The sequence below is a fragment of the Neopsephotus bourkii genome, unplaced genomic scaffold, assembly GCF_033783945.1.
Source record: "Neopsephotus bourkii isolate Nb327-2 ecotype Australia unplaced genomic scaffold, CSIRO-AGI_Nbou_v1 NB_354, whole genome shotgun sequence".
NCBI lineage: Eukaryota > Metazoa > Chordata > Aves > Psittaciformes > Psittacidae > Neopsephotus > Neopsephotus bourkii.
In genome coordinates, this window is record NW_026900860.1 from 700,479 (window position 1) to 843,945 (window position 143,467).

Below are 143,467 nucleotides of genomic sequence, written 5' to 3' on the forward strand. Positions count from 1 at the left end.
GTGTACCTTCAGCTACCAAGTTTCCCTGTGAGAGCAGCATGTTGGTATCCACAGAGAACAGGCTGCTGGGTGAAGGAGAGTTAACAGAGAGCAGCGTAACACCTTCCAAATCAAACTGGTCTGGTGCTAGGCCAGTTTGAAAGTGAACTCCCTTAAAAACATGGTCAAATGAGGCTCCTGTGGGCCATTATGAACCTGGGTTTTTTCTCTCAAAGAGCAATTTCATCATTCCTGGAAGCCTGTCATGTAAGTGTGCCTGATGAAACACACCTCTTGGCTGCCAGGTGAGGAAATACCTTTTCCTTCATTAAGGAGCGTCTGTCCAAATGAAGAAAAGCAGCTCCACACTTAGCAGATCTATTTATATGCATGAAACAGTGTAATTTGGACCTGTATGATGTTCCTACCTGAACATGTGAAAAAACCCGCCCTCTTGTACCTAGGAAAAACTTGTCTTAGCTGGGAAGTAATTAATCTGGAGAAGTTTAGTCTGAAGCAGGGAAGGGTTATGTACTTTTCCAGGCTGGTTTGCCTGCCAAAGTGTTACTGAGGGGCAGAAAGCACCCCTGAGAAGATCATAACCTATTTTGGTGGTACTGTGCTTGTAGTTATACCAGTTATATGAAGCAGCTGTAAGACTAAATGGTGCTTGTACCAGTCTCGCTGAATTCCCCTGAACAACATGTCAGTGTTTTAAGCATGCTTCCCTGCCCTGCTGGCTCTTCCTGTCTGCTGTCCTTCAGCTGCAGGACTTCTCATAGCTCATTCTACTCCCAGCGTCAGCGTTTGTCTTTGTGGTACCAGGTCTGGCTCCATGGACTGCTGCCGTGTCCTCTGTGATAGTCCTGTGTTACAGCTGGTGTTGGCCATCACAACTGGAATCATTCCTTTTGATCTACATCCTTTCTACTTTCAATCTAAACTTCCAATACAGCTACTATCTAGTGTAAGTAAGGCAGCTTTTCTGAATCAGACATTCGCATTGCTACATGGCTAATATATGCTATCAGCGAGCTCCTGAAACAGTATTAGGAAAGAACTGCACTGCCCTGGGAAAGCGGCTTTATCCTGTCCTAGTTTCTAAAGCTGCACTGCACCTATTCTGTGTTTTGTGAACAGAAAATGTGCTGCGGGCCATACCCAAGAAATACGTATCCCCCGCGTGATTTGTTTGTAACGCACAAGATCAGACACGGTTTTGAAGTGTGATGAATAGAGAACAATGTCCTGTTTGTGAGGGTGTGTGCACTGTCAAGCAGGCGAGGGTGAAGGACTGCACTGTTTTAAATGGGCATCAAAAAAGGTCATTTGGCAATGGGCAACCTTTGCTCCTGCACAGTCTGTGACTGAACAGCTGGCATTCACAGAGGATGCTACGCAAAGGTATTTGTAGTCAACACGACTTTCTTCTGCAGAAAGAGCAATGCCAAGAATAAAACTGGTAACAGAGTAGAAAATGATGGAGATTTGTGCTGTGTGCACTTAAGCTGCTTTTAACAATTACGCTCTTCTTCCTTTTATGGTTGCTTTCTTTTTCCCACTCAGAGCTTCAAAACTTGTCTCGTTCTAACGAAAAAGGAAAGGCACTGATGTTACACAGTAGTGGCAGACAAACCAATTTGTTGAAGATTACTGTTGAAAAGTATTCTTCACTAATAGGTCACATTTATTCTCTTGAAACAGTGTGCAAATTTTTAAACTCTTTGGAGGCTGTAGTGAATGTTTTTCGTTTTTACAGTAATGTTTTGAGGAGTCGCAGCTAGCAGGCATCTCAGAAGGGGAACGTAAGTACCCTCCCGAAGCACTTGTTGCCATCATATTATGCTTCTCTACCTATTTTCTCCCTTGCTCAGAGAACACCAAAAAAATTACTTGCTTTCAAGCTATAACAACTTAGCAATTTCTTCATTTATTCCCTTCAAGAAGGTATGTATCATACTTAGAGTTGTTTCATCTGCCTCTTTTGTGTTGATTCCCCTAGCTTCAGAAAATGGACATAAATGCGAGTAGCTATTGATGGGAAGAATACCAATGCATTACTTTAGCATATTTATTCCCTGTAAACACTCACTAGTTAAATGCTTTTCTCAAAGCACTTCCCAACACATTCTTAAAACACAGTTATCCAAATAGACTCCTCCAAGAGCAGGCATCACCCCGTCGTTAATCACCCATGGCTGAAGGAAGGCTGGTTGGCTTTCTTACCAGAGCCATTCTCCCAGCTTCTCTTCATTTGGGAAAGCAAATGCGCCCTGTGGCATGCCCTGAAGGATGATAAAGCCCCAGAGTATTACTGGCACCGGTCTTCAGAGAGGAAGCATGAAGTATTGTTCTGAGCACAAGCCAAACCTGAAACACCCACTCCCCTCTGACCGTGATTCTCTCCATGGCTTTCTGTAAATCACTGAATCTCCTCACCTCTGTTTCTTTATCTGTCAAATGGTGATAATATCCCTGTGTTTTGCTGAGTAATTTTACAAGACGTTGGAAAATTAATGCTTGGAAATTGCTTTGATGATAAAAAGTGCATTTTCAGCGTGAGATTGAATACAAAGAGCTCAAAAGAATGGTGTTCTGCACTCAGTTATAAAGTAATTGTGACAGATTAAATGCTTAAGTCATACGGCAGGACCTACAACTGTGTTTTTAGAGCAATCCACAATAGCATTTCCTTAGAAAAAGCCATGGAAAGTAGAAACCAAAAATGCTCCCCACTGTTTCCTTGTGGTAAGAATGCTGCAATAGAAATGGTGAAGAGAATATTTGACTCAAAATGTCCACAGAGTGTTTCAGCTGAAAACAAACTGACAGCTCAGTGGAGAGTTGTCAGTACTGGGCACACAATTGCCTCTGAGTGTAGGTCAGCAGCAGTCCTGTTGCTTGAGTGACTTTCTTTGATGTTGCAAAGTAGCCATGGATTAAGGTTGCAGCAAGCCTGGAGCAGAACAAAGCAGACCATGGGAGTAGCAAAAAATAGCAGGAGAAGGCAGGGTTTTCTCAAAGACCACACTTTAAACCAAAAAGCAATTTCAACCACAAAGGGAATGGAAGACCTTTATTTTTTAGCCCTGTTTTCTGTGTATGGGCTGCGGCTCCAAATGATGAGGCTTGTTGAGTGAGATCTATTGTCTGACCTTCATCTAGAAGGGTCTTTCAGTAGGGTCTTTTCAGCCTTCTGGAGAAAAGGCTGTGAACAGCCAGGTGAATGATGGGCTAATTCCAAAGAAGAACTAGCATCTCAACCACAAACTGGGTAAACTGGAGGTACATAAATGAACACTGCCTCTTGAACCCACATAATGACAGTGGTGCTGAAATGCTCTAACATTTCCCTGTTGGACCCAGAATATCTTCAGGCTTTTGGAGCTCTGCTTTATTTCTTGTGCAGGCACCTCTGTGTCCTAGGAATGCTGTGAAAACTTGTAGGGCAGCTCTGGGATCTGTGATGGTCCCTCTGTGCACCCCAAGTGATGCTTGAAGCCAGAGCAGGTCCTGCTCTCCACACCCTGAAGGGGATCACCACTTTCTATTTAAAATGCAAATAGTTAGGCCCCTTTGGCACAATGTAAAGCTCAGAGCAAACCACAGGATGTGAGAGGGACAGATCCTGTATTCTTTTCATCTTCAGCTTTTCTACCTGTCTCTGTAAGAGAAGTGAGCTCATGGCAAACAATGTGGTGGGGAAAGAGAACTCTCCACTTTTCCATGGAAGGGCTCTCATCTGACAAAAGCACTAACAAGGAAAAAGATGTTTCTGGTTTTCAGTCTTCCACACAATTGTCTTTGTGTTTTGCACTAAGTCTCCACTGACTCAACTGTGGAAACCACCCTCCAGAGATGATGGCTCTAAGTTGTCCCCTCCAGGCAGCCTAGAGTATGATCTGTATAGTAGGGCTCTCATTGTTTGGATGGGCTGGTCCTTTTCCATGTCGAGGTGCTGTTTTAAAGAGGTGAATCCTCTTCTCTATTTCCAGTAAAAACCTGTCAGCTCAGCCTAAATAAAGCAGGAGGCTTATGGCACTTCATGGTGGATGTGAGGTTTGAAACTTATTCCAACTCTCAAGTAGTCAATGAAGACATTGTGCAGTGAAAGCAGCACCTTGTCCTGAGGCAGCAATTGGATGTATTTGCAAATCATGTTGCAGTTATAAGCCCCAGCTGGCAATGACCCACTTTTTTATTGTACACAGTGTTACTCAGTTGATTTGTGCTAGTCACAGAGCAAAATTCTGGCATTTCAAATAGCTGTAAATATTTATGAGTTAAATGCAATTTTTGCTAGTATTTTTAGCACCACTGTACAGAAAGATTATCTGCAAAGGGTGGGATGTTGCTGGCGTTTCACACAGGCACCAGGAGAGCTTTGGAGTTCTTTTTCCTATTGAAAGTCGTAATCTGGAGAACAATCCAAGAAAGGCTTCCAGTATGACAGAACACTTCTTATAACTTATGTACATCTATGACCTGTTACATAAACACAGAAGCAAAATAGAAAACATCTGCATCCCAAAGTCAGGTTTATTATGACTTGGAACAGGGTGCCCAGGGAAGCTGTGGCTGCTCCATCCCTGGCAGTGCTCAAGGCCAGGTTGGACACAGGGGCTTGAAGCAAGCTGCTCTAGTGGAGGGTGTCCCTGCCCATGGCAGGGGGTTGGTACTGGATGATCTTCAGGTCCTTCCCAACCCAAACCAGTCTGGGATTCTGTGATTCTAAGGTAGTTGTGGTAGCTGAACTGATCCTTTATTGGCTGCTCATGTAGGGAAGCAATGTGAAGAGCTGAGAAGTTTGGGAACTTGCTAGGTAGGCACTAAGAGAGGCCATTCTCTCTGGACAGGTTTTGTCAGTTCTCATATAGTAATCTGAGATGTATTTTTCTCCATTTATTCCCTTCACTAAGCTGATTCAAAAGTCAATGCTTTCAGCAAGATAGCTATGGATTAAATACAGATGTGCACACATAGGAGTGATTCCTTATGTCACCTAAAAAGATGGTGTAATGTGGTGTAATAGAATGAGATTTGCATCTGATTTACAACCTCAGTACAACTAAATTTGGAACACCTTTTGGATCTCTTACACTTTGCCCTGTTGGAGGTCAGGTGAGAGTCTTGCCACTGTTTGTAATAATGTAAATTATAATAGACTGGCTGTTATACATAAATTATTATAATATTAATGTAAGTAAACTGGCTGTGACCTGGCCAATTTTTTTCCTGAATTTCATTCCACTAACATAACCATTAAAAATGGTAAGCAAAGTAATACCTGATGTAGGGATGTTTCTTAAGACTCCTTTCCCCTATGTTTGGACTAGACCATCTGTTCTGCCCAAGGGTGGCTAAGGTACTGAAATAGAATCATAGAATCATTTAGATTGGAAAAGACCTTTAAGATTGTTGAGTTCAACATTAACTCAGCACTGCCAAGGCTACCACTAAAACCGAAATACTGAGGTGTTTAAATACTCCAATAGTGGATTATCAGCTTCCTCACTAGGAATCATGGGAGGTTTCAATAGGATCACTGAGGTACACGGGAGCTGACTTGCCATCCCCTTAACTCCCATCATTCCACACTTAAAGCTAGACAGCTTCTAAGGGGTACTGTGGGGAGAAGAAAAACCAAGCCCACCTTTGTGTTTAGTAGCTGACTAGTTAGAAACTAAGGCTCAAGCATGGTTAACTAAGACTCAGATACAATCAAGGCAGCAGAGTTGAACCTCACGGCAGCTGTAGTAACTGTACACAAGTGGACTCCACATCCACAGTGAGAACAAGGCTGTATCACTTTGCTTCCAATACTGCTTTCATTGGAGGGAAGAATGGGTAAGGAAATCCATGGAAAGGCCCTTTAGTTCAGCAAAGCAGGTAGTGTATGGACGAGGAAGCCTCTAAGATGTTCAGCATGGATCCAGCAGTGAGCTGCTTCCTTACAATACTAATTCACTGTATTTTTTTGCAAAAGTAACTTTATGAATCCCCAGAAAATTCCCCAGGCAATTTTCCAGCTTCTGAGCTTGAAACAAGTTTTCAAGGATGCAAGAGATTCCCTAAAAGGAAGCTAGGAAAATGATGATATCTGCATGTACAGAAATACTGACTTTGTGACTGCAGGGATCTCTTTATAGGCATTACTTACATAGATACAAGTAAAGGTGATGGGGTGTGGGGGGGAAGGTTTGCACTTCACGAAGAGCCAGTTTGAGGATTGGGGATCAGAGGAGAGAGGAACCTGGGAAGATGGAGCCACCTGCAGTGCTGACCAATTTAGTGTAACGTTTGCCAAGCCAAACAAGACAAGAAGGCCGAACTTGATGTTGTCTTCCTAGAGTCCATAACTTCCTGTCTGAGAGCTCCAAAGGGAGGGCTCATGTTAACCTCAGCTGTGTCATATTTGACTTGGCTATTGGAAGGCTCACTTGGCTCCCTTTGTAAATGCCACACCTTTTATGTTTCTGACTCTCCCTGTTTTAATACTGCTGTTTTGCTACGTGGAGATTTCTTGTCATAGTTGTGTGAATGTACATGGCTCATCCTCCTGTCTGTTGCTGGGCTTCTAATCTGCAGCCTCCCAGTGGGTGCTGATCTTGTCCCACCATTCAAATGTTGCACATGAGGGTGCATTACTGTGTGATGTCCAGAGGCTGAATGAAAACAAGAGGCTTGGTTCAATACCATGAGCTCTCAGCTTGTGAGAGAGAACTCTAGGGCACTGTTTGTAATTCCCACAGGGACTTTGTATTCAGACAAGCAGTGAGAAGCTTGATGCTTTAGTCTGCCTGAGGACTGTACTGCTGGATACATAAATACTCATTTTGACAGCTTAACTGCATGTGAAACAAATGACAAGTTGAAAACAAGGCTTTCGTCAAAATCACAAGCTTTGTTTTGCCTTCCCAGCTGCAAAATTCCCACTTGACCACCTCCCTGCCTTTTGCACATTCACCCTGCCTTGTCCCCTTGGCAATGCCCATGCCTTTTTAGGGGGTGCTCACTTCTGTAGTGAGCAGACCACAGAAGAACTTGCACAGAAAGGCAAGAGTAAGGTCCCTTTCCAAAAGCCTCCTGCTGCCTCTCTCCTCCTTGCTGGAATTGTTTGCTTCACTTTCATCTGATCATGCCTACAGCTGATCACGTAAGAAAGGAGACTCTCACTACTTGACAGTGAAAACCCAACGCTTTCAACTCAGGTGCGGTTGCTTCAGAAGAGCACAGAAATAAGAGAAGGGACATGAACATCTGCTAGAGACAGTTTTCTAGTGATGCTTGCACTGGTCTGCAAGTGGCTGGCAGTGCACCCTCCAGGGTTCACCAAGGCTGTGGTGGGGGCTGGATGCCTTCCTGCTGGCTCCCAGTACTGAAGACAGGCATGGACCTCTTTGGCAGCTGTTGCTTTTGGACTCTGTAGCCATTCTGGCAGTAAGAGTGCTGCTCCGAATGTGTCCCAGAGAAACCTACCATCACAAATCATCCCTCTGCCCCACATGGATTCTCTTTTTGGCCTCAGAGAAACCTGCTGCATGAATACACAGCATCACACTGCTTTCTTCCTAAAGGGCAGATGCTTTGAAAGGCTGCCAGGCCTCTGCAGCTGTTGGGACACTGGGCAAGAGACGTTTAAACACTCTACCTCTTTCAGATCAAATGAGAAGTGGGGCTTTCTGCTGCTGCTTTTCTAGGGTGGTTACACTCAGGTTCCTCCACTGCCTGCCAGTGACTGTAACAGCAGCAGAACTCACTTTTATTTGTGCATCTAAAATGGTGAGGGCCATGTCAATATGTAGGTATTTGTGCCAGGCTGTTCAGCATCTTGGTTTACAAGTAATCTCGAGGTTCTGGTCACATTTTACTATACAAAGTCCTAAAATAAGAGGGAGAAAAGAAAAAAAACACTCATCTAGTGTAGAAGCCCAGGCAGGGAGAGCTTCCAGTGGGACCATTGCTGGAGTTTGTCAGTGTTTCTGCTCCATGGGCTTGGCAGTGACCTGTGTGGAAGCGTAGCTGCTCACCTGACCACAGAGCATACATGGGCTCTTGGATGTCATGTATCATAGAACGGTTTGGGTTGGAAGGGGCCTTAAAGCTCATCCATTTCCAACCCCTGCCATGGGCAGGGACACCTTCCACTAGAGCAGGTTGCTCCAAGCCCCTGTGTCCAACCTGGCCTTGAGCACTGCCAGGGATGGGGCAGCCACAGCTTCTCTGGGCACCCTGTGCCAGCGCCTCAGCACCCTCACAGGGAAGAGCTTCTGCCTTAGATCTAACCTGAACTTGCCCTGTTTCAGTCTGAACCCATCACCCCTTGTCCTGTGGCTGCAGTCCCTGATGAAGAGCCCCTCTCCAGCATCCTTGTAGCCCCCTTCAGACACTGGAAGCTGCTCTGAGGTCTCCACGCAGTTTCTCTTCTCCAGGCTGAACAGCCCCAATGTTCTCAGCCTGTCTCCATAGGGGAGGTGCTTCAGCTCCTGATCATCATTGTGGCCTCCTCTGGACTTGCTCCAACAGCTCCATGTCACCCCATAACTAATGACAACGCTGACCTTTTCAGTGGAATTGGTGTGAAAGCTGTAACTCGTTCGACCTCAGGCTGCAGCAGCGCTCCTGCATGCGCACCGTTTGTGTTAGGCAGCCACCTAGAGGGCCCGCTGCCTGCGCTGACTTCACACTGGTGACCAGAAACCACAGAGCTGCAGGAAAACGCAAGCTCTGCTGACCCTTAGCGGCTGCAGTGCCGAGTGGGAATGGCTCTACACAGCCAGGCCTGCTGCTCCTCTGCTGTCGTGAGGTGGTGTCACATATTTGTCTTTTCTACGGGGTAAGGGACTGACTAACTTGCCGAGGGCAGAAACTGGGGAGCAGTGTCAGCGGGGAAGAGGGTCTGGGTATTACAGAGGAGAATGCACCTGACCTTGGGATTTTACAGCAGTTCCACGGAGCAGATGCAGCACCCACCTAGGGGCTGTCACAACTGGCGCTGTAAACTGGAGGCGAGTCATGCCCTGGCAAAGAGAGGTGGGAAGAAAAACTGGAGGCAAAACACAAAGTGCTTAAGGACCACCATGTGGCTCGGATGGACAGATGTGATTCTCAGAGGCACTAGGAGGTGTGTGTTTGATTCAGATAGGGAAGACTTGACCCTTGTACTGATGGGACTTCGCCTGGAGCATCAGACATGAGCCTGGCTTTCCAAGATCAGGAACCAGGAATTCGAATATGCAAAGCAGGCCTCAGGCTGATCAGGGGTGCTCTTTTATAGGAGAATCTTGAAAATCTGGCAAGACAGCATGCAAAAGGGTATGAACTCTTTCCCCCATTAAAAATTACATCACTGATGTCAACAGAGAGGGGAAAAACGTCACCTGGTGCAAGGTCAGGTGAACCTTTTGGGCTGGAAAGTCAATGCTTTTTACACTGAGAGGGTAAAACACCGGCACAGGCTGCCCAGAGAGGTGCTGGGTGCTCCATCCTCGGAGACATTGCAGGCCAGGCTGGATGTGGTTCTGGGCAACCTGATCTAGATGAAGCTGCCCCTGCTCGTTGCAGGGGGTTGGAACTGGATGAGGTTTGAAGGTCCCTTCCCACCCCAACTATTCTGTGAGTCAACCTGTTTGTAACACTAGGAGCAGTGAGCTTTGTTAGCTGTCTGTGAAGTGCCGGGAGGAGGGAACCCTTGCTACAGCGCAGGTTGATCCATCGGGGGTTCTCAGTCCCAGCACTTCCAGCGCCCCGTTCCTGCTTTGCTGATGCTCTCCAGACTCGCTAAGCGCTCAGCTTGTGTAGCGGGGACTGTAAACCGGGTGTCCCTGCGTTACCGTGCAGCAGGCAGCCGAACGCAGCCCCCCTGCTGGTGTGCGCCCAGTCCTTCGTGCTTGCTCCGCTGTTCACTGACACAGCCCCGGGGCCGCTCTCCCCGCAGCGCCCGGGACGAGGAGCGGCGCAGGCGGCCGGCAGAGGGCGCTCAAGGGCCGGAGCTCCGCCCCGCTCCCGCCCCCCGGCGCCGTCCGGTCGCTCGCGGGGGCCGGCGGGGTCGCGCCGCTGCCTCGTGCCCACCGCTCGCTGCGCGGCTGCACCCTCGGCTCCACCGGGCCCGCGGGGGGCCGCGGCTGCTGCTCCTTCGGCTCCCGGCGGCGGAGCCCTGCTCAGGTAAGCGGGGAGCGGGGTCCCCTCTCCGTCCGCCTCGGTCCCGGGTGGGCGGGAGCAGCCGGGGTCCGGTCCTGCCCCGGTTCCTCCCCACCGGGCCCGGGCCGTGCTGAGTCCTCTGCCCAAGGGCCTCCCGGCGGAGCCCCGCCGCCTCCTTGCCCCGCAGGGCCCGGCAGCGCGGCGGCCTGGGGGGCGCTGGTTGTTGGCTGCCCGGCCCGCCGGGGTCCCGGTGCCCTGGCCGTGTTCCGCTGGGACACCTCCGTGCTCTGTCTCCCCGCAGGGAGGCGGCCGGCGGGTTCGCTGGGAGCAGCTCCCAGCTCGATGCTGCTGCCGGCCTGGGAAATGCGCCTCTACGGGCTCCTCGCCGTGGGCTCGCACCTCTACGCGTTCTACGAGGCGCACCGAGCGTCCCGAAGTAAGTTCGTGATGGGGGTGCGCGCTCCTGCGCTCGCTGGAGTTGGTCCGAGGGGGTGGCTGCTGTGCTCCTCCTGGCTGCCGAGCAGCCCTGTGCCAGCGGGGCAGAGAGCTTTGTCCTACGGCTCTTGGCAAGGGTGTCAGGGAAGAGGTGGGCTCAGAGCCTTGGCTGTAGCTTTGGGGTCAGTTTGTTGCCAAACACCCGCCTGTGCCTCGAGTAAGTTTTACGTAGCTGCTCTAGTGGCTTGTTTTGGTTCGGTGGGGCTGAGTTGTGCAGAGGAGGGGTGGGGGGTTAAACAAGTTATGTAGAGTTTCCATGTGAAAAGAAGCTGTGTTCTAGCACGTTGGTATTGTAAGGGACGTAAAGGTGGTATTACTTGATAGAAGTATAGTTAGTTAGATCAACCTCGTTAGTGAAATTAGTGCCTGCTGTTGGGGTTTAATCAGCCAGGTGTTCTACATTACTGACCTTAGCTGGCTCTCAGAAAAGCTGAAGGGAGGAACAGGAGTGCTGGAAAGGCAGGGCCCTGAAGGAGGTGCTGGGTAGATGGGTACAGGGCTCTGCAGAGATGGCAGCAGGCAGCATGCAGGTGGGTTCTGGAGATGGCTTCTCAGAGCAGCTTTGCCCTGCTCTCCTGTACCGGTCAGTGTCAGGTTTGTGTGTCCCTTCTGCTCTGCTGGGAGAAACTAGGTAGCCCTTAAAGAGGAGAAATGAGCATTAGCACTGGTCCCCTGTGGTAACAGGTTGGTTGATGTCGGCTGCTGCCCCTGTGGCAGGGGGCAAGCATAGCTCTGAGCAATTCAATTCCCTTGCCTTTGCTGCAGGGCAGAGCCATGTCTTGGTTGGGCAGCTCACCTGGTGCGTGGTGACATGGTGATGTGCTTCAGTGCCTCCATCGGTGGAGGCCTTGCGGGAGTGTGCAGCAGAGGCCGCAGCCCCGGCTGTCACATTGGACGGAGCCTTGGGTGACATGGTGTGAGGTGTCCCTGCCCATGGCAGGGGGTGGAACTGGATGATCTTAAGGTCCTTTCCACCCCAACCCGTTCTGTGATTCTCCCCGCTCTGGCTGCTGTGTCCTTAGCAAAGGTTTACTCTTCTCTGCAGAGTATGAAGCTGCGATGGACACAGAGTTTGGGCTGGAACCAGGGACTCTCTTTCAGGGCCTCAAAAAGGTAGGATGGGTACCTTAAAAAGGTAGGACAGGTAACAGTATCTTTTATTTTGTGGCAGCGAAGTGAATGTCTCCATGCCTTCTGCTCACCCCAGCTTCTCATCTAGCTTCAGAGTTTGTAGTAACTGTGCAGCTAGGGATGGTCATAGTCAGTTTCAGTCTGTTTCTGCTGGCGAACTGACCAGGTGTGTTTACATCTGAAAATCACAACCCAAGTTTGGTGTCTTGATTCCCGCACTAGGCATTTCTCCTTTGTTAATTACTGAATAACCTTCTGGTTTGCTGTTTGGCCTTAAAAGCTATCACCCCCTTTGGGATTTCCTGCAGCCTTTTCCCTCTTTTTCCTCTTGCTGGGTGGTTTGGATAACATCAGCTTAAGACCAGTGAACACCCGTTTTCCTCTTGCTTGGTCTGTAGTACAGTGTAGAACAGAACAGATTCATGAGGCATACAGGCTTAAAGAAACATGGTTGGTATCAAAAAAATACCCCAAACTAATGAGAACATTGGCACCCAAGCCAAGAAGCACCCTCACCATGTGCTTTTGACCTCGTATCCTTCTGAAGTACAGCTGATACTAATGTTGAGAATGATTTACACAAGACCAGGCATGCACAGTTGTGGAAGTATGTTGGTGTTCAGGCCCTGCTACAGGACCCTTCACATGTGCTCTCAAGAAAGCCATGATGCACTTTTGGTGGGGCTTTGTACAGGACACAAGGCCACCAGGTGATCCCTGTTAACTAATGTAGATAAAACCCCCGTGTGGCAGGAACCTGCAGCTGGCCTCACTTCATCACATCCCACCTGGGCTTTGTTGAAATGGGGAGTGAAACCCCTCTTCCTCAAGGTGCCTTTTCAGCCAAGCTGAAATAAATACAAGTTCCTGGCTAAACTTTGCATGGGTTCAGTGTAGCTCAAGATGAGTCCTAACATTAAAAGGGTGAGAGCAAGCAAAGACGTGATTTTGTTGGCTTTGAAGAGATGACCCAGATCAGTAGTAGCACACCGATTTGTTGTTTCCTGAGAGGCTTCCTGATGGAGAACCCAAGTGAGTCCCTGCTGGACTGGCAGCCTTGGGGACCCTTGCTGCAGTCTGCATCTCTGTGCAGTCACCAGCCTGTTCCCCATGTCCTGGGGAGGAGGTGTGAGGGGGTGGCTCTCTTTGTAGTTAGAAAACTCCCTGGCATCTGGGGGGCAAGGCAGTGATTGCTGGTCAGGTTCAGCACCAGCTGAGGGCCTTAGGAGTTGTGACACCACCTAAAGCTCTTCTTCTGCATTTTACACCATTGGGAGTCAAAATAGTGCTGTCAGAGCTCACTGCTGTAAGTGATTCTATTGGATTGCTGAAGTGACAGTCTGCAGATGTGGAGGTCTGTGGTGTTGGGTAATGGACCTAATGTGTAGGTGTTTCCTGTAAGAACATGCTTTTATGGCCAGATACACATAGTGACTGGTTCCCTTGGTGCCCCAGGACCCCATGGACTTCGAGTGGAGCTACTGGATTGAATGGGGAAGGGAACGTATACTGTGGCTTCTGGCTGGTCACCTGCTGGTATCACAAGTGTCCAGGCTCTTGGTGGAGAAGGTATGTAAGGGGTTTCTACACAGCAGGGGGTTTCTGTGGGTTTCGGTTTACTTGGGCATGGGAAACTTGGCACTGGGGCCACTGGGTGTGGAAAATCCCATTCTGGGGGGTGAATTGTGTGAGTGGGTCTGCGGTGATGTTCAGGTGAGAGCGTTGCCTTAGTGTCCGGAGACTTGAGCCTCCAGCCCATGAAAACCTGTGCTTTGTTGTGAGCCATTAACCAGTGGCATTTGACCTCTGCAACAAAGAAAGTGGTAGGTATTCCTTTCCAAGACTGTGAGGTGATGACTGCTTGGGTTTTGGCATGGCTGCTCAATGATTGTACGATTGTGAGAAATGACTGGCATGTGGTGTCCCACCTGCTAGTTTGGGGAAGGAAAGGAGGAACTTATGTTCTCTTCCAGATCAGGGAGACTCTGGATTTCTTACATGCTGCTACAGAAGCCCCTTCTGTGTATCGCATCCTTTATGGGTTCCCTATACACCTTCCCAGGGAAGTGTTGGAATCGTCATCCCTGGAAGTGTTCATAGGAGGCCCTCTGTGCCATGGGTTAGTGGTGACCTTGGCAGTGCTGGGGAATGGTTGGACTTGATGAGCTTAAAGGGCTTTTCCAACCCAATTGACTGATTCTGTGTTTGTTCTTAACCTTGCTGACTGCATTTGTTTCCCTGTGTAGGACAGCACAGTTATTGAGTGGTTGGTTGGTTGTTTTTCATTAGAAATAATCAAACTAAAACCTGTTCATTTTTCTTTAACAGTATAAACCATGGTGCTTGATGGTTTATGGAATGGCTGCCTGCTGGTTGCTGCTGGGAATCAAGGGCTTTGCTGTCATCCTGTTACATGCAACGATTTCCTTTGCTGTGGCTCAGTTTCAGCTGTCGGTCCTGACGTGGTTGTGCTCCCTTACTCTGCTATCCACCTTACGTATACCAGCTGTGGAAGAAGCCAAGGTAATGGGAAAAGGACTGATTAAGCACTGAATCAGTTATGGTGGTGGGTGCCCATTATGGCAGCTATGGTTTTGACAAAGTGCTGGTCAGTGCATTGAGATGAAGGATGAGCTTTAATGTGGAAGTGGTATTCAGCAGAGCTGATGTATGATAGTGCTTTAGTAATGCTCTAGTAAAAACATCTCTTGTTCTTTGAAGCTGTAATCATACCAATTTAAGGTGCTAGCTTTTGGGTTTGTATCCAGGAGTTGCTTAGTCAAGCAAAAGGTTCAGTAACATCCTTCCAGCCTTGAGCTTTCTCAGGAGTGACCGATTCTTTTCAGATCTGAACTGCAGCCTTTGGCTTCAGCCCTAGCAGTCCCTTTGCTGACAGCAGTGCTGCCAGCTGGTTTGGGTATTGTAGTACTGGGCCAAATAATGCTGTTCCTGTAAGAATAGGTCTCCTGCTATCATAGTTGTTCACAGCCTATTATGTTACTCAAATGAAGCTGGTGGCTCTTTATGCTGTTAGCAGTAGCTTTGGAGGCCCTTTCTCTGGGGGCCATCTCTCCAGTGCTGCTTGTTCATGTGTTAATGCTCCCTTCAGATGCTTGTGCCAGCTGCTGTTAGATTTAGTTGCTTCCTGCTGCTGGTGACCCTGAAAGGGAGGATCTGGGTGGACATGGCTCTCCAGCCATACAGAAATCACAGACCTGCCCCATCATATTCTGGCTTTATTTTGTATTGCAGAGGAAGTGGTACGACACTGAGAATGAGTACTACCTGCTGCTCTTCACCCTGTCTGTCCGCTGCCTCTTCTGCACTAGCTTCAGCCTGGAGTACTGCTGGCATGGACCTGCCCAGAAGTCATCCCACTCGTTCCTCTGGATGCTGGCATACGTCTTTTATTACCCCACCTTCCACAACGGGCCCCTTATGAACTTTGATGAATTCAGTAAGCAGGTAACAGAGCTTTTTAAGATCACAGTTACTGCTTTTTAGTGCATCTGTGCCTCAAGTGAATTGGGGGAAGAGCTGTTGGGAGTGCATGGTGATCTCTTTTCAGCTGTGAAATTTAGATGCAGACCCCATGCTTTGAAGAATAGATTAAAGCATGATAGGTTGATCTTGAGAGCTTCTAACACCAATCATGAGAATGTTAGGTAGGCAGTTTCATCCAATTTCCCTTGAGATGCTCTTTTAATGGTGTGTTTTGGAATGCAGTTTACTGGTAAGCCTGAGTTTCTGTCTATTTTCTGGTTTCCTACTTGACAGAAATTGATGCAGATGAGACTTTCAGACAGAAGGTGTTCCCAATGTTATCTGCTGTCCTTTTAAGTGTTAAGTATGCTTCATGCAAAAGGGAAGGCCATAGTTAGAAACCAGTCTTGGGTGTTCACGCTTGTATGGCAGCCATGGCCCAGTGAACTCGCTTTGGGCTGGTAACTAATGTATTTAGTCAACATATATTGTCAAAAGTGTTTATATCTAGTGCTTGGTTGGAGAGGGGTATGTTAGACTCCAGTGTTAGAGAATGGGGAAAGGAAGTGAAGTAGCTTTTCCTGGCTCGCTGATTAGTTTCCCCCATCAGACTCTGATAGCTGTTTCTGTCTGAAATAATGTTTCCCTCAATGAGGTACTTTGGATACAGAAAAAACCTCCAGAAAAGGAGTTTTCAGTCCTGCACGTTTTGACTTCAGTACAGACATCTCTTAACTGCTGCTGTAATAGCTTTCCTCCTTACTGATGGTTTGAAAGATTCCAGTTTTTACTTAGGCTCCTTGGAGGTTAAGAATTGTTTGGGTGTCTAAAGCTGTCTTCAACATGGTTTTGAAAATACAAAATCACGTCCTAGGAATGATTTTGAGTGTAGCATTGGGAATTCAACCATCTCCTGGGTATCAACTTGAGGACAAGCCTTCCTCCCCGAGTTCTACTTTACAGGATGTTTTTTTTGTCCGATGTCAGGTTTACCCTTCAACCAGGAACCCAGTGACACACGTTGTTACAGTCTTCAAATGCTCATAATTCTAGCTTGCACCTGCGGGGCTGGATGTTTTTTGCCTCTCCTCCATTAGGCAGAAGAAGGTAACATGGTCAACAGCAGCTGGCTGTTAACTCTGAAACAGGTCTCAGAGCCTCAGAAACCTGCTGGCTTATGTTGGGAGTTCCTGATTTTCCCATCCTGTTGGTGTGAAAACAACTGATGATGACTTGGAACGTTTTTCTTCAGGCTAAATGAGCTGGTTAGCATGTTAAAATGTGAAAGACCGACCTATCTTACTGAACATCTTTTCCTAGGGCCTTGCAGGCTGCTTTTCAAAGCTGATTTTACATGACAAGGGAAAACCTTACATATCCGTGTCTAATGTTTTCCTGGCTTTCTTGCACACTTGAGTAAGAAGTGGAATCACCACCTGTGATGTGTGACCTCCCATATGGAGCCAGGCTGAGAGCATTGGGGCTGTTCAGCCTGGAGAAGAGAAGCTGTGTGGAGACCTCAGAGCAGCTTCCAGTGTCTGAAGGGGGCTACAAGGATGCTGGAGAGGGACTCTTCATCAGGGACTGCAGCCATAGGATAAGGGGTGATGGGTTCAGACTGAAACAGGGCAAGTTCAGGTTAGATCTAAGGCAGAAGCTCTTCCCTGTGAGAGTGCTGAGGCGCTGGCACAGGGTGCCCAGAGAAGCTGTGGCTGCCCCATCCCTGGCAGTGTTCAAGGCCAGGTTGGACAGAGCCTTGGGTGACATCATGTAGTGTGAGGCATCCTTGCTCACAGGACATCAGATGATCTTAAGGACCTTTCCAACTCAAAGCATTCTGTGATGTCTATAGCTAACATCACTGGGATGAAGTGGCTGTGCGGACACACGCAGTAATACATGTACAAAACGTGAATAAATTTTTAGGCAATCCTATGTTTCTGTTGTTTGATCATGTTCTTTTTTATTGTGGAAAGAGGGTAAAAGCATGTCAGTGTGTTTACTATAGCTTGGGACATCTAAAGAAACCTGCCAGGAGCAAACCTTTTCTTACCTGATGTTTAACTTGTGGTTAACTGCCGTTTGCTCAGCACATCGTACAGGTCTGGCTGATCTTGGCAATGCTACAAGAGAAGAATGGAGAACTGTCCTGAAATAATCAATCCCATGTAGGGAGTAGAAGTTGGAGGTACTTTAGGAGCCAGCAATTACTGTTTGTGTTTTGGTAGGGCTGCTGCTTGGAAAGCCTTCTCCTTATAGCTGTGTTTCCTTTAAACTTTTGATCATCTCTAAAGATTGATCAAGTCACAGGAACTAAAAAGTGTCTCATGTCTGGATCCTATTCAGGTTAACAGCACTTGGCCTTTCCTTATAGCAGTTAGGTGCAGTTTATGGTCATGTGTGATCTCTTGTTGATTTCTGCTGCTTACTGAGAGTGAGGATGGAGAGGCCAGGTCAGGAATTAGCAAATGGTGCAGTCAGGTGGTCCCCTTAGGAATGAATAGCAAATGACATTTAATCCCTTTCTCGGAGGTTGGTACATGAGTACCGCAGTTACGTGCCATATCACCTCTTTGGGTTTCTTTTTTAGATGAGGAGCCAAGAAGCCTTCAGTTTGAAGACCAATCTTAGGATCTTAATGGTGGGCATGATGCGTATTTTCTTCTGGTGGTGCCTGGCTGAGCTGATGATTCACCTCATGTATATCCATGCTCTCTTCAGCAGTGCTCCTCCGTTGGAAGCTGCATCATACTGGGCCTTGGGTGAGTACAGAAACAGCAGCAGAAATCTTCTTTCCCCCCCTGCTTCAAGAACCTCAGTCTACTTCTCTTGTGTCCCTCTGTAGGTACTTAGGAATAGTACGTTATGGTCAGTCACTGTCAGAAAGGCAGTCTACGGACTTCATGTAGCATGTAGATCCTCTGAGAAGCTTATAGTTAAACTGGCTGAGCTGCTTCCTAAATTGAAAACCATTCTATATATTTTCCAACCTGAAATGTGTGTCAAAACTTTGGTCTAAAGTGGTTTCTCATAGAAGTGGACACTTAAAAGAGTTTTGGTATAGGGATGGAGGAGGGGAGATGTTAGGAACTCAAGTGTTTATTGGCCTCCTTCTGTTTGATGCTTCAATTCTGTATTCGCATTGAAAGGTAAAATGACAACACTCGTGAAAAGAGCAGGGAGAAGGAATTGCTGTTTTCCTGCTTCACTTCGCCCACTTCTGTCCCCTCCCACCTCTCTGGCATTTCATTAAAGTGCCCAACTGTGATGGGAAGAAAAATGAGCACTGATAAATGTAACTGAAAAGGGAAAGGGCTTAGAGTGCTGCATAGGTGTAGGTTAACCCATAAGCAACTGTTGCACGTGGTTAGTTTGATCCCCCCCCGCTATCACAGAATAGTTTGGGTTGGAAAGGACCTTAAAGCTCATTCAGTTCCAACCCCTGCCACAGGCAGGGATGCCTCACACTAGAGCAGCTTGCTCCAAGCCCCTGTGTCCAACCTGGCCTTGAGCACTGCCAGGGATGGGGCAGCCACAGCTTCCCTGGGCACCCTGTGCCAGCGCCTCAGCACCCTCACAGGGAAAGTCTTTTCTTTGGATCACCAGGTAGGAGGAACCAAAGCGGAGAAACCCCAGGCCTTAAAATTGTGTTCTGTAATTGCTGGATAGAAGGAGGTGCCTCTTCCTGTACCAGCGAGTACCAGGAGTTGATACCAACACCAGTATGGTCCTGGCAAACGTTCGTTGCACATCATGTTTGATGAGCAGTGTGTGGACACTTGTATATTGGACTCTGGTCAGCAGAGGGCAATGTGTGCACTCTGTGTATACATACACAATCTATATTTGTGTATTTCATGTATATATAAACTATATATATAAAAACCAGCAAGAGCAGATGGAGAGCAGAAAGTGAGAGGTTTGCCTCTGTGGTTTATTCTACCCCTCCTAACTCAGTCACTGTATAGAAAGTGGATTCTGATTTTTTAATCCCCTATTCTAAATGTCAGTGAATTGATGAGTTAAATCTGTTAGCTTCTGGTGTTGTCTGTCTGTCTGACAGAAAGCTGGCCACTGGGTAAGGCAGGCAAGGCTGCAGAATTAGGGACAAAGCATTCTGGCTTTGGTGTTACTGGCAGATTTCTCCTTCCCTTCAAGGCTACCAGTGTTGATGTAAAAGGTGGTGGTGGGGAGTAACTTTCCAGGCAGTAGCTAAGTAGGCTGTGTGTTTATTTATTTGAAAGCAGTTAAAACGCATTTTGAACAAATGATTAGGAAAGGCTGAAATGCCTCAAAGCATCAGGTGATGAAAGACAGGGTTCAAGTAAGTCTGGACTCTGAAACTGCCTGATTAAATACGATCGTTTGAATTAGTCCCCTGTGGGATCCCTGCTGTTCTAAGTGTGGCCCTACTCGAGGTGAGCTTTGTCTTCTTAGCAGTGAAAGCAGGTGGTTAAAATGCACTGCAAGTGAGACTGAGGCAGAATTTGTCACTTCTCACAGTGTGTTCTCTGTAGGTTTTGTCACAATGATTATACAGGTCTCAGACTCAAACCAGCAACAGGCCACTTGCTTTAGGGAGCCACTGATATGGGAATAAGGATACTGGTTTTGGTTTTTTCCTGTTGATCCTTATGGGTCTTCCCATGCTTCTATGGCAGTTCTTGTGCACAGCCAAACACTCCCCTCTGTTACCTTACATACTCTGTTATTAAAACCTATTACATCAGATAGCTGAGTCTTGAGACCAAGGAAGCAGCTTGTTACTGACTCAGGAGGATTAACCACATGGTACATCCGCCTTTCTGTGCTGCTGTGCTTATTGTTCATTTTGTGTTTCTTATTTAACTACAGCAGCTTCAAAGCAGCACGGAGCATCCATTTACCCTGTGATCCCTGGCTGCCCCGATAGCCTGGGAAATTTAGGTGTGAGGTTGTTGTGCAGTCAGCTCTAACTGGGGGGACTAGAACTGCTCCTGCTTTTTTCTTCTGGGGTGTCTTTGACCAATGGGCAGTAAATGCCAGCAGTGTGGGTAAGGACAACAGTGCTGTGAGATCCTGCTCTCAGCTTCTTGAGGGTAATGATGGTCAGTCTACAGCTCAGAAGTTGGGGAGCTGTCCTGTGTTCTGCAGCACTTCGTGTGGTGTACCTGTGAGGTGGGACAGCAAAGGAAGCAAAACCCCAAACCCTGACTGAGTTGCAGTGCGTGTTTAAAATTGCTGTTGCACGATGTTATTTATGGCTGTGTAGAGCAGAAGTGCTGAATTTACCTAAAGAAACATTACTGAGTGCACACGGGTATAAAATGAAGAAAAAACAGTACCTGGGAGAATGTGTTAGCCAGCAGTCAGATAAGTACTTTCTCTTGTGTAAAAGGAACTAGCAAATGAGGTTCTAGAAACACCAGTCTACAAAACAGTGCATGGGTGGTTTTGATGCCTGTGTGTTTAACTGCAACAGAGGTGCAAGCTGCCCTCAGTATCACTGTTTGTGTGCGTCAGCTACTGTTAGTACAGTCTGTGAATCACATGGTTGGTTTTTAAACTTTCCTTTCTAAACTTGGGTCCTTTTGCCACTAAGCCAAATACCTTCTTAGGTCAGATGTTCAGATTCTGCTTTTCTCCGTGCCCTTTACAAGCCAGTACCTGAGTTGCTATAAGTGTACTCATACCCTCTAGGTTATATTACCTCATTCCTTCCAGTTCACTTCCAGATGCCTAGTTCTGTATGTTCTCCTGCTCTTCTGAATTTGAGCATGTCAAAGGCACTGCAGAGCTTCTCCTTTTTGAGAGGAAGGCACCTTCTGTCCAGGTAACCCAGCTGGGCTGTGTGCTTTTGTGTTACCATGGTGTCTGAAAGGCTCAGAGGGCTCTGTAGCTTTGCTTCCCCTTCTGCTTGTTGGATATCCCCCCTGTCTCTTTATTGGCTGTGTAGTGTGGGTAGATGGAGCCTGTCTCTTGAATGAACCAGGATTTAGCACGTGTGTTCCTGCACTGTTCTCGTACTGCTGATGGAAGAACTGCTGTGATTGAAGTGTCTGTGCAGTGTCTTTAATTGCTGTTACATATAGGTTCTATTGGGACGTGGCAAGTTTCAAGGTCATTAACTGGGTGATAAGCATGTTGGGAATTGTGAACAGAAGGGTGTATGTAGTTCATGTCAAGGTAGAGCGTTCAGTTCTCTCCTGGTCATATCTTTTCCTGGATTACTCCTCTCCCTGTGTTTCCTAACCTGGCAGCTGTCAGTAAAGACAGTTTATGCACCTGCCTTGTGGATCAAGGAGACAGGGAAGTACATAGTGGCCTCCTCTGAGAGAGACCAGGTTGCATCCTCTGCGTATCAATCCTTTAATGAGTAGGGAAGTCATATTGCACTGTGGCCCCTGGATTTTGAGGTGTTTCAGTGAAAACTGGTTTTTGTCCATAATATGGGAAAAAAAAAACCAAATTGGGTGCATCCGCATCTTCCATGGACTAAATACAGTAGAAAAGCATGGTCATGGAATACTAACAGCAGTCTGTTGGTTTGCTTGTTTGCTTTTGATCCTGCAAGATAATGATGGGGAGACTGATAAAATATTTGGCATCTTGATGTCAGTTGAAAACTGGAAACACAAACGTGAATCAGAAAGCTTAGGAAGATTTTTATTCTCTAAACATTGGGTAGCTCATTGCTTTATACAAAGAAGTGCATGTGAATGTTTTATAAGCATTCCTGCAGGCTAAACTTCTAGTATTGGCAGTTAACCTACTTCTATGGCTGCTTTTCTTTTAGTCGTGTGCTGTAGCTTAACCCCAGATGGCAACAGAGCACCACATAGTTGCTCAGTCAGTCTTGTGATAGGACTGGCGAGAGAATCAGAAGGGTAAAAGAGAGAAAAGTCGTGGTTGAGTTAAAGACAGTGTAACAGGTAAAGCAAAAGCCATAGTGCATGGAATTAATTCCCCCCCTCCCATGGGCAGGCGGGTGTTCAGCCATCCCCAGGACAGCAGGGCTCCATCACATGTAAGTGTAACCTGGGAAGACAAACACCATCGCTCTGAATATCCCTTCTTCCTGTTTCCCCAGCTCTATATGCTGAGCATGGCCACAAGTTCTGAGCTGTTTTAAATGTCTTTTTTCTTCCAGATTTGTGCCACGTGCCAGTAACTCTTCTCAAATAGGACTGCCTATTTGTCTCTGAGATGTGTGTTGTTGATGAACCTGCCCCCGTCCTTGGTAGAAACAAGCATCTGCGATCATTAATGCCATAGGGTCAGTGTAGCTGCAGAAAGGGTAGGTTTGTGCTGCTGTGCTCATCATAAAATTGCCTGCTAAGTCACAAGTATCGCCCATGAGTTTTGATGATGGTAATAGACAGGGAAATGCCAAGTGTGGTTTCTAATACCTGGATCCAAATCATCTGTCAGTTACTTAGGAAAATGTTCTGCTTGAGAACCCCTATCAAAGGCAGAGTTTTGAGACTGTGGAAGCTAAAGCTAATAATAATAATAATGCTATGCTGTGGATATGCTGACTTTTAATTATGCTTGAAACAAAGCCCTGTGAAACTTGAAAAATGCAACTTTGCATAAACGTATGGAAGGTAAAACTGTGAAAGCCAAGAAAAAAATGCCAATTCATACAGCATGGGAAATTTAGAACGTTCTAAGGGTTTGCAAGATGACAAACTGAAAATACCCATTTCTATACAAGTTGGTTAATTTAATCTGGGACTCCAGCTTCACTGCTGGAGTGCCGGGGTTCAAGATTGTGCCAGTAATTTAACTTGGTTTTGTTTTTATCCCTTAAAACTTTTCAGCTACAGATTAACCCTGAGTGCTTTGAATTAATTTATTCTGGGGAAAAGAGAGCATACGTTCAGAATTTCTTCCCTCACAGGTATTTTGAATATACACTTTTGTTTCCAATTAAAGGTACTGCTTCTGTGCAAGTTCTTTTAAAGCTTGAAATTCATAGAATCTCAGACTGGTTTGGGTTGGAAGGGAGCTTATGATCATCCAGTTCCAATCCCCTGCCATGGGCAGGGACACCTCCCGCTAGAGCCCCTGTGTCCAACCTGGCCTTGAGCACTGCCAGGGATGGGGCAGCCACAGCTTCTCTGGGCACCCTGTGCCAGCGCCTCAGCACCCTCACAGGGAAGAGCTTCTGCCTTAGATCTAACCTGAACTTGCCCTGTTTCAGTCTGAACCCATCACCCCTTGTCCTATGGCTGCAGTCCCTGATGAAGAGTCCTTCTCCAGCATTTACGTACAGTGATGAAAGACTCCAAGTTCTCAAATACAAAGTTACAATAGGTAAGTTTAAGGAAAAAAAAAACAAACAACTGAACAACAACCACCTCTCTTAACACACACCCAAGTTGTCATGACCATTCAGTAGCAGACAGCTTAGTACCACTGGTATCTTAAAGAAATGTAGGCATCACATCACAGGTCATTACCTGGCAGGCACTAGCTACTCTGTGTGTGGCAATTCTAAGACTCATAACAGTGAAGGTGCGTATCAAGATACGTAGGCTAAGTCCTTATTGGTCTTCAGCTCGTGCCAGCTGTGCGAGAGTTCTGGCCACACATGGAAAATTAAGGGCAAAATTCCAGCATCGTAACAGCCGGGCTGCATTGGCAACAGGCAGACTTTAACCCTTCCTGCATACCTGAGACGTTCCAGTTGCTTTGCGTTTGTTCCGTTACAGCCCAGAGCAGGCAGAAGTGCACTGCTTCACCTGAGCTTGAAACATGGAGCACAAAGGGAAATTTAGAATCAGTGCTCAGTTTCTTAAATTCACAGTATCATAGAATTTGTTTGTTAGTGTTCAGTTTGCTCCATTAATGCCCCATCCCTGGCAGTGTTCAAGGCTGGGTTGGATGGGGCTTGGAGCAGGCTGCTCTAGTGGAAGGTGTCCTTGCCCATGGCAGGGATTTGGAACTGGATGAGCTTTAAGGTCCCTTCCAACCCAAACCAGTCTGGGATGCTGTGATTTTCTCAGGTCTCAAGAGAGTGGTAGTCTGTTCCTGTAAATCTCATTCCATCGTGCACAGCCAAAGGGGTTTTGGATTTTACCGTTGCACAGACAGCTGTGATCTTCGTAATTGGTTTGTGTGGGTGTCAGCATTCAGCTCTCCAATGAAATTTGTCAGAAGAGAAATGAGAAACTGAATGAGATGGGAATTAAAGCAGAAAGTTGGCTGTATAGATGATTTAGCAGTAATCTAATGTGTGGCTAATTGGCTGGTATCCAAATTGTGCTTCTGATTGTTTGTTTTCCTCTGGGAAGAATGCTGCTGAATATTAGATGGCTGCTTCCCTGCAGGAAAATACCATGAGCTTCATGTCTAGGTGTTTTGTTCTAGCATCACTTTTTATCTTGCATGGGACAACTGTTTCTGATTGTGCGCATGCATCATGATATTAAATGTAAAAACGTTGTATTATAGTAGTAAAATGCTGGCCCTGTGTAGGACAGCAGGAGTTTTGCAATTTGCAGTATTAGTGCCAGGATTTCACCCTAGGTTGTTATATATGACATGCATTTTTAATGCTTAACTTTTGGGTGGCATCCATAGTGTACCCATTAGTCAGCAGAATGCAAAAGGGATGCTTTGCCAGCAAAAATCAAAGCAGATTATTTAAGTGATCATGGGCTTGGACTGCTGGAGTCAGATTGAAAGCTGCGTCCCCAAGGAGAGGCTGCTGGACGGTTCTAAAATCACGTTAAATATCTGAGGAACTGCACTCAAATCATTGGGTAGTACCAGGGAGGGAAAGCAAAATACTGGAAAGGAGATTTAACAGTTGCATTTTACAAGTTTAGGGTTTTTTTTACTCTTCTAAGCTGAAACAATTTTACTCCCCCTCCTTTGGGATTAGATTTGAGTGATGTCAGCTGTCAGATGGAAAAGCTCGCCAAAATCAGTGGCACTTTAGGAGTGGGCTCTCCCCAGTTTCAATAAAGGTGTTGGCCTCTGCTTTATATGGATTTTTTTTCTTATGATTTATTGTTGAAATACCATTTCATTCTGCAGAAAACATTTAGGGTGTTAACATGAATCGCTGTTATTTACGTGTTCTGTGATTGTTACTCTTCTGAGAGGAATATCTCTGAGAATAGCCAGTATGGTTTTCATCTCACACCTGTGCAAGATGCTGCATTTTGGGCCATGCCCTGGGTTTAAGCTCTGAGCAAGCACACTGCCAAAACTTCCTTTGGAAATCAGGCAACTAAAACACCTTAAGGAGTCCTTTGTCCGGTGGTTTAAAACCTGGTATGTGCCTCAAGCATTCTGCCAAGTGGAGTTACAGTCTTCTGTGCTTTGGCTGGAGCAGGAGGGGTCTTGTAGGGGGTGTTTTGGGGGACACAAATAATCCTGATGGTACATGAGATGTGTGTGGAGCGGTCAGGGTAAGCTGCAAAGATAACCACTGGTTATAGCTGTGCAGTAAGGCCAAGTGGAGCATGGGTGGTTGGAGTTATTTACAGAGATAACATTTTTCCTCATGCCTCCGTTGGTATGTTCTGATTTTTAGCTCAGCATAAGTCACTGTTTGTTTTTCACAGCAATAAATAACCACACAGGCCAAAGAATTTTGAAAGTGGAACTACAGATGCTTACTTACTCCTTCATATCAGAATGATGGTACTGTTCTGTGTGTGCTGAAAGTCAGAACTGTGTGTGCTTGTGTCCTGTAGCTGTTGCAGAAGTAGGTATTGTATATCCCATCCCCTCATGATGCTTGCTTTAGTGCTTTGAATGTTGCCTGTTTGGAAGTAAATCAGTATTAACAGGTTTTAAAACTGTTTCAGAGCTTGGCTAAGGCATGATTTTGTTATTATTATGTTGTTTTAGGTGGCCTGGCTTTAGCTCAAGTGCTGTTTTTTTATGTGAAGTACCTGGTTCTGTACGGTGTTCCTGCCCTCCTCCTTCAAATGGATGGACTCAAACCTCCAGCTCTGCCTTGCTGTGTGAGCCTGATGCACAGCTTCACTAAAATGTGGAGGTAAGTCATTATTGCTTTTCAGACAGCTTATTGCTGGTCTGTGGCAGGGAGGAAGTAAGAACATGCCTGTGTGTTGTCATGGCCGCATGCATGCTGGCTTTCATGTCCTTGTGCTTTTTCCCCCTCACCCCCATCATTCATCTTTAGCACTTTCTAAATGAACTTCAGTTTGATGGTTACTCTCCTGCCAGTGTGGAGGGTAGGGGCAAGCATTCCTTTCAGCATTTTCATCCTCTTCATTATTAGAACTACTTAGCTTCACTAACATAGCAGTTATTTTTTCCAGGTGCCTATTAAACAGTTCATTTTTTGAGTCTTGGTCTAAACCCCCCTTTTCAGCTAGATACCCTTCCAGAGAAGGAAAAGAAATGCTTGATTAATCACCCTATGAGGAAAGGTGCAATTGTAACCGTTCAATACGTAGAGTCATGAAGTACACAAAGTCCTCAACGCATTAAAAATACTATGAACAATAGTGATGTTTCTAATGCAGGATGAGCTTCAGGATCCCCTTTGGTTTCAAAGGCTTTCAGCACAGTATTTCTCAAAAAAGAAGTATCAGTTTTGAATCTTATGCTTGCTTTAAATCAGTGTTCACTGCAGTTGTTTCCCTGAAAGCTGTCTCCCAGAGGGATTCTGCTTGGGGTTTAGCCTGTGTGTAACAGTGGATTCAGCTGACTTCTCCCCTCCCTTGTTTTCCTCTGCGCTGTCTCTAATGCTTTCAGTCTGTGGGATGCAGTGCCTCAGACTTCTAGAAACATTGCCTAAAATGATTTAGACTCGTCAGCTTTTTAGTGCAGAGACCTCTCTTGTGCTGCGTTGGATACAGAGCCTCGCGCAGTGGTGCTTACCCTGCTTGGTTTCTGACTGCTTTGCAGTATGAATAAAGCTTTTTCATTTTAGTCATGAAGCCAGCAGGCCTGCTATTACCAGAGCTTTATTGGATGAGATTTTAATTTTGCTTTCAGCTTGAAGCTAGTTGTAACAAGAAGGTTTTATAGTTTCTGCAGTTGGCAACTGTGGATATGCACTATTCAAATGCAGCAGAAGCAGAGTGCAGAAACCAGATGAACTGTTAATAATGATTTGAGCTACTAACAAATAGGATCATAGAATCATAGAACAGTTAGGGTTGGAAAGGACCTTAAGATCATCAAGTGCCAACCCCCCTGCCATGGGCAGGGACACCTCACACTAAACCAGGGCACCCAAGGCCTCGCCCAACTTGGTCTTGAACACTGCCAGGGATGGAGCATTCACAACCTCCCTGGGCAACCCATTCCTGTGCCTCACCACCCTTACAGTAAAGAATTTCCTCCTTATATCCGATCTAAACTTCCCCTGTTTAAGTTTTAACCCGTTACCCCTTGTCCTACCACTACAGTTCCTAATGAAGAACCCCCCAGCATCCTTGTAGCCCCCTTCAGACACTGGAAGCTGCTCTGAGGTCTCCATGCAGCTTCTCTTCTCCAGGCTGAACAGCCCCAACTTTCCCAGCCTGTCTTCCTACAGGAGGTGCTCCAGTCCCTGATCATCCTCGTGGCCTCCTCTGGACTTGTTCCAATAGTTCTGTGTCCTTTTTATGCTGAGGACACCAGAACTGCACACATGTTGGTCTAAATTCTCTTTCAGAGTTTGAACTGAACTTACGACCTACAGAGTTAATATAGGAGTCTTTGGTTTTTACCAGCTTCTCTCTTGAGAGCAGCATCTCTTGACCTGCTGGCCCTTGCAAGCAGAGCTGTAAACAGTGGTTTTTTCCTCCTCTCCGAGGAATCTGGGTCTTGCTCTGGAGGTGCCAAATGCAACTGCACTTCAGCACAAATCCTAATGACGCTGTTGTGTCAGGTAGTTGTAACACCATCAGAAAGTGATGCGCGGCTGCAGAGATGGGTGGTGAATCACAGTAAAAACATTGGGTTTTCTTTAAACAACGATTCATAACACTAAAGAAAATTGAAACTAGGATCTAAGGAGGGAGTTCAGGTAGATTATTTTTTATTTTTTTTTCCAGAAGGAAAAAAATCAGCTGCAGATATTCACCATTTACCCAAGTATTCCATTCATATATGTATCTGGAATCCTTGTAGCCCCCTTCAAACACTGGAAGCTGCTCTGAGGTCTCCATGCAGCTTCTCTTCTCCAGGCTGAACAGGCCCAATGTTCTCAGCCTGTCTCCATCGGGGAGGTGCTGCAGCCCCTGAGCATCCTCATGGCCTCCTCTGGACTTGCTCCAGCAGCTCCATGTCCTTCTTATGCTGAGGACAGCAGAACTGAATTTGTTTATTTTGAAGGTTAAACAAATCAGTTCATGTGCAGCTGACTTGATTTCTTGCTCACAAAGCTGTGTGGATACTAGAATTTCCTATGGCTGATAGTGAATTCGGGGTCATTGTCCATTGTCTAAGTAATCTCACATAGCTTGTCCTCTGAATCCCTGAATTACAATGCCCTTATGCCTTTACACTTAAACTCTTCGATCACTACTACCAAGGGCTTTGCAGTCTTTTTATGTGTTTTGATATGTGATACAGGAATGTCAGTGTTGAAAGTGGGAATAGCCTTTGTTTCTAACCCATATGACTATCTGAACAGGACAGGAAGTGTGAAAATGATGGGTTTAGTATAAAAGCAAGCAAAAAGTGGTGAAAGTTAGTTTGTGTTGTGACACTTTATGAACTCTCTTTGTTTCCTTAAAGTGCTAAATAATTACTTTTGTAGTTTGTGAATGTGTGGACTTTTAAGTGAATGATCCCGACTTTATCAGAGGGAGTCAAACTTAAATGTCAGTAACCCAGTGCCTAGTTTTAAGCTTGTAGGCTGAGGAGATTTGCATCAGGCTTTGTTTTCAGGTAGCCTGCTCAAGCTTATTAAAGGCTCCTTGGGTCAGGTTGGGAATTCCACCCCAGGAGAGCAGTGCAATGAGCCATGCCATGGAGTGCACCGCTGTTACCCGCTGACTGGTGTTGGGGAGGCTGCTTGGAGAAGAGTGCTTGTGCGTGCTTGGCTTGCTGCTACCCTTCCTGCTCATGTCTGCTTTAGGATGCTATTAGGTTACTGTCAGAAACGGGGTATTATGGTAGCTAGGCTTTTGGAAGACCCAGTGTTCCTCTTTTTGTGTGGAAAAGTTTATTAGTAGTGCAGATTTTGAAGGAGAGAAGGTAGCCTGAAGAGACAGACAACATGAATGCCATAATGTAAGGAAGGCAAATGCACTACTAAGGAATCTTCCACCACCACCTGGTGCCCTTTGAGCATAACAACGAAGCTTTTGATGTGATACATCCAGACCAGTGTCTGTACTATAGACACTGTCTATATCCAGTACATGCTGACATCATTCATTGTGTGATACGGCAGGTGAAAGACCTTTCATTCTGGAAGGTAAGAAAAGGACCATAGTGTGTCTAAAGTATCTCTAGAGCTGAAAAGCAAAGCAGGTAATGGGAAGAGCAAAACTGGTACTCTGCCTCTCTGGTGGTGGTACTAAACAGCAAAGCAGACTGTGTCCGAACTTAGAAATAACAGGCTTTAATTAAAAAGGAGTTACCAGCTTCATAGTGGATTCTGCCTAATTTGCATTTTATTTAATCAAGGCAGTCTCTTGAGTTGCAAAATCATCAATCTTACTTACTGTCTGAAGACAAATAGAGGAATTGAATGTATTACTGTGATTCCTTTTACATGGATATCATTATCTTGCTAAATCTGCAGCTGCATAGCTAGTAAATGCATGATAAATGTATTACTATTCAAAAGCTTGATGATGGCTGTGAAAAGGAGTTTCTGAGCTCCTGGTTTCCAGAGAGGGCAGCAGTTCTGTGACACACCACCTTAGAGGTTTTAATGTCTGCTTTGTCTTAATTCATGAGGAATTAAAACTGGGGTGGTGTTACTGAGGCTAAAAGCAAGGTAATGAATCATGTGAGAGCAACCAGTGTTGTTGGGGGCTTGTAAGTGCTTCTAAAGAATCAGTCAAGGCTGAAGTCTGGCATGCAGTTTATCAGGTGTGTGTGCAGGGAGCTAGAACTGTGTAGTGCAGCTGGAAATAGTTCTGCTCCTGCTGACACTTGCGAATTACTTCAATATGGAAAACTATCCTGGTGTAAGAGTCAAGGTGTGGGAAGTACAGAAACAGTGGCTAGCACCTAACTAAATCCTGTACCAGTGAGGACATCTCGCTAAGTGACTTTGCCAGTGCATTCCACAAAGGAACTTGTCAGTTCATGAATAAGGACAGCATTTAGCACAGTTGCTGTTTGTGGCAGGGGGAAGAAAATCATGCTTCCATTTTTAGGTGTCTGTACTATGTTAGTGAGTGTAGTGAGTGCTGTCCTGCAGGGGTGTTGGACACATTGATTGGATGTGTTTTGACGTGGTATGGGAGCAGCATGGTGTAAGTAACTGGTTATCTCTGGGCATAGATTGATAGGGAACGTGCAGGAGCACAGCTCCTTCTTGCCCTTCCACCTTAATGTTTGTACATTCCAAGTATCTTATAGAATCCCAGACTGGTTTGGGTTGGAGGGGACCTTAAAGCTCATCCAGTCCCAACCCCTGCCACGGGCAGGGACACCTCCCACTAGAGCAGCTTGCTCCAAGCCCCTGTGTCCAGCCTGGCCTTGAACACTACCAGGGATGGGGCAGCCACAGCTTCTCTGGGCACTTCTGCCTTAGATCTAACCTGAACTCCCCCTGTTTCAGTTTGAACCCATCACCCCTTGTCCTATGGCTGCAGTCCCTGATGAAGAGTCCCTCTCCAGCATCCTTCAGACACTGGAACCTGCTCTGAGGTCTCCACGCAGCTTCTCTTCTCCAGGCTGAACAGCTCCAATGTTCTCAGCCTGTCTCCATAGGGGAGCTGCTGCAGCCCCTGAGCATCCTCGTGGGCATTCCTCATGGATTATCCCAGACTAAATTGGGTTAAACCCATGTGTGTTTCATAGAGGCTAGCCTCAGCAAGGGTAGAGGCTCTTCAGGAAGGCAGTAGGAAGTAGTATTTAAAAAGTAGATTTCATAGGGAACAGAACTTCATCCAGAATAGAGCCAATGGAGTTGAAGACATGCAATGATGGAGAAGATCTGGCCCTTTCCAGCTCCCCTGCCGTAAGTTCTGGATTCCACCTCCTGTTTAGCACCCCCACTGTTGACCAGACAGGAGCCGGGCATAAGTGAGCGCTCCCATTTCCGTACACGCGAACGGGCGGGCTGGGAGGGCGGCGCGCTGCGCCTCCGGCCGCACTTGAAGTGAGCGCACTGTGAGTTGGTTCCTGTGATGGAGGGTGTCGAGTTCCGGTCATGGCAGAAACTGAGGTGGGTTTTGGTCTGACAGATACTGCAGCTTGGGATGGGGGAGAGGGGGGCGGCCGTGAGGGGAGGTCGTGAGGGGAGAGGAGGGCTGACTGTGACATGAGTGGAGATCGTGAGGGGCGGCCATGAGGTGTGAGGGGAGAGCAGGGGCAGGTATGGAGTGTGAGTGGTGGCCATGAGGGGGGGAGATGAGGGGCGGTTGTGAGGGGAGAACTGGGGCAGGTATGGGGTGTGAGCAGTGGCCATGAGGGGAGGCCTTGAGGAGTAGGGGCAGTTGTGAGGGGCATTTGTGAGGGAGGAGCAGGGGCAGGTATGGGGTGTGAATGGCGGCCATGAGGAAAGCTCTTGAGGGGAGATGAGGGGCGGCCATGAGGGGTAGGGGCAGTTGTGAGGGGAGAACAGGGGCAGGTATGGGGTGTGAGCGGTGGCCATGAGGGGAGCTCTTGAGGGGAGATGAGGGGAGGGGCAGTTGTGAGGGGATTTCGTGAGGGAGGAGCAGGGGCAGGTATGGGGTGTGAATGGCGGCCATGAGGGAAGCTCTTGAGGGGAGATGAGGGGCAGCCATGAGGAGTGAGGGGCAGTTGTGAGGGGAGTTTGTGAGGGAGGAGCAGGGGCAGGTATGGGGTGTGAATGGTGGCCATGAGGGGAGCTCTTGAGGGGAGATGAGGGGCAGCTGTGAGGGAGGAGCAGGGGCAGGTACGGGGTGTGAGCGGTGGCCATGAGGGAAGCTCTTGAGGGGAGGTGAGGGGCAGCCATGAGGGGTAGGGGCAGCAGCTGTAGAGTGTGGGCCACTATGGGGGGAAGATGATGAGGGGTGGCTGCGAATGGAGATCGTGAGGGGCAGCCATGAGGGGAGATCTCGAGGGGAGATTGGTTTGCCCTCAGTGCCATGGGTCAGTGGTGGGCTTGGCAGTGCTGGGGTAGTGGATGGGCTTCGTGATCATAAAGGTCCTTTCCAACCCAGTTGGTTCTATGATTCTCTGATTTCTGGTTTATCTGCCTTGTTATTGCAAAAGTACTGCTTCTGTTCTCTGAGAAAAGTGGTCTCTATGCAAGGTCTTGGTGAATTGGTTCAAATTATGGATTAGAATTTCGCCTTGGGCTAATCGCATTCCCAACCATAACCGTGCCATAAAGATACAGTCTCATCTGCCTCTGTTCCTTCCTTGTCCTCCTCCTTTTTGTCTACCTTCTCCGTTGTTCTTGAAACCTTTCCCCCTTCTGGAAGCAGTTCCTTGTGTCTGTCAGAAAGGACCATACGAGGCATTCTCCTTTCCTTTCACGTTCTTTCCTAGGAGAAGACAAGTCTGATACTGATGTTATGTGTGAGTGCGAGCACAAGAGATCAGTGTGACTACATGGAGTAACGTTCCAATGAGGAATAGCAGCAAAACCTTACCGTCAGTTATTTCTGGCTTAAACACTTGGTGCTGTTTGCATCTAATTGCCTAGTCTTAGTTTGTGGTCAGGACTGGAACAGGTTCTTAAACAAGGAAAATGGATTTTCTGATCTGTAGGGGAAAGAAGTAATTATTTAAGTTCATTGACACCTGTGCCCCATGTGGTCTCAGCCTGGTTTAGCACGTATTTTGCTGCTTTGGGATTCTGATTTCTGCACTGGAATAAGTAATTAGGGAGTTATTAAATACATCAAGATGAGTAAGGTGCTGAAAGGCTTTATGTTGGAAGATATTATGAAGGAAATTCAGGACCAGAAATAGTGTTTGCGGCAGTGCTTGATTTGGGAATCTCGCCTCCTTAAGTTCCCAGATAGCCCAAGTTAACACGGACTCTATTGCCCAGCTCTAACCATGCAACCACCATGTCTGGGCAGGATGACATCCCTGCCTCTGTGCTCAGGAGAAAGTGCTTTTCCAAGTTCAGGGGGTTCTACTCTTAAACTGCTGTAGAAGGCTCTTGCTTTCTGTTCAAGTATCGTGGTGCTCTTTTGCTGTGGTGTTTCTGCTTTGGTTGATGCATGATCTGAAGCTCGAGAGAGCAGATTTTTGCTCTGAATTTCTCCTTCCTATGAGTTTAGTCCCCTGATTATATGCTAGTCATAACAGCAAATTGCTGTCATGCAACCTGTCATTTGGAGGTGATTACAGGGAAGAGTGAAGGATGCTAAATGATGGGTCATAAGCTTGTTCCCATGGCAGGTATCCTCAGGAGTCAGTTTAGATACAAGTCCTTGAGAAATTAGCACATAGAAAGGAGCAGCAGGCAGTGAAAAGGAAACCAACATCTCCGTGGCAGTGTGAAGAAGGGATTGGTTGCAATGGCACATCCGAATCCGTGTCTCAGACCTGCTGCTCACCTGACTGTTGAAGGGGTTGTAACGGTAGCAACAGTTACAGGAGGACCTTCACTGGGGAGAGATGATGCTGTCTGGGATCAGAGCAGGGCTGCTGGGCCAAGCCTACCTGTGCAACGAACAGAGAGTCTCATTTTCAAATGCTATAGATGGTCTAGCAGTCGGCTTCAACAAGATCAGGTATTTTGAGGTGATTTGTCTTGTATCTGTCCTATAGTTCTAAATACTGTGTTTTTGAAAGCCTTCTACTCCATGCCTCCGGTGGGACTTGCCCAACAGCTGGAACTGAGAGACAAGGAAAGGAAGGAAGGACAGGCTTATGCATGTTTTCCTTTCCCCTGGAGACTAAGTGTCACTTCTGGTGTATTTTCAGCCTTCATTTTTGAAGAAACAGTTGTCCAGTGTGTTTCAGACAGTGTATCAGGTAAAACAAAAATGTCTTTTAATGGTCTAGCTTCTCACTGGTGGTAATCTTAGGAGTTAATGCTGCAACATTTCCATTTAAAAATCAAAAGATCCAGAGGCACTTTTCCCCCCACCCTGCATTTGTACTTGATGCCTTAAATCTAAGAAAAAAACCCCAATTCTAAAATGATAGCTGAATTAAAAAGAATTACATCCCCAGTGTTGAAGCAGCCTGGTGCTCATGAGTAAGGGGAAATAGTACTGAAATCTTAATAACAGAAGAAATCAAAATTGCTAAAGCATGCAGAAGTCCAAATATATCAATGCCCATGAGCCATGTTAAGCCTTCTCTTGCAAATTTTAGCTCCCTGAAATGGTAAGGTCTGACCTGTGTCCTGTCTGGACAAGGACACTGAATCGGGTTCCTAATCAGTAGTAAAAATAATATGCTTAAGAACGTTTTGTCAAGTAAAACTTGTGGTTTTACATATATTTGTGGATTATGTACTTTGAAAAACTGAAAGAATATTAGTTTTCATTCCTGAGAAGCTTGTTGCATGGTCTTTGAAGATGCTGGGTGAGAGTCTCAGAAAGGAAAGGGATCTTTGTTTCCATCTCTTGGTATGTAAGGACAAGGGTTGAATTAAGACCGGTCTTGCTGCATGTCCTTGCCATCTACAACCCCTGTTTAAATGTTACACCTGCTTGCCAGTGTGACAATACTTAAACTCCTTGTCCCTAAGCTGGGCATTTAATTGTGGAATTAGTGCATGGCTTTTTTTAGTAATGGAATACTTGTTTCCAAGTTGAAAAATAACACTTTTCCTGATTTCCTTGTCATATTTTTTCTTAACTATTGTGATGCTTAAAATTGAGCATTGATGTGTGACATGTTATTTGTAGCTAACATGTCACCTGAATATATGACAGGCGCTGTAGTTTTGGACTGGTTAGTCATTTTCTCATTGATAGAGACAAAAGATTTAACTGCTTTTGACATCAGCCAAATCAGTGTATGCTACAGTTCTTATCTACTGTACAGCTCAATTTGCTGGTTAGATTAAAGCTTTAAAAGGCTCCTTAAATCTCTTCAGTACGCTCTCTGGAGTATAAAAAGAGGCAATAATGAAGCACCCTAATCCTTCTTGGGTCTAAATTGCATAATCATTGGGAATTTATTTGTGTAGTGACTGCTTTGTTACCGTAATTTGCAATTGATGGCCTTTTTTTAACACACAAGGTAAGCCCACCTACTGCTGATCACCCACGAAGCTCATTCTTCACAGTATTCGGCATGAGCTCTGCATAGATAGAAACTATAACTGCTGTTCCCATTTGGCAAACAGCACTCTGTCTGCTTGCAACCACTGTAGAAAATGAGTAATGGCTGTTAATAAACTCCCTTGTTCTGTTTGCAGTAAGGATAGCGATCTTACAGTGATTGGGCAGTCATACTGTGTTGCAAGAATCTTACTCGAGGAAGAGTGAAGGAGAGCTTACCCTATGGGAGTTTGCCACTAATGGGCATTAGGTTTCATCAGCTCTCCCTGAGCTGAGCTACCACAATCGTTTGAAGAATCAGGGAAGGTATAAAATTAAAGTAATACTTCTTCTGAAGGGTTCTAGGAGAGATTAACAGACTACAAATGAGATTTGCTGTCTTAAAAAGTGTCTGCTGAACTGTATTGCCAAGATCCAGTGTGGTGGGCAGGTGAGAAACAGAGTTAGTTTTGTTGTCTTAAAGCCTCCTAAGTAGGCAGACCTGTGTCTGCTGTTAACACTAGCAAAGACTGATACCTGCTTAAAGTTCTGCTTGTCTCTCTGGCTGAGAGATTGTGGGGTGGGGAGGGGGGTGACTGCCTAGAATCATTAAAACTCCCCTCAGGCTTTCTGATATAATACGAATTGTGTGTTTAAATTGAGGTGAAACCACAAAAGATACTAGAGCATGGATCCAGTTTGTAGGCTGGAGGCCACTAGCAGTTTGTGAAGTCTTTTTATGTGGTCCACAGAAGAGCTTTCTCCTTGCGGCTGTCTTACTGCAGACTATTTTTGCCATGCAGGTCTCCAGCCTGAGCTCCCAGCTAATAACTGAAACTCCACAAATGAAGCTTTGGGACTTACTGATATTTTCTGCTTGGAGTTGAAGGTCTCTCTAACAAACTGTATGCCAGAGTTGGAATGTATTCTTCATTATGCAGGCTGTCCACAGTCAGTCCAGGTATTTCTGCTTCCACTGAAATCAGGGTTTTTGCCTGGGTCAGGATTTCATTGTGGATTTCCACCATTCTCATGAGTAAGGGAAGCTCTAGCTTCTCCCTGTGATGCTATGCAGCAGTTAGTTTGCAAGTAAAAGGTTTAGGGTTTGCCCTGATCAACCTTGAAGTAATCCCATGCTTCACAAAAAGAGTGCTTTGTAAGTTAAGTGAATGTTTATGCATCAGCTGTATGGGTGCTGAGGAGCTCTACAGCACAGGCTGAAAGCAGTAGCAGCTTTGGTTGTGCTGCTAATGGAGGAAACCAAAAGGCACTTGGTACTTTCGAATCATTCCAGGAAAGACCAGAACAGAAATTCCATGACTTTTATCTAAGTGGGAAGTGTTAAAATTTTAGTATGTCCTTAAGCAAGTGTCAGAGAATATGATAGATCTCTTTGTGTATATACAAGTTCTGCTTATTATTGCTGTAACAAGAAATTGCTTCTCAAAGACGTGATATAAAAGTATTTGACAGTCTTCATATTTTTCTTTCAAATAACATAGATTTATCTTTTTTACTCTTAGCTGTATTTTTACCTTGAGATAATAGCAAGCTGCTACTATGAGTTTACTGCTTGGCAGATGGTTCAAACTTAAAACCAAATCTTGTAAACAAAGGGCAGGACCTTAAAACTTGAGATCTAGGCTCTATCAGGTTCTTAAGATCTTGATGTTAAAAAGCCCATTGAATTCATTTAAACAGGATTTTTCTCGTTGGGATGAGCCAGAGTTTGCATCACTGTATGTTGCATGGTAAGAATGGAGATGTTTTTGTGTTTGCGTAGAAAATGATGGGATTTGTTACTGTTTATCTTGAAGCAATGCCAAAAGAGCTCCATATATATATATTTGTTCCTGATTCCAATACCATGTCAGCGGGCAGATTGTAAAATCCAGATGTGGGTGGAATTCACCAAGGTTCTTACATGAATTTGGAAGGCTGAAGTGAAAAATGAGAGTTCCAAGAACAGGCTTGTATGTGGCAAGAGTCTCCAGAAAATGTTCCAATGTGACTTTCAAGGCTTGGTGTCCAAAAGTATATTCCACAGTGTGGGTAACGGATAAATCCAAGTAAGTTGCTCTGTTGGATTGGATCTCCCTTTTCATCATGCGTCCTCCCATCTTCATTTTACTAACAACACTAAACAGTCTGGGCTCTTTACGTGAATGTTTTCAGTTTGCTTGCTGTATTTATTTCTACTGTAAAATATCTTCTGTGACAGTTTGTTGTTTTTCTATTTTAAGTTGTGCATCTGCTTTCTAAATAGTGTATCCTAGCGTGGTGGCAGTCATCCTATTGAAGAAGGGTGCTGATAGTCACTGAAGAGACAGTGAAGGTGTAGGTTTCAAGCAGACTTGCAGAAAGCAGGATGTCTGAGTCAATGGAAGCTATAAACTGTCAACACTGTCTTCTAAAAATATGGATGGCTCTCCCAGTTCTTTAATAATTAAGAAGGTAATGAATCAATTGGTAGGAGTCACTACTTGAAAAATACTTACTGTACTGGGTAGGCATGGCCCTCTATGGGATTTGCTTTAGCAAGTTTTATGGTTCATTGAGACATTAAATAATAGCGCTTAGAAAACCAGCATATAGACCTTGCTGTCTGCTTTCCCTGTAGTAATCTTACTCTTCAGACAAGACACTAAAACACGTTTTAGATTTATGTTGCGCGCTTGTGGTTACTTGTGATTTGGAAGCTTTCATCTTTGAGGCATTTCCAGCCAGGGAGGCTGCCACAGGCAGGATGGGAAGAAAGATGAGCAGATATAGGAGGATCCAGAAGAGCAGTATAGAACCATGAGATGCTGGGGTGTCTGCCAGGGGAATTCTCTTGTTTACACAGGCTTTGGGCACCCCGCTGCGAGACACTGCTTGAGAGAGAGGGACAAGGAAGTGAGTGAAGAGCGCTGTGTCAGTGAAAGCAGCTGTCCTTAAATAACCTCTCAGTCTCCAGTGTAGAATGTTCTGGTGTGGGAGAGACTCCGAGTTCAGCAGCTCACCAGCAAAACGCCAGATTGATTTGCAGAGACTGCTAATGAAAGTGCTGGTCTCTCAGGCAGTGTTCTAGGGTTAAATAGGACGGGGTGCTCTGAGGATGTGTGAATGAGTAAGGATTTCCAATGTCAAGTTTAGCCACATTTGTAAAGGCGAGGCCCGAGAGCTATTGTTGGAACATTGCAGCAACTGCAGTGCTTCTTTCAAGAGACAGATCCCCACAGGGTAGAGAGTGGTGAACCTGCAATAAATAACCCACTAGTTGAATTCCATCACCACAATAAATGGCAGGTAGTCTAACTGATTTGAAGAGATTTAAGTGCAATTAGTATCCTGTTTGCTCCAGTGAAGTGTGAGGTAGTGCTGTTGCTTGAACTGGTTTTCCTGTAATGTGTTAATTACACCATTCCTCTCTGCATTCAGAAGTGTTTATGTTCTAGCAGCAACATGACTGTTGTGAAGGTGTCTGGAATATTTCTGTCTACCATGCAGTGTGTTCTTTGGGCACACAATATCACGTTCGCATGTCTCCATCTAGGTTACTGATTTTGAGCTCTTTACAAATGGCAATCTATCTACCTAGATCTATGCCCCTGAAGGTAGTGCCCAAAGTTAGAGCTATGCCATGATCCGCTTTTCAGAATGGTCATGAACAGCCCCAGTGTTCTCAGCCTGTCTTCATACAGGAGATGCTCCAGTCCCTGATCATCCTCATGGCCTTCTCTGGACCATGGCTCCAACACTTCTGTGTCCTTCTTAAGCTAGGGACACCAGAACTGTACACGGTGCTCTTCTATGGAAAGCGGGACTTTGTGGAAAGCAATCCATCGGATAATGCATGCTCATAAAGAGTGTGGACCAGTATGGGCATTTGGTTGGTGACACTCGGGAAACAAGAGTCTGTCACTGCATGTCAGTCTGTGGCTCCAGTGGGAGGCACCCTGTCTGCTGAGCTCAGGGCATGTTGCCAGGAAGGTGTGAACCAGCTCCTAGGAGAAGGTCCTGACTAGTTTTTGGTCCTGATTTATATGTTTATTTGCCAGCCTGCACTAGGCAGCTACAGTTGGAGAACCATGTGCTACAGCGCTCTTTAGCTAGCATGTGGTGGGCACAAGATTTCATAGTAAGGTCCAACTGTAAGGAAATTGGACAGATAGAAATCTGAGAGCAAGTCCAAAGTATCCATTACACAAGGGGGAAACAGATGACTGGCTATTCTGATACTGTGATTGCATGAACAGGAGCTTGCACCAGTTTTGCTCATTTGGCTTTCAGATGTATATAAATGCCTTTTTGCATCCTGGGGACTAAAGGAGGGAGGGGCTGTTTTTCCTGGGAATCATCAGGATTGCACTTTCAGTGCATGTGCAATTGCTACTGACTGTGGTTCATACCAGCATGTTTCAGCCCTTTCATATCTTTTCTATAAAAGAGGACTTTCCCCTCCCCCACCCCCCAGCTTTGGGCTGAATGCAGACTTGGAGGTAGGTTGTTGCATTATGCATTTAGCTTTCAAAGCAGAAACTGCGTGTCTGAAGTAATTTTGAATACGTACCTTGAGGAGAGATATATATGCTTGTGGGCAAGGATTTCAAAGGTTGTGTTTTGGAGAAGGTCCTTGTTGGTTTAGTCTGTGTGTATTTTTGGACAGTAATTTCTAGTTGATGTACTGGGAAAAGATAAATTTGATTAGGAAGGATTATATGTGTAATCTTTTGCTGAAATGTGTCAAACTAAAACCTCCATGCTTACCAAAGGCATTAAAGCTGCGTGTAGAACTGGTTCAAAACTGCCCTTCAGAGGAACAGAATTAAAGACTTTTGGATAAAATAGAGATCAAATTGCCTGCAATGAGTAACGTGATTATGAAATGGAGGTTAAGTATATCTCCCCTTTATTGTTCCACTGACTAGTCAAGATTATGCCCTGTTTAAAGACTACCATTACTACTTTGATAAACCGGATCTCCTTTCCCTTGTTAATTTTAGATTGGAATTAAAACCTTTATTTCAGAAAATTGCACTCATTATAGGATTTCAAAAAGCATTTGTGGGACTTTAAGGCACTTTAGGGTGCCTTAAGCGAGGAACCCAAAATTGCAAGGGCTATCAGCTGGATCCTGGATTTTGCAGAGGGGCTCAGGGTTGACGGAGCTGTGTGAAGTTCATACCAAATATCAAGTAAATGTGGGTGTACTTTATAGCAGTAGATAATCATGTGCATTCAGCGGTTGTAATTCAGAGGTAATTGTGGCAGGGGTCTTGTCATTGCCTGATAGGGAGATTTGCTGTGATGTTGAAGGGTTTGCTGAAGTTTTTAATATAGAACTGTAGAATAATAGAATCGTTAGGGTTGCAGTCTGATTACTTTTTTCTTCTAATGAAGTTGCTTCTTCTGCCCCCAAGTTGCAGTGTGAACGGTGCTATACAGACCCTCTTTACCCCTTGTTAACTTTTCCATCTGAGAACGGAGGGACTGGGTACATCTATCACATCTGTTTCCATTGCTACTTCACTGTATTTTCCCTGCCCTTGCAGCCTTACATGCAGTCTGTATTTAAATATGAATAAGCAGAATGGTTGCAAGTGGCAGTGCTGGCTTTTTGTCAAAACCAGCCTCCCATAATCTTAGCTTTTCACTATTTGTTGCCTTGTGCAGTGTCTCTATTCATTATCCTACGTGCTTAAAAGTGTATGTACCCACTATCAGTAGCCTTAAGTAATGCAGCTGTGTCTCCCATTTACAGTTTGAAATTGTTCAGCTTTGTTCATGCTTTTGGAACTGATCAGTGATACTGTCCTGAGGCATCTTTAAAATCTAAGTGCACACTGATGCTGCTATATGTTCTCCTGATTTTGTGGGTCATAGTGTAGTTACATCTTTAACTGACAGCTTACACTGTGGAGAATTTAGGATCAGTTGAAATGTATCGATACAAACTGGGGAATGATGGACCCTATCTGTCTATGCTAAGTTACACCTACGGAGGCTCTGATTTTTTTTTTCCTCCTTTATATTTATTCTAATAAGTTGGTTCTATGCATGATCATTTTTTAATACTGATTGAATATTTTATGGAAATATTTTAATACCTAAAGCCTATACGCAATAGACTTATAAATCTGTTTTAATAGAAAATGCATTAAGTTTTGGAAAGAGTGAAAAATGAGAGATGGCATGTATGTCCACAGCTAACCATCTCATTTTCCCTCCCTGTCTGAACCCACTCTGCCTCAGCTTTGTCTGCCCCAACCTCCTTCATCTCTGATCACCTCAAGTTAGCAGGACCAGTTTCCGTGCTTGATGTAAGCCAAGTCCTTTGGCTTTCGGTTCAGTGTCAAAAGTGGTGATATTTTAATATTCTGCATCCTTGTCCCCAAGAAGTTCAGCTGTTGTGTCCCTTCAGAGACAATAGCAGATGGGGTCATTGCCCTAAAGGATAGATGGGATAACTTGGAAAGGTGAGCTTGGGTGAAGATGTGTAAGGTGTCTATTCAGCATGCAGCTGTTCCCTGAAACTGAAGTTTCTTCTTCTCCCCCATCCCAGAACAAACATCCTGAAGTGCTTGATCCTAGGGAGCAAAGATGTTCAGAGCTATAAATGCAGACTGTGGGCAGCTCTGGTACAGAAGACTGTATGTACAACACAGAATCATTGAATCCCACACTGGGTTGGGTTGGAAGGGAGCTTAAAGCACTTCATGTGGCAGTATCCATCAGTTCCAACCTCCTGCCATGGACAGGGACACCTCACACCAGAGCAGCTTGCTCCAAGCCCCTGTGTCCAACCTGGCCTTGAGCACTGCCAGGGATGGGGCAGCCACAGCTTCTCTGGGCACCCTGTGCCAGTGCCTCAGCACCCTCACAGGGAAGAGCTTCTGCCTTAGATCTAACCTGAACTTGCCCTGGTCAAGTTTGAATATTTTAGTGAAGGAGGAGCAAATTAAAAGTGTGTGTCCAGGCAGGAGGAATGTAGAAAGATAACTGAATGCACTTCATGCACTATAATTGCACAGTAATATAGCAATAATGTAAAATGGGAAATGATTTTAGGAAAGGAATGTGAATATACAGGTTTAATTAATATTTTTTGCTGTTGCAAGGCAGCTTTTAAGCAAGCCAGTTGCTCCTTTCCTCTCCACCCTGGTAAACCAGAGGACTTTCCCCCCTGTTAACTCTTACCATTTCTATAGTTCATGGCCTATCAGCTGTTAACCAAGATGCCATTAACTGTCTGCTGACTTCTCTTGCTGCTTCAGGTAGAAGGCAGCATGCTGCAAACAATACTGTTAAAATAAAACCTTGTTGTACTCAAATGACCAGTTAGGCTTTTTTTTTTTTTTTGCCTCGGGATACTCAAGAGCTTAGTGTATGCCAAAATGGTTTCTGTGTGCAGAATGTAAGGCCATTTCAGAGCAGGTCCAGCACTGGAAATGAGCCATTTGCATTCACCGGCTATGCCATTATGCACACAGTTAATCTGAAATGATATTGATAGTCCCATAAAAGCAGCACATACTTCAGCTCTTAAGTAAATGTCTCAAATCAGCACCTACCTTCCTCTGGTGTCATGGATTTGCTGGTCCATTGTTCATGACCTTGATTCTCCTGAGCTGTCTGAGTGATGGAGAGAGTAGGAAAGGGAAAGAAACACTGATCCTATCTGCCCATGTACATTGTTAATGCTGAGGTTTTCATGCATGCTGCTTGTAATTTAGTGTGATCTGCCTTGTACTTGCTGTAAAAAAAACTCCCAAAGTGATTTTCCTCACCAGATCTGAGCGGAACCCATTTGCAAGGCTCAGGTATTTTCTGTGTATCTGAAAGAATGGGGCTCCTTGATTATTCTGTATTGTGGAGAGAATTCACAGCAATCCCTTCCATTTTAGTGCTGTTCAGAGCAGAAACAGTCAAAGAAAGAATTCCACAGTAATTTTGCAGAGAGGATCTACTTGCATGTGACAGAAATCAGCGTGTTTGGAAAGGACCTTAAGATCATCCAGTTCCAAACCCCTGCCCTGGGCAGGGACACCTCACACTAGAGCAGCTTGCTCCAAGCCCCTGTGTTCCAGCCTGGCCTTGAGCACTGCCAGGGATGGGGCAGCCACAGCTTCTCTGGGCATCCTGTGCCAGCGCCTCAGCACCCTCACAGGGAAGAGCTTCTGCCTTAGATCTAACCTGAACTTCCCCTGTTTCGGTCTGAACCCATTACCCCTTGTCCTGTCACTGCAGCCCCTAATGAAGAGCCATTACAGAAAGGAAATTGTATATTTCACTTCTTCTGTTTTATTAATGCTAGTAATTTTATAGTTATCTGTAGCATTGTTGATTGTTTTGAAATGCTCTGTATGTGCAGTAGTAATAATTTTTTAGTAATTAAAATATGGTGCCTCTTTTCTTACAGAAGCTTTGACGTTGGGCTCCATCGCTTTCTGGTCAGGTAAGCCAATACTTTTTTGAATTTGGAATTCCATGTCAAAAAGCATTTCTATTGTGATTACAGATGGCCATGTGAGCCTAATGCTGTTTGGTGTTTTCTAGAGCAAGATCCTCTTTTGTCTTCCGTTTACATATTAGTTTGAGAAACTTTACCTCTTTGGCTTGGCTGTCTATCTGAAGTCACTAAGGATCTTCTTCAGGTGTCCTCCAGGAGGACCTTGACTTAGGAACTTTCAGTGCCAGTGTTCTACCTGCTCCTGCTGAAATCTTGTATTTTCTTTACTGAAGAAAACCATTCAAGTGTTTTCCACTGCTAACTCAAGCACCTTCTCACTTTCTAACAAGGACTTGAATTGTATAGAAGAATGTCACTAAGAAGCATAGCATTTTCCTTCATAGAAAACCTAATTGATTTGATACACTGTGTTCTGAAAATGAATAAGGAAGGTGGAATAATTGTTGCATGTTTTGTTTGCTGACATTTAGAGGAATGCAGTGATTAAATCGGGACACCTCAACAAGAAGAGGGAGATTAATGCATTTGAATGCTACGCTGAGGAACTGGGTTTGCTGTTTGGAGTTCTTTTGTGTGAGCAAAGTCATGGCTGTTCACTAAGAATGGGTTTGCATTCATTTTTAATAACATAATCTATCCCTGTCTACTGATCTTTACAAAGAAGTGTGAAAAGTGAAGTTTGTCTTCAGGCCCTCAGAGAATCCACTCTATCTGTTGTTTCATCTCATGAAAATGTGGCAATATCCATCTGTGAAGAGCTTTCTTTATTTTGGAAGTATGAACTGAGTATGTGAGCCAGAGCATGCTGTTTGGGGCCTGCTGTAAGCATCAGGTGATGGTAGATTTTCCTTAATTTGCCCTTGCTACTGAACTCATTATTTCAGGCTACTTAAAAAGACTCTGTAAGCCTTCACACTCATTGAGTCCTTGTGGCCTTAGTGCAGAAGGTCTGATACTGATTCACAGACTCCAGAGCTCTAACAGGTTGGTTGCTCCTCTGTAGCATTTTCTAATGTTTCAGAGCCCTTCTGCCAGAAAACATGCTTTCACTTGCTTCACACAAAGAATGGAATAAGATATTATCCTTTGTTGCTGCATTGTTTTACATTCTGTGGAGATGCAGTATTGGAGTTGTATGCTTGTGCAATCCTTGGACCATAAACAGCCATTGAGTCTGCATGAGTTGATTCTTGACAAGCCAGCTGTGGGTTCTCTGCGGTGTGGTGTTCTAACCCTAGCTTTAAATACTTCATTCACAGTCTGTCACCCTGTTAGCAACTTGGGGACTGTCAGATACCTTCTCTGTAAGTGTGCTGCGAAGGAGGAAATACTCTTCCCTTCTGTTATAGCAGTATGAGTTTTGCTTGGGTTTCCTTAACTAAAAAAAGGCATTGTTTTCCTTGTTTAGTAGATGACTTTTGGACTAGGAAACAGGGGAGTTGGTGTTACCTCTGCTGTTGGTCTGCCATGTGACCTTTCAGAAGTTACTGCCTTTGGTTTTGCCAATTGAGGCAATCTCTGCTCCTGAGAACCTTCAAATCTCCTCCTGTGTTCATATGGTGTCTGTCATAAACTGACTTCTTTACAGCTTGGTTTTCTATGTGTGAAATGCAAACAGTGTGTGTGGGGGGTTAGAAAACCCCAAACCCTAAGAAAGCAGTGTTGCAGAAAGTGTTGAAAATCTACAAATTGAGATCTGAACTGTTCAAGAGATCCTATATTGTTTTAAATACAAGGACAGAACCCTTGCAGTGGAAGGGGAGCCCAGTCTGCTTTCAGATGCACAGTGTGGGGCCAACAAAACTAAAAGTGCAGTTAAAACTCTGCTAAAAGGACAGTCTGTGCCTAATTACTTATTGAAGTGCTGCTGGAAGGGACCAGGGCTGTACGTAGCCTGGCACACATAGTCAATGGCTTGCCCAAGTGAAGCATAACACAAATACGACAGGGAATGACAGCTCCACGGCTTCTGTGTTCTTAGCAAAAAACAAATATTAAATCGTTCCTGTCTATCCATCTGGCTGTGGCTTGAACTATGCTTCTGATACGGTTTTTAAGATAGCTCAGGTATAAAAATCACATCTTTTAAAATGTATTATTGAAAGCTGTAGATACACTGAAGTTGTGGTTACCAGCTTGGGCTGAACTGGGCTGTGGAACTAGACTCCTGATCACTTTCCTTGCATGCTGAAATCGTGCTGGCGTCATGGAACTACTGTTTGTGAAATTAAAGTGCAGTAGAGTATGGCAGGGTCTGGGCCTTTATTAGCTACACTGTAGTGTTTGAAGCAGGGATTCTGGAAATCCATGGGAAAGATCAGTAATTTTGTGGTGGAAACCGGGTTTGATATTCCCCATTAAAAAGGTACTGCCATACTTAGAAGGTCATTTGCCCATTGTTTTCACACAATGATAGAAAAGGAAGTACTTCGTACTATTAGGATCAGCAAATGTATTAATCAGTGGTATTTAAATCACACGTGTACTATACAAACAGTGATATTTTTTCTTCATTGTGACTATAGGAAGAACAACTGTTTCTCCTAAATCTGAGTGATCTCAGAGTGGAGCAGTGGGTGGATTTTCACATTTCAAAATGCATGAAAATAGCCTTTGGGGTAGTGTTTAAAGGGGAAAGAGCAATAGGGAGACTGCCTGGTGCTGTTTACTCACTGGGGCTATTTCACCCAGGCATTTCATCCAGTGCTGAGAATGAAATTGCAGGCATATGAGAGTATTTACTGTCCTAATGGCAAAGACTGCTTCCTTTAGGGCAATGCTGATGAGGGCAGTGGAGAAGTGACAGTTCCTGGAGGCATGATCCTTTGAAAACTCTCCACACTGTCAGCACTGCTGTGCCTTTGAAGAAGAGTGAATTGTGCTCCTCTCAGTCCAGATCTGGCTTTGAAAAGAGCTGCAGGACCATGCACCCCCAGAGTCTCCCAGAAGTGTCCATCTGCTAACAGCACTCGCAGCTCACCACATGTTTTGCAGTTACTTTGGCTTGTTTAGAGCTGCGGGTTATTTGAGTTTAGCTTATTACCTGGTGCAAGGGTTCTCCAAATACAAAAGTGGAAAATCATCCCCTTCTCTAGTTTTTTCAGGTGAAGCAAGGCATACTTGAGCTCTGGGATCCAAATTTAGGGTATGGGGCCACCTCTATTTATTTTTACCCAGAAGCACCTCCAGGTAAAGGCAGTATGGCATAAGAGGGGATATTGTTCTAAATAAGGTACACCCATGGAAGAAGGTGATGAAAATTCAGTTCATCAGCTGGCTGTTTTCATTCTCTGTGTAACCCCTCACAATTCTGTGCTGCCCAAAAGAATACTAGAATAATGTTAATGAATTGATAGCTGGGGTTTTTAAAGTCAGGGTTTTTTTCCTTGTTATTCTACTCTGTTCAGAAAGGAACTGAAATCATCAGTTGCTGTGAGGTCAGACCTTTTCTAAAAGTGCACAGATTTGCTCCCAAAAGGCATCACAACTTGTTGCTGAGATGGTGAGGAGTCGCAATCTAAGTGTAACCCCTATGAGAAATGTAGACTCACTGAAAAGCTCAACAGTATTTAAGCCACCCCGATCTGAAGACATCTGTGCCCCTGCTTAAAACCCCAAGCAGTTACCACTGTTTTGTTTTAAAAACAAAGCCACTCAATCCCCCAAAATCTCACAAGAAGAAGAAAAATCCCCAAACCAACCAAGCAGAAAAGCCCCCCTGAAACTCAGTTCTGAGATTGCCTGTTCTCTCCAATGCACCCAGGTCTCTGAAAGTCGATACCTGATGCAGCAGTCCCTTTCACTCTGTATTTCATCCCTTCTCCACTGCTAGGTGTAATCACCAGAGGTGATTCTGGGCTCCAACAGTTAGATACAGATTCCCTGCTGGGGTGCCATATGGCGTGTAGCATAGAGCATTGCCCTCTTTTGGTGGCTAAATACCAGTACTAATCCTATATGGTCTCTCTGCTGCTGGGTTGAATGTGGTTGTCCATAAAATACTACTCATGTTGTAATATACTAGAGTTGGGCTAGAAAGCGCAGTATTAGAGATTCCACTTTCCTTGGAACAGGACTGATAGAAGTATATAGATAATCACTTTTGCCTTTGAGATCACTGGGTGTAAAGTCCCACAGGGATGTATCCTTCCTTCTCTGCTCTGTCAAGAAGCTTGTCTTTCTGGTTCAGTGTCTTGGTCACCAGTGATCCTTACTGCACACACAATAATGGGAGAATGGTTTGGGTTTGAAGTGACTTGTAAAGCTCATCTAGTTCAAACCGCTGCCATAAGCAGGGACACCTCCCACTAGAGCAGGTTCCTCCAAGCCTGTGTCCAACCTGGCCTTGAGCACTGCCGGGGATGGGGGCAGCCACAGCTCCTCTGGGCACCCCATGTAACCTTTCTCTTTTGCCATAAAATGGCCACAGTGGTGCCTGCCTCTGCCTGCCTTCAGACACCTTATGAAAACTGTGGTCTATTCCGAATGAGATTAATCCTAACCACTTTTGCCAAGTCTTTGTACTGGTTTGCCTGTGAGTCCCAGATGACTGGTTGGAAAGGATGTGTTTGACTTTTAGGTGCAGACTAGGGGCACCCACTGAATAGGGAATACTCTTTAGTGTAACCTGCAGTATGTCTAACAATTTATGTCTCATTTTTCTGACTTGGATCAGTGGTGGCACAAAGGTGTTATATTAATTAAGCAGCAGTGTATATGGGTGAAGGCAAGCAGGTTATTTCTATCTGTGATCGTCAAAGTAACATACAGGGTAAAAATCTACTAGAGATGTGACACACTGCATCACAAATGATGCACTAACAAGTGATGGGACAAGAGGAACCGGCCTCAAGCTGCACCAGGGCAGGTTTAGATGGAGCTGAGGAACAGTTCCTGCCCCAGAGGGTGCTCAGGCATTGGAACAGGCTGCCCAGGGCAGGGCTGCAGTCACCGTCCCTGCAAGTGTTCACACAGCGTGGAGACGAGGCCTCACTGCCATGGGGCAGTGGTGGCTTTGGCAGTGCTGTGGAATGGTTGGATTGGATGAGCTTAAAGGGCTTTTCCACCCCAGTTGATTCTGTGATCCTTCCTGAGGAAGCATTTGGTGATGCTGGTACTTAGGTTGCCACGTGCAGATGTGTGTGGGATATGTGCAACTGCTGTACTTGAATTTGCCTCTGCGTTCTTTCTGCGTCCAATCCTATGCCTTTAAACCAAGGGAGGTGTAGCAGGACATGAGACTCTAGCGAGTGTTGACCAGTCTTGCTCCCTTGGACCAGCATTCTCTTCTGGCACAGAGCAGATAAAGCCAGTGGCAGTGACAGAGACAGAGTTTTCAGTCAAGGGTGTCCATCTGTGAAACAGACTTCAAAAGCAGACTAAACCAGAAGCAGGCTGTTTCCAGTGTACATTATATAAACCTCCTTTTTGGGCAAAAAAGCCCCACTGTAACAATACTTCCTTAGCCAAGAAGCTAAGAAGAATAAAAGGTGATTCTTACTGTCTTTTGTGCATCTAGTGATGCAGATGTGGGGTGCTGGAGAGAGAGACTCTTGGAGAGACTTCACTGAAAGTTTGTGATGAAGTTAGCGCATTGAGAGCTGAAGTACGTATTCTTGTTGCTAATAAAAGCAGCTGTAGTTGTCACTAGATGTGATTCAGTGGCATTGTGTCCAATTCTTGGGTAGTTTTAAGGTTAAAGTGTTTATTCCTTTGAAGAGATGGTGGTTTTAGCTTAGGAATAATTTCTTCTTCAAATTTGCTGTCAATATGGGGGCTTAGGGCTTCTGCAAAAATCATTTGAAGTTCCAAAATACAGAAGAGAGCAGCAGTCTGTCAGGACCTCTCCATGGAGAGACTGGAAGGTAGAGCTGCTCTTAAGCAGTATAGCAGGTAGGGCCTGGGAACCGTGTGTCAGACCCGCTGGAGGTTTTGAGGTGTCTACTGGTGGGGGTGAGGTTTGAAGGGAGGTGTCTTGCTTAGAGCAGGACTTGATCAGACAGTAATGAAGAATGATGCTGAGCTGCCTCAGAGCAGCTGCAGCCTCTCAATCACCTTCTCAGAATGGAACCTTGTTTTTTTAACGAGAGCAAACAATCTGTTGTCACAAAACAAGGCACATAATGTTGTTACATGAGCATCAAGCGTGCTGCAAAACCGAGGCTGGCTTTCGTATAAACAAACCTGAATCTTTATGTAAATGTTATGTAAATGTGACATTTAACTTCAGCTATTGGAGTGGGGAAGTTAGGCTTAACAATGTACAGAGCTCCTTGTGTTTATGTGTTGCAGTTGTGAATTAAAGTGGTTTGTTATTTTTGTTGCAGGGTGTTTGAGTCCCTATCCATGAGCAAGGAATAAGTTTGTGGACCATGAAGTGTTCTGAAATTCAGTTCAGGCTGCTCTGAAATAATGATACTGAGTAGTTTAATGGAGCTGGATCAAAGGTTGTGTTTCAGTATAATAGAAGCAGTACATGCCCTGAAGTCTTGAGCCACCTGAGCTTGTAAGGATCCTGAATTTATTCCTTGTGAAGTACAGGGAATTATGTCACTGGAACGTTTTTGTCCCTGAGTGACTTTAAGGGCCAGAATTTGGCTGGAGTTTAAGTGTGATTTCAGTCTGAGGAACTTTACACCTTTTATAACCGAAGCGACCTGTATTTCAGTCACACCTCTGGGTATGTAAGATATGTCACTTATGTTAAAGATACTCTTTGTGTAATACTTCCACTTTAGTGTTAACTGCACCATGTGTAGAGGTTTCACATGACCTAGAGTACAAACTCACAGGTTTCTGCTTAGTTTTTTTCTCTTTAATTAATTCTCTTGTCTTCCTCACTTTGAATGTTGTCTTATTTTCTTCCACATGTTGTGATCTGTATTTGTACCCTGGCATGCTGAGAGCCATGATTGCAACTTCCACATGGCAGGATGTGGTTGGTATAAGCTTCAGTCTCAAACTTAGTTCGTGTGTTATGTTTTATACGTGTTTCAGGAAGGCACGTGCTGTTTCTGTGTGATAGTATATTGCAAATAAGATGGAGAGCAGTCCAGGAGAAAAATGTGGGGGGAAAAAATAGGATGGGAAGAGCATTCTTTCCTTCTCTAGCTTCTGGCAAATCAGCTGTAGGCAAGCACATCGTAGCCAGCACATGCCTCAGACTCAACCATTGTCATCAGAATTGCTTGCTGCTCTGAGGTTACCTTTCATCCTCCCCTTCCAAAGAAACATGTTAGGAGCCTGCCAGCCTGCTTTTCCTGCCTGCTCTAGTGCATTCTATCTAAGCACATGCACAAGAGCTGCCTGGCAGCATCCACAGTGCTGCAGTTTCTCTTTGTCTTGCATTTGACTTATACCTAGCTAAGCTCGGAAATGGATGAAGCTTTGCATGTTTCAGCTATGCTTTTTCCTACAACATCTTTCTCTGTGTTGCAGATGTGTCAGGGAGTGACATGGTAGTCCATAATGCTACCATTATGTTGCTTAGAAGCTAGTACTATACTAGGAAGTGCGTGTCCCAGAAGATGCAATCTATTATGTGACTGCTTCTGCTTTTGTGCTTTCTCTTCCTGACAGTACTGGTTCAGAAAGTTGGTGGTTCATCTGCTATATGGGATTCTAGGAGCAGCTGTTCAGAATAACCTGTCTGGGTCAGCAGTGGAATACAGAATGACTTCCATTCTCCTTGTGAGCAGGAAGCTTGCATGTATTTCTGTTCCTTGGCTACTTGATTGTGTGATGTGTTCTGAATCCTCTCCTGAAGAATCCCAGCTCTTTGGCTCATCTTTGTGCTCAGGGTCAGCTTGCTTGGCTTTCCCTGGGTCCAGAGCGTTCTTGAGGTAGTTGCTATCTATTATGTCAAAACAGTAACACCTTAACTTTAATCTGAAGTCGTAAGTTAATGTTTTCTCAAATCATCATGTCTGGATAGTACATTTTCAGATGTGCTACTGAAGTAGGTAGCTTTACTGCTTATTTTATGGCTGTATGGTAGCACACAGCATTCCCAGTCAGATCGATGCCCCAGTAACCCGTGTGGCCATCAGTACACAATCTGCCTTCAGTCCTTGTCCTTCCAAGCTCCAATATTGGCTCTAGGTTATCTGAACAGTCCAGGAGAGTTTATAGAGTTAAGGAAGTCTGTGAGTTTAAACACCTGCCTTAAAGCAAGGTGCAAAGAGTGGGTACGAGAAACAAATCTAGAAGATGGGAGGAAAAGCTGAAGGCAGGAGGCTTGGCAGCTCTTGTCTGGTTACACGCAGACCAGGGGACTTGAGAGCTCCAATGTGAGGGTAAAAATACTTTGAGACACCTCAGTGGTGACATTAGACCTTGATTTCTGTGTATCTGTCTGCAGCTGGATTGATGTCAGTATTACAGCCCAAGTAGAGGACTTGGCCGAGGTTATTTACAGCAACTGATGGCAATGTTTGTGTGTCTGGAGCAGTAAAGCAGGATATCTGGGAGAGGGCAGAGTACGCTTAAAAAGTGCTGTCCGTGTGGGATGGGAGGCGTTTTAGTGACTGTCAAGCTGAATAAGATACCACATTGAGAGCCACATTATCTCTGGAATGATGCCTAAGTGATGTGTGGAGTTTCTGAGTGGAAGTCACAGGCCACTGGTGTTCTGGAAGGCTCTGGGATCTGCCTGTGGGTGCTGTTCTGGCTGACTGGTGGTATTGTGACCTCAAGTGCAGTCCTGGCTTCACTGTGGTCTGTGGGAATTTGTTGACATCCAAATTTCACCCTGAAGATCTCTCTGTGTTTTATTTTTCTTTCCATGGATGAAGCAGGATAATGATCATCCTTTGTAAAATGCGTGGAGATCTATGGATTAAGAATGCTATATAAGAGCTCAACGTTGATATTTACTATAAGCTCTTTACGTAACATCAAGAACAGATGATAAAACAGGACAGGAAGTAAGGATTGGATCGTTCTATCACAGATGTAAATTCGGGTTAAAAAAAGGAAATAGTGTGATTTGTTGCAGGCTGTGTGTGCTCTTCATTGCATTTACTTGGGCGGATTACAAGCAAAAACAGGGAACTGTAGTAAAAAGTGTTCTATTAAGCAGCTGCAGTAAAATATATGTTGTTTATGAGGTGCAGTTTAAGGGGAAACACTCCTTCCCTAGCTCCTAAAGAAACTAGGCCATGTGAATCAAAATCTCATGCAGGCTTCCATACTAAAGGTCACAAATAAATAATTGGGTAGAACTCATTTTTGAAGGAATGAGGGGTCAGAACCTTAAGCCTTCTATTTACCTAGCTGTCTCAAATGAGAGTGAAGAACATGCTGTAGGCTTCCCAGTATAGCCTAAAAATGTAATTGCAGTAACACTGGAGTGCTGCAGAATGAGCTAAGGTCATGGCACCCACAGGATAATACTTTTGATCAGCTGTCATACAGTTCTTGTCTGCTTTCTCCTGGAGAAGATGTAGCATTTTCTTGCAAGCAGCATAGCTGGATACTTGCAAGGTACCTCCACTTAGCAGGCAGCCTCTGCTGCTCTGGTCTGTGTGAACAGCAAAAGGCAGTGCTTGCCTGAGTTACGCGCTTATCCCACACTGAAAAAGCAGTAAAGAAGGCAGAGTTCCACCTTGAGTGATGTGGAGACAGTCAGGATGCATAAGGAACAAGTATTGCTCTGCTCTTTTTTTTTTTTTTTTGTGAATATTGATATTATATAATGAACATTATCTTTAGCTATAAGGATAATGGCATCCCATGTGCTAGTGCTTTTCAGGGACACTTCTGGTAGATTTAGAGATTATTGCAAAATGTATCTAGCATTTTGGTTCAATGAATTGCTTTTCAAATCTGGATTAGACTATTGCTCTGGAAATGTTAAATAGTAGACCTTTACAGCTTGCTACTGAGGTGAGGTGGTTTTAAACACTGACCTTAACTGTTTGACCAGTGAGAGGGAGCCAACATTGCAGTATAAACTTCAGTAGTGTTTGAGTTCTGCCAAACTCAAGTATCTCTAGACAAGTAATATGGATAAAACCACATCAAATACCTTTTCGCAGCTGGCTAGAAAAGGGGAGCCAGAGCAGGCCATTTGGTGCCCTCACTGTGTAGCAATGGCTCAGGTGCAAGCCTTGTTGAAAAGTAACCTAAGTGAAGTTGATCCTGCCATAGAGGAGAGATGAGCTGACCTCTGCAGGACTCACAGTTGCCTAAAAGGGTGACAACTGTGCTTACTGATAGGAATTTGAGCAAGTACACAGCAGCAATGACATGCAGAAATTAGTGTGTAGGATGATAGACAGGCTGATAGTGTTGAAGCTGCAGTAGCAGTTTCCAGGACACTTCTTGGCTAGGACACAGCAGGAAAAACATTGCTGCTTAGAAAAATGTGTCTGTCTCAGTCTCTATATGCTATTTAAATAGACTGTACTGTACTGTTTGAGTCACCATCCCTGGTGGTGTTTAGACGATGTGGAGATGTGATGCTTAGTGGTGGACTTGGCAGTGCTGTTGGACACAATGAGCTGAAGGGTCTTTTCCACCCCAAATGATTCAGTGATTCTACATATCACTGAATTCAGTACTGCAAGACTGCTTTCACTGTTGGAGTGAGTTTCATTGTTATGTGATGACTATACATACAAGGACTTAAGGTGAAGTACTGCCTTTAGCTGAAGGAAGCTGATAGCCAGATACTTCCAAACTTTCCTGCACTGGGGACTCCATATAGAACTTTGGGGCTTTTGACTGTGAGTCTGGAGCCTTCCCAGTACTAGTGGTAGCAGAGTTTCTTGTCATTCCTCCCCCAGACAATCGGAAGCCTATTTCTATAGGAGATCAAAATAAAAATGGCCTGATTTAGATGACATTTTTTGCTGCAAAGTGCTGTTATGCAGCATTAACCTTTCGTTTAGGGTGATGACTCAAGAGGAACTTCTTTTGCATTGGAAGTGATTAAAGCTGCAGCTGTTGAAATGGACAGAGCTTGAGAGCAGCCTGTGATGGTCAGTTAGTCAGTTGGTCCACTGACAGCCAAGCAAGAGCTTTTCCTGCTGAGACACCTGCAATTTCTGTATTGGTCTCCAGGCACAGTATCGTCTTCTACTGAAAATAAATTATAGATTAAATATTAGTAAATAACCATGAGTCCAGCCCCCCCATGTATGTTCAGGAAGGGTTTGTTCTATGTAATGTCTATGAGAGCACCAGGAGCTAGTAGATGTCAGAGTGTCTTTTAGAGCTTCATTGGACAGTCAGCTGATGAAACAAGTGACATCCGGTAGGAGCTTTCTGGAATGTAGATCTCAATAAATATTTCATTTCTTCTTGTTTATACTGTCTTGTAGTTGTTAAACTATATAAACAGCAAACTGGAGATGGTTAACCAAGTAACCATGGAAACCTGCTTCATCTTCTTTCTCTCCCTCTCTCTGTGGAAGTGTTTTTCAATGATATTTATGGTCTCTTTTCCTCACTGTGATTTGAACTGAACCAACAAAATAACCTATAAAAATGTATTTTAAGTTGTTGGTTATCTAGTTACAACCAATAAGCCAGTGTTTGTATGATCAGTATAGAGTTTGTATTCATACTGTTTATTCGGGGTAGCACTGCAAGAGTAAAGTGGTACCAAACAATTGTTGCTTGCTAGCAGCAAGCCATGATTGGATAAACCACATTTCTGCAGTTCTGAAGAGTGGCATCTTCAAATTGCAGTGCCTTTTTCCCTTGTGGAATGCTGGATGAGCAAAACAGATAAGCAGTCATTTGAGGGGTTTATTGCTATTTCAAGCATAGGAGAGCTAACTTGGCTACAATCAAAGCATCATTAGACATAACTATTGTACCTTTTGAGGGGGAGGGATTCTTAAATGGGAGATAGCACCTCCACTTGAAGTAATGAAGGTCGCCTGAAGTCTTGTTTAGTTCCTTAGTTTTTTGGGAGACCTTCCCTGGGGGAACCTGGTAGGTTAGAGCACAAGCTAACGACAAGCATAAGAGTAGCGGTGTCGCCCAGCACTCTCTTTGCTAGCAGTCAGCAGTGAACACCCAGCAAGGATGTGTCCACAGCCGGGTCAGCCCTTGGTGGGAAGCTATCTTCAGCAGTCTGTGGTGCATGAACTTTTAGAGTCAGGAGCGGCATCTTCATATGTGATGGTCTGTAGCATATGCTGGCTCTGTGGGTTTAGACTGGAGTTTCCCCTTTGTGGATGAAATGCCCTCTGAGGAGAGGGCTACCTGCAGCACTTCGTTCTTTTTGAGCAATCCCAGTAGGGGCTGCAGGCTCTTGGCACTTGTAGTCACTGAGCAGTTTGTAAATGGGAGAGGGTTGCTTGCTCTCTGGCTCATATAGCCTACTGTCAAAATAGAGGCAGGTTCTGCAGAGTTGAGCATCCCTGAATGTAGAGAACTGAAAGAACATGGGACAGGAAATAACATTTTATGGTTAGAAGTCATTAGGCCTTAGTACTGGAAGAAAGAAGACTGGTACTAGGTATAATTTCCCTTCTCATTAATTCCTTACAAAGCAGCAATTGCAAATATAAAATATGTATGTTAAATAATTGGAGACAATTTTAAGAAAGTTTAAGTATGTAAAACATTGAGAATGCTTTGGATTCATGTTTTAATTCTGGGCTGCTATTTGAAGCCGAGTCTCTGGATGGTGGCATGACAGTAGTTACCTTCAGCTGGGCAGAAAGGCTCAGTGGCCTTCAAGTTTTGTCAAACGAACAATTGATTTCAGTAATATAAAACCAAATCTTTTTTCTTGGATTAAGTTTCAGTGATTAGATAAAATGAGATGTCAATTACCTGAATGCTTTTATTGTCCCTTGACTTCTCTGACTTGGAGTTGGAGTATAGTGGTCTTCCAGTGGTCTTGGAGCATTACTCTGGTTAATACAGTACTGGTTGTGCTGCTTTCAGTCTGGTTTGGGGAATTTGTATTGCCAGGATTTCCATCACTTTTTATCTCTGCTTTTAGAATTGAATTGTAAAATCCCAGACTGGTTTGGGTTGGAAGAAACCTTAAAGCTCATCCAGTTCCAACCCCTGCCATGGGCAGGGACGCCTTCCACTAGAGCAGCTTGTTCCAAGCCCCTGTGTCCAACCTGGCCTTGAACACTGCCAGGGATGGGGCAGCCACAGCTTCTCTGGGCACCCTGTGCCAGCGCCTCAGCACCCTCACAGGGAAGAGCTTCTACCTTAGATCTGACCTGAACTTGCCCTGTTTCAGTCTGAACCCATCACCCCTTGTCCTATGGCTGCAGTCCCTGATGAAGAGTCCCTTCTCCAGCATCCTTGTAGCCCCCTTCAGACACTGGAAGCTGCTCTGAGGTCTCCACGCAGCTTCTCTTCTCCAGGCTGAACAGCCCCAATGTTCTCAGCCTGTCTCCATAGGGGAGGTGCTGCAGCCTCTGAGCATCCTCATGGCCTCCTCTGGACTTGCCCCAACAGCTCCGTGTCCTTCTCACGCTGAGGACACCAGCACTGCACACAGTGCTGCACGTGGGGTCTCACCAGAGCAGAGGGGCAGGATCACCTCCTTTGACCTGCTGGTCTCAGTGCTGGTGATGCAGCCCAGCACATGGGTGGTTTCTGGGCTCAAGGACACGCTGAAGCTGTGTTGTGTTCAGTTTGTCATTGACCCACCCCCAGCTATTATGGGTAACAGTTCTAGTTTATTCAAATATCCTTCTTTGCAAGGTTTTCCTTGTCTTCTCTGATTCCTGATTCCAGAACTGAATATTTGTTAATGCTTTGAAGTGTCTGATCAGAGCTTTGCCTGACTGAAGAGCAGTTAAGGAGCAGAAGTTATAATGAGTAATTCTGTTATTTCTTATTCACGGTTTTGCCTTTGGTTTTGGTTTGTGGTACTGCAGGGCATTGTCTTACATAGGTTTCCAGTTGTCTTTATGAGTTGTTAGACAGGAATTAAACCTGACTTCAAGTAAAAAAATGTATAGAAGCAATCAGTACTTCCCTTCTGTATGAAAAATAGCCTTAATAGGGACAAAATGTTGACTACACCACGCAGAAATTGCGCCTGCAGGCTGATCTCTTATCTGTATTCTCCTATAGATGTCATATCAAGAGTATCTGTGGGGGTTATTTTGATTCTTAAAAAAGAACAGCATCAAGTTAGCACAGATATAACCAAGGGAGAAGCTGTGATTGAATGGTCTGTGGCTGAATTGCTGGGCACAATTTGTGAAGAAGAGTTATGGCATGTGCCAAAAACCCTGCCCATGTGGTGCAGTGATACATGGATTGCTCCAAGTAGACATGATCTTACTTGCTTAATATTACCCAGTTAAAAGCTATTTTGTGCTAGGAGGCGAGTCTCTGTATTACAGAACATTAACCTTTGCTGCTTCTTGGACAATGCTTAGAGCAGGGTGTGCAAATCAGAGGCATAGTGCTCAAAAGCGAGATTCCAAACATGAGTATCTGCTACCACACGTGCCCTTAGTTCCTCCTAAATTACTTTTGTGCCTCTGTTTTAAATGGGTTTTTCCTCCTCTTCTCCTGAGCTGAGGAAAGATGAAAACTGGATGCACCTCAACCAGGGAGCAGTGACACAAGCTTTGATGAAGTGCTGTCAGGGAAAGCCTGGAATTGTTTTTCTCAAACTCCTTTCCCCTTAAGCGTGGTTTATAACAAAGGGCTCAGGAAGCAATATCCAGGTAGGATGTCTTGCTTCAGCTCATGGTGTCTCTGAAGAGCTCACAAGTAAAGTACAGAAATAATGAGTGCTTTCAGTAAGGTGTTTCAGCTGTGGAAGCAAATGCGGTGGAGTTCCATGCTCTGCTGTGCAAGTCAGTTTTAGGATCAGGCTGACAAACCATTTAATCACAGAATCATAGAATGATTTGGGTTGGGAAGGACCTTAAGGTGATCCCCCTGCCATAGACCATGTTACCCAAGGCTCTGTTGAACCTGGCCCTGAACACTGTCAGGGATGGTACATTATTTCTCTTGCATCCACAAGTGCCTCATAAAACATGACCCAAAGGCAGACTGGGCATTAATTCCTCTTCACTTTACAGAAACTATAGCCACAAAATGGACAAATAGGCAGAGAATTGCCATTGTTTGCTTTTGGTGGTGTCTTTTACCCATGCCAAAGGGTAAATCATAACGCTGGCCACTGGAGGAGCAATTCCTCTGTATGCAGGGGAAGAGTGAAATGGTGGAGAGTAGGAAGCTGGTGCGTGGATTGAGTTCTGACAGCATGGCAGGCTGGGCTTCTTTGCAGCAGATGGCATTAAAATGTCAGAGCATTAAAATATGCATGTCGGGAATAGGATTGGGCATGTAAGAGGTAATTATTCCACAGAAAAGTGGTATTTCTATGAAAGAGATGCTGAGAGGATTTAGGATGGTTGTGGCTGTAATTAGCTATGTGAGGCTTATCACCCTGTCTTTCAGGCCTGGCAGGAGACTGCCACAATTACTTTAGTTAATAGGCTCTCAATTATTTAAATAAAGGCAGAAATGAATAAGTCTTCCAAGCCTGCCTTTCTGATCTGGGAAAAGAAGACCTTTGCTTGGAAAAGGTCTACAGAAAGTCTCTTTCCAAGTTACTCAAGACCTGCTCTGAAGTAGGTTTCTGTTGATCATTTTAGGCACAAGTATTCTTCTCAGGTGCTGTCCTGCATCTCTGCACCATGTACTGTTAGAGCAGCACCATCTATTTCCCTGGTCCTTAAAGCTCACTTCCATTTTGCTGTTGGTATTGTGCTAATGTCTGGGTTCTGCAATCCTGGGAAATCATACAGGCTGGCCAAAAAGCACTGTATTAATAGAGAAACATGGTGGGTTTATCTTGCAAACTCAGCAGGTAAGTACTGTGTGCTGAGTCCTGTCTGGCTGTATTCCTGGATGCAGTATTTACATACTGCCCAAACTGATGGGGCTACTGACTCTTGTAGGGATAGGTGTCTGTGTAGTACTCTCTAATGTGTTGCCTATAGATGCAGTATCTGCTTTACTTGCTTGCCTATAGATAATCTTTTTTTCTAACACAACACACCAAAGGCTGTGGCTTTGCATCTGACTGAACCAGGTTTTTGGCTGTGAATCCTCATCTCAAATAGGTGCCATGGGACAGTTTTGTGTCAGGAACATTTGGCTCTGGTGACCGGTTTTCAGCAGTCTAGCTGTTAAATTCTGTTCATCCATCCTCTCCTGGTGCTATATTCATCCTTATGTGTTGTGATGGGTCTTTAGGCCTTGTGTGCCTCCTCCCTAAGCCCTTATTTTGATCCAGAGTTCTGGTCTCATGAGGCCAGTGCACTGACCTGTGTTACCGTCTTCTGGACTAAGACACATGGAAAGCCAATGGATCCTCCTTGTCCCTACATTTCTTGCTATTGTGGATGCTCCAAAAGAACTGTATAGGATTCATAAGTTGATTTAGGAGTTTTTCTACAGCCAGGTCTTGTATTATTTGGTTGTTTTTAGTATTAGGATCTCAATCCATTAATTACTTGTACTATTTGTCATTGAAAACCTCTCGTATCCTAAGGAAGGTAGATACTAAGCAGGTAACTGCGATAGCCCACCTTACTTTTAACTTGGTGCTCATACCAGTTGCTTCACCTACGAGCTGTGTAACTGAGAATGAAGCTTTCACTGTTTTCCAGTCGCCTTATGACTGTTTGTCTTGAGCTAGCTGAGAAGTCCTCCAGGGACCAATTTTCCTTCGGTTTCTTTGCTCCTTGTTTGCCCAGCAAGTTGCACAGAAGGGACAGTTCAATGGCTGCAGTGTGGAAGCTGTGGAAGGAAAGGTGAAGCAGTTGTTGGCATGATAGTTGCCTGCTCCCTGGTTATTACCCTGAATTCAAGCTCAGATTGCTCTGCTTGGCTCTTGAGAGTTTTATGCTATGTATCAAAGACTGAGATGAAAGAGGTGAAGGATGTTTCAAATGTGACCGTGTTGTGAAGCATGGAATCAACCAGGTTGGAAAAGCCCTTTAAGCTCACCCAGTCCAACCGTTCCCCAGCACTGCCAAGGCCACCACTGACCCATGGCACTGAGGCTTCGTCTCCACGCTGTGTGAACACTTGCAGGGACGGTGACTGCAGCCCTGCCCTGGGCAGCCTGTTCCAATCCCTGAGCACCCTCTGGGGCAGGAATTGTTCCTCAGCTCCATCTAAACCTGCCCTGGGGCAGCTTGAGGCCGGTTCCTCTTCACAGTATCACAGTATCACAGTATGTTAGAGATTGGAAGGGACCTCAAAAGATCATCTAGTCCAATCCCCCTGCCGGAGCAGGAACACCTAGATAAGGTTACACAGGAACCCATCCCTTGTTCCTTGGGAGCAGAGCCCAGCCCCTCCTGGCTCCATCCTCCTGTCAGGCAGTTGGAGGCAGCCATCAGGTCCCCCCTGAGACTTCTCTTCTCCAGACTGAACCCCCCCGGTCCCTCAGCCCTTCCCCGTCACACTTGTGCTCCAGGCCCTGCACCGCACCAGCTCCGTTGCCCTTCTCTGCCTCTGCTCCAGCACCTCAGTGTCCCTCTTGTAAGAAGGAGCCCAGAACTGAACACAGGATTCGAGGTGCAGCCTCACCAGTGCCCAGTGCAGGGGACAGTCACTGCCCAGGCATGAAAGTAAATTAGGTATAAGGAGGGTTTTCTTTTATAATTATACTTCCCTTTCTTAGACTTTTCCAAGCTCTCTACGTATTTATACTATTAAATAGTAGAGATGCCTACTAAGTACCTTACCCTGGGTTTAAGAGCTGTAGGTTCAGTATCCTACTTTTGATGTGTTTACAGAATGAGCTGGAATTCTCAATGTTGAAACAGGCTGCTTTCACTTAGACACTTAGCATTACAGAAAACGTTGTACCAATCATCATCTTCTGGTACATCATGAAAATTTGCTAACATCGTATTTGCAGCGTGTACATCTAATGAGTAGAATTGCAGAAAATGGGATGCAGTAGCCTTTGCTTGTGGACAAGAAATAGGATTAAGCCATGTTTACATGATAGAGAGTTCTACACAGCCAGCCATTATCATCTTGTGCCTCCTTGCTGTTAGTCCCAGATTTTGCTTGAGACAAAACAGGTTTTGGGGCTTTCGGCTTGAAAAAGGAAAACTGCCGAGGAAAATCACTGAAAATCTGAAAATTGTAGTTTTGTATCATAGCACTGAGGTGACTTTTCTGTTGCAGTGGGAGTTACTTGTAAGTTGCTTCTGTAGCTTGTGTTCTCTGGTAGCTGCTCTGTCTCTGCCTCTTAGCTTGAATTCTTTAGCAGAACCTGTTGCAGTGCATGCAACAGTTTGGAATATTCATGGTAATGGGTAACTTCATTCGCTGTCTCTTTAAAACACCTGATCACGTAGTATCTGGCTTTCTCTTTTCCTCATTCTCAGTCAGCTGGGTTTTTTTCTAGCCTTTATCATTTCTGCCCCTCAGCTTCTGGTTTTGCCCCTTGGCTGGTCTGCTTAGTGCTGTGGTGCCCTTATCTAGCCACTGTCTCAAAGTAGTTCTTGATGGTGGCAGTGTTCAAGCCCAGGTTGGACACAGGAGCTTGGAGCAAGCTGCTCCAGTGGAAGGTGTCCCTGCCCGTGGCAGAGATTGAAACTGGATGAGCTTTAAGGTCCTTTCCAACCCAAACTTTTCTGTGATTAAAACAGCAACAGTAGTAAAGGTGGCCAGCAATTCCAGCTCATTCCAGTGTCTGCTCCCTCACAGTGGGTCCTGCCCTGCTTTCTTCCCAGTCTGTTTTCTTACTTTCCAAAATTCCACCTTATTATCTCCCATGTAGGGAGCTGGAGTGGGTGTAGCATTGAGAGACAGTGGATGTGGTGGTGTGGCTGTTCTGGAAGCATTTGTTAAGTCCCTGTGTTTTCCATGATATCCTATAGGAAGTGTTCCTATATCCTGGTGAACAGTTCAAAATTTCTCTACAAATCCCTGTGTTGAGCAAAGTGTATGTGTCCAATGCATATGAAACACTGAAGATGTAAGCTAGGCTCCATAGGGTTCATGCAGATTGGTTGCTGTTAGTGTAGTGGCTGGTTTGGGTGGGATCATAGGGTCAAGCTCTGCTCATTCTGTCAGTAGAAGGTGTTTCATGTTTTCCTACCTCCAGGGTAAGTGTTTTAGATCCACTTCCAAATGATGAATGATTGGTTTTACCCCTGGAAGGGCAACTTTGAGGATGGCTCTTACTATCCCTGCAGCAGATTGATTTAGGTTGTTTACAGCCTCCTTGTCATCTTTGTTTTTTTCTCTGGTGAAATAGTATGTTTATAGGCTGTCATTATGCCATGTTTCATATCTATAGATGGCATCCCTATTTTCATACATAGTTACAGAATTATAATGGGTAATATAATAAGCAATTTCCTCCTTTGGTGCAGCCAATTACTAGCTCATACAACTCAAGAGTCAGGGGAGGACAGGGTAGGATTTGGAACTGGATTCTAGGGCAACACTGCTTGATTTTGTGTAGGGATTTTTCACTGATTGCTTTTTATGCCATGCAGAGAGTCCTTAGCTAAGCTATCTTCGGCAGCACAATGTCTTGTGCCATTGAAATGATATTGTTACACTGTGGAGTGCTCTGCCTCATGACTTTGGTTCCTGAGAAACTTAGGTTCCTAGCTTGAGTACCATGGTGTGATGATGTACATGCTATGGCCGAGTTGGCACTGAATGCTCTAGTGTGGTTTTCACTGCCGTGGGCTTCTACTGACACATGACAGCTTGTCTGCATTCTCTATACTCCTGCCTTACTAAGTGCTAGTCAAGTTCAAGGTTTTGAGCCCATTATAAAGCTGTAGAAGGCAGACCAGGGTTAGTAACCCTAATCCTCAAAGGTAATGAATCCTTCAGGGTGCAGGTTAAAGATGATCTTTTCAGGAGATTGTTCTGTCTGGCAATATAGCCACGGTTTTGTAGTGAGCACCTCCCCAAACTAAGGGCCATGGTATCACCTTTTAGTCCATAGGCAGAGCAGGGTTCTCAGACCTTGCTTCATTCATATCCAAATGCACTTTGAAAATGTGTGTGTAGTCTCCATCCATGCCATGCTGCTATGCTGTATTGCACACATTTTCTCTGTGGTGAGTGAATGAACTAGAGTGTAGTGGTTTGGTTTTGGTGTTTTGGTGGTGTGTTTTTGTCGTTAATACAGTACCAGAATGAATTCAGATGCTGTAGTGATGGGGATAGGATAAATGTTTTTATAGAACAAGCAAGAATGTGGTTTGACAAGCACAGACTGTTTCAAATAAAACACAGAACACATACCAGTGCCTGAAAACAACTTTGGAACAAGCAGAAATCATTGGAGTGTTGTTTTTAATAGCTATACTATCCTGGATCCCACATGACATGCAGAGAATAAACAGTATGTTAACATAATGTTCAGTGTAGCTTTCTTGTCTGAGTGATGTAAATGGAAACAATAGAATCTGCAATGGTAATCATTACAGTTATGACAAATACTCTTTTGTTCACCTTTTAATCTGATTGAAATCTGATTTCTTAAGGGTTTCCATGACTATTTCATGCAGGCAGTGTAAGGGAACCTTTCCCATGCTGAGTGTATAGAAAGCTTTACTGAAGAGCTCAGTAAAGAGAGAATGTGGATAAACTGAGTCCTACCAGATCAGGTTGCATACTTTAAAGGTACTTTCCTGTGCATTTAGAGAGTGGTTGCAATGTAGTTTATCTGCCTTGAAAGCAGCTCTCCCTTCCCAAGTGTGCAGAAGGAAAGGTACTGCACGGATTTTAACTGGTGCCTCACCTTGCTTCCAATCAGCTCATTCACACTGTGCCAGAGCACATTATTTCTCAGTATGCAATTTTTCAGCATAATCAACTTTCAGCTTGCAAGCAGTCTAAAATCTGCTCTTTCTAGTGTACAAGCAGTTCTTAAGACCTACACACAGCAAGGTCACTTGCATTGGAATAATTATGATATCATTTGAAAATATAATTACCATCTGGGCAGTAAAGCCATTTCCATCAGTATGGGTCAAATGGCAGATTTCAAAGATACACTTAATTTCTGTGTCTCATTCCATCTTCATCTCTGCTTTAATTTTCATAAATTAAGGCTTGTACTTAATTGCATAGGAAGAAAAAGATGCTGGAAAGGAACAAAAAACACGGTGGGGTTTTTTTCTGTTCTGCAGTTCGTTTCCACATAGAATCCTTTTCATGTTGTTTTCTCCATTTCTGCAAAACTGCTGATGAAAACAAGAGGTGCTTGCAAATGGTGCCAGCACAGTTGGCTACATCCTGATCTGTGTTTGCTTTCAGGGATGCGTTCAATCAGTTACTATTAGATGAAGCTGATCCCAAGGCAGTGCAGTAGGGGTTAAAACTTCGGGACTTTTTGTATATATAAAGTAGGTTTGGAAATTTGTTTAGTCATGTTTTATCTGCTGTTAATGTTGGAATCATAATCCCTCAAAGCCTAGCGTTTGAAGGTGAACATATCAGGCAATTACTATCTCGTTATGATAGAGCTCTTGGTCATGTTTGTTAATGTGAATGTTTTGCATGTTTGATCACCTCTTGCCAGCAGCAAACATTAAGTGAGAGCCACAGAAGTGAGAGGTACTGATTGATGCCTGCCTCTGGACTGGTCAGGCAAACAGTCTCTTCTTTCCTCTCAGCCCTTTTTCCTCTCTCACATGTGCACACAAAAATGTGCATGGACTTAACTGAATGGTAGGTGGGGCTGCACAGGCCTTGCTGTGCTCCCTGGGGCTTTGGTAAGCCCAGTTCAGCATTACCTGGCAGTAAGCTGTCAAGTCTTCCTCTTTGTCAGAGGTGAAACCAAGATCTCACTGTAAAATCCTGCCCAGTGCTTTCCTGCCGAAGCATGAGAGATGGTGAGTGTTGAGCCAGGGATGCAGGATATGTGTTGGGGATGATGTTGCTGTGTTGTGTAAGTCATGCTGTTGTCCTAGTTTGTGACCTTTTCAGAGGCAGAGGTGGGGTAGTTGAATACTTTACACAAAGTGCTGGATCTGTCTGTGTGCTTGAGATTTAATGACTGGCAATCCTAAGGTTTGGCTTTTGAGGGAATCCTCTAGGCATGGTTAATTAAGAGGCAAGTTTGCAGTGTGCAAAAAATACTATGTCTGCAGTCTAGGAACCTGTCAGAAACAGACGTGGTGAGTGTTGGTTACTACTCCTTTGAAGTGGAAAGCTTCTTTACCAGATTTGGGTACTACATGCTATTTTAGCACATGACTGATGTTAAGTGTGTACACACTGTCCCAATAAAGCAAGATGAGCCTATGTTTGACATGGGATCAATGGAGTTTAAATATGCCATTGCTATGGAATCACTTGTTTGTTCACAGAATGGCTCTCAGAGCCAGTGACAGCAGAACAGCATTTGCACTAGAATGGTTTTATCTGAACTGGCAAAATGCTAAATCTAAGTAGGACCATCACATCAGGTATAAAATCTGAGGCATGGCCAGGACAGGCTTGCCTTGCATGTCAAGCACTCTGTCCATGCTGCTGCTGCTGGAAGGTGCATACTCTCTACAGTCAGTTTTCCTCAGCCTCACAAGGCTGTGTGGTATCGTTGATCCATGCAGGATTATGTACAGAAAAGATGAGGTACTTGGATTCAGGAAAAAACTATTTGCTGCTTTATTTCTCGCTATGAGGAATGTAAGAGGACTCTCTTGTAACTACTGAATCTCAATGACTAGACTAGAAGTGGTAGTGACATAATGCTGGGATGTTTTTTGTGTTCCATTTCAATTTTAACTAAAGCAGCACTGGTGTGGATCGATTGCTGGTAATAGGTAACACAGTAAAGAGGTGATGCAGTCCCTCCCTTTGTCTTGTTTGCACCCAGTGCAAAAACCCCAAGAGGCAGGTATCAAGCCTGCACAATCTCAGACTCTTCTGCTTCTCTCCTTGCAGACTGACATCTTATTGCTTATTTGCAATATGTTTGTGTCACACTGCCAACCAGCTCTTTCCTGCAAGGGGCTGAGTATTGTTAGAATGTATCAAACACCATTATCAAGGAAATAAATGGCTTTTATTTCCCTTCTCTCCCTTTCTTGAATAGAGGACTCAGCCTGTACTTCCTTTGTCTTTGGAGCATACACAAAGTATTGGATACGTGTTTTGTTCACAAACTCAAAGATTGATCATAAATACATTTTCTTGATAATCTTACCTTTTTGAAGTTAGAATGGAGCAGCATGGTGGTGTTTTGTATTGCTGTTTTCCTTTAGAATGTTCAAAAGCAGAGCAAAGGTGCATGAGTGTCGAGGAAGAATGCACTTACTATTGATTTAAACACTACCTACTCAGCAAAACAAAGAATCACAGCTAGGCTTCCTTCACAGAATGTACTCCTATGTAATATTAAACTCCATTAACAAGGTTGAAAAATGCTGTATGGTAACTAAACAGGTTTTCTTGCTCAGATACAGCTAGCAAAGAAAAATGTTGACCCTGTGCGAAGATCCTTTTGCTCGCACCGGTTATGGTTGTTAAGAAATGTGTATTTCAGAACTGAGGGCTCAGTTTACAATTTAAATGTTGCCTGCCTTTGCTTATGTCCACTCCTTGTTACATTAGGAGCTAAAAATCACCTCCTTCTCTGAGAGGCAGCAGTCTCACCTAAAATCCCCAACCTTCTGCCCGCAGTGTGTGCTCTAAGGGTTTTAACGCCAGCTCTTACAGCTGGCTTTATGCTGTTCCCTATAGCTTTAAAGGGATACTGGAGCTTGCTTAAATGAGTCTGGGATCAGATCCTTTGATTCCAGCCTTACTGCTTTCTCTTTAATGCCAGGCATGAGCAGGAAAGCCATTACCTGCTGGGATCTCAGGAGTAGCTCCAGCAGCTTGTGCTTTCTGGCTCAAAGGAGAGGTGAGGGAACAACAGCTATCCAAGAGGGATTACCTCAGGAGGCTGTCTCATATGCTCCGTTATCCCGTAAAGGCACAGAAAAGAGTGTGAGATACAGAGAACAGTGTGAGTATATTTGTTGTTTAAATAGAATCTAAGCTTAATACTGACACCCCAGTGCTTAGCTGCAAAGTTAGTACCGTGCATGTGCTCAGGAGGGGGTTTTACTGGCAGGCTTGATGTTAAGGGCTGCAGTTCAGTTTGCACTGTATTTCTTGATGCTTTCTCCACCTTATGGATACAATTACTTCTCAGTCAATATGGAACTAGAAGTATAAATTGATCATGGAAGCATAGGAAGAGTTCTTATACAGGAATGCTTAGAAGATTAAAACTGGCCAGGCAGGTCAGAATTCTGGCCAGCTATTCCACCCAGGATGTGATACAAGAAAATCATTGTATCTTGCATAGGGTAGCAAATTTTTGGAATGAAGAGGTTTTTAATGTAGGAGATGTTATTTTTAACATTAAAATGGAAATCCTTTAATAAGCATCTTCTGGAAGTTGAACAAAATAAAATCACATTGAAACAGGAAGAAAGGAGGCTAGTTCACTTTTCACAATCCAACCTCCAGACAAAGTGGTGAAAGAGCTGATTTTTGTCTTGCTGCTTTACTAAGCATATGCTCTACTTAATGAATCCCATCCGTGCATCCACAAACTCCACGAGCCGGGGTAGCATCCAGCCAAACCCTGTATGTGAACCCATGCAGAAAAAGAAATACAAACACACCATTATTCACTGCTTTCTTCTCTTGAAATAGCAATGAGTAACTATGGAAGGATCAAACCATCTTTGTGATTCTTCAGGCCTCAAATATTGAAGAGATTGGGTTTGGCTGGTTTTAGGGTTGGAGCAGAGGAGGCCTGGTGCAAAAGGTACAGTGGCAGTGAAGATGAACACAGAACACAGATCCCTATCCATCGACTGGTAAACAAAATCTTGTCGGCAGTAAGAGGAAATCTGGTCTGGCCTTTTAGGAGCCAGAGCCCTTTGACATGCCTGTGCACAAAGTGATGTGTAAATGCAAAAGACTCATCAAGCTCTCCACAAAGGAATCTGTGAGGATTAAAGAGCCTTTTCTGTTACCTAGCAAACGGCAAGGGCTGTTCAGCTTCCTCACCCTGTCTCTAAGCTGAAACATTTTAGTAAGGAAAGTACTAGAGGTTCTCTTGTAGTGACTACATTTCATGCACTCCTTGGGCACAGGTGTGCTGGAAAAGGTAGCTGTTAAGTGCACAGTGATGAGTATTTTAGGCATCTGAATGTAAGATGCAGATGGATCTGCATTTTGGCTGATGCACTTGGCATACTAACATCAGCAGGATGGCCGAATAGCTTATGCATTACACCTATGGAATTAGAAGTGGCTTTCTAAGAGGGGGGGGAGAAAATGTAGTAACTTTATTCTTGACATGGACAAAGCAACAAATGACAGGTACTTAACAGTTTTTCACTAACTGAGCCACAAATTGTTCAGTACGCGCAGTCGCAAGCACAGGAAGAGGCGGTTTCTGTTGCTTTAGCTGCAGTTGAAGACTACTGTAAAATGTGCTGTGGTGAATGCATACATGGAGATGGCAAGGGAAAAGATTTGCTGCAAAGGCTTTATTTATGTGGGCAAATGATGCCGATGTGGCCTCCGGTGCAGGTATATACAGAGCTCTGAATTTTGAGCTGGGCCCTTAAGTGTCAGAGTCAGGAGAAGTAAAGAAAATGAGGGGGAAAAGATAATCCTTTAATTCATGATGTTGCTTATTCATTTTATAGAATGGTTCTTTGGGGCAGAAAGCAGGGCTGGGATCTCTGTTGCTCTGGGTTATGCCCTAGCTGCAGAGTTGGAGCTTTCCTGCATACTTGCTTTTTGAATCTCATTTTCTTTTCTGCCTGGTGGCAGCCTGGTAACAGGGAGCTGGAGCACTCCTCTGGGAGACAAGATATGTTAGTCTCCCTGGCAAAGAGCCTGACCTCTACCATGTTATAAGCCAAGAGTGACAGTGCTATTAATAGGTGCCTCCTCCAGCCAGGTTTTCCAAGGCACACAGCTCCATTGCTGAGCTGCTGAGCTTAGGTCTTACCAGCACACGGTAGGTGCATTGAGAGTATCTGAAATGGATTGGGCCCCTCAGGGGAGTTGTGTTCAGAACAGCTTCAGGGAGCCCTGCAGGCTCCTTATGGAAGGAGGCAGGAGGTGCCTGCTTCCTGCTCCATCGCCTGGGGATGAGCCCCTTCCCTCCCAGGAACTGAGCTGTGGGCACTTAAGGCTCTTTTGGTAATCTGTTAGCTAATATTTAGGCGCCTACCCTCAGCAATACACCTGCGGCCCTGGTTTGGACTTAATGATCTAACCAGTCTTCTGGCACTTCGAGCATCTGGAACCTCTCCCATTTCCATTGGGATCAAAGGTAGCTGACTGGTAGTTCTGTGTTTGAGTGCACACAGGTGCCGGTAGGCCTTTCTTTCCTAGATGTGGCTGGGAGAAAACCGCACACAGCACTTCATCAGGAATGAAACTCTTCCTATTAAAAGGAAGCATTATGATTTCCATTAAAATTCCATTTGAATTTAATGAATCTCTGCAAACATGAGCTCCGTTGGAAGAGTGAATTCAAAATGATGTGTTCAGTATTCCCCAGTTACCTGCCCCTTGACATACGGACTTGGATCATTTTTTGTGTTGAATGCAAGGAAAGAAACATCCAATAAACACACCTAGGATTTTAGTAGGGAGCAGCACACTCGGTCTTTGCTGGGAAGCATGCTAACAACTGGGAAGTGAACCCCGGTTCAGGTCATATTTGTAAAGCCCGGTGTTCTTGCATATGAATATTCTCATTAATGCTTTGTAGCCCAAATGGGCTTAATTTCTCATTAAACATTTTTGAGCTAATTTAACAAGGTTTGCCTGGAGCCAGCATTAGCTTCAGTATTTTAAAGGGTCTGCATTTCTCAAAGTATCTCTAAACATTGCATTAAGCTGGGGAGGTGAGAGGACCTGACAGAGCTTAAACCACTATGCCAGCAGCCCAGCAAAATTATTACACCTTGGAAAAAGCTTGAGTTTCACAGTAAGAACAAGGCTTATCTTTCCTAATGGGAGTTTTTCCCATGGTATTCCAAATACCTCTGGTTATTTCTTTTATTGCAGGTGCAAATATGTGGGGCTCAGCCTTTAAAGTCACGTTTACAGGAGATGTTTCTGTGATTGAAACCAGATTTATTCATGGAATCAGAATCAAGCAGGTTGGAAAAGCCCTTTAAGCTCACCCAGTCCAACCGTTCCCCAGCACTGCCAAGGCCACCACTGACCCATGGCACTGAGGCCTGGTCTCCACACTGTGTGAACACTTGCAGGGACGGTGACTGCAGCCCTGCCCTGGGCAGCCTGTTCCAATGCCTGAGCACCCTCTGGGGCAGGAATTGCTCCTCAGCTCCATCTAAACCTGCCCTGGTGCAGCTTGAGGCCGGTTCCTCTTGTCCCATCCCTTGTTCCTTGGGAGCAGAGCCCAGCCCCTCCTGGCTCCATCCTCCTGTCAGGCAGTTGTAGGGAGCCATCAGGTCCCCCCTGAGCCTTGCCTTCTCCAGCCTGAACCCCCCAGGTCCCTCAGCTGTTCCACATCACATGTGTGCTCCAGGCCCTGCACCAGCTCTGTTGCCCCTCTCTGGCCCCACTCCAGCACCTCCATGTCTCTCTTACAGTGAGGGGCCCAGCGCTGAGCACAGGATTCAGGGTGCAGCCTCAGCAGTGCCCAGTGCAGGGGGACAGTCACTGCTCTGGCCCTGCTACCACATTGATGCTGTTGCCTTTCTTGACTGCCCAGGCACATGGTGGCTCATATTCAGCTCCATCAGTCAGCATCCCCAGCTCCTTTTCCATGGGCAGCTCTCGAACCGTTCTTCCCCAAGACTTAGGGGTGTGCTTTATTTCTTCACTCTGTGTAGCTCCATCCAAATCAGTGACAGCTCAAACTGACAAAACGGGACTCTTAAGAGCTCACCCAGAAGCATAAATTTGTAGAACTGGGCCTGCGATCTTTTTATGATGCAGTAGAGAAAAGGTTTGAAGTCAGTGGCCACAAAAAGAAAACACAGGATTAAAAAGGAATAAATGGAAGTAGCCCAACCCCAGCTGCAGAGGGAATTCCCCTCTAGTTTTCACCCTGTGTCCTGCTGCACTTTCCATTTCAATCAAATCTCTTTCACGGTGACAATCCTTGGGATAATTTGGAAACAGCATGAGTGGAAACTTGGCTGATTATCCTTGAAGCTGTTCAGGCCCATGCTGAGCATTGCTTTCACAGGTAATGATGAAGAACTTGTTATCAACTGAAAGGGTCACTTTCTTTGTATACACGTCCACAAATGGACACCTTCACTTGAGGTCTAGAACCTCAAGCAATGGCTGTTGTTGGGATGTGAGATGGAGGACTTTAGTATTGCTCTTTTAACATTTCCTCTGTTGGCTCTTTCACTGTCCAGCTCTACACAGTATGGTTACCCCTTGAATGCTCTGAAATGTAGAGAGGCATTGGCTTTTCACATCAAATATGTGTCCTGAAATGAAACACAAACAGCTCGGGGGTTGATTTTATTTACAAGAAGCTTGCCATTACAAACAAAGTCCCTTTTTATCTACATTTCACCTCGTTCTGGGTGAGATATTGCAAGAGCAATAGCTAAGGAGAGAGGAAGAAAAATGGCTAGCACACCTCTTGCCTTCTAGCCTTCCTTCCAGGAGGAAATGAAAGCATGTGTTGAAGGAAGCTGCTGCACAGACCTCCATTTAAACAGTTGCTTTACTTGTGCTTCAAGGTTTAAATATGGTTAAAATCACATGCATGTGGAAATAGGAGCAGTGTATTGAGGCCTCAATGAATAAAAGCTCTTTAGAGTGATTCTTCACTGGTTCTAAATGCTCCTCTTAGTGTTTTTCTGAAGTTCTTAGAATAAAATCTTAGTAATGTAAATGTCATTAAAAGAAAAGATGTGTTTTCCCAGGGAATGATTGCGAGCTCTCCTGTGATTGTTCTGTAGATTCCCACTTCAAGAAAACTAACAAAATGGTTATTGGATTGAAAAGTTATGCTTTGTAAGTAAATGTCACTTTTAAATACCTCAGCTATTATGTTTGTGTTTGCATTACTTTAGGGATTTAAATGGTACCGCTTACGTATTTTATCCAATTCTCAAATGTTCACTTAGCGAGCTCAAATTAAGATCAGTTGTGTAAGTGGAACAGCCTGCTGGCTGTAGAGAAGCTGATTTAAGCTGTTGGACGTGGGACTAAAAGGCAGACATACCAGGTTATGCTGTGTTTGTGAAAGTAGCCTGTTTAATAGCATGGAAGTTTTAGTTTGAAATCAAAACGGAGTCTGTGGAAATGTGGGACAGGCTGGCAGCATCTTTGCCAGGGAAAGGCGAAAGGCTAAGGACAGGTACTCAGGTCAGGTGTGTATGTGTGTGTCTTCAAATAATTCTTACTATGCATAGCGTTCTCTCAGTATTTATTTGTATTTATATGCCTCATATCTTCCAGATGTTGTGAGATATTTAATGTGCACAGAGTTCTCTTTCCCATTCTCTTCTCTCCATCTAATATCACAGAATCACAGAATCCCGAGGGTTGGAAGGGACCTCAAGAGATCATCATCTGGTCCAACCCCCCTGCAAGAGCAGGGTAACCTAGAGTATGTCACACAGGAACTTGTCCAGGCGGGCCTTGAATATCTCCAGCATAGGAGACTCCACAACCCCCCTGGGCAACCTGTTCCAGTGCTCTGTCACTCTCACAGTAAAGAAGTTCTTCCTGATGTTAACGTGGAACCTTCTATGCTCCAGTTTACACCCATTGCCCCTTGTCCTATCACTAGATATCACTGAAAAAAGCCTAGCTCCATCATCCTGACACCCACCCGTTACATATTTGTAAACACTGATGAGGTCACCCCTCAGTCTCCTCTTCTCCAAGCTGAAGAGACCCAGCTCCTTCAGCCTCTCCTCATAAGGAGATGTTCCACTCCCTTAATCATCTTTGTGGCTCTGCGCTGGACTCTTTCAAGCAATTCCCTGTCCTTCTTGAACTGAGGGGCCCAGAACTGGATGCAATATTCCAGATGCGGCCTCACCAAGGCAGAATAGAGGGGGAGGAGAACCTCTCTTGACCTACTAACCACACCCTTTCTAATGCACCCCAGGATGCCATTTGCCTTCTTGGCCACAAGGGCACATTGCTGGCTCATGGTCATCCTCCTATCCACCAGGACCCCCAGGTCCCTTTCCCCTTCGCTACTTTCCAGCAGGTCAGTCCCCAGCCTGTACTGGTACATGGGGTTGTTCTTCCCCAGATGCAAGACTCTACACTTGCCCTTGTTGAATTTCATCAAATTTCTCCCCGCCCAACTCTCCAGCCTGTCCAGGTCTCGCTGAATGGCAGCACAGCCTTCTGCTGTGTCAGCCATTCCTCCCAGTTTAGTGTCATCAGCGAACTTGCTGAGAGCACACTCGGTTCCCTCATCCAGGTCGTTGATGAAAATATTAAACAGCACTGGTCCCAGCACCGACCCCTGAGGGACTCCACTAGTCACAGACCTCCAGCTAGATTCTGCACCATTGACCACAACTCTCTGCCTTCTTCCTTCCAACCAGTTCTTGATCCACCTCACTACCTGATCGTCAAGCCCACACTTCCTTAGCTTATCTGTGAGAATGCTGTGGGAGACAGTATCAAATGCCTTACTGAAATCAAGAAAAAACACATCTACTGCTCTACCATCATCCCTCCACCTAGTCACTTCCTCATAGAAGGCTATAAGGTTGGTAACTTTTTCTTCTGACAAAATGAAGTACCTTTCCTTGGGGTCTAGCCAGCCTAGGAATGGTTGGCAGCCTGGCGTAAGGCATTCATGGGTTCCTCTCCGGCAGCCTGCCTAGAAATCTCTGCTCTTTCACCTTTGAAGTTCTGGTAGGAATTGACTTTAGATCCTATAAGTCGATGTTTCCCCTTTAGATACTCTCTTAGCGTGCATTTTTTGATACTAAGCATCTTCCGTAGGTCTTATCTTCCTGTCTGTAATTCTTGTGGCTTGTAAGGGGCACCGATGTTATGCATTCCTCCCAAATAACCTGGAGGGATGTGACCAGTGATCATCCTAACTCTACTTAACCTCAGCATCCTTTTCTCTTTAAAAACCAGTTTATCACTTTCCTTCATTTATCCATCTTTGGGCCATTGACTGCCTTTCCTGCACATCTATGGTAAATGTGTAATCTACTTGTGAGCTGTTAAATTCTGCTAGGAGGGTGTCCCTTTGAGTTGTGGTAGTCTGCCATGAGGAGCCATGATGACTTTTATGTACTAATAGTCCCTGAAATGGGGGGGGTTGAGCTTCTCTGTGGATTTTCTGTGATTAGGGAATAGTCTTAACTGTTGCGTGGAAGCTTAACAGGAGATATTTATGTAACACTGTCCTGCATGTGGTGCAGCAGATCTGTGTGCTCTACAGCAACTTCTCTGTTTGTGTAAACCCTGAGCTTGCAATCAGAGTACAGAGGGACTGGGGGATAGTTTGCAGGTAGATGGTAGTGTCAAGAAGAAGGAAAAATGTTGGGAAGCATGCAGACATCAAATCATAGTAGTGGTTGCCCCTTCATCTGTCTCCCTGCCTCCCTCCTTCCCTCCTCGCAGGTTCTGGTAGTGAAGTGGAGGGCAGAACAACTCTAAAAGGCTCCTTTTCTTTCCCGTCCCACCAGGGGGGCCTGAGCGAGGGGCTGTGAAGGGCTTTGGTGCTGGCAGGCTTAAAGCACAACAAATTGTTTGTTACAAAGTGGGTGTTGTGTCATAAATCATAAGACAGAAGTAATACATTTCTTCTGTCATCTGGCTTAATTATAGTATTCACGAGTTTATTCTCCTTCACACTTCAGTGTAAGTGTAGCCTTCAGTAATCAAATGGCTACTCTTCTGTGGAAGCATCCAGGAAAAGGACCGATAAATTAGATTCTGATGGTCAAATAGAAAAAGCAAAATGCATTTCTGTAACAACAAGGGCCCTTGTGGTGGTTCTTTTGCAGGCCAACTTGGATTCTGTCAGAGCACAAAGTGCCAGGCATGGCGCCAGGTTCTGTCCCTGGCTGCACGCTGAGCTGCCTGTTACTTATCCACAGGACCGCCAATGCAAGAGTGTGTGCACCGCGTGGATATGGTGGAGGTAGTAAGTGGATCACAACGTGCATGGTGAGGCAGGAAGTAGGTTTGTTCCTGATGCGTTCTGTAACGTGGTAGTGGGGTTTTCCCACTTTTTTCCTGCACAAACCCCACAGGCACATGCAGAACTGCTCTTCACCCTATTTGAGAGAAATCATTCAACATCCATCGGGCCTTTATAGCTACTAAAATAGTGGGAATGCACTAAGAAGGGAGGGCAGGCCATGCTGTCTGAGGGCAGTTAGTGCCCTTGTGTCAAGAAGGCATGATTATGTCAGTTTGTCTTTATGTGCTGAGAAAAGAATAGACCTGAGGAGAACATAGGAAGGGGAGGGAGAAGAAAACCACAACAGAAATGAAAACTGTTGATCTTGATTTCTGTTTATTTTCATATGCCTAGTAGAAAGCACACTGATACTGAAAACGGCTATAAACGTAATCAGACGCTCTCTGTAGCAGGCTGAAGTGGTGTACTGATGTTAGGCTTATAGAGAAATGGGAGAATTTGACAGTTGTTTTTTTTAATGGCTCTTCTGTTTAGCTTTTAATCACTCTCATCGCTTTGTTTTTGCCTGTCGCTGAATTTTCTTACTTCCTAACATGAGGAATAAAGCACTCACATAATTCCCCTTTTAAATTTTTAAGCTTGTATTTATCGCTGAATGTATAACCTGATAACCAGAAATAGGAATCTCATTGCAAAAAGATTTCCTTTCATTATCTTAGCAAGTAGAAGTCATCTCAAATATCAGTACAGTGCGTGATGCCGAAGGAATGTCAGCTCAGGAGGACCATCACCACCAGTTCACATATACTTCATCTCCTTACTGGTACCCAGGAGCTGGGTGGTGACTCTGTTGCCTGATGATTTCTAGGTGTTAACAGAAATATGTGGCTGGCTGGCGAGTGGCCATGCCTTACTTGGAAAATGCCAGGAGTGGATGTAGCTCTCCAGGCAGGAAGAAGCGACCCCAAAACCAGTGTCAGCTTTCAGAATGGCATTGCTTCTGGTAATTTTGCTGAACGAGCACTGCTGTCTGGACACTTACAAGCATCAGTTAGAGACTAAGGTTCTGACTCCTGCATTCACTTTAAATACAGAATATAATTGTGTGCAGGGTGCTTCATATAGGATTGGGGGAGGGGGGTTGGTACCCAAGCTCTGAAGGTCATTAGGCAGGCATAGAATCCCAGACTGGTTTGGGTTAGAAGGGACCTTAAAGCTCATCCAGTTCCAACCCCTGCCACAGGCAGGAACACCTTCCACTGGAGCAGCTTTCTCCAAGCCCCTGTGTCCAACCTGGCCTTGAGCACTGCCAGGGATGGGGCAGCCACAGCTTCTCTGGGCACCCTGTGCCAGCGCCTCAGCACCCTCACATTAAGATTACATGTGATTTCTGTGTATAAAAGTTAACTTACAACTACTGCAGTTGAAAGACCTGAACATTTGTCTTTCGCATTTGAAAACAGTTTATGTTAGATATTTGCCTAATGTAGAGTTCCTGTGACTACAAAATTGTCTCTTCACCAAATGGTACATGCACATACTTCATAAAGTGGTCTACAGCTTCGAATAAACTAGGGCAGGTAAACAGAATGTCAGGTAATTGTTCAGATTCTCCCTTTATGCCACAAAATAACAAATCTGGTCTGTAGTTGTTGTTCTTCTGAGATTTATGTGAAATCCCCAAATAATGCCGCTTACCTGTTGTTTCACCTACAGGTACATCTATGTTCCAATGGGAGGATCTCAGTCCAGTCTGCTGGGAACACTCTTCTCCACAGCCCTCACTTTTGCCTTTGTAAGCTATTGGCACGGAGGACAGAGCTACCTGTGGTACTGGGGAGCACTGAACTGGCTTGGAGTAGTTGTGGAAAGTGGCATCCAGAAGATACTTTCTATTTCACCTATTCAAGATTTAATTGTAAGTTGAATCTTTCTTCATTTCATAGAATCATAGAATAGTTAAGGTTGGAAAGGACCTTAAGATCATCTCGTTCCAACCCCCTGCCATGTTCTTGTTTCTGTGCACATCTGAAGTTCCTGGCTGCTACTTCGATTCCATCTGGATTAGAAGTTGTTGATAACAGCTAAGAGTTAACATTCCCTTGCCCACCCTCAGTGTTTAACGTAAGCCATGTAACTAGAATTCTGCAAAGTATCAGCAAATAAAATGCTGAAATACGGTCTTAAAAGCTTCCTCTGCAGTCCTACAGTAAGAAGCTGCTTGTCACATTGCCTGAAAAGAAGCCAGTTTTAACATTTGTATTTGGATTTCAGTCAGGATGCCCTTAAAATAGTCATCTTCACTAAAATTAGGAGTATGTATTTCTAGCCATGTGTTTCCTGGACAAATGTGTATGGAGCAGCTGCTTGCATCTGGGAACAAGCTTACACTGGGAAATCTTAGGCCACTCAAGAGACAAGTAATGAAAATATTATTTTGCTTTGAAGACCTCTAATATTTTCACTTTATTTATAATTTTGACCTTCATGATGTCATTTCCAAAGGACAAAACTGCCCTTGAAGTGCAGTCATGTGCAAAACACAGTGTTTTAATCTCGAGGATGGTTTTAGTCTGCAGGTTTGCTCACTGTTAAATCCCAAGTCTTCTAATGACTTTGTAAGGATAAGTAATTCCTTTGTCTTCTTCCTTAGTAGTGATAAGGGCACATAATTTGTTTTCCTGTATAATGTGATGGTGGCGGTGATGACTCACTCTGCAGCCTGATAAAGTCCTGATGCTCAAGTAATTCTGCTTGTTGTCCATCCCACCCATCTCAGTTTTCACTGTTGTGGCATCCCATGTGTGGCAACTGATACAGCTAAGTCGTTTAGTAGCTAATAACAGCCAGTGCTACCTTATGTCATCCAACTGGCCATCACTATGAATGAATTCAGTGACAGTCTGGGAGCAGCTTTTTTTCTTCCTAGAGAATGAGTTTATCAGATCCATTAATCCTCCCTCTAGGGTGAAACTGAGCTTCAGCTGCATACATTTGCCTCTGGTCTGGAAGACAACATAGTTTTTCAGGCCTGCAGCTGTGAGGAAATACGAGTGTTGAGGCTTTTTGTATTTGATGTCACTGTATCAGAAATTTTAAAAGAACTCTTGATTAAGTGCTTAAATTCCATAGAAAAGGGAAGGATGTTGCATTATGAGGGGGAGGTTAGATGTGTTGGATTAATTTCTAGAGCATAGTTGTAATTATATGCTGGCAGTAGGGCTCTTTTTTGTGTAAATGAATTCCCTAACAATGAACCAAATGCCTTTTACCCTTTCCCTTTGTTTTCATCCAATGTTAAAGGCCTGTCCAATGTCTTCTATGTCTTCTTTTTTCCTATTTCTCTTTGGAAACATGGCTGTGGGCCTTCCTTAGATCATCTTTCCCTGATCTGTTTCTGACACCAATATTTGTAATATGAATAGTTTAGCATCTTCATTAACCATTAGGCAGATCTTTCTGCATTCAGTTATGGTTGAGTCATGCTTGCTTTGCCTTGTGCCTTGAAGGTTTCTTTCCAACAACATGAGCTCTAGTCTTCGCAAACTACCCCTCATGCTCTCTCCTTATGCTTAGAACAAATACCCATTAACTTCTTGAACACTGAGACTGGGGAGCAGACAAGCAGTTGGACTTCGACCTTTCCCTCTCAAGAGGTGATGTGACATTCTTATTTTATCTCTTGGCCAGGTGAAATCCTTTGCATTCTTGTGCTTCACTCCTCTGCTCTGTTTGCTCTTGCAGGCTATTTTTAGAAAGGAAAGTTCATTTTTGTCCTCAGAATAGCAGATGAGTTTTTGAAAAACATGCAAAGCCCAGTTTTCTGCTTCTTTTAACCCATTCTATTCCCCAAACCTCCTCATATACTGGTGTTCATGTTGAGTTCCATAATTGAGTTGAGCAGCAGATGTTTAATCAGTAAAATCTAGTTAAGAAAAGCTCAAAGAGTAAGCTGAATTTTAATCTTGCTGGATTTAAAATGGAATTGATCCCAAAGGATAACAATAATTGTATCAAAACTGCTTCCCCTTTTTTCCCCACTGTATTGGGTTAATTCTCTAGCAACAGGAAGATACAAAAATCTAAATAAAGCACGTTTGAGTCTAGTCCTTCACTGAATCCTTGTGCTGACTAAGAATATATATAAAAAGAACTGGACCCTATATTTATGCAGATTTTATGGTAGTTTTAATCTCAGCACTTGAAACCCAGCGCAACACGGGTGGCTAACACTCCTGTAGCAGTCTGACAGGTTTTAAATGTCATCTCAGGCATATTGAGCTAGAATGAACAATGCGGCATGAGTAATATTTACTGAAAACACTAAATATCCTGACCCAGAAGGTTGGAGCTGAAACTTCACTTGTACTGGCTGCGAACCAGGGCTGGCTTCCTGATTTCAGCTCTTGTTCCTTCTTGTGTACTTTTCAGCTTAGGCTGCTGTGAGCTTCTGTGTTTCAGTGAGTTACGCATCTTCTTTCCCCTAAAGATTACTTGTTAGATACAAGTAAACTAGAGCTGAATTACCATCTTTTCATTAAAATGCTGTCTATAAACCAACAATAAATGCTGAGCATCATAAGCCAAGGCATATCTGGGAACTTTATATTAAACTGGAGAAGTTTAGTTTGCTTTTGTCAGTTCTTTTTTTTCACTTTTCAGAAGCTATTTAGGCCCGTATTGAGCAGAGAAGTGCTTTGTTTCACTGCTTCTGTGTTTCTTAGAGATAAACAGTAGTAACTGGTTCAAAATCAGTGTCAGAATTTGTATTGAATTTTAATAAATAATATGTGAGATTTGGAAAAGGAAATGCTAATGGCCATCATCCAGTGATTTAAATTCCTTCTCCTTTTTCCTTAAGGAAAGCAAGATACAGATCTATACAAGAAATTAGGTCTCAGTATAAAAATAGATCTAGAATGATTTAAACCTTAGAAGAGGCGACAACATCATTAAATCAATGGATTTGTAAACCAGAAGTCTTTGGGAACCATTCTAAAGAAGGTGGAGCAAAGGAGTTGAAGTTGGCAGATAGTTAAGATCAGTCTTTGGATTGAAACACCAACATGGATCTTCTAAGTTCTTTTGGAAAGTGGAAACACACCATTCAGTCTAGCAAGAATTTTAAGTTAAGGCATAAAGATCTCTCTTCTAAGAATAATGCTATGAGGAATTTCTAGTTTCACAGTCTTATTTCTAGCTTTATTTAGTAAGAAACTAGATACACCAGAAATGATTCAATTTGAGAAACCAACTAATTTTAAGCATGGCTTATTTTCAAGTCATTTGAACTGTCCTTGTAAGTGGTTTGGGTTTTTAAAGCATAAAATGCTTTGATTTCTCCATTTCCACGCCTGGCTGTAGCGAGGTGCACTAATGAAGTCCATTTTAGTGCACTCCAGTTGCCTTCCCACCCCATATTTTGCATGATGCCCGTGGTTTTAGTTACTGTTAGTTTGCGCTTTTTTTTTTTGCCTCCAGCAGCATAAAGTCTCTGTAGTTAAATAGCACCATTGCTTTGGGTACCAGGGATGTGTTCAGTGACCACAGGCATCCTCAGCTTTGCAGAGAACAGAATTGTAGATGGCTTTTAAAAAGTGGGGTGTGGTGAGGGGGTTTTGTCTGGTTTTTCCTTGATTTGATTTTATTTGCCCTGTTTCCTCTGCTAGGTGCATTAAAATGCCTACAGTTCATTCCTAGTAAGTTATGCATTGTGCAGTGACCCTGCAGCCAGCTGGTGTGGAGCATGGAAAAGCACTGAACTGGAGAGCCTGACCTCTGGGTTGTGGTCCCACAGGGAATTAAGCTGGCCTAACGGCTCCCTGCTCCTGCAGGGAAAGATGTTCCATCTCTCTTTCCTCCCTCCTTTGCAGTCTCACCACTTTCTCCTCTGCAGACGTCCCTGCTGGAACCTTCATGGAGCTGACCTAGCTCTTTACCCCAGCAGAAAGCTTTATGTCCTCTGGTTATTTTATTGCTAGGTGATGTGCCTCAAGTACAGGAACCTGAACAGCACCTGGAGCAATACCATCTATGAGACAAAAGCTGAGGGAAGAAGGTGGAAGAGGAGGAGCTCAGCTACCTGTAACCTCTGCCTTGCTAACGTGCATAAGCAGTCCAGGGTAGTAGCTTCAGCCTCCATGTTTAAAGTCAGTGGGAGAGGGAAACCAATTGGGTTCTGCTGCAGTAATTACCCAGCCCTATGTTGGGGCCCAAATTCAGACTAGCCTAGGTAAAGGTTCTTTGGATTTCACATTGACCAAATGTGTAACCATCTCTTTTAATGACAGAATTTCTCTTAGCAAGTAGAACTCGCTCTAAACTGTGAAGCTTCCTCCTGCAGCTGGCTGAGGCAAGAACGGGCCAAATATTAGGAGCTTGTTCAAGAGAAGTATGTTTGTTGACCACCTTGCAAGAAGAGATCTTCAATAAGATCTCTGTAATAACAGACCCTTCTCAGCTGTTCTTCAGTACATACTAGGCTTTGGTCTCTACTTTGCTTCATTTGGTGAAAAGAGTATTTGTATTACTGGTTTACTTCTGTTAAGGCTGTCTGGCCTTTTTTACTAGTTTTATGTAACTCATGCATGCTTTTAGGTGCAACACGGTCATTACATTTAGTGGCAAGCATTGCCAGTGATACTTATAACATTTTACGTGTTTGCTGTAGACTTCTGTTGGGTTTGTCATTTCCCTCTCTGAGAGTCTGTAAGAATGGAAAGGGAGGTGGTTGAACAAAGTCCCCTCATCAGACTCATTTTCTAGTGCAGAATTGGCTGTTGAGATACAAGTATCACCCATAATGTCAAACCCAGACCAGGGGATGAGGCTTGCCCTCCACCCCAACCTTGAGTTCAGCCAAATCATTGCTCTAACCAGAAATCCCTACTATCCAAAGGAGATATCCTCTGTCTCAAAACGAGTGGAAACTGCTTTCCCTGGATGTGAACATCAGCCAGAGTAGGCTTGTGACAGCTGTCTTTGTGTATGGTACCTGGAAGCAGCAAGGTGCTGTTTTGTACTGAGCTGTTGAATGACCATAAAGGTGAATATGGGTTGGCTGATGCGTCCAGGTTTTTTTCCCCTAGATGCTAAAATTCATTTTAGCTTTGCCAGCAATAATTCTGACTCAGGCAATAGATGTCAGCATTTAATGGAAATAAAAGTACTGAGGAGTGGTTGCACTCTGGTCTTTCTGCTGTGCCTTATGCTACAGAAACTTGCCACAGGGAAAGCAAGTCTGTGTTTGCTGAGAGACTCCATAGGGATTATTCCTGTGTAGTATTTATTTGTTCACAGTTTCCCAGTGGCAGTGTGGGAGGAGCACGGGGGCAGAATCACCATGCAGCACCAGTGATTGGTGAACTTATATCCTTTCCCAATTGGATTGCAATTTAAAAGGTAAACCCATTAAAATGTGGATGAGGGAACTGAGAGAACCAGAGTGGGAACAAAAATAAGGATGTTAAGGACCTGAAGACAGAGGAAAGCGTGTGGCACTCTCAACCTGTCCTCCTTGGTAAGAGCTGTGTATAGGAGTATGTACATTGCCATCACTGGGTTAAATTCCCTGCTTTAAACAGAAACTACAAAGGAGGATGGCGCATTTCCATGCTGTTCATTTTGTACTGTTCACAAGCTGTCACTTCTTAAAACAAAAATATGTTTGGGCAGGTTCCTCGAGGGTGAGGAGTGAAGTGTAGGAGCAAGTACAGAAATTTCCTTCAGTGTATGTCAAACTTTCACACATGCATCTCCAAGTGTAGTGCATACATACGAGCTGGTAGGAGGCTGTCTTCAAACAGAAGAGGGGGTTGGCTCTTTGCTGAGAGATGCTATAAATGTAGATCTTCTGGAAAATCTAAAAATGAACTGGTGCTAGTGCAAGACAGCATTTTGTTGAGTGAATGTTTAGTAAGACTTCAATACAGAAGATGAGTAGCTTCTCAAATACTATATATAGCATTTATTCCTAAATTCAGAAACAAGTTCTATTTGTGAGACTAGATCTTAACTGACAGCTGCTTGATTTTAAATACATGGTCCTCTTCTTATGGGGACGATGCAGGCAATTACAGGTCATTTGCATCATCCTGTCCCTTGGAAGAACGTTGCCAGTTGCCACCTTCATGTGTAAACCTTCCAGGAGCTAATGTTTACCTTTGCTTTGGAAAGGGAAGTCTGCACCTTGGGAAGAAACAGGAGGTGACCTCAGGTCAGTTTGGAGAGAAGGGAGGGAACAACTGCAAGCAAAATAAAATGCCAGAACAGTAAAGCAAAGTAAAGGGGGCTGGCTCTGCCTTAGAGCTAGAGGAAGAAGGAGCAAACAGGAATGATTGCCATGAATACTGAAGGGTACAGGATATGTTGATGGGGAATTATATTTATTCTTCCATTCGGTGTGGCAGTTGTTGATGGATAAGATCTGGTAGCACATCTTGTTCACTTTCTGCTTGCAGCCTGTTCCTTATCTTGTTACTGATATAGTTCTGGGGATTCCACAGTTTCTTTTGGATTATCTCATAAATGGCTGTTTTGTCTGTGTGTTCAACCAGAAATCTTTATTTTTGATGCTTTTCTGTTGTGTGGTACAGTCACTACTCATATCCTACTCAACATCTGTCCCTCAGCTTCAGAGTGCAGGAGGAGGTTTTATATTGACATGCCAGCCCCTCATCAGCTGGGTTCCCCTTGCTCCTGCTGCTTTTTCAGCCTGACTTCCCCAGCATTACTGAGCACGTGTAGTCCCTCCCTTTGTTTCTGCAGTCTCCCAAACACACTTTTGTCACTATTACCCACTGACAATGTGTATTAACAAACATTTGTGGAAGTTTCCCCTCTGCTTGGATCCAACCCATCTTCCTTTTACTGCTCACTTTGGAAATTGAAGACACTGACGTTCTGTTTGGCAGAGCTTTGTCACAATTTCCAGCCTTTCCTCCATCCCATCTGCTCCCCCAGCTGCTCAGTCACACCCTGCCCTCCACTTTGAGTGCTCCTAGCTGCAGCTAGAGAAAATAGCCAGGAACTGTTAGTCAGGATGTGTTGTTTCCCTTCCCACCACCCCATCTGCTGCTCGCTCGCTTTCAGCTTCTCACCCGTGCTCCTGGCTTTGTGCTGCATTGCGGCTGACCCACATTCAAGGGATGCTTGAGGTGTTCACTCTTGTGTGATGGGGTGATTACCAGGGTTGGGGATAGACACTGAAGAGTTGGCCTGCCTTTTATCTAACAACAGTTTCTAAAAGAAAGCCCTTAGAAGTGTTTTCTTAGCTTCCGGTGCTTAGAAGTTAAGATTGACTGGTTGGTCTCTATTGCTTCTGTGGAGAGGTAAACAAATTTGGGCCGTACTCTTCAGCTGTGATGCAATGGAGGTGAAGAACAAAGTTCACATCCATAAATTGCACTGGGAAAAGCAACACCAGCAACGGATTTAAGCTTTTTTCCAAGCACTTACCTGATAGGTATAATGGCACCAACAGTGCCTGTACTTGCAGCAACTTTACCCACAAGCATTTTACCCACTGTCCCCCCTCCCTCCACTAAACCCTATAGAACAGAGCATTGCCAAGAATATTGAATCTAGGTTTTGTGACGTGAAGTTGAGTCAACATTACATCAGCTTTTAAGCATTGCTGCTCTAGTAAAAACCTTCAGGAAATGGAAAGGATGGAGCTTTAATAACTGTTGGAAGCACACTTACTCCCCTCGTACACTAGGCAGTGAAAGACAATGCAGGAGTAGGGGTTATAGCCGTAGTAGTTAATCTGCTTGCTTTCTTCAACACAAAAAAGAGTGCAGTTTATGTACCTTATTTTAAAGTTACTGTGGGTAAGTTTGCTGATAGGTTTAGGAGGAAGAGGATGAAATCTGTAGGGCAGTATATTTAAAAAAGACAACTCTTCTAAAAACTGTACTGTAGTTTATTCTGACCCTTTAAAAACTAAAGGCAGATGAACTCAGGATAATGCATTTGCAGTGGTGCAGTTTGCAGTATCAAGCACGTTTCATGTCACTCTGGCCATAGTATCTGGCAGTCTTATTCCATAGTTCATGCATTCCCATAAGAAACACTCAACTGCTTCTCCAGTTTTACCATAGCCCTTATTTTTGCCATGTGTTTGGATTATCACGTCTCTGGATGTGTAGTTCAAGAAAAACTCAGTGTGTTGAGTTCCTGTTTTACTCCATGAAGATGGCTGCTATTTGAATTGCAGCAAATTTAATTCTCTTACATGGGACTTGCTAAAGTATTTTTAGTATGAGCAAGTTTGAGAATGTCACTGACTTTATGTAGAAGTTTTCTCTCACCTGTCCCAGGTTGATCTTGAAGGTCTTTTCCACCTGGTTGATCCCATGATTCTCTGCCAAATCACCACAGTGTCACTGCTGTTGTTAGAAAACTTGGAAGAATGGCTGCTGTAGGAAGATGTAGGAGTGGGTCCTTGGGAAATCACTGGGGAATATAGTTCCGTAGGACTGTCTGGTTTTGACTACTGTGCAGTTTGATCTTGGATATCTCCTCAACTTCCACATGGGAGGGTGGATGACTTACTCAGGTCAGTATTCCCCAAAGTATTTTCTCTGTTGCTGGCTAGCTAGGAGATGTAAATGCAATTGGGAAAACATTTCTGGACCCTTGACTTCATCTCTCATGTGATTCAGTAATGTCATTGTAGACTGTCCTGTAAATCAGTGGCAATGGGATATATTGTTGATTAGCTCTAACTCCCCTTAGGAAGAAGCTCTTTTAGTGCTGTAACGATCTTGCAAAGCAAAAGAAATGAGTATTTCCTCTCGCATCCTCTCTCACTTCAAAATTCCACCCTGTCCTTTAGCTGGACTCGTAATTCTAACCTAAATGATCTGTTCTGGCGCATGTTGTCCTTCATAAGCTATCTTTTCTACAAAAACAGCCATTACACAAGCTTCCTGTGTCTGGCTTGGTTTGCACTCAGAAGCTAAACATGGCATGCATGTGTCACTGAAAATGGATTTAGGGATGGGTATGTTTGGACCATGCAAATCCTTTTCAAGCCTATTTTCGTCCACCCCTCTCAACCACGTACGCGGGTTTACTTTCCAAGGTACCCCACTACATGATATTATTGTTTATTTTTTTAGGGTGACTGAGAAGGCCAGGTTGAGAGAGATCTGATGGCAGCCAATTGTGCTAGACCCAGCTGTGTGCAGAGAGAGGGTTTTCCCAACATCCCACAAGAATGTCTTTGTTTAGAGCAGGAATAGGATTGGAATAATATCCCGAACTCCTTTCAGTCCCAGGAAGGGTAGCCTGGGCCAGCCTGTGTAAATCACCTCCTGTGTCATGCTGCATACCTTTGGACTGAATATCTTGACAGTGGCTTTAGTGTAGTTTAAGTGTTACAGGCCATTTGTTTCAGTGTGTGGGGAAGTGGGGGTGTTACTAAAAGTAAAGTGTGATGAAGAGTTCATGTGAGATTACAAGTCAAGATGGAGCATGGAGGAAGGATGCAAATATAAGGGCTTGAGCCAGCAGCCATGGCTTCGTTGTCATTTTAACACGAGGTGCTCTTTTGCCACCTTGTCTTCTGGCTGTGTTTCCAACAGGAAAAGAAGAGAGGGAAAAAGGCAGCAGTAAAATCCAGAGAATCCTCACAAATCCATAGCCACTGCTTGTACCATTGGAATGAAGCATTATTAAATCATTGTTAAGTCATTAAGTAGCATAATGAACAGTTTGGGGGGGTGAATTTTGTCTGCTTTGATGACGCCAACTTGCTGTATACTCAGAAAAAATCCATATGCGGGGAGCTATTTAAATCACAAATGTTGTTCTGGATTATCTAGAGCAGCCTCATTCATTTTCCATGGGTAAATTAATGCTTTCAGAGTATTAATGCGAGCACAATAGCTTCTCAGGTATGTTCAGAGTTAGCTTGTTCTAGATGACATGAGATGTTTAAAGAATGTTTTCTTCTTTTACCTTCTTTGCAGCTGGGTAAAAACTGCATTGACATCAGGGACTCCCAGGAAAATGTGTACTGCTTTTTGGATCAGTGCCTAGCAAAGTTAATGGAAATTAACTGCACAAAGCCCAGAAAGGATCCAGTGTTTGTCTAAACTGTTTCTGTCTTAGTCTACTCTCTTAGACTTTATAAACGACTGAAGGCTTTTACAGTCTGTGCTGCAGTTAACTTGGCTTGTTTGACACAGAGCTTTTGTAGAGAGTGATGTATTAGATGTGACAGTTTCATTTATTTCTTTTAGTGACTGTATTAATTTAATTTTTTCAATGGCAGAGCTTTTGCATCTGTTTGTGTTGGTTCAGTTGCACTGGTTTGGGTTGTAAAGAAGGCAGACCTCACAAGGTTCCTGGGTCTAATCCGTGCCTTGGTGGGGAATGCAGCCCAGCACCAGCTCTACCTCTTTCTGCAGCATTACCAGAAGATTTTTCCCCTCCTCTTTCTCAAGTAAAGCTGTTTATCTGTAGGGTTAGTGAATTAGTTTGAAAGACAAAGGGAGAGTGAAAAGTACAGCCACTGAGAGGCTGTGCACTATAAATAAGCTACAGCTCAAGCATAACACGTTAGCATTGTGTAAGAGGGTAAGTTTGGTGATTCTTAAACAAAAGTTCAAGTTAGCATCATCATAATTTCTCTTTGTTTAAACTTGGTTGATAGCGTGGATTTAATAGCAAGATTTCAAACATTCTGTCTGTGTGCATATGATTGCACATTCTCCAAAGGCACGTATTTTTCACATATGGGACCACATATTTATGATTTCAGGAGGAGAGAAACTTAAGAGATCCCCTACCTGTTGTGAACCTACGGAGAATGCTTTAGAAGTTCTTGAGCAGCTTTGGAGTGCAGTTCTGGCCTCTCCAACATAAGGACATGGAGCTGTTGGAGCAAGTCCAGAGAAGGCCATGAGGATGCTCAGGGGCTGCAGCACCTCCCATACGGAGGCAGGCTGAGAACGTTGGGGCTGTTCAGCCTGGAGAAGAGAAGCTGCGTGGAGACCTCAGAGCAACTTCCAGTGTCTGAAGGGGGCTACAAGGATGCTGAAGAGGGACTCTGCATCAGGGACTGCAGCCATAGGACAGGGGGTGATGGGTTCAGACTGAAACAGGGCAAGTTCAGGTTAGATCTAAGGCAGAAGCTCTTCCCTGTGAGGGTGCTGAGGCGCTGGCACAGGGTGCCCAGAGAAGCTGTGGCTGCCCCGTCCCTGGCAGTGTTCAAGGCCAGGCTGGACCCAGGGGCTTGGAGCAAGCTGCTCTAGTGGAAGGTGTCACTGCCTGTGGCAGGGGTTGGAACTAGATGAGTTCTGAGGTCTTTTCTAACCCAAACCAGGCTAGGGTCCTGTGATTGTGTAATTATATATATTCCCTTATCCTGTCATGCCCTAGTTTTCATCTAGAATTTTCAGAGAGAAATCTCAGTCCCTGTTTTCATATTTTAGTGTTTTCCATAGCATTGTCTGGAATATTGACTGTTGCTACATTGCTCATACAGATTGACACAGAATGCTTTTCCTTGAAGCTTGTATCTCCGCATTTTTGTGCTGACTCAGGCTGACTCATACACTAGATGTAGTTCTGATGGGGGCTAACATTCAATTTAACAGAGATTTGCTTTGCAGTAATACGTTAGAATCGTGTTTTTATGCTTGTAACTGTCATTTGTTTGAAGAATTGTCACTTTATATCATCTAGTAGTTGAAGCTTTTATTTTGATGCTTACAAAACTAGCAGTTTAATTGTCTGGGGATGTATTTGTTGGTCTGTTTTGAGCATGTTTGTTGTTTCAGGTGTCTGAGCATGAATTCTAGTCTGGCTGCAGCTATTAAAGTTTAATTACTGGTTTGATACTGCAGTCACAAGGCTCTTCTCTGCAACATCCCCGTTCATGACATGAAGGCTGAGCAGCTCCTGATGTTTTCCTTAGTCCCCATTCCTTGCCAAACGCTCATTACTTCACAAGAAGCATTCAGTCTTTAGGAGATTCAGGCACTATGTAATGAGGCTTTCAGCCCGGGACCATGATGAACAAGACATTTTACTTCATGCAGTAATAAGGCAGTATTTCCCTGTGAGGTGCTACAATGCTCTTGGAAATTTGTTCTAACAACTGAATATTGAAGGAAGCTAAAACTTCCTCATCCTTCTTTCATCGTTGTCTTGTAGTCTGTGTGCTGCACTCACACCTCAGGTGATAATGTGAAATACAACAAAAGCAAACCAGTATATCGTGGAGAGAGACCTCCTTTATTTGGATCATTAGAACAGCAGCAACCCAGACTTTACAACATGAGCAATAATATTTGCATTGAAAAGAAGTATTGGATATGAATATATCATATGAAGATAGGCTGAGAATGTTGGGGCTGTTCAGCCTGGAGAAGAGAAGGCTGCGTGGAGACCTCATAGCAGCCTTCCAGTATCTGAAGGGGGCCGTATAATGGTGCTGGAGAAGGGACTCTTCATTAGGAAATGTAGTGGTAGAACAAGGGGTAATGGATTCAAACTGAAACAGGTAAGTTTAGATTGGATATAAGGAAGAAGTTCTTTACTGTAAGAGTGGTGAGGCACTGGAATGGGTTGCCCAAGGAAGTTGTGTCCATCCCTGGAAGTGTTTGAGTCCAGGTTGGACAGAGCTTTGGCTGACATGTTTTAGTGTGAGATGTCCCTGCCCATGGCAGTGGGGTTGGAACTGGATGATCTTAAGGTCCTTTCCAACCCTAACTATTCTGTGATTCTATGATTGGGATTCTGTGTGTATTTGCATCTTTTATTTTTATGTTGAAGCATCTGTTTCTTAAGGCTTATTGTGATAACCAGTTCTGATCTGTCTCTGGAATCTTTCAGTGAAGTCTTATTAATCAACCAAAGAATGAATGACTTCTCAAGTTGTTTTGTGCTGGTTTTTTTATGGTGTTTTTGTACTGAAGTGCTTTACTCCGTATTGAAACCTAGTGTATAGTAGTATCCTCCCCGGAAGCGTGTTGTTATTCTCTACATCCATCATCAAAAACTCATCAAGGAGTATGTTTAATATGAAAAGAATTAAGACATAGAATGTACAGAACTGTCTCCAGTTCTGTGCTCCCTACTACAAGACAGACATGGATGTGGCTGGAGTGAGTCCAGCAAAGGACTGCAAGGGTGGTGAAGGGACTGGAGCATCTGCTGAAACTGTTGAGCCTGGAGAGGAGAAAGCTCAGGGGATCTTGTCTGTGTGTATAGATACCCAATTGTAGGGGGGAAGAAAACAAAGCCAGATTCTTCTCAGTGGTATTTAGTAACAGGACGAAAGGCAAGGAACACTAACTGAAGTGCAAGAAATTTCATTTAAGTGTAAGAAAATCTTTTTTACTGTGAGGGCCATCAAACACAGGTTGCCCAGTGAGGTGGTGCAGTCTCCATCGTTGGAGATGCTCAGAACCTGACTGGACACAATCCTGAGCCCCCACCTCTAGCTGACCCTGATTTGATAACCTTTCTAGGTAGCCTCCTCAAAGCATCCTTCTAGTCTTACTCAGCATCCCATTTTATCATGAATCATAGAATCACAGACTGGTTTGGGTTGGAAGGGACCTTAAAGGTCATCTAATCAAACCCCCCTGCAACCTTCAACTAGATCAGGTTGCCCAGAACCACATCCAGCCAGGCCTAGAATGAAGTCTTAGCCAAACCTCCATGGCATTGGCCAGAGTTCTGCTAGATATATTAAAAGCTTTGGGATCTGGACCATAAGGATTTGAACTTCTGTATAAAAGCTGTTTGGTATTAACTACACTGTCATCTTATAACGTTGTTTGAAAAACTGCAGGGGCTGTTCACTTCATCTATGCCTTTTGTTTGCCCCTCAGGAGCGTTCCTTCTCGCCAAGTATTCGCCGTCGACTTCACGCTGTCCTTGCATCTGTTAGCACTTCAATGCTGATTTTATCAAATCTAATATTTCTTGGAGGAAATCACGTTGGAAAAATCTACTGGAACAGGATCTTTATGGAAGGCAAGTTCACTTTTATGTGCTTTCTAGATAACAGAACTTTGCAGCTGTTGCCTTGGGTGGGCTGAGCCAGGTTCTTCTGCAGGCTGTGTGACTACAAAGAAACATTGTCTTTCTCCCATCAAGTCTATAAAGAGAGTTATCAGGCTCCTCTCTCAGTGAAATCACTGAAGATTGAATAATAAATGTGTGACAGGTTAGCCAGATCGGGTTTTTTCTGCTTTGCATTTCATGTACATCAGTAAGAACAGGCATACTAAAGCAAACCTCATAGATTCTGTTGAAGGTTAGTGAATGAGGTCTGCTAATACAGCATAATTGAGCAATAAAGGTGGGGTTTGTAGTGGGCCTGTCAGGGTAGGGGCCTTCTGACTGTTGAGAACAAGGCCTTGAGGACAAGGAACCTTGGATGACAGTGTCAGCCTGTGGTGTTGCTGACTGAGCAGTATGCAGCAGTATGGGAGCTGACTCAGGAGACAAAGCCAGAGCTCAATGTAAGCAGGACCAGCTTTCTTACTGCTGCCAGAGGCCCACATTGTCAAAGAAATGTCTTGTAGAGGAGTATTTCTTCCTCCTGAGGGAAGTTCTAGTAGGGTTCTGTACCTGGAAGAGCCACCACTGTTGATTGCTCCTTCATGCAGCATTTCCTCCTCTTGTTGCTTGCAGTGGTTTAGAGATCAGCGCTGGGGTTTTGAGGTTCTATGTAACATCTCAGATAGTGGAATTCTTTTAAGTTATGTACAGAAAAGGAACAATTTCTCTTCTGAGCTCAAGCAAAAAACCCCCAAACATTCAAACATCTCTAAGAAATGTACATTTTTAGCATAAAATACAGTGAAGCTTTTTGCTAGTATTGGGCAGGGAAGATGGGGTGAAATACTTGCTCGTATTTGGGTTTTGCTCCTAAAACTCAAAATGTTTGGTTTTTATTTTCTTAAAAAAAGCTTGATGCTCCCTTAAATTGTTTCTTCCCAGTTGGAAGAAACTATTGGCAAATAGTTTCTTGAAGCTGTTGGAAACTATTATTATCTTATTATTATTGGAACTATTTTACTATTACTTTATTATTATTATTATTATTATTGTTTCTGTTATTATTATTGTATTACTATATTATTATTAATGATATTGTTATTATTGGAACTAAATTGGAAACTCTTGGCAAATAGTTTCAGTAGAAAAAGCAAAATAGCTGAGAAAATAAGTTCGTCACTTCTTTCTATCAACAGCCAAAAAAGTGCTAGTGAAACTGTCCATTTCGGGGTTTTATCTTGATTTTCATCATGTAATTTGTGTATTATAAATGGGGAAAGTATGCCTTCTCTCTTCAAAAGGGTTAGCAGTTGGCAGCATGCTGGGGTTTGCGTCTGATGGACAGTGTTGGAGCAAGCAGAACACTATTTCATTAAACTAGATCAAGTACTGATTGCTTTTTATTCCTAATACTTCTTTAGTCTATTGCTCTGCGTATAGCTTAAGTACATGTGGCTACTTCAGTATGAGGTATCAGGTGTCTAGGATAGGAGTAGCAAATTAGTTTAGTCATTTGCAGCTTTATCTCCATGATGTGGTAATCAAATTTACTACTTTTAGAACATAAAATCTTTTGCTTAGTGCAGCTCATATTCTGCTGTAGAAATCTCAGTGTTAAGCTTTATATACATGTATCCTTAGACCACACAGATGACTGTGAGCATATTCTATTACTTCCTGATTCTTACAACTCATACGTACAAACTGAAATCTGCTAAGTTTTTATTGCATCAACACTCCTGCTCCACTGTGATTTTCCTACTGAGGAACAAGTGCTGAGCACTGAAGGCCAGACAAGGACAGTACAAGCACTGACAATACAGGGACTATTCCGAACTATGATCTTCAGTTTAAGGTGACTGTGCCTTATCTGTATCTCTGTAGGAGACGTAAGAAAAATCTACACATATATTTGCAGAGTGCAGTGCTAAAAGGTAAATAAATCTGTGCATAGTCTTCACTGTTTTGATGAATCTAGTTCTTCAGTATATTCAGACCAAACTAAATACTACAGTATACACTCTTGGGTCATTCCTTTAGCAGCCCAGTGACAGATGAGATCTAGCTGCTTGTCTTCAGTTTTTGTCATTAACCTCATAAAGAATTAAGCGGGAATGTGTTTGACTTCCCTTGAAGAAGGAAGGGTGGTGGCAGTGAGTGACTGCTCTGTGGGGCACAGGGTGTTTGGGGGGTTATTTTTGTGCTTCTTGTCTGGTGTGATGCAAGCAATATGAAGTTCCCAGGCACAAAGGTTTTCTGTTTGTGCAATATGATGTTGAAGGGCTTTAATTAGGACAGATGTTGACCTCCTATCATCAATGTTATAATGTTCAGTGCATTACTAAGATCTGCTAGATACCTATCTAGTTACTTTGAGTCAGTAATTGTTAGCTTTGGGTTGAGAAGAGAAAAGATACTTGGTGAATTTCAGGTTAAAATATTCATATTCTTGTTGTATTTATAACCTTTTGGATCTGTTTGAAATTCATTTTAGTTTAGGAAACCTAAGCAGGGTTTTGCAGCACCCTGAACCAAATCTAGAGAGTAGACATTTGCATGTGGAGAACATGTCTGCATTCTCAGCAGCCTGGGCAGCAGGACTTGAGCTGGGTGCGCTGAGGTGGCACAGGGCTCTGGAGCAATAGTGTGACATAAAAATCCCTGGAAGGTAAAGAACAGAACACTAAGGAAACAAAGCTGTCCATCTGCACACCAGCTGCAAAGAATAGTTAGTTCCTTTGTTAAATCCCACAGATTTATGTCTACAAAGATACAGATTATACTTGGAGGAAGGAAGTGGGAGAATAGGTATGCATTACCCAGTTTGTAAATAGAATTGGCATTTGTAGATCACTAAAAAAATCAGTTATGAACATACATGCTAAACTCGAGGAGTAAAATGCACCTCAGAGCAGGAATCAGATTGCCAGGGTTAGGTGTAACTTTGGGTGTTGTGCATGGCTTTTTCCAAGTCTGGCAAGTAAGTAAGCCACAGATTATTAGTATTTTAAAGCCATAAATGCCTAGTGTGTAGCACTTTATAGTCAGAAATGGAGTTCTGTTTTATAATACCTGAAAACAGTGCTTGGAGAGCAGCTTCCCATTAGCATGTGTGTGACAGTGGTGCAAATTTAATATGGCTAACTCTTCAAAGGAAGCTTTACTGAAGCTGAAGATATACAAAACGCACTTTTAGTTTTGTTCTTTGGCTGCTGAAGAGGATCTACTGTGATCTTTTGCAAAGACTGAGTATTAGGAAAGATCTGGATAGTTGTCTAAGCATGGGGAGGAGAGGACATGGGGATGAAAGCAGTTAAACACTAGGGGTTAAACTGAGGAGGGGTTCTCTTTGGAAGGGTGCCCTCCTGGGACTGGTGTTGTTCACTGCTTTTGGTTAAGAGACTGAATTATCTTAGCAAGCGTGGCCAAAGGCATCAAGCTGGTAGGGCACACAAGTATACTGGGTGATAAAAGTATAAAATGCTTCCTGCTCTTCACTGGTTTGTGAGCAGCAGAGCCCAGATCAATGAGGAAAGCACACAGTATGTGTCAGTTATATTTTACTTTGAATAGCTCTCTGAAAATGGGACAGGCATCGTTTAACTTAACACTAAATGATACTTCAGCTATCCAGTTGACCTTGCTGCATCATGAGGAGTGCCTTTCTTGAGGGCAGTTCATCCCATATACATATCTTAGCATGGGATGGGACGCGTTGTCACTCTTTGCTGAGTTCAGGAGCATTTCGTACAGGTTAGCTTAGGTTAGATTGGATGTCCTACATTTGGGAAGGTGTCCTTTAGGAAGCTATCCAGCTCAGAGTGAATTTCACCTTCAGTTAGAAATGATTCACCACAGGAGCACAGAATGGCTGGCTAACAGAAATCCTGCAGTGAAGGGTATCTGCCTGTTCTACCACACTGCAGACTTGATGCATCAACAGCATCATTCCACTTATGACAAAAATAAACCTTACACCAAGATGCATTGACAGCACTGTAAAGTGCATAAAATAACCTCTTCTACTGATGATCTGAAGGCTGAAGTTATAATTTGTGCAGGTTTTGTTACTGCAATTGAAAAGAAATTATAATAATCATCTGACAGCAACGTGATGGGAAGCGGAGGAGCCAAGACGATGAAATAAATGGCATTGTTTTGCTCTGAGTGGGAAATAGGTACTTAGAAGTTTCCACAAAGAAAATAGTAACAATTAACAACTATATGTCCAGTGAGGACCAGAGAAGACAAAAAATCTCCTGTAAAGTGTAACAAGGAAGCTTTAATTGAGGTACGAGAACCTTTCCAGCTGTAAGACATGGAAAGCATTGAAGCACTAGGTGAGCTGTTGGATTGCCATCTCAGGAGAACCGTCTTCAAGCAGACAAAAATCTGTCAAGCAATGTAGAAAATACTGATTTCCTCGGGGTGTAGGAGGAGCTTTGGAATGGCCTCCAGACCCATCCCAAGCCCTGTTTTCCCTAGGCATTCATCAGCAGATCCAGCTGTTTACATGGAAGAGAAATCTGCACAGCACAGCAGGGTTTTTGTTTGCATTCTGATATCTCTCCAGCAGGTTGGGGGTGATGGCAGTGTTCAAAAATGCAGCTTCAGTAGCATGTTCTAACAGTTCTTTTTTGAGTTTGATGATCTGGTTGTGGGGGAAAGCCCATAGTGCTGTGGCTGAGGTGCACCTTAGTGGGAGTCAAGGTGCAGTTTTAAACTGCTAGCGGTTACAATCATGGACAGGACATTTGCTGTTTCGTACTTGCTCTTCTAGCATTTAGGATGAAATGCATAGTGTTGTATAATATTTCATTTGAGAAGTTTCTGGGAGCATTCGAACCCAGTCGTACTATGTAAAACTAAAGCTTATTTCTCAATGTCTAGTATTGCTCACTCATTGAGGATGGCGAAGCGTTTATTTTGCTTCCAGTTTTCCCTTTCAGATTGCTTTGAAGCAAAGTCAGGTTTTGTGCTGATCAGAACTCCTTTATTTGGTTAATTTATAGGGGAAAAGTTTTCTCATTGCTACTAGGCAATTACCTTGACCTACTTTATGGAGGCGGAAAAGCCTTTGGACTTCTTCACAGCTGTGCAGCCCTAGCTCAGATTGTGCTTCATGGGATGTCTTAGGCATTGATTTGCAAGTGGGAATTTCCATGATAATGGCATACAAGGTTCAGAGGTTTGAGTGAACCAAGAGGTTTAGTGTAACAGGTTTCATGTCACATGCGTAAATGTGGAATCTTTGGCTTGCCTTGGCAGAGACAGCCAAAGAAAATCTTTTGGCATCATGTTAATTTAACAATGCTATTTGCTAATTACAGTGTATTGAAGGTTATTTTTGGCATTCTTATTTGTTTCATTTTATAAGAACCAAGTAGTGAATGAATGGAGAACGGAAAGAGTACCGGGATCCTTCAAAGCATCCTCCTGGACTGCTGTTATCTTCATAAGTTTTTCCCTTGATTTTTGAAGAAGTAAAATTAGGTCCTTTCTCAACAAAAAATCACTTGTGTATTAGTGCTTAGATATGTTCCTGATCACATGCCTTACGTGCCTCAATAATAAGAGTAGGAAAAACCTTTCAGGTGGATCAGCAGTTCGTACAACAGCCTATCTCCCTTCAGAAACTATGTGAATATTGCTAGTTAGTTTGGGTAACAGATTAACACATTTTAAGGACTGAAGGAAGCTAACAAAAAGAGTTGGAGCAAAGTAGCTAGAACTTATTATAAAGTTCTATTATTTTTATTGGAATTATTATTATTATTGGAATTTGCATTACCTGGTGTTGCCAGGTCATGTACAATGATATTAAAATCATCAAATGGTTTGGGTTGGAAGGGACCTTCAAAGCTCCTCTAGTCCAACCCCCTGCAATGAGCAGGGACACCTTCAACTAGATCAGGAACACTGATTAGGAGCCATGTTGCACTTCAGCAACTTCAGAGATTGGTAGCAGCAATACCTGTAAATTCCTAGCTATGAAGGGGCTTTAGAAGTGCAGGAAGAATGAAATCATGCAGTGAAAGGTGTCAAAGGAGGCCACAAGATCTGTCAGCTGAGGTGTCCCGCTGGCTGTGGGATACTTTGCTGGCCTTCCTATGCACCTCTTGCAAAGCCTTTGTTCAGATTTCTTTGCAGCTGAAAGAAAGAGGAGGGTTACCTCAGTGGGTGAGGGTTCAGAGTTAGTGTTTGCAGATGGCCCTTGTTTTAGTTTGGAAGCTTCTGTGGGAGAGTAGCTGGGATGCGGTCTCCCAGTGTCCCTGTTCCTCCCGATTTTCACTCTGAGAAATCCCACTTGCTGCTGTTATGCAGAAACTCACTTAAGGTCATTTTTTCCCAATGATACATTTCTGAATGCTATCTTGATGGGTTGCATAATTGAGAGAAATACTGCAGAGTGGCAGGAATAGCACTGAAGATGTCACATTCCCTCCCCTGATTCATTCCTCTTTGTGCACAAAGGAAACTTGTGTTTACAATCATTTATGTGACCTTGCTTGGTGGGTGCAGTTCATTGGGAAGTGAACTGGCAAAATACCAACAGAAATGGATTTTGGTCTGTAGTAATACGGAGGCAGTGATTTCTTTTTTTCCCCTTTCACCTCCCAGAGGATGAGAGCTGTATAAAATCAGTATTCACATGTTTAGGGGATTTCTTTAGCACTGAAACAGTAAAGCATATTCTGCTATTTTCTCTTGAATCACTTTGGGTTGAGGTTCCATTCTGTGTGAAAACGGTCGGTTAGCACATTGCTGCTTAAATGCAGCTGTTGCTATTGTATCTCAATAGTTTGCTATTTGTCCTTATGGTCTTAGGACCTGATCCTGCAGTTGTGTCAGTGCAGAAAGATTCTTCTGTCTAGAAAGTCCCAGGATGTGTGCAGACACATCTGCCAGGATCAGTATGATTGCAGTCACATCTCGCATACCATGTTAAAGACTTCATTTTACATATAGCATGTGCAAGTACAAAAATGCAGGGGAGTCTGTGCTGTGACTGCATGTATGGAGTTCACTCTTGTGCATCGTATTGTACATGACTTACAGAACTAAGTCAACTACACTGCACACAGGAAATGGGGAGTTGTTCCTACGTCCTGCTGCCTTTTTGGCAATCCTTTCTAAAAGACAAGTTTGCTACTTAATGAGTGTGCTGATCACAGGCAAAGTGCCCCCAGATTTCAATGACTTGGGCAAGGTTCATGGTTTTCTCATCACGGAAGCACGTTCGTGTGTGCCCTGCTCTGGGTGGCCCTGCCCTGGCAGGGTTTGGACTGGATGATCTCCAGAGGGCCCTTCCAACACTGATGGTGCTGGTGTTCTAATGATGCCAGTGAAGTGTAGGATGATGAGCAGTTGGTGTAGTGGGTTGGCCAAGACCATCTTACAGCTGTAACGCTGCTGGTACCGAGGTGGTAGTGTGGCCGCTGGAATGAATGATACAGCTAAATGTGCATGTTCTGCCAGTACAGCAGATAAGAAAGTGCTGAGTTAGCACAGTCTTGTCAGACCCTGAAGCAGTTTGGCTCACTGGAGTCTAGATGTATTAAGCATAGTGTGAGCATAAAAAAGAAAATTGGTTGGGTTTTTTTTTTCCTCAAAAAGCTTCAAATTGCTGTGAGCTCCTGACAACTCGTCAGCTGTAATTCAGGTTGTAATTCCCATAGCAGAGCTCGGCAGAGAAGTAGGAGGGTGGGAATGGTTTCAAAGTTCACAGGAGAGCTCTTCTAAAGAATTAATCTTGTAACACCTCTAAAATGTCTTTCTTGTTTGGGTTCTTTATGCACTCAGTGTACAATGACAGGCACTTGAAAAGGCCATGTAGGAATACCCTTGGAACCATGGTTTCTTTAAAGGGTTCTCTGGGAATTGCTAACAAGAGAGCAACAGTGCTCCTCATTTCCTCCATGAGCTGTAGATTACCTGCAGGGACTGAGGCTGAGAGCTGCCAGAAGGAGCCACGTTGTTGCTTCCAGAAGCAACCCTGGAAGATGGGAGTGTGGCTGCAGTTATGCCACATCCTTCTTTTTTATGGAGCTGAGGAACAGTTCCTCCCCAGAGGATGCTCAGGCATTGGAACAGGCCTGAGCCTGCAAGTGTTCACATACCGTGGAGACGAGGCCTCAGTGCCATGGGTCAGTGGTGGCCTTGGCAGTGCTGGGGAATGGTTGGACTGGATCAGCTTAAAGGTCTTTTGCAACCTGGTTGAAGCTGTGATTCTGTATTACCAGCAAGAGTGATTGTTGAGGACCATTAGCTTTCTTTTCCAGCCAAGAACTCAGGGGGGCAGAGGGCACTCACAGTTTCACATTCCCATTCCCCTGTGGATTTGCCATACACAGCAAAAGTCTCACAACAACTCACAGCCACTTAACCTGGTATAAAATACTTGAACTGCTGTTTTATGCTTACTATGTCCCTGTGCTTATTGGGAAATTTATACATCTGTGAAACTTGTGGATGTGGTGGCATGTATTTAATGATCAGTGGGAGCCACAGCTTCAGCTGAGACTTGCAACCATTGAGAAAAGTCTGAAAAATGATGCAATCTTCTGCTTTTCCCTTATCAGAATCTCCCAGGAGTCTTGTAGCTGTTTTCTCATCACTGAATCCTGTTTCTTCCTTCTGTCAGCTCCTTTCATCTGTCTTTAGCTTTGGACTAGTCCTGAGTCCTGTTTCAAATGCTCATTGAGTTCCCAAATGAACTTAGCCATGTAAGAGCAGGGCTGGAACAGCAGCTGTATTTAGCTTTGCAATCATCCAGACTTGCAGCCCAACTTTCCAAGTTGTTTATGGCCTGCGAAGTGATGTGAAAGCAGCATTGTGGGGTTCCACAATCACTGCCACTCAGAGCCTGCTGGAGCAAATTTTCTCAGCTGAGAGGGAAGAAAAGACCCTTTTTCTCCAAATGCCAGCCCTGCCTGTCAGCTGGGGATGGGAGATTCAAGCTGTGTTCCTTGTGGCTCTTGCATCTCTAGCAACAGACTCAGAGCTGGTCTTAACAGTTCTGTTGTGGAGGTGCATGGGCTGCAGAGGAGGCTGATCCTCTCCTCAACATTGTGTTGCCTATGCAGCAGCAGTGAAAAGCAGTTGAGAGCTCATTTTTCTCCCTGAGAAGGCTTGACAGGAAGTTTTCATCTGCTACAGCACAGTTCTGCTGTATAAGTAGGCAACGTTTTTACACTCAGGCTGTTTTGTCTATGATTCTGTTGTAGGTTTACAAGCAAAGACAGATGTCTCAGACTATTACAGTGTCTTTCTTTTTATATTCAAATGACTTTACTTAAACCATCCTTAAATAGGCCGCTGCTTTAAAGAATAGGAAAACTAAAAGTACAAGAATCCTGCAAAAAACTCACTGCTTATTGTCTCCTTGTCTTGGCTGTTGGGTCCTTGGATAGGGCTTGGAGCTTGGGCTTTTTATGAGAGGGAAAGCAAAACTTTGTACCATATTCGATAAAATGGATAGACTTGCACCTCATAAATGCTGTCAGTCCTGTGAAATGTATCCTAGCTCCTGTCATTACATCTCCTACTAACTTGCTGTGGCATGTTTTCTTGGTGCACTTGGTTCCAGCCAGCAGATCTGAAACTGGGCAGAGCTGGGATTTCAGTTCATGCCTGACTTGGAATACATCAGAATTTTATGTGGACTCAATCAAATTCAATGAGAAATGGCACCATGTGGTGCAGCAAACTGAGCCCCATGAGCACGGATGTGTGCCTCCTTCCTAAACAGCTGGGGTATTTTGCTCAGCCTTAGATAACTCCTTTGATAACCTTGCTGGTTAGTGCGGTACCTGTACAGGATGGATGAGCAGGGAAGCACATGGCTCTACTGCTTCTTTCTTATCTCTTTGGGCACTGTCTTTCCCTGAGAATGGAGAGGGACCTCTCAGTACCTTCAGCTACGCCTGCCGCAGAGGTTCCACCCCTGGTGAATGTGTGGTGTTCTCTAGTGCTGTCGTGTGGGTGACTCCCGAGGACCGCTGAATACATGGCTTTGAAGCGCATGGTCCAAGTCTGCCTAAGCTCTGTGAGACCAGACTGGGAACTCAGTGGCACAGTTCCCAGGCTTAACTTCAGTAATCCTGGAGCTGTGACATTTTCTGTTAGCGCATGTATGCGTGTGTTTAAGTAACAGACTGTAGCTGAGGTACTAAATGCAGGAAATACAGACTCATAGAATCACAGACAGGTTTGGGTTGGAAAGGACCTTAGAGATCATCCACTTTCAACCCACTGCCATGGGCAAGGACACATCACACTAGACCATTAATGTCTTAAATGTAGTTGTAAAATCAGAGATCATAGTGAAAGTTCCCAGTTCTTGCTGCAAATGACATCTGATGCTTACTGTTCATTCTGTAGTGAAAGAGTTTTAAACTTCAGGGCAGGGAAATTCCTTGAGAACATTTCTGCCAAGAAAGTAAGGGGCTCCTAATATTAGGGTAGTTTGGATTTCTTAAATTGTCTTCCGTTTTGTTTTCCTCTTTTCTCACTTATATTAGGGAATGTAGAAATAATAAGGTACTGAAACCCAGCGGTGACTTGCTAGTTGTGGCTGTCTCCCTAGGTGTTGAATTTTCCCTCTTGGTAGGTTGGCTTAAAAGCTTGCTACAAATGCCTCAGCCCTTCGTGTTTTAACAAGATCTGGTTTATTTCTCACAGTTGTTCAGATGCTTTCCTCAAATCCCTGCCAAGCTGCCAGAGCTGTGTATTCCTGCCCATGCTACTAGTTAGCAGTAAATGGTGTGAATCGCTTGTAGCTACAGAGCAGCACGCCAGTCTTTAAGTGTCTTAAGCAGAAAATAGGCTTTGTTGTTGATAATTTATGTTGTTATTTTGATTTGTTGTTGTTGTTTAAAGCTACATCCTTATTTTTGCAGCTCACATGTGAAAACTGATGATAACATGATAGGGTTTTCCCTATTGTTAACATCCATGCTCTTAATCATATAATGACACTGGACTTCTGACTTATATTACTTCTGCCCTTTTCCATGTGGTTTTTATTAGAGCTGTAGGTAAGCCTTCTATCAAATAGAATAATCCTTCTGCAAATTCTACCTTAGGCTTTGAAGCAATCGTGGGAGAAGAGTGACTTGTATTATAATACAAGCTAACCATAAAACTCTCCCATTTTATGTCTGAATAAAGATTTACACTGCATCTGGATTAGGCAAAACCTCTCGCATCCTGGTGTCTGCATGGAGTACTATTAGGGGAGAGGGTTGTTTGTCTCCTTAGAAACAGTAGTAAGGTGTTAGTGGAAGTAGTTGTATTGTGGAAGGAAAAACATCCTTTTCCTTCATCCATTTCCTTCACCCATTGTGAAGGAAAAGCATCATCTTTGGTAGTTCATGACATTGAAAGAGAAGTATATTGCTCCATTACCTGCAGGTTAATTTCCAACCCTGAAGTGAGGAGTAGTTTGCAACTAACTGAAAATGTTTTCAACTGGAATCTTGTGACTGTAATGCTTTGCCAGCCTCTATCTGTTACTGACACTTACAGTGAAGGCATCTTGTATTTAACAAATAGTTTGTGTGTAAATAGTTAAAAACCAGCTTGTCAGAGAATCTTAAGGTTGCCCCACTTGCTGTTACCTTTGATTTTAGATGCTTAAAACAGTGTCCTTGTTCTGGCACATGCAGCTGAGAATGTTTGATACATTCCTTCATTGCCCTATGAATGAACTGCCTCAGCTACATATTCAGTGCAGCAAATCAGAAATGAATATATCTGTATGGAACGGGATAGTCTTTGAGATATGGGCATCATTCATTTCAGATGAAATCCAACTTGTGGATATCTTATTTTTCATTCCAGTATCAAAACAGGAGACAATTTGCTCATTCCTGCCCAAATAGCATGTTTAAATGTTCAAGAGCAGTCAGTCTGGCCAAAGGTGGAAAATGAAGTGGTTAAAAGCTTACAGAATTGCTAATGGCATGTCCAGTTTTTCACCTTAGCTTTAGTCCCACTTGTTTGCAGGTCAGGAGCAACTGGGAGTTTGTACTGTCTGATGGTTTTTTCCATGCCTCCAATGTACAAACTGAGAGGAAGAGTTTGAATAAAGCTGCTGTTGTTTAGCAGAAGCTCAGCAGTATCAAGGTGGATCTGCAGACAGTTCTAGCTTGGAGACTGAACTCCTTCCCCTGTCAATAGTTTGGCCATTTGAGACCACAGCTATGGCATACAAGCTATGAAAAAGTTAGAGATTCAGCTTTGTCACACCCCGGTGTGCCAGAAGCAGTATGTGTGTGGCAGATCAGATACTGCTTCCAGAAGCAAAAGCAATCTCACTCTAGCTAATCTTATTCCTAGCCTTGCTACAGATGTCATGGCACAACAAGATTATATTTTCCAGCATTTTGTGGCACAGATTGGTTAAAGCTTCATCAGATATAATATATCTGCATGTCTGCACAAAGGAAGGTGCCCCTGTGAGTTTATATGGAACCAAAAGAAGGATAATCAAAACCCTCAGGGGAAGAGCATCGGTATCCCCAAAGAGCCTTTTAACATTATCTGACTCCTAATTCTGAGTGCAGGTTACTCTGTTAGCACCCCTTTTTAATTTGTCCACCTGCCAAAAGCACTCCTGGTTCTCAGCGAGGTGTGTAAACAGTGTTGTGCCCAGCTAATACAGCCCTCAAAATGGGAGCTGGCCAGTGTTGCATATGAAATCAAGGGCACGAGTAGATGATGGATTTGGGAATAATGAGTCCTGTTCACTGAATCCTCCTTCCATGAAAAAGTGATGGTTACAGCTTGAAGTCTGTAATTAATATCTTGCTGCAGACCAGCCATGTGATACACTGGGAATGGCTGGCTTTGCCAGTGTAGATGTTTCATGCTAAATAGTGAGGGTCTGCCTTCATTTTTCTGGGCTGAGCATGCAGGAGAAGAAGAGAAAGCAGTATTTGTGAGTTAGATAGGACTGATTTGGGTATCTGTGGTTAAAGACCCTCAGAAGGCTTTCCAGATGTGCAGATATTCTCTCAGCATTGTGGCAGATGGTCACATGAACAGAACTTTAGCACATTGGCCACTCTTAGCATACTCAAAGGTCTGTCTTTTGTGGTATATTGTGTCATGCTAGCACCTACTACCAGATGCTCGGGGAAGAAGTGAGTAAGGAACAGCCCTGGTCTGGAGAGTGCAGGGCAGCAAAAGCTTAAGTTACAGGCAGAGCTAGTGCACACCTCAGTCTGAGCAGTGCAAGCTGGGGGCAGGCAAGGTTGTCTAAACATGGCCCTTTTGCTTCTCTTTTGGTAGGCCTGGGGCAGCTCTGGGCAGGGATGGAAGCTACTTGAGCATCATTGAAAATCTGATCAGTGCATGTATTGCTGACTGACTACAGCAAGTACCCTCCTCCATAGGGCTGGGCAGTACTGTGGGATTGCATAGAATCATAGAATCCCAACCTGGTTTGTGTTGGAAAGGACCTTAAAGCTCATCCATTTCCAACCCCTGCCACGGGCAGGGACCCCTTCCACTGGAGCAGCTTGCTTCAAGCCCCTGTGTCCAACCTGGCCTTGAACACTGCCAGGGATGGGGCAGCCACAGCTTCTCTGGGCACCCTGTGCCAGCGCCTCAGCACCCTCACAGGGAAGAGCTTCTGCCTTAGATCTAACCTGAACTTGCCCTGTTTCACTTTGAACCCTTCACCCCTTGTCCTGTGGCTGCAGTCCCTGATGCAGTGTCCCTCTCCAGCATCCTTGTAGCCCCCTTCTGAGGTCTTCACGCAGCTTTTCTTTTCCAGGGATATGGCAGTACATGATGTTACACCTTCCTGAAAGAGCAGGATTTATTTACTCTCATGGAACTACTGTCATTGTTTCTTTATCTTACAAATACGTGTTTGGTCTCTGCACTCTCTGCTATTGATAGAGGAGTTAGATATTTTGGCTTAAGTACAACTATAGCCTGAGAACAAGACAAGACAGAAGCTAATTAGTATTCTTTAGGCTGCTGCTCTGAAGGACTGGAGCTCTGTTCTCTGCTCCTTTTTAAGCTCCAGTGGAGATTAAAAGACAATGACTTGGAAGCAAGGCGCATCCAGCCAAAGAGAAAGGTCTGGCCTAAACATTTTTTCACTGCAAATTCATGCAAAATAAACCTTGTCTTCAAGACCTGCCCTGATGCCTACTCTGTGCAGATTTCTCCATGGCTTTCATAGACTTCCTCTCTTTGCTTGGAGAAAAGCTGTTGTCCAGTTCTTCTTACTGGTCTGGTTTTTGGAGCAGACAGTCCCACTGTGAAGTAGCACAAGGTATATGGATGATGTACCATGCAGTGCAAGATAACCAGTGGGATCAGCACCTGACTGCAAGAGCACATTCTGCTGAATGAATTAGTTGCACCTACTTAAAAATGGAATGTGGACCAACACTTTCCAGGTGCAAGAGCAGAGTGCAGATTCACACCTCGCGGGTGGCTGCTTTAGCCTGTGTGGCTGACACTGCCACAGGCACCAGGGGTAACCCGAGCAAGGTAACTGGCCTTGACATAGCACTGTACGAATGGTGGAGTTAGGGCCATTTCATTTCAGTTTGCAAATGCTGTGCAAAGGGTTAGGTTCAAACCTGCTTCTGCAGCAGCAGCAGAGGTCAGAGCTTCTGGTGAAGACCTAAACCTGTAAAATGATTGGCATGCCAGTACATCCAAAGAAGTGCTGCTTTGATTCTGTGTGAATTCTTGTTGAACCCCTCTCCTCTGAGGTTTAAAAGGATTCCTTTTTCTTCTTCAGTCATTGTGGCTGTTCCCATTGGCTTTGCTGGCAGCTCCTTCTTGTTAGCTGGTGTGTTGAGGAAATACATCAAGGCAGTTCATAGTTTAATCCCTTTCAATATGTATAATAATACATAGCCATGAATTCTAGTTAACAAATGCAGTAGGCATCCAAGAACACTTTGTTTGTTTGAAAGACCACTTTTTGTGTAAAAGCTTTAGTTTGGATTAATACTGGGCTTGATGTTTGCGTTGTGGGTACTGAGAGGCCAAAGCACAGGGTGCATTAGTGTGGCTGTGAAGTGCATGTATGCTTTTATTTGAAGTGGAAACTGAGTATTCCAGATCACTGTTAATGTCACCTAGAGAAACGAACCCAGCCTGTGGCAGTTGCTTCAGCAACCACAGCTCTCATGTCCGTTACAGCTGGAAACAGGGTTTTTTCTTGTCAAAGTTGATTCTCAACAGAAATTGGATGGCTGGGAGAGAAACAAACAGCTCTTTGGTCTCTCTGGTAAGGAAGACAAGGTTTTCATTGCTGGTAAAGGTTAGACCACCTATAAACCTTTTCAGTTCCTGCTGAAATCAGTAACCTACAGCAGCTACCAGCAGGCTGGAGACTGCAGAATGCAGTAGATTCTGCCACAGTTGAATGGAGTCCAGCTATGGTCTCGCAAAGATGCAGAGCCATCAGTTCTGCTTGGGCTACCCCTGACCATTGGTTCTTTCACTCTTTTGCTTTATTTCTAGACAACAAGAAAATGTATTTATCACATGTAGGGTGACTTGTTTCTCTGTTGTGTCCAACATTTTGAAGTGAAACATAATGTGTAACACCTTTCGCCTGTATTTCTCTTTCATTTACCTTAGAGAGAATACAAAGGATCAAAAAGTATGTTGTTTCCTAGAAAAGAACATCATCTGAAATGTTTCCAAATTTACACTGTCCCTGGCAATATCCCTTTCTGTATGCGCTTTCCCTAATTCCCTCAACAAACCAACAGCTTGTGGGGTGAGCCTTCATTATCACCATTATTAGCACAGCTGGCTCCAGGAAAACACACACAACTTTGATTTCATCAACACTTACATTTTACTGCAGTACCACAGGACATGAGCGAGGCTTTGTGCTTAGTAGACAGTGTGCTTGCAAGGCATGAAAGCAGGCATGGTGCCCTTACTTTGTTCTTTTGTTCATATTTTAATCCTTTAAAATCCTTTCTTGTAGTCTTTTCCAGGGAAGAATGAAATGCTTGACTGGTTTTGTGACTACTTTTATTTCTGTTAATTCTGTGTCAGCTTGTTCTTCTGACAGTTCAGGGTTTTCCTGCTGGTCATTGAAAGATACTGGAGCTCACTCTGGACTAGAGGGTGTATGATGGGTGGTCTATCACTGAAATAGTGCTCTTCAGTCATTGTCACAGATCAGTGACCATAGAGGATATCATGGGGTTTGCGGGTCATCCCCCTCTCAGTCCCTGTATCACCTAGAATGTGTCTTGATATAGGAGAATAGGAGGTCTGAGGACATTGAAGAGCAGACAAGTGGCCGAGGAGACTGAGTAGCATACAAATGATCAATGAAATGCTGCATTTGGCACCACTAGGATTTGTTATTTTGGATAATGTATTCGGGAGGAAGTAAATCAGTAATGGGATTTCAGAAGAACAAAAGGGGATTTCAGTATAAGGAATTACATTCACAAAGGTGTCACCAAATATCTATAGATATTATAGGAGCAGTGAGGATTTTTGTGTGAGCTGCAGACAGCATCCTCAGATCTTTTTGACTCTCTGGAGCACTGGATAGGCTTCATCATTCGCTCTGTTCCTGCAGGGCCCTGAGTAGGATTCCCCATGGTGCAAGGAATACCAGATCTTCTTTAGTCCTTCACTGGCTCCATGAAGAAGCTGATAACTTCATTAAAGGAAACAGCACCAATGTGAAATCTTCAAGGAGCAGCTTGGTAGTTCTCACAGGCAGGAATTGCTCTTCCCTCTTTGCGTTCAGGCTCTGGACAGTTCTTTCTGGTTTCAAAATACTTTGTTTTTCTCCTGGACTGCTGAGGGTTCTTCAGTACCTGCTTACAAATCCCCTTATTGAAAGTCTTCTGGAAGCCTATACCTGTGAAGTATAGTGATTGGGTTTCCTTTATTCACTGTCTTAGTGTTGTAATACCGATGACAATATTGTTATGTGAAACTATGCTGCATTAATAACTGGAAATATCTGGAAAACAGTGAACCAAGAGGTTCAGTTAACTGGGTACATACTTACCAGTCTGTGACTCTGCAGATTAATCATGTTCTTTTCTTCCTTGTTGTACACGAGTGTGTCAGGTGAGGAGAGGGAGAACTGAACTGAGTGCAGGCACTCCATCACAAACCAGAAAGTGTAATTGAAAGCATGCATTGAGTAGATGGTTATAACTACATGTGTTCTCTCTCTGTGGAGTTGGCTAAATAGGCCTTGGCAGGACCTTCAAACAAATGTATTTGCTATCTGCTGCCCCAAGAAGCATGCACATCCCTTTCCTAGCTAACTTGAAGCTGGTACTTGTACAAAGTACTCCCACAGCCCTCCAGCATTGTGCTTCCAAGCTGCTCTTCAGGCTGCTGGAGCCTGCACGTCCTAGCATCCTTTCTGACACAAGGAGCTCTTCTTCCCTGGCCCCTACAAGGCGGTAGGGCAGATTTTTTCCTTCTGGCTGTAGGTGGCCTTTTACAGGTTTGACTGCACCCCTCCATTATTTTTTCCATGTGTCTTTCCATCAGTCTTTCTTTTATGTTTCCCCAGGTCCTTATAATTCTCACTGGCTGCTTTCCAGCCTGCCCACATGCTCAGGTTAGGTAATGTAGTGATGCTGCAATAAGACAGTATTTGTATTTCATTAACATCTCAGTGGTATGTTCTGGCCCAGTTACAGTGGGGCCATTTCAAGATTGGTATCTCTGCTCACGCAGAACTGGTTTGAATACAGCTGCCCTCCCACTAACTGAAGAAGGGTAAAATGCTTGCCTGGCATCATTGTACCACAGGCTAATTTCAGGTAATGAAGATAAACCAGGTTTATTTTATGAGTGTAGTCAGGTACTTTGTTTTGAAGAAGCTTTAATCACAGTCCCAGAGCTGTTGTAAAGAGAGGCTGACTGAGTACTTCATATTAGCCTGAACAGATTAGGAGCAGGTTTGCCTATGCCATTGTTGGCACCGGTTTTACTGGGCTAGGATAGGAATGCTCACTTGGTCATTACTGCATTTGCTTAACCAAAATGAGCTGAAAACATGATTAGACTGATATTAAGCTAGAGTTCTGGTTAGGTAAAATTAGGCATTGAATATCAGCACTGATGTAACTATGATCCAAATAGATATATTTGGATCTATTTTTGTTTGGAAATATACAAAACCTTAAACTAAACTGCTGTGCAGTGCTTGTCAGACCACACCTGAAATACTGTGTTCAGTTTTGGTCCCTGCTATACAAAAGAGATACAGACCAACTGGAAAGAGTCCACAGAAGGGCCACAAAGATGACCCAAGGACTGGGAAGCTGTATGAGGAAAGGCTGAGAGAGCTGGGACTGTTCAGCCTGGAGAACAGAGGGCTCAGGGGAGACCTTGTCACTATATTCCAGTATTTAAAGGGTGGCTACAAAAAAGATGGAGACTCCCTTTTTACCAGGAGTTTCATGGAAAAGGCAAGGGGTGATGGGCACAAGTTACTCCTGGGGAGATTCCCACTGGACCCAAGAGGAAAATTGTTCACAATGAGAACAGTGAGCCACTGGAATAATGTCCCCAGGGAAGTGGTGGGTTCCCCGATGATGGACACTTGTAGGACTGGGATGGACAGAGTGCTGGGGCATCTAGTCTATCTAGGTCATGCTTTGCCAAGAAAGGTTTGACTGAATGCTCCTTGAGGTCCCTTCAACCTGGAATTCTATGATTGAAACGGAGGGAAATCTCACGAGGTCACGCACTAATGCATTCACAGCAGCTTTGAAGGGGTGGTCAAGTGTCTGAGATTAGCCCTGTGCTCAAGTCAGGTATAAGTTTGCCTTCAGTATTGGCTGAAAATCTTTGTAATGCTCAACCTGTCAGAGAAAAGGAGTGTTTAAATGCTCAATGTGTTTGCCGAGATACCCTGAAGAAACCTTCTTACATGTAGCTTTGCTTGGATCGGGTGTGCTGGCATTGCTTTTTACTTTGTGTGATTTCTGCATTTGCTCGTCTTCTGGTAGTCTGACCTCCTGCCTTATCGGTCCTTTCCAGATCTCGCATGGAGCAGTGGCCAGTGGGGAAGTCACTGTGCTGCTTGCTACTTCCACATAACTTAAGTGAAATGTTGTGGGCATACTTGAGGAGTTCATCTTCCTTTATGAGAGTAATTAGTTTTCTGGCTTCATCTCTTTGTTTGTCATGCTACCAATTTCTGCTTCTTAAAATAAGCATTCTGTTGCAATGGTTTTAATTTCAGTGGTTCTTTACATCCCATCTGCGTAGAAATGTAATGACGCAATTCCAAACGGAGGACTCAGTTTAGATTTACTGGAGAATAGACTGCTCCTGGTCAGTGCTCCTGAGCAGACAGCTCTGCATTCTTTGTTATATTTCAGGTGAGGCACAGGCAGTGTTTGGCCTCCAGATCATGAATGTAAACTGCTTTTCTGCCAATTGAGCTCTGGATTCTTTTAATTTAGTTCTAATAATGCGGCTTTTTCCCCTTGACAAAGAAAAAGAAAACAGCTTGCTGTAGGCATGGCATGGAGCTTTATATCTGAACTAAGAGTTTGATATCCTGTAACTCTGAAGGACACACAAAACTGGTACATCATAGTTAACCTGGTTATGGCAAGTGAAAAAAGTCACTTGACAATGTAGATGTGAGTGAGGGGCAGTTTGTGGGGATTCTTGAGTGTGTTCTTCCTGCTAAAAAGCATGCTTTAAAGTATATTTCATTAGAAATTGGGTTGTCTTTGTCACTCCATACAGAGGGCACGTGTGTTTTTCTTGTAAAGCAGAGTTCTGTTCTGACTGTTGGAGCAATACTGAAGGAGCCCTGTAGCTACACCACAAATAGATGCCCATGGTAATGCAGCCGGTTTGTTTGGGGGTTTTGTAGGTTTTTTCCCCCTAGACTTGCCAGTATACAGTCATTCAGAATATGAGTGTAACATAAAAACAGTTACCAAGGATTTGGGGCTTTTACCTAGTTTGTACCTGTGGCACATCTGTCAGGCATGTAGGCAGTTGACAATAGAACCTTAAGGCATTGAAACTGCTCCCCACCAGTTGTGATTTCAACTTTGGGTACTGTTTTCCCTTGGAGTGCAGAAAGAAGAACCTGCTAGGGGATGAGAAAATGAGGTTAGTCCTTATGCTAAATGTATGTTAAGCAAAGACTGTACACAAGAGCACATATGTTGAAGTTGTTCATTGAGGCCGTGCTTTCACTCTGTCTTCATATTGCAATCCAGTCTGTATTGTTCTCAAAAACATAGGCTGGAAGTTCATAGCAAAAATAATACCCTGTGGGTTTTTTTGTTGAGATTTTTGTTGGGTTTTGTTTGTTTGGTTTTTTTTCCTTAATTTTTACATCTAAAGCAGGCAACATTTACTGTGAGACCACTGAAAAGCAATTAGGTACATATACCTGTATTTTTTGTCTGGCTATTCACGTTAAAATGCTCAGATGAAATTGAATTGAAGCCGAAGTGAAATTGTGTTGGAGAACAAGGTTTCATTCCATATCTTAAAAGAAGTAAAAATCAGTCATTCAACTTTGAATGCCAATATGGTCATTGCCGTGTTAGGGTTGCTCCAGGGTCATAGAATCCCAGACTGGTTTGGGTTGGGAAGGACCTTAAGATCATGCGGTTCCAAACCCCTGCCACGGGGAGGGACACCTCACACTAGAATATTGTATTAGGATCTGAATTTTGGGGTGCCTGCTATTTATTTTCTTTGCTTAATGGCAAAATTTAAGAGACAGAATTCACTTCCCTTGTGCTCTCATCAGCATCCCACTATTTGGTGCAGTTTTGACCTGCAATAACTAATTATAGTTCTTTAAGGACACTTAGGAATTCTTCCTCTTAAGTTTCTGTTGTTTGGAGTCTAGTATAACCTTGTGAGAATAGCTTGACATTTCTGCAGCTGCACTCCGTCCCACTATGTTTTCCTCATGAGCAGATTTAGTGAATTTCCTATGTTCTTTATCCAGAAAGAGAATAGATTTATCTGTCATAATTAGTTTGGTTTAAATCATAGCTGCTTATCACTCTTACCTTTGTCATCACAGAGGTTTTGTTATCTAAATATTTGCAGCATTCTTCTACTAACTGTACATGCCAGAACTTACAGCTGCTCTCCATTAAAATGAGCCTGACCTCTCTGCAGCCACCTTTTCATCCTTTAGGAAAGACTGGTTTGTGATTTGGAAGGGGGATCAACTCACTTGGCACCCTAGCAAGTATATCAACTAGCTCTTTGGAAACTCGGGGCTCACGTCGATGGAGCAACATTTGGGTATGTTAGCAAGGATGTGTCTGTTGGATGGGTCAAGTGCAGAAAGCAGGGCTTCTTTTGACTGTTTCTTGTCTTACTAGCCACGAGTGCATCTGAGTGATGCAGTATCTGATGAGTGGCAGGGATGGATGCTGTCTGCATGCCTAAAAGAGAAAGCTGAGCTGATTGAGACTTTCTGATTTACAGGGTGTTTTCCCCATATATCTCTCTGCTCATGTTATCTATCACTACAAAGAATGCCCTGCAGACGCAGCCAGTTCTGTGAATATCTTAGCTTTATTGCAAAGGTAAATGAATCCCAAAACAGGCATTGCAAAGGATTAGCTATGGAGTGGATTGCAGTTATGAATAGTCACTAGGGCTCATGATTGTGAGCTGCGTTTACACACCTTGCCACCCACAAAGAGTGACAAATAAACTGAAAGATGACAGGAAGGTGATGGATGGAGAGTTGATGGATGCAATTGCCTTGGTTTCTTTGAGAGCAGGGGAAGAATTGGTTTATGTTTCCATCTTGCACAAAGCCCACAGCTTTCCCAAGGAGCAGGGAAAAGGGAGCACAGCTTCATATTGTGCAGCTCTGGTGCTGGGGGGCCAGGCAGTGCTTTGTTAGTTCACGTTGAGGAATGAGAGTTCAGGGCAGAAAGCAAATCAGCTTTTATTAATTACTGCAAATCCCTTACAGCATCTTCTGTAGTGGAATTAATAAACAATTAGTTGCTGCTGGAAGGTACTGAGATTTTCAACCTCGAAAATGTAGCGATGACTCAGAACTGCATCACAAGAGCTTTGGATTAGTGCTGAGGTCAAGGATGGCCATGAAATTGTAGCCAAATCCCACTGGCCATTCAGACAACTGCCATTTCAGACTGACATTTGTAAGAGCTGCAGTATTTTTAATTCTCCTTAATTCCTATCCAGAACCAATACTGAAGGGGTGAGTTTGCATTCAAGGGTGTGTTTGTCGGCTGGCTCCTGGAAAGGTTGTGCGGAATGGCTTATTCGGGCTAATGTAATTAAGCTTCTTATGGCTTACAGCCAAACTCAAAGTGAATCGGTGTTTGAGTGTGCTGCAGTGCTGCTGGGCATGCTGTCCTTGTGCCTCCTGCACCCAGCCTGCTGGGGAATGCCTGTGTCTCCATCAGCCAGTAGCTTTGTGTGGCCAGAGCAGACCCGCACAAGCAGCAGTCAGCACTGAGGGTGTGCTGATTGCAGAATGCTTTGGATAGGAGCAGTGAGGATGTTAACATGGGGTAATGGTCTCAGAGTGGGCACTGTACCTTAGGTGCACATTAAGAACTGCAGGCTTAAGGAGGGAAGGCTGAAGAGGATCTTTCTGCTCTCTTCAGCAATCTAAGGGGGGGGGTGTGACAGGAACAGAGTCATCTTAGAGTTGTGTAGTGACAACACAAGAGGTAAGAGTCGTGAGTTGCAACAGAGGAATCTCTCATTCAAAGTGATGGGAAAAGGGTTCAGAAGTAGGGTATTTAAACACTGGAACAGATTGTCCAGAGAGATTGTGGAGAAGCAACCTAAACTGGTGCTGCTGGCATTTGGAGCAGGTGACCTCTAAGAGGTCCCTTCTGACCACAGCCACACATTCATGCATGGTGTGCTTCATGAAGAGAAGAGGTTGCTCCAGACTGGGTTTGTTGATAGCAGTTTTCAGCAGAGAGGAATCCAGTTCAGGCAAATAGTGTCACTCTGTGATGCAAACCCAAGTGCTGTACTGAGGCAGTGAGAGGGTTCACTTCCACATTGTGTATTTCCTTCTTTAAGGATCATTTTTTCATTAGTATTTTCTAAGCTCGCCCTAATGCCCTGTGCCAGGAATATCCAGCACCAACTGGATAAGTACCACTGACTCAAGATCAGATCTATTTCACATGAATCACAGGTGAAGAGCTGTTGTTGCAGAACCACTCTGTGTAACAGTCTGAAAAGAGTCAGCAGTCTGCAGCAGGTTGGAAAAGCTCCAGTTTGCTTCGCACACTCATATGTCTTCATGCTGTCTGGTACTGTGATAGATATTTGGTTCCTGAGATTCCAGTTTAGCTTTTAGATTTACTTGAGCTGCTGTAACAATGAAATGTGGCTGTTCTCTGGGGGGGCTTGCAGCTGAGTGTGGCAGATAAAAAAAGGCTTCTCTCTTTTCTGCTGTTCTGTTCAACACTTTCAAAAGTTGCTTCTCATTTCAAAAGGGAGCAATACAGAGGATTAGCTTTGTCTTAACAAGTACAACAAAACCGTGCAAACGGGGTGCAGAGGCATCCAGGCTGAAACTCTTAATATCTGAGGTACCTCAAAGATGGGTGCAGTGCAAGGATGCTGACACACAGTTCAATGTTCCTCTTTATTCAGACCCAAATACCTGCTCTTTTGGTTATTTAATTGGGGGGGGGGGTTCTTTGTTTCCTTTTCTATTTCCATTTCCATTCTCACTTCTCCTTCTCCCTTTGCACATCCATTTTCTCATACCCTGCCCCCAGAATTTCTGATGTGCTATGTGCTTACCTGCTCATCCTGCAGCTCTTTCCTCCTCTCCTTTCATTACTCCATTTTTCATTACCTTTGTTCTGTTACCCTTCTCTGCCAGTTTTTATAACCATTGTCAGCATTAACCGTGAACAGCCCAGGTTCATCTCTACCCCTCGTTACTGTGGTACAATAGTGTATTTGCTTCTGTATTGTGTTTCCAGCCATAGAAGGATGTGATTTTTCCTCTGCAGAGAATCACCACACAGACCTCAGGCCTCCTGACTCCAGGACAGGACTGAAACAGCAACAAGCAGATAACCAGGGCGCAGGTCCTGGGGGTCTGCAGAGGCTGAGGGGTCTCTGGAGCAAGGGGTTATCTGAGGCTTGTGTTGCTGAACTTTCCTGAGCACTCCCATGCCACTCAGTAACGCACTTTGCTTCTAGGCTTTCTCTTGTGGCTGTTAGATGTGACCTGTTCCAGGAGCCATTTCCAAAGCAGGTTTCTCTTCTTTGTCACCTCCGATTAGCCTGATGCGAAAATGTGTTTCTTCACTCTTTTGACTGCACTGATTGATTCTGATCACTGGCAGCTTCTTTAAAGTTTAATTGCTCAGCTTCAGTTTTGAATCTTAACTTAGTTCTGTAAATGGCTGCTTACCCTCCTTTCCCCCCAGTTTTTCATTGTCTGATCCTGTTTGCTTGGAGCACACATCTAAATGACAGGTCAGCCGTAGACCTTGAGAGAGTTATGGCTTTGGCTCCTGAGCCTGGTACTTAGGAAGATGGGAGCAGGGAAGCAGAGTGTGTTCAGCTCTTGGTTTTATGGCTGTAGCTTCAGCCATGGTGTGGGATGAGTCAGTGTCAGGCCTGAAGCCAATACAATGATACTGGAAGTTTCTAGTGGCCCGTCATCACCAGTGCATGTCCTGTTCATTGTGAGTTCCATGGCTTTGAAGGCTAGAAAACCTTTTCGTTTTTTTACTTGAATTTCACCTGTTAAAAAGGAGAACTTGAGGAAATGTTTTATTTCCCAAGTTGCCTTATTTTCTTAATGGTAAAATCAATGACAGAACAAACATGATTTACCTACCTTTGTCATCCTTGGTCTGCCAATGGTGCATCAAGTGATGGGATGAAATTTAGAGCAGCTCTTGGTGGCATCCACCTTGCTCAAAGTGGGAGAGGCTGCCTCCACTGCTAATGAAATGACCATTTCATTGATGGGTATTGATCAGCATTGGTGTGTGCTCCTGGGGCTTGTTGCACAGACAGGGTTCTAGGGAAGCAAACATTCTAGGGAAGCCATAAACTGTGGTGGGTTGGCCCTGGCTGGACACCAGGTGCCCACCAAAGCTGCTCTGTCACTGCCCTCCTCAGCCAGATACCAAAAGGCTTGTGGGTTAAGACAAGGACAGGGAGAGACAGTCACCAGTTACCAGCACAGGCAGAACAGACCCCACTGGGGGACACTGAATTGTTACCAGTCAAACCACAGCAGGATGATGATGATGAGAAATAAACCAAATCTTAGAACACCTTCCCCCCACCCCTTCCTTCTTCCCAGGCTCGACTTCACTCCCAAATCCTCCACCTCCTCCCCCCGAGTGTCCCAGGGGATGGGAATGGAGGTTGTGGTCAGTTCATCACACATTGTCTCTGCTGCTCCTTCCTCCCCAGGGGAGGACTCCTCATACTCCTCCCCTACTCCAGAGTGGGGTCCCTCCCCAGGAGACAAGTCCTGTATGAGCTTCAACAAGAGTCCTTCCCATGGGCTGCAGTTCTCAAACTGCCCCAGCCTGGGTGCCTTCCATGGGGTGCATCCCTCAGGACCAGGCTGCTCCAGCCTGAGTCCCCTGCAGGGTCACAGCTCCTGCAGCAAACCTGCTCCAGTTCAGGCTTCCCATGGGATTACAGCCTCCTTCAGGCATCTGCCTGCTCTGGTGTGGGTTCCTCCCTGGGCTACAGGTGGAAAACTGCTGCCCCGTTAACCTCCATGGGCTGTGGGGCACAGCTGCCTCCCCATAGGCTGCACCATGGGCTGCAGGGAAATATCTGCTACAGAACCTTCTCCCCTCCTTCTGCACTGACCCTGGTGTCTGCAGAGCTGTTTCTCTCCCATATTCTCACCTCTCTCTGGCTGCAGTTGTGCAAGGTGTTTTCTCCACCTCCCAGGTACGTTATCCCAAAGGCCCTACCACCATTGCCAGCTGGCTCAGCCTTGGCCAGTGCTGGGGCTGTCTTGGAGTCAGCTGCATTGGTGCTGTTGGACATAGGGAAAGCTTCTCGCAGAATCCACCCCTCTAACCCCCCTCCTACCTTGGGTTTGCGTCTTGGCCTTGTTCAGACTTGCTGTAAGGGCTGAAGTTATTGTAAGGAGTTGTGAGACATGGGATGAGCTAAATGCAGGTCTGTTGTGCTGTTGTGATAGGCAGTGCCAGCTCCTGATGCTCATAGTAAGTCAGGTGCTGAGGGTAAGGAGAGAAATGGGGGCATGGTGGAAGGTGCAGAGCAGGTAAGTGTCCCTGGTGTCCTATAAAGGAAGGAGCTGAGGAAGACCAGTGACACCAAGTGTCACTGTGTGTACCATTGTAAGTAATTGCTGGGAATGCTGTGTTTCTGTGCTTAGAGGAGTGGAGGATCGCTGTAGTGCAGGGCTAGACCACATGGTATCACCCTGGAAACCTTTCTTTGAGGAGCCCTTTGTCCCTGCCTCAATTGTGTCTTACCGGTGAGATATAACTGTAAGGTCCTAAGGGCTGTTCCACAGTTCTGACAGAGGAAGTGAGCCTTGTAGAAATTGTTCTTCCTACATAAAAAGCAAACAGGAAGATGTAGTGACAGTGTGCATGCAGCACATCGAGTGTCCTCCTGCTCTGTCGCTAGACAGGAGACTGTCATCCCCAAATGGCACTCAGGCTGCAGAAGCTACAGAGGAGACACTGGTGAGTGTTTGAGTGGCTGGCACCTAAGTGGAAGAGTTACATCCATAAAACTCCAGGCAAAGGTTACTCGTTTATTGCAGAATTCAGCAAGTTAATGGATAAAATGGAGCAAGGCCACACAATATTCAGGATATTGAACCCAAATTACACAGCTGATAGAAAGCAAGGAATAGGGGACTTCACTGCAGCACCTAACTAGTAAATCTGTTCTGAGAGAAAGAGCAGGAGCCACAGGAGGTTTGGTGCTGGGTTTACTGCTTGGAAAGCAGTGGGATTCTGCTCACACTACTATTGAGTGACGAGAGTCTTTAATTAGGTAAAATAAGGCCGTGCTTTGTAGTATTCCTCTGCAGTGATGGGTCCCTGCTTCTCTTTACTCGTTCCTGTTTGCAGTAGTTACAACCAGTAGTGGCATACATTTGGCAGCAGTGCTGGGCTGGTGGCCATGGCGCTTAGCACAGCTCAGACTTACGAAGCAGGCACTGCTGTCCTCGTGCTGCTCTGCCAGTTCAGCTGTGGCAGCTGCCCCTGTGAAACCCTCGCTTCCCCAGGATTTGATTTCTGGATGCAGGCTGCATTAGTCAGCCAAACTTCATATCTTACAGTAGTTGACAATGGCTTTCCAATAAAGTTCAGCACATCTCCAAGTTCTTCTCTAATTGAACAAAATGAGGCATTGGGGGAAAAGGTAGCTGTATCATGATGTACAGATGAGGTTGTCAGCTTGTCTAGTACTATTTTCATGCTGTCCTTCATTAACTCTATTATTTCTTCTTGCCATGTGCTTTTGTTAAAGGGCAGAAGGGAACATCATAGTTTATTAAATGCAGTGAAAGCCAAGTTTGAATAAATTGTAGCTAATGAGAAATTCAACTGGAAACTTGATGTGATGTAAACCAGAATTGTACAGTTCCCTTTCCCCTGTTGTTTGTTGAGTGCTTTGCCTGGTAAATGGTACTGCCTGGTTTTCCTGAAGAGCAGCCCCTCCTTTCTTCTGGTGTATTAATGGTATGAAGTAGCTACCATGCATTTTCAGAGTGGTGATTCAAAACAAAGGCTAAAATTGCAGGGATTATTTCAGATGACTGAGGCAGTCCCCATCTACCTTCCCCTCCTTACCTGAATAGACACTATTCAATGTTAAAGCGAAGATGTCACAAAAGAACTGATTTGGCCACAGATTAAGGGAGACTCATTTTACACTGGACCGTGACCTGGTGCCACTTGGACCTTCTCAGCATTGCCAAGTGTGAGTATTCAAATACCAGAGGTCTGATGACAAAAACCATGTTCATGCCTCAAGAACTATTTTAGAGCTTTGTTCTGTTTGCGTTTTCTATCATAATTGTGGTTTCTTGGTCTTTGGCTGCAGCCCAGTTGTGTTTCAGGTAGTTTTCAAACAAGTCTGAAGGCTGCAAACAGTCTCTGGTTTCAATGAAAAGCTGACATTTTTATGCAACTTCAGCACTGGGGACTTTTAAAAGAAATCTGGTTTTTCCAAGCCACAGGTTTGGATTCTGATAGCTCCAGGCAGAAGCTGAGCATTACTGTTCCTTTTTGTCTCCGTCTTGGAGTTGATTTCTAGTTTAAGAAGGAAAATATGAAGTTGAAAGTCAGAGTAATCAAATCAGGAACACCCAAGTGGACTTGCAGAGGCCGTAGGAGAAAGGCATTCTTCGCTACGTGCCAGTGTTAAGTTCTCTCTTTCCCAAATACGTCGTTTTTTAGCTGATTCCTGCTGCTATTTGAAGAGCAGGTTGGTATCTGTGTTTGGGTGGTTCTGTCGTGACAAATACAACCTGCAAGCTTTGCTTTGCCAAAAATACTCTGTGAGTTTTAGATTGGTCATTTCAGGAGGCTGCAAAAACTGCTTAATGGAGGTGGGCTCTGGCCATCACCTTTACTGCTCTGAAAGGCTGAGCGCCTCCAAGCCGTTACCTTCCTGCAGCTTTCAGATGTTGCTTACATGGACTTCCTGGTTTTCTCTGCTCCTGCAGAGAAGTTCTGCTTTCAATAGGCTCCACAGGGAGGTGAATGATTTGTCTTGTGTTTGCTGTTGAGGCTGGAGTGGAGCCACAAATGGAAATCAGATTCTCATTCTGGTCTAATGCATCCTGTCACCCAGCTTTGAATTTTGCCAGTTAAGCAGTGCCTACACAGTACAGTGCAAATGCTTTTGCTGATCATCTATGCTGTTGGTTCAGATGAGACCTTGTTACAGAATCAGACTGGTTTGGATTGGAAGGCACCTTCAAACTCCTCTACTCCAACCCCCTGCAATGAGCAGGGACATCTTCAACTAGATAAGGTTGCCCAGAACCACATCCAGCCTGGCCTGCAATGTCTTCGGGGATGGGGCATCCAGCACCTCACTGGGCAGCCTGTGCCAGTGTTTCGCCATCCTCATGAGACTGGCAGAGAGTGTAAGAGCTCGGTGCTAAAGGACTCAATAAGGGCCAGACTTTCTGAAGGTCTCAGATACCCAGAGGTGCAGATGGGTCCTTTGGTGCTAGATGGTCTCCAAGGCCCCTTTTGAATTGAATAGCAGTCGTATGCGGTTTCTATGTAGAGATGCACTTAAACTGAAACAACACTTAAGGACTACACAGAGACTGAGGTATTACTTTCTTAAACCCAAAAAGCTCTTAAAGTATTCTCAAAGGTTTTTTAATTCTGCTTGTATGTGATTGTGTTTAGACATGATGCTCTAGTGAGGTGTTCAGTGTCTCCTTCACATACACAAGATGAATACTATAGGCAGTAGTAAAAGGCATGCTTACATTTAGCAGGGAATACTGGCTGACATGCAATGCATATCCTGTGGGCTGGGTCCTAGCACAGACAGCTGGATGCTGAGGAGGGCTGCTGAGCATGGTGCTGCTGATGTATCCTGCAGGAAGGTGATGGGAGCAGGTGCTGCTGACTCACGAGCTGATGAGAGTGCTGATGCTCATCATAGCAGCTGGCTGTGAGTAACACTGCTGCGCAGGAAGCTTTGGTTTGCGTGTGGCTCTTTCATAGCAGTTTCTGTTCTAGTTTTCTCTTAAGGTCAGCTCTTCTATTTAAGGTGCTCAAAGTGCGTCTTCAAGACAGGAATGAGGAAAGCTTCAGGTGATGAGCACATTGATCGTGCACACGCCTGCGTGCTTCTGGATTGCAACACTGCGCCTGTACTTCAGCAGTGGACTGTATCAGCAGGTCTCTAAGGTGTTGGTACCCTGTTCATCAGAGCTCAGCTCTGTGCACTTAGGTGATTGCTTATACAGTCAATAATCACACCGTGCAGGGAGGCAGCCTCACTTTCTGGAAACAAAGGAAAATTGGGAGTTTGTGCATTTCCTTGTTATTCTGCCTTTGCCACTGCACTGCAGCTGCTGGGAGCAAATCCTCCCAAGTCTTGCCCCCCACTGGAAGTAGAGTGCTCATCTAAAGGTCTCTGAATGTGAAAGACCTGTGCAAGCTTCAACACTTTGTGTCAGTTGTAAAGTTTCTGTGTCTAATTACTCTTTTTCTTTATGCTGCTAGAGCCATGTAAAAGAACTTGAAGGATTCTCAGTCCTTTGTGAGGAATCCTCGCTCCCAGTCTTCTGCTGGGGACACTGTTATCCACATCACTAAGCAGGAATTAAGTTCTCCTGTTTGAGCAGTTTAGTTCTTTGAAGAGGCACTTCTTAGTTCATCTTTAAAAGAGCATTTCTCCATGATAGTCTGCTTATGCAAGGACAGTGCTAACAGGTTGCTTGTAAAAGCTTGTCACGTTTATTTGTACCCTTGATGGAAGCGTGCACTGCGAAAGCTTCTCTATCAGGGCTTGATGTAAGAGAAGTGAGTGAGGAACAGCTTTGAAAGAGCTGCATGATCAGTCAGGTAGGACACTTGCAACACTTCATTCTCTCTGCTTTGGCAAGTACTGACTGCTTGGCTTCTTGGAGCTGCCTTTGCTGCAACACCAAATGCTTTTGGCCTGGATGCTGACAGCCAGATTTGTAGCGGTTATCTGGACTTTTCAGGGTAGCATAAGGCTGAAGGCAACAGCCCTGAATTTTCCTCCTCCTGATAGGCAGTGGGCACTCTTTCCATTCAAATGGGCAGTCTTTGGCTAGCATTCTGTGTTGCACTTGTCCTAATCCAGCAAAGTCTTAGAAACCAGAGAATGACAGAAAATGGTCTCCAAAATCTTTCCAGTCATAACATGGGATAAAACCAGGCAAAACCCAGGTAGTTTTCCTTAGCTGTAGGGTAGGGTGCAGGGAGATGCATTTACCATAGGTTTAAATTTCATTTAGACTTGAATTGTTTTAATTGAAAAATAAAATGTTAGCTTGCATTTCAAAGGAAGATTTTTGGGGGAAAGGTTTATTTTTCTTTACTTTTCTCCTCCTATAGGGAATGGTAAAAGGTTCTGTGGGTTTTAATGAGCAACCACACACAAAAGGTTTGTCTGAATTTGGCTTTACCTATATAAAGTTGCAGGGTTGCTGTGACACTATATTTGGGTCAGAAAAGTTCTCAGCCAGCTACTGTGATAGAAATACCTTGTTTTGAATCCAGGACATTTCAGTGGGCTTCTACTGCATCGTACTTGTGCGTGTTAAGTTTGAACATTTCTTCCTGCAAGTTCAGCATCAGGTTCTTCAGAGGGAGAGAAGTTGGTCAGGGTTATAAAGCATTAAAAGTCCTGGATGGAGACAGCGGGCTGCAGAACCAGCAGGTCACCTATGGTTCCTCGTCCAAATGCAGCCCTTCATCAATCTTTGCCTCTAACCACTGACAACCAATTCAGTGTTTTTCAGCTGGTTGTAGTCTATCTGTAACAAGAGGTACCACCTTCTAATAGCTCTGTAGAAGACACAAGATTAGATATTGGTACAGTTACAAGCCAATAGTGCAATATAAATATATGTGCCTCTAACTGTTTCTTATTTTCTCATACTCTGCTATGACTGGTGTTTCTGCTGTGTGCCTTCAGCTTTGGCTTGAGTAGCTGGGTGATTTTTACCTGTATTAAACGATCATTGGATGAGGAAGGATTTCAGCAGGTTTGAAGCTCAGTGGACTCTTTCTGATTCTTGTATCGTGTTCTCCTCGCTTTGCTCATTTTCTGGCAGACAGATGTGTTCTTTTGTTGCTGTCTGCATACAAATCTAATTAAAATAGGAAGTGGTGACACTTCTCAGAGGCAACAGTGTCCTGAGCTCCAAATGCAGAGTCAGCTTAACAGTGGCATCAAAATGCCCCAGAACAGGCTGTGACCTGGTCAGTAAGTCATGCTGTGCCTGTGCAGCAGATGAAGGGAAGACCCCCAAGCAGCGTGTGTCCATCAGTGCATGCTGCAGCCTGTCTCAGGGCAAAGTGGCCGTGAAGGCATCAGGCTTTTGAAGAAACAGAACCTGGAAATGCTGCCAAGCTGGCCAGGCATGAGTCTGACAGCAGAGGAGCTATGGGCACTCACTGGTGAGTATTTCAGGGATCTGCTGGCTCTGCTGCAGCCCTTAGCTGCCCTCCGGGCCTCTCTGATGAACCAGTGCTCTCATCAGCACCATGGTGCGAACTGGCATCAAAGCAGCACACTGGAAACTGTAGCTAAAACCTCTTTTTGATGCAGCAAAGGCAGTTTTGGTGTGTTAAGGCAACAGCATTGCACTGACTGCTGCCTTCCTCATTAGAATAGCTCAGCAAAGGATGCTGAACAGCTTCCTTGACCTGCTCCTCCCACAAGCATCCAGGCAGGATATTCAGAAGTAGGACATTTAAAAAGAAAAACCCACATGGTGTATTTTTATTTAATAATGAGATCCATTATCTCAAAACATGGTGTATTTATACATGAGAAAATTATAATTATCACAGAAAAGATTGAAAATACACAGCTGTGGAGAGGCAAAGTCTTCAGCGTCAGCTTCCTGGTTTGATCCTGGGGTTTTGATCATAAGAAGTGTCCCAGTTAAAAGTAGGTGTTCCCCAGTAAATGTCTATGTACTAATTCATTCACTTGCCAGCAGGTGAACACGAGCCATAGTTGAAGACTGAGTTGCCAGTTCACTAATGAATGTGTTGGCTTTACCAGACTAGCATATCCCTGACAGTGACGTGGAAGGAGGATGGTTCTTTTGGGGACAATCTGTTCCCTGCTGCAGATTTCATACAAATAAAATAAAAGGGAAAGGAAACAGGGAGAGAGAAAGAGAAACCAGGACTCATTGAGGACTAAGAGGCAAGTGTATGGCAATCAGTTTTATCATTCCTGTTTGTTATTTTATATGTAGTTTTGAAGGAAAACTAATTATTAGAGTAATTGAAGTTATTTCTCTTGGTCTGGCATTCATTAAAATCCCATTGAATAGGTAATGAACATGGTTAATACAACAAAAGATCCAAACTGAGAAGGAGGGGGCTCTTTTATCCCTCTTTACCCTGCTCTTGCATGCTTGAGCATATTTTTTCCTTAATGTAGTACATAGACAAGTGTTCTTGGTACTGTTCTCCCCTTAGAATATAGTGTCTTCTCAGAGAAGGAAAACAAAGACTGTTTCACTCTTCAGGGTTGCTGGGCATGTTTAAAAGCAGTAAACATAGTTCAGTGCTCTTGTGTAACAGGGTATATGTAGGTATTCAGGTTTAAAAGAGAATCTCTGCTTGCAGGTGTACACACACTTGGGTATGAATTTGGTGTTAGGCAAATAAGGTGCAGTATCTGATTTGAAGATGGAAAAGCTGTTTGTCTAGCCAAGAGGTACAGCAGTGCATGCACATGCTCACCTGTTTCAAACTCAGCTGACAGAGGCTTTCTGCACTGATGAGAAAGCAACTCATATCTGTTCTTTCAGCTCTTATCTGTGATGAGGTTTCATTCCAGGTAAGGCTGGTTAATACCAGCTAGGCTTTTCCTTTAAGAACTGGAGAGCATCCCTAGCTTATTCTGTACAAAAATATTTGGTAGGTTGTGATGAGCTTTTGCAAAAGCTGGTATGGGGGGGAAAAGAAAGAAAGAGAGAAAAGGTCTTGATCCAGCTGCTGCTTTGGGGGGTGTTAAAAAATCTGATAGAAATTGAGAACACAGTTTTATCTAAAGAATGGTGTAAGGGAGGAAATGCAGGTCTATGTGGCATCACATGGTATTGCCCTTTTCCTGCTGTTGTGTGCTAGTGCTGAAGAGCAGAGCATCAGTACCTCTGTCACCTCTCTGTTCCTGCCCTGCTCACTAGCTCATTTGTAATGGTGTTAATGAAAGTCTCAGTTGAAGAGATGAAGTAATAAAAAGCTTAACATTACAAGTGCATAACTTGCAATCAGTCCAGTCCATTGCTCCCCAAACAGGGCAGAAATGAGTTGCAATTATTTACCAATAATACATTAAAAGAAAAACCCTTTAAGATCAGCAGCCCCCTTGATTTGGTTCTAGAAAAAAAAAGAGAAGAAGATGGTAGCACTGAGTGTATTCGCTGCCACGTACTAACAACATCCACTCAGTAAGAGCTCTGCTGCTCTACGTGGCTGTAAAGTGTCTGTGAAAATGAAGCATGAGGACAATGCTGCCTCCAGCAAATACTTTCATAAAAGTGCCTTAAGAGAATGTGAACAGCTGGGATAATTTATCCTTTTATAATCCTTTCAAATCCATATAATTCCTGTTCAGTGAGGCCATTTAACTACCAGGATCCTATGAGGTTTGATATTACAGTCACACAATTGACTGGCTGCAGTAATATTTATTGGTTGCCTCTGTGTATTATAAACAGCATCCTCCAGAACTGCATCAGACCTTCAGTCTGACAGGACCTCAGGCTTTTGGAAATGAAATGCTGAGCTTCAGCTTTCCAGCTGAACTTCCTTCCCATGCATTTCAGGCAGACACTGCATTGAATTGTATTAATTGGGTCAAACAAAGAGGCAATAAGCATTGATTGTGGCGATCCACTCATTACTGAAGAAAATAGCCTTTACTCAGTGTGATTGAAACTGTCTTGAAGCAATGTTCTTAAAAGTGATGGGTATCTGAGCCCTACATCTCAATTCTTGGGCAGTTAAATGAAAATCTAACCGTGAGTTTTAAATAACACTAACCAGTGTGCTTCTCTTCCGTAACTGAATTAAGGAGTATCCCCTATCACCTCTTGGAAGAGGGATAAGCAGGGTTGCTCTTTATCGTATGGAAACAGGACTTCTCCTTGAAATGATTTTCTGAAAAAGCTGCAGCTGTTTTGTAAAACTTGAGCAGTCACACCAGAAAGGCAGAAGTTTTGTATCATCTAACATTGATATTACGAGCACGTAGGTAGATGTGTCTGAGCACTACTGGTATTATAACCACCTTCTAATCCCTTCATTACATTATTGCTTAGTTACTTCTCCTCATGCCAGAGATCTTACAGTGAAAGGAGGGCTTGTTTATCTTCCAGGTTTTGAGATCATCCTTTTTTTACCTGCTAAAACCATCTCACCATTCTAAGGTAGCAATGGGCAGACACGAGATGGTAAAAATGTTGTGAGTTTTATGGTTTAGCACCTTGTAATCTCACAGGGGTAGGACAGATGCTTTTTACCACTGAGGACACAAGTTTTTTGATTTTGCATAGCCTCAAGGTTAAAACAATGTTTGGACATTGCTCCTGATCTGAATATAGAAACGTAGAAAGATTACTGTAGCCATGCAAGTCATAAGACTGTGACACAAAGAAAGCTTGCACTTCCTATCAACACTCAGAGCTTTGTTACTCTTTCTTGAAATTAGGAAGGGAAAAGATGCATTAAAAATTAAGGCAAATCTTGATTTAAGTGCTTTTCAGAATATGGGAAGGAGGATGAGGCAATTCATTTCTTTTATGCTTTTTATCCTTGGCAAAGGAAGTTTCAGGAGCGTGGGTTAACTGTGAAAAGCTTCAGGTGTTTTAAAACTGTAAATGTGAATACTGTTACATTGGGAAATCGATTTACTGTTTTCAGATATGCTGTGGGGGAATATCAGAGTCTGCTGTGCTGTGCCAACAAGCTGCACAGGTTTAAATTGTACAGCTTTCTGCAGGATGCTGGAGTTCATTCCTGTTCCCTTAATGCAACCTTCTGATGCAGTGATTCAACCGAGTCGTTGTTCCTTGGTATAATTAGAGCCACGTGGTCTTTCTCAATGCTTAGATTTTGACTTTGGTTTTCAGTGGGTTTGATGCATTACTTTTTTAAGGAAATTTAGCAGAAAATGGAGGCTGTCCTGTTAAATGAATGGATTTAATTGAAGAGTGGCAGACAGTAACAGTAGGTTGTGAATTCATATATTGTTTATTCTGTGGCAGAACCAGTTTGATAGAGAAGTTCCTTAGTACAAAATAGGGTAAGGACTGCATTGAGGTCTCATTTCTCTTTTAAAGGAGAGCTGGATGGACCCGTGAAGTCCATCCATGGGTTTTTCAATGGATGTAGTATTGCTCTGCATCACCAGAGTAGCAGTATTGATTTGGTGCACATCAGCAGGAAGGAGAACAGAGGGCAGAGGTAGGCAGAAGTGTCTCAAAGGCATGTACTAGCAATGTGAGTGGTAAGGGGGCTCTGCTTGGGATGAAGAGTGTGAAATGCAGAGAGATCTCTGTGAAACATGAATATATCTGTGGAGCTGTTAGATCTAGTGGTCATTAAGTCACTAAGTTTGCATGGGTTTTGAAAAGAAAATGGTTTACTTCAGTCCAAAGTGAGTTACAGTCAGTTCCTGCATCCCTGCTTGACTTGATGCTTGCAGGAGATGAGAAAGAAATTTGAGGGAATTAATTTCAACTTTACTTTTTTGTTGCATTTTCCTTTAAAGAACAGGCAAAAACCAAAAGAGAGATTCCTGATGCCGAGTACAAAACTTCATGGTTTTCTACCCAAGCAGGTAATAATGTAATGACAGTAGGAGACTTGGTGCTTAGTGAGATTTTCAATAGCACCAAAGAACCCATCAGCAGCTTTGGATATCTGAGACCTTCAGAAAGCCTGGCCCTTACTGGGTCCTTAGCACTGAGCTCTGACACTGTCTGCCAGTTTCCATGTGTGAGTAGGGAGAGGAAGATAAAGGCTCTGAACTGGGTTTAGAGCCACATTGTGTTTCTAGCTTTTAGCTGCTTTAAAGAAAATCTTCCTGCTTATCTCCTAAGAAAACAGGAATTGAAAATCAGTTTGGACAAAACTTTCTTATTTTCATGCTCAGAGTAGAAAATTCTTGCATTTGTGGGAGGAAAGTACGTAAAACAGGGCAGGAGTTTGCTCCGATATTTCTGTCACAGGATTATTTGCTGTATTATTTGTAGAGCTTGAACTGACATCTACAGCTCCAGCTCTTATTTATGCCATTCCTGCAGTCGCATAAAATCATCACCTTTTACTCCACAGCATGATTCAGTAATTCACTATTTCTCATATAAATTACTTGAGCAGATGACAAAGCAGTCAGCTCTTCAGGCAAGTCATCGTTGGTTCTTAGGAAAATTTAACCAAGTTTGCTTAAAAAGCAACATGCTTTAAAGGATAATTTACATGCTAAAACTTCATTTGAAATTAATTCCTTAATCTCCATCCAATCCCATCGTGCCTGTAACTATTAAAAATTACTTTCTTTGACTTTATTTTAACTCTTAGCAGCAGTGCCTCAAGCTTCCTGCCCTGTGCCATTGACACCAGCAGAAGCTGATGTCCACTGGTATCACAGGATCATAGAACGGTTTGGGTTGGAAAGGAGCTTAAAGCTCCTCCAGTTCCAACCCCTGCCATGGACAGGGACACCTTCCACTGGAGCAGCTTGCTCCAAGCCCCTGTGTCCAACCTGGCCTTGAGCACTGCCAGGGATGGGGCAGCCACAGCTTCTCTGGGCACCCTGTGCCAGCACCTCAGCACCCTCACAGGGAAGAGCTTCTGCCTAAGAGCTCATCTCAGTCTCCCCTCAGGCAGCTTAAAGCTATTCCCCTTGGCCTGTCCCTACGGGAAGGCCCCTCTCTGGATGGTATAGGGCCCTTTAGGTACTGGAAGACTGTTACCTCCAGTCCTAAGTCTGAACTGGTCCTCCTTTGTGTCTCCTACTGCTCTGCTTAAGGCTTCTTCTGCGTTACACCTTCTGCCTGCTTTCTACGATTGCTCACATCTACCAAGGAACCAACTTTCAGTAACAGCCTCTGGCTACTCTCTGCCAGTGGATGTATGTGTTACACGTGCCCATTGGCTGTCTGGGTGCTCTGTATACATCCTTGTGATGCTAAGTTTTACACGTAAGGATTGCTCAGTCAGTTACAGAGCCTGAAAGATGTTTACAGGGAGATCTGGAGGGAGTAAGCCCCTAGGGAAGCTGGAGGAAGTCTCTCAATGTGTCGTATTTAAACTGGAATTACTGACACCATCATTTTATATTCCCCAAGTCTTTTGTTGCAGCATATGTGGGGTCTGTAAAGCACTTTGATGGCGGAGCTGTATTTAAGTGCCGGGCATTATTGTTCAGAATCTTTCAGGTTAAGAGTTCTCAGGGACATGGGGAGGCTGGGTTTTGTTAAGCTTTCTGGTTTCTCTTCTTCACATACTGTGTCCTGCTGCCCAGACCTGGCTTAAAATGATAAAACGCAGAATCAAGTATTAAAGGAGATGTTGGGAAGGTGACTGTCAGCTGTGGGTGGCTCATGAACTGCCTGGACTTACCCTGTGAAATCACATGGAGGAAAAGTCCTCCTGACATGGAATGGAAGAGCTCTTCTTCCTGCCAGCCTGCAGGCTCCATCCAAGGAGGGAGCTGAACTAACACATCCCTGAATTCACAGAACCAGCAGAAAGGACCTCTTTTTTTCAGGAATAGAAAATACTCTTTCTGTTTTAACTGTTACATTATTAGTGCAGCATTAAGTTAGGAAGTAACCTTGGGTAGCATCAGTGGTAGTTCTGGACAAACCCTCTTTTTCTTCATCAAGACCTGTCTCTAAGTTCTGCCTGGGTTCCTCCTCATCTGGGAGAGCCTGACTGTGATTGCTCCTGCCACCTCCAGGGATCTTCTCAAGGGGAAAGAAGATTGAGAGGATGGGGGGTGGGAAGTCTTCATGGAAATTCCAAGGCATATTGGAGAAGTAAATCTGTGTGGCTCTGTGGTTTTGAGCTGAGTTGTGTGTTTAGCATCCCAAGTGAAGGGAAAGCTGGGCTCTTGATAGTGTATGTGGTTGGTTTTTCAAGGCTGGCCAATCTTCCCCACTGCTGTTTCCTAATCAGTGACTGATAGAAGCTCTAGAGAGGCTGCAGGTTTCATCATATGGGAATTGACAGTCACTCTTTTCTTACTCAGAATTTCCTGTTCAAGTCAACTAGGGCAGTTCTGCTTTTTTGATACATTAAGGGTATTTAACTTATTTATGGATTCTGATCTAAAAGTGTCTCAGAACTGCAGGACAGAGCCTTAACACTGGTGTATGCTATGGCTTCTTTGCATCCTTCTGTCCTACTTGTCAGTGCTTGCTGGTTGTGTACACTGGTCCAGACAGAGATGAACCCAGAGCAGGCACCCAGGCGCTCCCCCAGAAGCTGGGCTATAAAGGAAACATGATTGTGACTTTGTCCTGATCTCTGTCTGCTTCTGGGGAAGAAGCAATCTCTGCTAGGTGCTCGGGAGGTACACGTTACTTGGCTGTTCACATCCTGTGCTAGGTGGTCAACTTTGCTGATGGTACTGAGTACTAGCGGTAAAAAAGACACGTGGCAAGCACAAAGGTGCAGAAAGGTCTTACAGGGCTTCAGCAGGGGAGCAGTAAAATAGCAGGTGAAATTTAGTTCACTTATATGTTAACTACACTTGCACGTTAGCTGTATGTTGACAGAGGAGAGGGAGGGAACAAAATCAAGTCTTCACATCTCTGAGCTGACTGTTACCATCCAGGAGAGAGCCTGGCGCAATCTTAATGAGAGCCCAATGAAAACATCAGCTCAGCAACAGAAAAACCCAAGCATAAGCAGTTTCTGCTCTTGAGAATGCCATTTTCCTATGGTATAAGTTTATGCTGTGCCCACAGCTTGACAGATGCAAACTTGTCTATGACTTTATTTGGAAGAACATGCAAAAAAGCTCCAAACATAGCATCCATCTGTCTTGGAGACTCATCTGGTTCCAGTTGGGTTTCTGCAGTGCTCGAGCCTGCCATATGTAAGTTCAGAAATGCATTGCATGCAAGCATTTGTCAGTGGTAAGGGTAAGGCTCCAGCATATCTGGATTTATTGCATAGCTCTGAGTCAGCAGAGCAGACTTCTGTCTGCACAGTATGGAAAGTAGTGTTTGCCCTTCTGCTTTCCCACTCTGATGCTGTGTTACTTTGCACCAGTCTTTCTCATTGATTTCAACATGACAGCTTTGCTCTATGGGCCTGCTTTACAGACAGTTACTCTTCTTGGGCTTTCTGCTCTGTAGACAGTTCCACCTGCACTTGTTCCTATCCCTGCCACAATTTGTTCCCTTTACAGTCTGTTGCTTTACTTGGACTTCCTTCTGCTTCACCCTGTTTTGTTTGTCTGTCCTGGATGGAGCTTGTTTTACACACCCCTGTATTCACGTGTTAAACCCTCTAGTATCTACATGCAGGCTACAGTTGAGCTCTGCAGTCCCTGCAGCCTTCCCCCTGTACAAGAAAGCATACAGCAGAGCTTGCCAGGTTTTGGAGCCGAGCAGTGGGAATGCTGATGAAATAGTGGAAGAGTTTCCGTGCACAGAATGATTATGCAGGTAAATAAGTTGGTAGCTGTAAGGTGACTGAATGATGCACTGGAAAAGTTGATGGATGGAGGAGTTATAGCAAAATCTGTTCAAGTGACATTTACAGATTCAGAGCAGACACAAGCGTCACCTTCTGTTTTCTAAATGCTTTGAAAAGTTAGAAGTCTGGTAATCATTTGTTGAACAACTTCATTTTACACAAGTATTTTAACATGTCTGTGCAAAATTGTGTCTTTTTTTCACTGAAGTAGACCAGAAGTTCGGAATGTTTTCCTGTCTTCAACTATTTTACTAGAGGAATGCATCATTTAATACCCAAGTGTTGCTACTTACCAAGATACTAAATTCACTCATTTTCTCAGATGGGAAGGTAGGGAAGAGTTTGGGGGGATGAGATTGCTACAGGAGGTCCTGCCATGTCTTTTCCGATGTGAAGCCCTTCAGTAACTTGGGAGGTGTATGTCACGCACCTTTGTCACAAGCAAATGCTGTATTTCCAAATGTTCAGGATTTCAGGTACTTTCAAGCCAAGTCCCCCAGAGCATTGAGTGCTTTCAAATTGTGCTGAGTTGCTGGGAGTGGCTGTCACCATACACCAAAGCACATCGGCTCTCAGCAGCTCTGTCCTGTTTCCTTTATGGTTGGTGACATCCCCCCCACTGTTTTGTCACTACCAGATTTAATTGTCTGGATCTTCTTTCCTGAGGGAAACCCATTTTCTACAAAGACCACAGGATTTGAAGCTGTATCTTACAGTGTAACAGGGAAATTCCAGTGGGAGCTTAGCCCAGATAGGTTAAAACTTTATATTTACTGCAGCCAGCCTTGTTTCCTTCACGTACACTTTCATAGCCTTAGAAAACACCATCCATGTGGTGTTCTGAAGAAATCTCCAAGTAGTGAGGCCATCTCACAGAAGGCAGACGTGGGGGAAGCTGCATGCAGAATTTGACACAGCGTGTGCTCAGTACACTTGCTTCTCTGTGCAGGGCTGAAGATCTATAGCCTGCCTCCAAAATGAGGCCAAGTTTTGTCACATCAATTCTCTGCAGGAAGCTGCTGGTTTCAGCTATCGAACTGCTTCAACCTGTGCAGTGGCAGTCGTGCCTTTCATCACAGAAGCCCACATTCAGTGCACATTGCCTTTTATTCTGTGTGATTCTGCAAAACAAAAGCAATCTAAAAGAGACAAAAGCTGTTTTGTAGGCGACAGCAGCATCTAATGAACTGTGCTGCTTGGGGGAAAGTTACTGATGGCTCCCTCCTGGTGGAAGGGGCAGAGGCTAGCTCTAGTTAGAGTGAGAGCCATAGTAATTAAGCTCTGGTCCACTGCATTTAGGAGAGGTTAGCCCTGAGGGATGTAGAGTAAATTCAAGATGCCAGATTTCCCAAGGACTAATGACTTCCTAGAGAAATGTCTGGAGATACAGCAATATCATTCTGTTGTTCCTAAGGCATCCTTTCCAATGAGCCTGATGGTGACTCTGTCTTGGAGCTCTGTTCACATCACTGTATAAGCTAATGTATTTGATAGAGTGCAGATTTTATATCATGATGCATTGATTTAAATAAATAAATAGCACTTGTCTTTACTGCAGTAACACTTGTGTTGCACTGGCAACGTGCTGGACAAAGGTGATCAGAAATGTCCCAAAACACCCCTCTTCAGAAACCCACGTTGTTTCTCATTGCCTCTCCTGAAGAGAAAGATCATGGTTTCTTCCCCTGACATTTGAATCGACTTTGGCCAACTTTAAGATTTCAGTAGGTTCCCAGGCTTCTGACCAGGAAAATATGGCAGTAGTCAGGTGTGGTCCTGTACTGTAGTTTTTACCTAAACAGTTGGAGAGTGCTTTTATTCCAGTTGCTTTACAAATAACAGAGGGAAACAGAGGCACAGAGACACACAGCAAGTCAGTAGCAGAACTGGGATTATCTTGGCTCTCATGCCTGCTGTCAGTCTGTAGTAGTTCAGAGTCCGTTCCTCCCTGTGATGTGCTTTTTCACAGCCCTGCTTAGGTACCAGTTTCTTTGGAGTTTGTGAACAGTAGCACAAAAGGAAGAGGCAGAAGGGACCATGAAGCAGAAACACAGTAGTACTAGAAGATCCTTTCAGTGCATTAGTTTCTGTGCTTCTTGAGCTGCAAGTGAAGTCTTCAGTGCTAGCAATGCATGAAAAATCCACTGTGTTGTGTATAGAAGGGCTTGCCCTGGATTAAGCATGTCTCAATTAGTTTGATCTATGCCAAGTTTAGAAAGGTCAGGTCCTTGTTTAAAAAGCCATGATTGCTCGCTGACACAGAGGTGTGTTCTTTACACTGCAGTAATCATTGCTGAGCTGCCTCTCAGTGAAGCTGGCTCCTGCATTACAGTCAGATACACACGCTCTATCTCATGCTTCTTTTATAAGTAATATTACTGCTGATGAAAGAAGGAGATGAAGACAGGAGAAGCAAGGAGAGAGAGTCAGCATTTACCTGCTTTGACGGTCTAGAGGAAATGGCAAAACGTTCCTTGTGAGACAAGACAGCTTTTGTTGTTCCATCCCCCTTTTTATCTTCAGGATTGCCTGTCTTGGTGTATGTGTCTGCCATGCATTAAGGGTCCTTTGTGATGCTCTTGTCTGTATTTGTGGCGTTATTTTCTTCCTCTGAAGATCTGCCCTCATTGGGAATACTAAACACAGGCTGGAAGCATCTGTAGGATGTGTTTGGTTTAATTTCTGCCAGCTGGAAAGTCTGATTTACTTAAAACAGTTACTGGATAGGAGCGAAACATAGCCTGTGGAGCAGGAAGGGGATCTCTCTCTTCCATTCTGCTACAAGGGAGTGTGCAAGCCATGAGGATACAGAAAATCCTGTCTTTTTCATGCAGAAGTGAGCCTTAGAGCAGCTTATAGAGGAGGTAGAAAGCTGGGCCCAGCATCAGGGCCAGCTCCAGTGAAAGCCTTTTGCAGAAGCTTCCTGGGGTGAAGTGTCTTTCCCTTTGGGAATCTAGTCCAATGTAATTATTAACACAGCAAATGCAATAGCTGTCGTTGCTGTAACATGGTGTGCAGGCGCTACTATGAGTAGGGCTACTGACAAAGTGAAAAACCAACCAGGAAAACCCACTGCACTGCCAGATGCCACATCCGAAACACTGAGCCTTCGGTGTGCTTGTGAAAAAATGAGGGTGGGATTTTTTTGTCCTGATTACACTTTGTCCCTTCACACTGCCTGTGGTGTTCCATGAAATAGCTACAATTTCATTTCTAGTGTAGAAACCAGTAAAGGTTTGCCTACAGGCACCTTCCTGTTCTTCTGTTACAATAGTAAGTGCTGGCCCATCAGTTCTCTTGAAACTGAGACCATGGCAGTGCTGTGCTTAGCCAAGGACACACGCGTGAAGAGCATTTTAGTCACTGCCGTTCATTACATCTAGACTCTGTATTACACATACTGCTTTGCCAAATTTGTGTTGGTGTTGAAAGGTGGCACAAATTAATTACCTCCGTGATCATTTATAGCTGATTTAAAGCGAATGTGTAGTGGGACTAGAGCTCCGCTAATCAAAAAGAGTGGTTATTTGGTTTGAAAGTGTTAATATTTACTCAGCACTTTTGACTGAATGTTTCTACCATCATGTGAGTTCTGTAGGACTAATGTAATTAATAATTCAATTCAGCTTTATGTACTGCTGCCTTCATTACTGACAGCAGGGTGTTTAATGTGCTCTTAAGCTTGATTGAGAAGCAAGGTTAAGTCCACTTCAATCTTCAGGAGGAAGGACAATGCCATTTTTGTGCAGTAGTCAGATTGCAGCTATAATTAAGCTGCTGGTCAACCTGTACCAAGCTTACAACTCTGCACTGTAGACTAACTTAGGTCTTGAGTCTGAAACATAATTAGGCTTGAAACCCTGGACCCACTGTTGTCAGGTAAAGGCCACTGTAGTTAGTAGTAACCACAGTTTACAAATTGGTCGTTTTGGGGGGTGTCTTTTGCCAAATGACCTTTGGTATCCATGCTGCACGTATGGGATGCATGGATGCACCAAAGGCACAAGGTTGAGCTAGCTAGTGTTCCTGTGAGGCACACACAGGAGTAGTGGGGAAGTTTCATTGACATCCAAGCTTTGTTTGCTTATACTTGTAAGAGCAAGGATAAGCACCTGATTTGGAAAAATAAACCCCAGAATGTTGTTATTTAGTATTTTCTCCTGTCTCCTAAAAATCAAGCATGCTTTAAAAAGAGAACTTGCATGGTTTAGTCTCTCATAACATACTTGATTGAGACCATTTGTTGTCTAATGTAATGTATAGCCCATTCTCTGGCCATTTTCTAACTGGACTGTTAGATCAGTACTGATGAGTTGAGGAAGCCTCATATGGCTTCTGATGTAGTGAAGAGTTAATTTTTTTCAGGTCTATGAGTTTGAATCTTGCTTCCTGTCTTTTCTCTGTCACTGTTTCCCTAGTTTGGTTCTCAGTCTCTCTCTGTCATTTCTTCCTTCTTACTGGAGATCCATTTGATCTCTTTAATCTTTGTTTTGTCAGCCTTTGTCTAGAGTGATGCCAACTCATTTGAGTCACCTTTCTGCTTTTGTCCTCTATACTTTGATTTATTGTGTTTTGAGGCCTTCAGTAGCAAATCAAAATGGAGATGTGCCACAGCCTCTCAAATATTGCACCCAACAGTTGTAACATCTGTTGCACTTTGGGTTAGGATTTAACACAAATTATGCTTCATCACTCTTAAGAATGGAACACAATTTATTATTTTAAAGCCTTAGAAGATACAGGGGCTTCAGTGAAAGGAAAGGTAGAGATGTTAGTAACTTGGTAATGACCTTGGTCCATCTGTCAGGGTAATTTTCCTGCCTTAGTAATTGAAATGTATTCACGTGCAATTTAAAGGTCACCAAGAATGCAAGCCAAAGACCTAGGCAGAGTTCCTGATCAAGACATTAAGTATGGTGTTTGACTTTTATGAATTGCTGAAGGATTCTGCCAAGTGGTAGATTGCTCTTATTTAATCAGGCTTCTTTGTTACGTCAAACTTTGACTGCAGCTGAGCTCCTCACTTGAGTCCGGTACTCACTGAGACAGTAAAGGACAGAGGAAGGTCTTTTACCCGTAGTCATCTTGCAGTTCTGCAGTAAAGGGAACACTGAGACAAATCCCAATGCAAAATAATGCTTCAGAGGGGAAATAGAGGGTCATCTGAGCAGCCTGGGCCCATGTGATGAGTACAGTGTGAGCAGAGGTGGAAGAAGATGCTAAAACTTGTGTCAGAAAATTTGATCCAAAGAGAGAACTTTCACAATCTATACTGGGTGTGCCAGTCTCCATCAAAAAGATTGTTTGAAAGCACTAAGTAAGGTGATACGTGGTGGCTGGACAGCCAGCTTAGCTTGCGCGTTCTGGATTTCCAGAGGGAAATACTTTTCTCTTTAAATGTCCATTTTGCTGTGCAAAAACCAGCTGCAGGCAGTAACCATGCATAAATTGTTGAGAAGCTCTTCCATTTCACCCACAATATGCGTTCAGCAGGAGGCACTGGGTTTTAGAAATAACTCATGTAGAAACAGTAGAAGATCCAACTGAAAATAAAGAGGGACAGAAGAAGAGCCCTCTGTTGTCTTTGTTATGTGTCCTCATTTCTGTGTCAAAGAAATTGGCAGTAATCTCCTTGCCAAGATCAAGAGTAATACTGCCTTCAGGAGAAAAATAGCCTATTTCAGCAGGGTCGGACATACTCCCTTTTGGAGATTCTCCAGATAATCAGTGTAAATGGCAGACACCTTGACATCTTTGTTTGGCGATATGCTTTCACCAGCAAGGGTAGCCAACCTCTAGCTTTGGCAAGCTTAACTAAAATGAAACCTCTAATGTCCAGTTAACCCCATTCATTCCCATTCAACACAAGAGGGATGTGGAGCTGTTGGAGAGAGTGTAGAGGAGGCCATGGAGATGCTGCAAGGGCTGGAGCAGCTCTGCTCTGGAGCCAGGCTGAGAGAGCTGGGCTGGGGCAGCCTGGAGAAGAGAAGGCTCCTGAAGGGGGGACCTTAGAGCAGCTCCAGTGCCCAAAGGGGCTGCAGGAAACCTGAAGAGGGGCTTGGGACAAGGCCCTGTAGGGACAGGCCAAGGGGAATGGCTTGAACCTGGCCGAGGGGAGACTGAGCTGAGCTCTTAGGCAGAAGCTCTTCCCTGTGAGGGTGCTGAGGCGCTGGCACAGGGTGCCCAGAGAAGCTGTGGCTGCCCCATCCCTGGCAGTGCTCAAGGCCAGGTTGGACACAGGGGCTTGGAGCAAGCTGCTCTAGTGGAAGGGGTCCCTGCCCATGGCAGGGGCTGGAACTGGAGGAGCTTTAAGGTCCCTTCTAACCCAAACCAGGCTGTAATTTACGATTTATGTTTTTACTGCGTCCCTGCAAAATCACAGCTGCTGTTCTCAGTGGCTTGTTTTCCATGGCTGGCTTTCCTTCTGCCATCTTATCACACCCATCTAAGTGCATCTGATCTGATAATATATTTTATCACCTCAGATTTTAAAATAGACCTATTTCACATTTCTTATGCCATGCTAAAAATATTAGCTGCATAGCCCAATCACATCATTTATTGACAGTAGCAGTGACATGAGGAATGATGGTAACAGAGACAAAGCCCCTTTGCTTTACCACCTGTGGAGCTGTTCCTCATGTCTTGCTCTTCCCAGCACATGCTCCATCCAGTGCCCACATGGCTGGGCTTTGGGCTGTTTGGCCAGCCCACTATAGGCAGGTTACAGCTCCACCTTGGTGGTTTAGTTTAAAATGGGGATGTAAGAAAGTGCTTTGACATGTAGTGATCATAAACAGAGACGTGTGATCGTGGTCTGGGCCCGCTTGAGGAGGTGCAGCATTCACTAAGCCTTGGTATGACTAATCTGTGTGGCCACACCATTGCGTGTGAGCTGTGAGCTTTGCAAGAAAACAAATCAGCTCCAAGTCTCTTCCATCAGATCCTCTGAGCTGATGGGATAGTGGCCACATTAATTCATCATTCTGGTCAAGCGGCTGATCCTGTAAAGAAGGCGCATGCCCCACGCACGCTGTGGAGAGGTTTGCAGAGATGATTGTTTAGCAGGGACTGTACATATGGAAATTTGTTCTCGTTTCTTCCTTTGTGCCATCCCATTTACAAATGGAAATGACTGCTTCATAGCCAGTTCTCATTATAGTTCTCTCCCATGAGAGAATTAGCATGAGGAGAAAGCCCACAGTGGTTGGGGATGGAGCCTACTCTCTGCCATCAAGGCTGCTCCATCAGCACCCTGCGCAGAGGGGCAAGGGGCAGAGGCATCAACTAGAGCAAGCCAAGGGACCAGCCAGGGCTGCGTGGAGCTAGGAAGTCAGATCACAGTCAAGCACAGCATGCATACAGTGTAAGTGTAAATGGTATGCTTTTATACAGTTAAATGCAATGTGGAGGCCACTGCTAAGTCTGCTTGGGGCAATGAGAGCCTGCTGGTGTCCTCATGTCCCCAGCATCCACGTAGGGCACAGATATGTGGTGAGGGTGTCAAGCAAGCCCAGCCCTCACTGCCCTCAGGGCTTTCACCCTGTCCCTTAGCCTGGGGTTGTACAGCTGGCTTCAGACAATCTGTTCCTGCTTTGCATCAATAGCAAACACCATCAAGGCTGTGGATCACTGAAGTGTCACTTCATTGCATGCCTGGGCAAGGGGACATGAAACAAGTTGAACACTGCAGAGCTGATGTATGTAAACGGGTCACCAGTTCCCTCTGGAGAGGTGCATGCGTGTGTTGGTTTTGAGCAAGATGTGTATATTAGTGCTGTTGAGAGTCTTGTTAAAGCAGTTTGCAGTGCTGCTTTTATTACATCGGGTAGCAGGGCACAGGTGGGACAGAGAGTGCAACAGCCATGCATCAGGTCCTGCTCCTTGCTGATTCTAGTGGACCAGGAAAGCACTTAGGAAGATTATATCTCTAAGCTTCATTTAGTTAAATAAGTCAATGTAAATGTAGGTGCTAACTTTCTGGCAAGGCATAATAATGCTGGTTTGCTTGGTTATAGTTTATTGTAAGCAGGGGATAGTTTGGTTTGGAAGGGACCTTCAAAGCTTCTCTAGTCCAACCCCTTGCAATGAGCAGGGACATCTTCATCTAGATCAGGTTGCCCAGAAGCACATCCAGCCTGGCCTGCAATGTCTCCAGGGATGGGGCATCCAGCACCTCTCTGGGTAGCCTGTGCCAGTGTTTCACCACATTCATGATAACGAATTTTTCCTCACATCCAGCCTGAATCTTCCTTTTTTAGTTTAAACCCCTCACCCCTCGTCCTCTCACAACAGGCCCTGCTCAAAAGGCTCTGCCCATCTTTCTTATAGGCCCCTTTTAAGAACTGAAAGGTGCAGTAAGGTCTCATCAGACTCTTCTCTTCTTCAGGCTGAGCAACCCCAGCTCTGTCAGAGAGGTGCTTCATCATTTTTGTGGCCTCCCTCTGGTCCCTCTCCAATGTGAAGGAGCTGGTGGTTGTGAAGGTATTTTTCCTTCTAGAAAAGGGAATATGCTGCTAAAGGTATAATAAAAAGAGGAAGGATTCTCATAAAGAAAATGTTTTTGCAGTGATGGACATGTTCCATGCTCTGTTCCACCAGTGCAGCCATCTCAGCAATCCCAGTCAGCTGCTGCTCAGGAAGCTGTCTTAAACAGGAAGGCAAGGAGAGCATCCAGGCTTCAGTCTTTGCATGTACATTCCTCTGAGCAGCTGCAGAGCAAACAGCTATTGCTGCCCTCAGTGTGCAGATGAAGGAGCTTGGCCTGACACATCCATTTGATCTCGGTTACCACACTGGTGAGTAACTCGCCCAGATTTGTGCTGGTCAGGCTCCTTCCCCTCGGGTGGCTGCTTGCTGGCCTGAGATTGCATCCCAGGAAAGCCAAGCAGGGTTCAGAAACCAGCTCCCTGTGCTTGGCAGCGCTGGCCCGTTGTGTGTGTTGATGTAGCTGCCTGCCTATTTCTAATCTGTGTTTTCCAGCATAGGTGATAAAGGGTTTGCTAGCTTTTGCTTCAGAGGAGCTGCATGCTCACATAGACCCCTGGTTTCAGACACCCACTGGGCTCTGTGTCACAGCGAACACACTTCTCATTTACACAGAAAGCAGGGAATAAAGTTTCTCCTCCCCAGACTCACTAGATATACTCTTGAAATCCAGAATGTGCTTTCTAGGGCTGTATAAGCAAATTGTCTAATCTTTACCTCGAGTAAATCACTTAGATATTGGTATCTTTCAAGTAATTTTGTGTTTTGAGGGCGGTTTTTCCTTTGTTTCAAATGGTCTTGATGGCAGACAGGCTCTTTTTCCCCCCCCAAATCGAAATGAATTTAATATTGCCCACAAACTATCTGTAATGGAACTATTCTGCTGATAATTTTTCTGTGTAGTTATTATGACTGTATGTGCTGCAGCAGATTGTGCAGGTGAGAAATGAAGCAATTCTTTTATCAAAACCTGGTCAACCAAGGTCAACCCTGTGTAGGCCTTTTCCTTTTGATAACCTGCACGTAACAATTGCATTTCATGTGCTGTGCCGCCAGTGCGATGGAGGTTGTTCATTGCCAGTGTTTCCTGTTGGCTGATCGCTGCCTTGAGACCCCATTGTCCTTCCAGGAGTTCCTGCCTTGACCCTTCTCTTGGCTTTTTGGGGGTGCTGTGAAAACAAGACACCAGTGGAAGGGGAGTAACTTCACAGAATCATGGCATCAACCAGGTCAGAAAAGCCCTTTAAGCTCATCCGGTCCAACCATGCCCCAGCACTGCCAAGGCCATCACTAACCAGCTGCACCAGCTCAATTCATGCAGCCTGAGAGCAGCAGCATTAACAATGCCTTAGTCTGGGATCAATTGCTATGGCTCTGTAAGCAAGTGCAGGGTGGCCTGGTTACGGTTACCTTATCTATCTGTGCTCTTCCATCCCTCAAGATGTGTGGATTTCTGTTAAATAAGAACTTGGTCAGTGGCCTCACTTGTAGTGCTAGCTTTACACTGGCACAGCAATTATCCCAAATTCAGTGTTCCTGGAAATTACTGATGTGTTCTCAGCCCTCCTCTTACTGCATTAAGCTCTAACAGGTAATACAGTTTCCATTACACCCAGCATTTCAGGTACAAGAGCACCATGATAAGAAGCTGCAGTTTGTTTATCGCCAGTGTAGCTGGTTGTAAACACTTGTTTAGTTTGTCACACTCTCTGCTTTTTTACTTATCCTTAATGCTGTGAAGGGAGAAGGCAGCACCATCAAATTACTGCAGTGCTCTAGGAACACAAGTGGCTTTAAGGATGGCAGGGAAAAATTGTAGATTAAAAAGTGCGTTGCAGGTAGCAAGGGGACTGTGAATAATTCATCCTTAAATAATCCTTCATATTCAGAAACTTAAATTATGGTCCTTTAAGCATCTTACATTCACGACCACTCCAGGGTACTTTAAGCCAGAAATCAGGTTGAGGAAATAAAGTATAATACTTCACCTTTTTACCCAAATGTTTTGCCTGCTGCTGATTGATGATGCCTGTCTGAATCCCTGCTTTAAATCCTCTGCTTTTCAGAGTATAAAGCCTTGATTTTTCAAGCGCTCCCAAGCACTAAAAGGCTAGAGAAAGAGAGCTTTTTGTCTGCAAAAAGGCTGACGTAGAAATCTAAATCCAAGAACCCCAATTAGATTGATACCAAAATCTTCCTGGATTTCAAGCTCTAGCACTCAGCACATAATTCCAAGTGGAAAATGTGCTAAAATATTTGCAAGTGTTATCCCTTGTTCACTCCCTATTTAAGGAGGTTGTGCTGGGAATACCTGAGTAGACATTTAATGGTAAGGATAGTGCTGTCGTTACGCATGTCAAGCCAGATGTATGACTCCAAAATGTTTTCTTTACATAACACATTGAAGGAGTGGCTCTTTAGCCTTGTTTCTGGG

At 44.2% G+C, this 143,467-nt stretch overlaps 1 protein-coding gene across 3 annotated transcripts; it reads left to right on the plus strand.

The window, feature by feature from the left end:
• The first annotated feature begins 10,050 nt into the window (after window positions 1-10,050).
• On the plus strand, window positions 10,051-92,157 carry HHAT (hedgehog acyltransferase). 3 transcript variants are annotated; one of them, XM_061348308.1, is made up of 11 exons: window positions 10,051-10,143; window positions 10,421-10,555; window positions 11,660-11,727; window positions 13,201-13,314; window positions 14,074-14,268; window positions 14,998-15,210; window positions 17,819-17,990; window positions 26,077-26,227; window positions 43,918-43,953; window positions 77,798-77,999; window positions 91,933-92,157. In XM_061348308.1, the coding sequence occupies exons 2-11, from the start codon at window positions 10,462-10,464 to the stop codon at window positions 92,140-92,142; spliced, it is 1,455 nt and encodes a 484-aa protein (XP_061204292.1). In that variant the 5' UTR covers window positions 10,051-10,143; window positions 10,421-10,461; the 3' UTR covers window positions 92,143-92,157. The 3 variants fall into 3 exon arrangements, with proteins under 3 accessions (XP_061204292.1, XP_061204293.1, XP_061204294.1); XM_061348309.1 differs by lacking the exons at window positions 10,051-10,143; window positions 10,421-10,555 and adding an exon at window positions 11,121-11,197; XM_061348310.1 differs by lacking the exons at window positions 10,051-10,143; window positions 10,421-10,555 and adding an exon at window positions 13,023-13,099 and having other exon boundaries at window positions 11,664-11,727.
• The last annotated feature ends 51,310 nt before the right edge of the window (window positions 92,158-143,467 follow it).

Coding starts and splice junctions, on each gene's coding strand:
- HHAT (XM_061348308.1), top strand. CDS start 10,462: ATGCTGCTGCCGGCCTGGGAAATGCGCCTCTACGGGCTCCTCGCCGTG. Junction 17,991..26,076: donor TGCATCATACTGGGCCTTGG/GTGAGTACAGAA, acceptor ATGTTGTTTTAG/GTGGCCTGGCTTTAGCTCAA. Junction 78,000..91,932: donor CACCTATTCAAGATTTAATT/GTAAGTTGAATC, acceptor TTTGCCCCTCAG/GAGCGTTCCTTCTCGCCAAG.